The sequence below is a fragment of the Podarcis muralis genome, chromosome 1 (assembly GCF_964188315.1).
Source record: "Podarcis muralis chromosome 1, rPodMur119.hap1.1, whole genome shotgun sequence".
Lineage (NCBI taxonomy): Eukaryota > Metazoa > Chordata > Lepidosauria > Squamata > Lacertidae > Podarcis > Podarcis muralis.
Genome location: NC_135655.1, coordinates 85,654,987 through 85,781,199, shown reverse-complemented (window position 1 = coordinate 85,781,199; position 126,213 = coordinate 85,654,987). Strand labels below are relative to the sequence as shown.

Here is a 126,213-nt window from a genome sequence, read left to right as displayed (position 1 = left end):
ATTCTTTATTCTAGGACCTTTGCTGGTATTGATGTCCAGCTGACCAGTCGGTAGCTATGAGGGTCTTCTTTTTTCTACTTTTTGAAGATGGGGACTGTCATGAAGGAGTGGTTCTGTAAGCAAGTATTGCTGGGTGGGGGCCCTCAGGCAGGTGTTAACAATTAGTCCCCAAAGTGGGAACAGATGATGGGGCTGCCTTGGGGAGGAAGATAATACACCATTGACTAGACTGCCATTTGATGTCTGTCGCTGGCGCCAGAGAAGATGGCAATAAAGCCTGATAACCCATTCAGTGCCTACATGTGAGTTATTAGAAGCTTAGAGGGAGGACTCAGGAAAGTGATCTCCTCCTTGACAGGGACAACATTTGCCTGTCTCCAATCTGCAGGGACATTGCCTGTTCTTCAAGAATGCTCAAAGATTTTACAGATAGAGGCTCTGAGATTACAGCTGCAAGATCTTCTAGTTCCCTTACGTTTGTTTTGTATTTCATGTTGATGAATGTAATTATTACATTTTCATTTTTTTATAATGAAAGTTAATAAACATTGTAACAATAATAATAACAATAATAAATGCAACCAGCATAACACTGCCCCCATCACATCAATCTGGGAGATCTTATTCAAAAATATAAATTTTATTTGCAGTTGTATAGTTGAGCCCTGGATCTTTGGATTTTCTAACTGGAAGGGCCATCTACATTTTAGATAAGTAAGCTGACCAAAAACAAACAACCAAACAAAAAATACAAATAAGAAATAAGTTGAGAGGGCTAGGATACATCACTCCAAAGCAGTGATACAGATTCCTGTATCCAGGGCATCAGATAAAAAATGGGGATTCCACATGTGGAAATGGAGAAATAAACGACATTTTACAAATTAGAATCAATATCTACAGCGTATACAATGTATCATATCTTATCTTTAGCTCTGTCCACTATGTGAATCCCTTAGTAGCGTCTATACATTCTAGGAGGCGAGAGCAATGCAGCAGAACATTATATTAAGAAAGTCGAAGTCAGGGGTCCCCTGAACTTCTAGGGAGGGTTGCCAAAGTTCTAGCACAGAGGCACGGCCTCAGCTTCCTAATCTCTGCTGCCCACAATCTGCAAGAGGAAGGTGAAGATGTAGACTATGTCTGTGTAGATCTTGAGGGCGCCGTAGACATATTCCTCAGGGCTCATGGTGTGTTTTCTGTTGCCCAGCAGCAACTGGGTATCATAGGCAAGAAACTGTCAAAAGCCATGAGGAAAGCAGTTAGTCACAAGTTTGAAGAAATTACCCAAATTTTCTTCATTCCCCGAGTTAGCTACCACAATCCATGCATTATTTTGGTACACACATACTGCCTTTGTCATATTGCAACCAAACCCATTGCCCTAATTACTACACCTACACTCTGAGACACTTGCAATTAGCAACCTACCCAGTCACCCAAGATAACTAAAATTATATCTAGGTGGTGAGGCCAAGTCTTCACTGCTGCAGAGGGTGAGCCACAAATGTAGCAGCCGTAGCACTGCCCATCACACTATGATGACAGCAAACCAGAATCAACCAGAAAGACATTAACTATTGTTTGGGAGGGAGAGCCACCACACAGCCCCCATTGAAGCTGTGCACTGGGCTCTTTCTTGCTCTCTGTTCTTACAGCCGTAAGCCATTAAAGCTATCAAGGAAGTTGCTATCTACCCCAGCTCCCCCCAGGGCATAGCACAAGCTACAGGCAAGGTTATGTTCTCCCACCAGTATTGACTGCCTTGAGTCCTATTGATGTAGAGCAGGCAAGAAACCTAAATGACCAGTAATTATATATACACACAATTATATATATCTACTAACCAGGGTGAAGGCAATGGCACCAATGCCTGCATACAGCATGTGGAGCCAATAGACCTGCAAGGAAAGAGAACCAAATGAGTCGTTGGCCTGCAAGCGGAGTGTTTTGATTGAATTAAAACTTCACTGACAGCATCTCTAGGCCTGTCCACAGAGCACAAATAGGGGCAGCGGCTGGGAGTGAAATGTGAGCATCAGTACAGAGTCAGGACCCATTTGGAGGAACTGGAGAGTGCAAATTGAACATTCCAAAAAAGAAGGTTGGCAGGACACTGATTATCCAGAACCCCCACATCACTGAGCCAGACACTTGGTTAGTTGCAGTGATTTATCAGTATTAGCTGGTAATTGATAGGAGCATGCAGTGGTCAAATGCAAATCACACACACATGACCAGTTGCTTGCAGCTGTAAAGCAGGGCTGGGGAGCCTGTGCCCGCCAGATGTTGCTGGACTCCCATCACAGCCCCAGACAGCATGGCCAATGGTCAGAGAGGATGGGAGTTGAACTCGAGCAACACCTGGAGGGCAACAATTTTACCATTTACATCGCCAATCCCTTCCCAGGCCAAGCTTTCAGTGTCAGCTACTTACGTATTTGAAGGCCAGAACAATGGCTGTGATAATCCCAGTCACCATGACGACAATGCCCAACACACAGAACAAGCCGGTACAGGATGTGAAATCCACCTGCCAACAACAGCAAGACACGTTTTGGGGAAAAGATGCAGATAGCAAGTAGCTCGCTCTACACAGTACCTCAATTTGCCCTGCAGGAGACCTCTTCGCTCTACCAACTCCATGATACATAAGACACACACACCAGGGTGGATTTGATTTAAATCAAATCAATTTAAATCACTAGTCAGTAAGACTTGATTTAAATCATATTTTCACAGAAAGACTCATTCTCGCTGGCATAATCTTAATATTTACAACCAGATGAAGGTTTCATTTTTGGAATAACAAATTTTCAGAGAAGTTTTTACAGTTATATAAAAAATTACTGATTTGGTAATACTATTAGAAATACATTGACAGATAATTATAAAATTATTGTGAGGTTTAATAAGTTAACTGTTTATATATGGACAACTTTTCTGCTGTACTTTATTGGAAGGAGAAAAATAATCGTTTCCTTAATAACAATTTAAACAATTTATTTAACTAAAACAATAACATTATAGCATATATATCCATGTTTGTTAACTGATGTGGTTAAACTTAAAAAAAAAAAAAAACTTAGACTGAGTTTCAGCACACACAAAAAACTTAAAACAAATCCTTATTTCCTGATGAATAACCTTTGGGCTATAATTAACTTAAATAGAAAACTATCTTTAGAAAGATTTTTTCCTGCAAAAGCATTTTATTTTAAAATTTAATTTTTTAAAAAATCCAATTTATTTTTTTTAAAAATCCAATTTATTTATTTTTAAAAATCATTGATTTTTATCCACACTGGACCACACCAATGTTACCTTCAAGGAAGAAGCAAGCCTCACCTTTGTCTGGAAGCAGAAGATGGTGACAACTATGGCCACAATAGCTGTGATTATCATGCAAATTATAACTGCCTTTGTAGAGTACATGCTGAAATAGAGAGTTAAAGAATTATTTTTACCTAAGGGTCTGGGGGGTTTGTTTTTTACTTTATGATAACTCTTTTGCCACTGAATCCTAAGTGCACAATTTAGATCTAAACTCAGGACAATTTACATACTGAATAGCAAGGAAATGCAAAGTTGAACATGTCTCAATAGAGCAGAATTAATACCGTTTAGTCATTAAGAGACAGAACATTGTTTTGACTTAGCATTTGAGTTTTAAATGCATTTATTTAGAAGCAAGTCTGCTTACAGCTTTCTTTCCAATATATACCAGTCTCAACCCTTAGGATTGCAATCATACCTCCCTGCCGCAAACACCTCAAGGCAGGGAACCTACAAACCTTCCTTTCTAGATGGGCAATGCTCAGTGTGGAGTGAGACTTAAATGAATGATTTCGGTGTAGGCTGGACACACCAATAAGGCTCAGGTATTGGAAATAGTTATATAGCAGCAGGTGATACAAGCAGCAGAACTATACTTGGGCCAAAGTGGCTTCCTTGAGGTGATAGAACAAGAAGTTTGTGTAGCATCATCAGGGTCCTCAGAATCCTGTACCTGATTTAAATCACAGCTGTGAGATGTGAGAATGGATGTCATCTTTGTGAAAGTAACCTCTAAAACCAGAAGCTCAAGTTTAATTGCTAGAGAGCAAGCTAACGATGATGATGATGTTTATCTTACCTAGCAATGGTGCCTGTCATGAATCCCATGGCCAGTGTCTAGAAGAACAATAGAAGGTAAAAGTGAACATTGCCTTCCTGGCATATCACCATAACCTCAAAGAGCTTCAGTTCTGCAATAGCTTCAGATTAGGATTTGTCAAGTCTGAAAACCAGGTGAAACTTTTGTTTCTCATACTTTCTTCTTGCAGATGCTCTCATCAAGTAAGCACAGTCCTGGGAAATAGCACAAGCTAGTAAGACAAGGAGGGAACTGTAGCTCCAAAGCCCTACACATCTTAAGACCAGGGTGCCTTAGAGCAGGTGTGGCTAACCTGTGGCCCTCCAGATGTTTCTTGATTCCAACTCCAGCCAGCCCCAACCAGAATAGCCAAGGGTCTGGACTGAGGAGCTGTAGCCCAGCAACATCTGGGAGGGGCATGTTAGCCACATCTGCTCTAATGTAACCTGGTCCTAAGCTGTTTGCCAGGCCTCCTCGTTGTGTCTTTTTCACTAGTAATGGAAGGCACTTGTATTTAGACAAGTTGTTAATGTGTAACTTCTCATTTGATTGCTGCCAGTTTTAAGGTGCAACATCTTTTATCTCTGCTGCTATTTTGAGTTTGTCTGACCTTTATTTTTAAGTGTTTGGTTGTACTAAGTTCTTTAGAAACTGGTTGTTTTATTTGTACTGATTTTGATGGAAGAGTGGGATATAAATAAATTGTTTTATTATTAATCCCTTAACAATAACATTTTTGCCAATCCATGACTACATAGTCCCTGAGGACACCTGTTACATTCACAAAGTGGGGCCTCAAGAGAAATATAAATCTTTGACTGAACTGCCTGGAGTTGCTGCAACAATAAGAGTCTCCAAAATGTAATATGGTGAGATATCCCCAGAAGAGTCTTGTGTACATAATTAGACATAGCCTTCAGATCTAGATTGGGTGTATATCCAAAATAGCAAATTAACCTTTTGCTCAGGTTAAGCTACATACAAATAGTTTCAGGTGTTGACTGGAGTATAAAGCAAGACTAGGCATAGAGAATTTAGTATCCCTTGGAGCTCTGGTTTTTCTGGAATTTTTATTTTTTAAAAGTTTCCATCAAAAGTCCATCGTACCTATGCTACATAGTCCATTCCAGAACTGTGTGTGCTGGTATCACACTAGGATCTGTGCTCAAATCCAAACATAGCCTTGAAGCTCAGTGAGTAAGACCTTGACTCAAAACAATCCCTCAGTCTAAAATGCATGTAAGGATTCAGGTAGGTAGCCGTGTTGGTCTGACACAGATGAAATAAATAATAAAAATTAAAAAATTGTCCAGTAGCACCTTAGAGACCAACTAAGTTTGTTATGGGTATAAGCTTTCATGTGCATATGCTACTGGACAATTTTTTAATTTTTATTTATTTTTTAGCATATAAGGCTACAGAGAGGATGCCATGGGGGTAGACCCATGTAAATGACTCTGAGCAGTGAAGAAGAAGGGTGGAATAAAAATGTTTAAAATTAAAAAAAAATTAAAAATTGCACCACCACCACTGAGGGAATTCAAGGAAAATTCCATTGCCCAAGCCCCATGAACAACTTGCCTACTTACAAAGATGGTCAGAAGGATAAGATTCCATGGGAAGCGTCTCCTGGAAGAGATTGAAAAGAAAGGAGATATGTAAGCAGTGTCACTAGGGCCAAGTGTTGCAGCACATCCTCCCATCTGTAGGCATTTTTCACCAGAAACAAAGAGGCCAAGTTTCACCAGAAACAAAGAGGCAATCCTGCTCTAGACTCCAAAGCAGCCTCTGGGTTCAGGCTTCATTCAAAGTGGATGCACACCCCTCCAGACACTGCACCGCTGGCTCCAAACCACCCACAAGTAATGAAAGAAAACGGTGTTTGGGAAATTGTTGCACAGCCTAGTTTTCCTATGTTGCCCAGCTGCCACTCATTTCAAAACCCCGCCTCACATTCAGCCACTCACCTACCTATACATCCCACAGTCACTAAGAATATCCAATGTAACACTCACCGTGGTCCCTCACAGCATGCCAGCACCAGGTAAGTGACGAAGAACACAGCACTGGGGGAAGGAAACAAGAGTGAGATGTGTGGCCAAGGAGTGTGGTGGAGTCTCCGTCTTTGGAGGTCTTTAAGCAGAGGCTTGACAACCATATGACAGGAGTGCTCTGATGGTGTTTCCTGCTTGGCAGGGGGTTGGACTCGATGGCCCTTGTGGTCTCTTCCAACTCTATGATTCTATGAGTCATAGGAGGAACTTGCATCTATCAAGAACTTTGCATCCCTCCCTAAAGACACAAAAAGGCTGGTGGTTAATTTGGCTTCAATTGTTGTGGTGTGGGACCTTGATACATGACATTTGCTGACTTAGGAGAACTCAGGGCACTGGTGCCACTCCTGAGCACCACTTCCGATGCCTCAGGGGGAGTTTAGTCTCTGTGGTTTTCTCTCTGTACATCACATCTTAGCAGAGCTAGGCTTGTTCACCACTGCTTCTACTACGAGCTCTACTCTCTTGCACATGGAAGTTGGTGGGATAGACCAGGGACAGGGAACCTATGATCCCCCCTGGATCTTGCTGAACTACAACTCCCATCATCCTTGGCAATCAATCATGGTGGTTGGGGCTTATGGGAGATGGAGCCCAGCAACATCAGGAGGGTGATAAGTTTAACATCCTGGGACAGTTGCCCAGCTATCTCCAGGCTCGTTCCACTTCTCATAGGATATAGGCTATTTGCAGCCCAATCTGATTTCCAAGTAAACATGGGTAAGTCCCACAGAGTTGGAAGCGACTGACTTCCAGGCAAATGCTCCTCCTATGCACCATGTTCCATGGCAAAGTTCTGTACTACTCAAAACAGCAGTAATGAGAAATGGAGGGGGAAATGCAACCACATAGGAGCATCAGCACCAAGGCAGGATATCATTGCTGACTTCTAATGATCATGGACCTTCTGCCCCACCAATCATGACAAAGGGTGACAACAGATACACACTTGGCCTTTGGGTGATGCCTGTAAACATGCAGTGGTGTGCCCTTAACCCTGTGGTAGCAAGCTGTGTGCCTGCAATGCCTGGCCGGGCAATGAGGTGATTTAACCTGAAGTTCCATCCCTGCTTCCACAAGCAAAGTTGCCAGCTTTCTGGAGAACCCTGGACAAGAGGCTTTCCCATCCCCAAAGAAGGGTGTATCTATAGTCACCCAGATCCATGATAACAGAAAATACTGGTTTAGCCCAAGTTGTGCCACGGAGCTCAGAACAACTCCATGAAGGCTATTGAAGGCTACTAGCCCTGGTGGCTGCATTCTGCTTCCATTGGAAAACCACAGGGATGCTCTTGTGCCAGGTTTCCCATGGGCTTCTGGCTGGCCACTGTGAGAACAGGATGCTGGGCTGCATGGGCTATTGGCCTGATCTAGCAGGCTCTTCTTACGTTTTTAACTGAGCAGACAGACAGCACAGCCCTGTAAGCATATTGGAGAGAAGCCAATACTTACTAAGATACGTAGTAAACAGCAACATTTCTCCTTACAAAACTGGATACGGGTTCACTGTGGAGGGTGAAAATTATGTAATATAAATATTTTCTCTCACATTAATTATCACGGGAGGCAGGATGCTGCTTCTGCAAGAAATCCGTATGATCCCTTCATACTCCAGTCTCCAGTCTCTATCCTCACTGCTACGTATTAATATTTCCCCCGTGTCATCCTCATAAGGAATAGATCATGAACAGAAGACAACTGTTAAGGACAGGCTCCAATTGCAGTGCAAGGCCTAGGATAGAGGTCTCCCAAACTGTAGTCTGAGGGTCACTGGTGGTCTGCAAGCTTTATTCAGGTAGACTGTGGTATTTCCACATTAATGACATGATTCATATGTAGTTTTAATTGTATTTCTATTGCTTCTTTTATTTCTTATATTGTATTTCATTGTACTACAGTCCTAATTCTATGGAGTGCAAATTGTTATACAATATAAGGAACAAAATAAGCAATAGAAACACACTTAAAAACATACAGCGTCTAGCACAGCGCATTGCAATTGCTACAACAAGCGGGGGGGGGGGGGGATCATTAAGTGGCCTGACAAGACCCTCAGCAATTTTCAAGTGGGAGTTTGGGAACCATTGTTCTAGTAAGTATCTAGAACAGGGGTCTGCAACCTTTAAGACAAAAAGAGCCACTTGGACCGAAGGGGAAAAAAAACTGGGAGCCGCAAAACCATTGCGACATTTAAAACAGTGGGGAGTGTCGGGGCACACAACGCGCCTCCTTCCCCTCGCTAGTATCCGCCCCGGAGCCACAGCAAAAGTGTAAAAGAGCCACATGCGGCTTCGGAGCCGCAGGTTGCTGACCCCTGATCTAGAATAAAGTCAGAACCATTTTTTCCTGTGGTTGTAAAAAAAGGTGTTTCTATTTCCCTGGTGGTACTAACTCGAGTAAATAATAATTCCAAGCATTTAGTATAGTGCTACAACTAACTGCTGGAGGGAGAATTATGGCTCTTTTAATTTTACTACCAAAGATACCCCTAAACTGTTTGTTCTCTTTCCTTATCACCATAGACTGGGTTGGAATTGAATAAGAAGTAAATTATAGAACCAGTATTATTCCAACAACACTATTAACTATTCTGGTGTCAGCATGGTTAATACTACTGGTGGAAGCTGAAAATAAATGTCCTGAGCTTCAACATGAACAAAGGGGAAATAAAAAAATACATTGCTTTGCTGAGCACCATTATTTTGCGGACATTTCTCAGTAGGGAAAAGCACTACTGGTCTGTGACTGCTGGAGCAAAAACTTACACAAAGGTGAAGACTGCAATGATGCCCACAGTTATCAGCAGCTGCAGAGAAATGATGGTGTAGACCTGGAAATGAAGACATGTGGTATACATGAAGCTGTGTAAATGCACAGTAATGCCAACCTAGAGACTTGAAATTAATGGTGCTCATTTCACTGTCTTCTGAACTGCAGTAAATCTTCTAAAGAACCCCTGATTACAGAGAGGGCCAGATGCTTCCAAGAGATTATGCTGCAGCCACCTGCAGTTCACCTATCTGTTTGCGGGCTAGGAGTTTTTTCTAGACTCTTGCCCTAAAGCACAGGTGGGTACCCTTTGGGCCTTCCGATGTTACTCAACTAAAACTCCCATCAGCCCCAACAAGTATGGCCAATGGTCAGGGATGATAGGGGTTGTAGTTTAGCAACATCTGGAGAGCCCCAGGTTCCCTACACTTGCCCTGGGGGATATAAACTGAGTTTGCTACTTACCACATACCATTTGGGAAAGCAAGAAACAATGTATTTCTGAACTGCTTCTCACCTAGGTGTCTGGATGCTGTGCTCAGCTGTCCTTCCTTACAGTTCTGCATTTCTGAAAAGTTACACAGTCACCCAGGGATAGCAGAAGGGGTGCTTCAAAATGCTAGCTGAAAAAGCAGCATGGTTTGTTTTATTAACACTGTTAGCAAAACTTTCAGTTCTCTAAAAGGAGGCCCTGCCCCTATCGAGTCTAAATGCCTAGTTGTCGCCCTGTAACCACAATTCATTCATTTCTGCAGAACGGGGCAACACTCCTCCTAGCAGAGTGAACAGACTCCTTTGCAAAGATACCAAGGGTTGCTCTCTGCAGATTCTCTCCCTCTGACACAAGGCAACAGACTAGCTTCTTCCAAGAGAAGTATCCATTAAAGCAGAGGCTGCAGTCGGGGACCATGCAGTGGTAGTTCCTCAAGTTATTACCTTGCGGATGAAAACGTGTCTGACTTTCTTGTCATCCCAGTCTGCTGTAGTGAAAGTCCCATCCTCTACAGCAGCGCCGCCACCATAGACATCTCCTGTCAAAAGGAAGACAAAATGGTGGTATTTATGCTACATTAACTTCACCTGCTCTAACTAGAGAAGGGAAGAACCAGGAACAATTTCCTGGCCTGGGTTGGCATAGTATTTTCAGAACCTTCTGGGGTGAGTGTACAAAGACTTGCCTCCCCATACAGTCAACTTTTTGAAAGGCTGAAAGTCTCTCAGAGCTCTAAATTCACCCTCTCTAGCTACTCATTATCTTCCGCTAAAATCACCATCTCCCATATGCCTTTCCTCTGCACTGATCATTCAGGTTACTTAGATCTCAGCACCTGGGTATTTACTGCCAGGGAGCTGCTACTGAAACCAAGCCGCTTGATTGCAAAATCTCCTGAAGCTGTGCATTAAGTACATATTCTTCTCAGACCACTTTATGTGGCTAGAAGTGTATTTGCCTCAAAAGGCAATTTTAGCTGCAGATCAAAAGGAGTGGCCTATTATAGCATAAGCCTTTCTTTTTAATGCCTCCTCCATGATACACACACCCTTTAACTTCCTATTAACATAACCTAGATTTGATTACCACACCATCGTTCCATATTCATAGTCACTAGAGCAAATGAGAATATTCACTTTGCCCATTCATCCATATAAGTATAATGTAAGCATGAAGGAAACCCACCCTTTTAACCAGGTTGCTTGAAAGTATAATATGGCAATTAAATCAGGCAAATATATCAGAGGTAGGGAATTTGTGTCCCTCTGGATATTGCTGGACTACAACTCCAGCACATGCATGCACACGCACACACACACATACAATTCTGTCCCCTGCCAGTTGCCCTGGGATTGCAAAGCTGGATAGAAGCACACTCCAGCCCCAACCACATCAGCTAGAAGATCAAGGGGTCACTGGGAGGCTGGACTCCCTGCCTCTCAAGAAGACCATAATGGCAAAGCCCAATCTGGCCCCTTTTCATAAGCTGCAGAAAGGAGCAGCTGCTTTCGTGCTTGCTTTATTCTTCCCTCCCCATTCTTCTTTCCTTTTGTGTTGTCCCCATTAGATTGTGAATCTGTGGGTTGGGCAGTGCCTAGGAAACGTTAGGACATTTTAAAAAGGAGGAAGAGGAGGAGGAGGAGCAGAAAGAAGAGGAGGAACAACAATAAGAACAACAATATTTAATACTTCCTGCTTTTGTAGCCATCTAGTTGTGGCATTTCGCTACTCCCTTTTCTATTTGTTTTTCAGCTGGCCAATCCCCCACCCATTCATGAATGTATTCCCCCTTCCCCATCCTAGGAGGAAAACATATCAAAATGCATACCAAAGCCCATTGGGACCGTAGGCATAATAGGAACCGGCTGTGGATAACCCCCTGGTTGTGAGTAGCCTCCAGGCTGTCCGTACCCACCACTGTATGGTGGGGGCTGGGGCTGTGGGTAGCCTCCTGGGTACCCCGCAGGATATCCCCCCGCTGGTGGAGGATAGAGGGGGTTCCGATCATCGTAGCCTGGCGGAGGAGCAGAGGGGCGTGACATGTCTCAGCGAGGCTCCCAGCACTGAAAAACAAAAGAGGTAGAACCCTAATAGCGCACCTGCAAAATAAATTCTACCGTACTGAACAAAAAACCATGCAGATCACCCTTTATATACATGCATCACCTCTTGTCTCTCGATGGTGCATCAGAACCAAAAATGGCCAGTGGGGGGAGCCAAAAGGAAGTCACAAGGAAGCAAATGTCATGCTGAATAGAGCGGTCCAGCAGAGCAGGCTTCACCAACCTGGTGCCCTCTGGAATACAACTCACATCAGTGCTACTGCTGATGCAAACTGTGCTTCGAAACTCCTGGAAGGCATCAGGGGGATGAAGGCTGTAGTAGCAGAATCCTAAGACTAAAGGAAGAACATATTACTGCCTGAAGTTGGCTAGCAGGGGTTAGAGGGAATGTATTTTTCAAGCACAATTCTTTGGCACCTGTTAACTGTTTACTTTTTAGGCAGTGTCATTGATAACCTCTACCAACTTTGCTTTTTATTTTTTGTCCTCTGCTTTTAAAGGAACATGTGAATTCCATATAGGACTTGAGAGAGAACTAAGTGACTAGTAACTTCTCAAAAAAACCCTGAGTAACGTCCCTTTTTTCTCGTCCCAAGAGTCCTGCGTGCATCTTATGATCCGTCTTGCATCTCAAAAGGCTAATCCAGCTATTTCTGAGAAACCCCTTCCTTCCACATTATAGCTCATGATTGTTATGAAATGAAGACTTTGAGAATGGCACCACACAGACACAGCTTTTTCTTCGCCGCCTCCTCTTGCCTGATAGGGTGCTGCTGCCTTATTCCAAGGTCAGACTATTAGTCTATCTAGTTCACTGCTGTCTATAAACTGATGAGTGGTTGCTCTCCAGGGATTCATACAGCTGTCTTTCCCAGTCCTACCTTGGGGAGGGGGGGCTTCAGCATGCAAAGTAGGAACTCTTCCACTGATATATTGCCCTCACACCTCCATCAGACCATAGTTACACAGTGGAAAACATAGATAATTCGACTTAAATAAATTTGAAAAGCTTAATAAGGGCAACAGGCAAGACGGCATAGTATATTCCCATTGAATTAGTGCCTGCAGCCTAAAACTGTACAGCACATTCAGTAATTGAAAATTGTGTCCACAATTTAAAATACTGTATTTACGTGAATCTAATGCGCCATCGAATCAAACACACACTTCAATTTTCAAAAATCTTGAAACCAAAAACAGTTTTTTTCTGGCAAATGAAAATGCAGCATCAAATCTAATGCATATCCTAATTTTGCGACATACTTTGGCCAAAAAAGTTGTGCATTACATTCGAGTAAATACGGTATAGGCAATAACTGTTTTGCACGTGGGTTGCATCCCTGACCCCCACACTTTTCGGCAGAGCATATATAAGCTCGCCATGCTCCCGTGACACTCCCTTTTCCAGCCACTTCTTGGTTGTGGTGATGTGCACGTGCATGGTTGTGCATGCTTTGAATGCGCATAAAACAGTCATTGCCTATAAGAATCTCTGGTCTGGTACTGGCAACGTATTTATATGGAGTAGTAAAGAGGGAGTTTCTTTGCTCCGCAACTTCTGATCCATTACATTTCACTGTAGAGCAGCAAGTGGTGTACAGTATATGTACAGCAACGCCTTGGCATGTCAGCAGCATATCTTTTAAAAGAAGCCCAACAATTCTCATTTCAGATTTCTCCAGTGACTCCCTAAAGGAGCTGATCTATTTTACCTGATGCTCATATATGTATGTAGGGACGTGGGTGGCACTGTGGGTTAAACCACAGAGCCTAGCACTTGCCGATCAGAAGGTCGGCGGTTCGAATCCCCGCGATGGGGTGAGCTCCCGTTGCTCGGTCCCTGCTCCTGCCAACCTAGCAGTTCGAAAGCACGTCAAAGTGCAAGTAGATAAATAGGTACCACTCTGGCAGGAAGGTAAACAGCATTTCCATGCACTGCTCTGGTTCGCCAGAAGCGGCTTAGTCATGCTGGCCACATGACCCGGAAGCTGTACACCGGCTCCCTTGGCCAATAAAGCGAGATGAGTGCCGCAACCCCAGAGTCGGCCACGACTGGACCTAATGATCAGGGGTCCCTTTACCTTTACCTTACCTAGGGTTAAGTACTTAATTCGTTCCGGAGGTCTGTTCTTAACCTGAAACTGTTCTTAACCTGAAGCACCACTTTAGCTAATGGGGCCTCCCGCTGCTGCTGCGCCGCAGGGGCCCGATTTCTGTTCTCATCCTGAGGTAAAGTTCTTAACCCGAGGTACTATTTCTGGGTTAGCGGAGTCTGTAACCTGAAGCGTATGTAACCCGAGGTACCACTGTATGACCTCCCAGGAGATGGGATGGCCCTTTCAAATGTGTGTGGTGCCAGGGCAAGAAGAAAATCAGAAGCCTACCCTGGACCCAAAAGATTATGCAGCAGTTAATATTACCAGTGTTATAATTCCTGTCAAATGATTATGCACACAAGGACTTTGTGCATGATGCTGGTCAGAAGAGAGAGAGGGAGGGAGACCAAGGGAGAGAAGTACAGCCTCAGGATAACTCAGGTTTGAGACACAGGAAGAAATTGACAATCATTTCCACCACTGGCCTGAGATTCCTTTTAACATTCTTCAGGGTGGACAGCAAACCAGCCCTTTTGCGCTGATGCCAGTTAGCAATTCCAGAACCATTTCTCAAGAGCACCCTGCCCACAGTTGGGCACTTGAATGCACAGCTTTTATTTATTTATTTAATATATTTATATATCCCTCCCTTCTAAGGGAAAACAAGCACAAAAGAGCCCAGAGTTTTCACTTACCACCGTACATGGATGGCCACAACAGAAAGATGCTCATTAGCAAACCCCTCCCCAGCCCCAGCGCCTGCTTATTCCATGGCTTGTCAGCCCTTCTTGCATGTAAAAGGAACAGATGCTATCGCTGGGGTGAAGAATCTTTTTAAGCATTGGTTTGGGGCAATCTTCCAGGTCAGTGGGTGGTGGAGCCAGAGGCATAAGCAGGCAAAGCAATGAATGTAACATTTCACCTTTGTAGAGTAGGCAAGATTTCTACACATGCTTAACCCACCCGCCTCTATCCTCCACTGAGGCCGAGTTCAAGGACACATTTCAACTGGGCAAAACCAATTGAGGAGAATGTGAAACATGGCCAGTGAAGGGCATGGCCTGAGGAGAGTCCCAAAGCCCAGGCAGAGAGGCCTAGGAGGCCACATTTTGCCTTGGGGCCTAAGGTGCCCCACCCTGTGCTATGGTTGTGCTTGTGTCTACAACAGGACAATGCCAGAGTTGTATACCCAGTTGCCCAGTCGTATGTACACACCATATGATTAAACTATGCGGCTTCCTTCTACGGATCCTGGGAATGGTACTTTATCCAAGGTGCTGGGAATTGTAGCTCTTTGAGGAGCAAACTACAGCTCCCGGGATTCTGTTGTGCTTTAAATGTATGGTGTGCATGCAGCCTGTGTGGCATGTTAGAATCACGTCAGGCAATCAGTGAAGGAAGCTTTTGGGAAAGCTGGAAGAAATTTGGTTGCCTCCCCATCCCAGTCCCCATTCAGGGTGTTGATATGCTACAGATGTGTGGGGCAGGCAAGGCAAGCAGAGCAGTTACTTCTGCAGACTTAGTCACAAGGCTAGAAAAATTCCAGTCAGGAAAACAAGTCCTTTTTTGAAAAATTGTATCGTCCACAATCTTGCTACGGTGCTAGGCAATGACTGGATATACTGTACTAAGGCTACAAACTCAGGGATTAATGAATCTGTATGTCACAAATTCAGCCTTAATGGCAGAGCATGTGTTTGGCATGCAGAAGGTCCCAGGTTTCAATCTTCTCCAGGTAGGGCTGGGAGAGACCCCTGCCTGAAACCCTGAAGAGCCTCTGCCAGTCAGTGTAGACAGTATTGAGCTAGATGGCAATTTCCTTCCTATGTCCCAATGAATATAAAAAACAGATGTTGCTACTCCTAGGCCACATTAGGAACAAACTGTACCTCAACGGCGGCTGCTTAAACAAAAGTGCCGACTCTGAGGCCAAAGGCTGCCAAGATGGTACGCTCCCTCAGTTGCAAAACATTGACACTCCTTTCTAGCTTGTTCCCACTCACCCACAGCTTCTAAGCAAGCTAGTTCTCTAGGGAAAGAGGGCAACTTTCTCCTGAGGAGACTCCTTGCGGAGAGGAGAGCCTGTGTGAACAGATTAATTTTGACCAGTCACAGGTGGGCAAACATATGGAAGCCCCCTGGGGAGGGAGAAGAGAACATGGCAGCCAGCCATGCCACAGCAGATGCAATATTTTCCGTACACCCCCCCCCCCTTTTCCAAAAATTATTTTTCCTTTCAGGGGCCTATGGGGGGAAGAGGGAGAAGTGAAAGAAAGTAATTTCGCAAGACAACACAACATTGTGAGAAGCAGTTCAGAGGAAGGGCAAACAAATCCTTTCCGGATGTATAAGGGAGCACTCGCCGAATAAACAGGGAAAACTTGAACACAGAGAAAAAGGAAGGGTCTGCTTGTCTTGCAGAATTGACGTTTGCAAGGCAGTGCTATTATTCCCTAGTCAGTTCTGAGTACTGAAAAGAAATGGAAGGAGGGGTCACGATAAGCAGTTTAATGATTAGTTTAAAAACTGGTGCAAAGGGCAGCATTCTTCCTCATTTTCCATGGCTTTTTAGTTGGAGGGAAAGTGAGAGAGAATGTGGTCGGGTCCAGAAAGACAGATTTGTCAGGAAAAGCTTTTTGCCTGACAGATATAATTGGGTTCTTCCAAAGTGAGGTTGTTGAGACCTTGGCCTTCCCGTCCACCAAAGACTAATTTGCACTTTATTGTTTACCCTGCCTTGTGTATGTACATAAGAGGTTGGATGCTGGCACCTCTAACTGCTGCTATGACAATTCATATAGTGAAAGGAAACGGGAACTGATAGGCCAAGGAAGTTACATCTGCCAGACTACTGAGGCTTATGTAAACATCACCCTTTCCTATCTCAAAGCATTGCTTTCATCTTCAGCACATGTTATCTCCTCTCCATGTACATGGGGGGAGACGACAGAAAAGATGCCCCATTCATTTCCTGTCTGGCTAGAATGAGACCAAGGGAGATCTCCTAAATCATAATGAAAAAGGTACTGTGACTATAAAGTATCTTCTCATTGATATCATCTGATCAAACCCTAACAGGGTCGAGGAGTGAGGGATAATGAAAAGTACAAATGCCAGTTTCTGCAATGGCTTAACAATAGTACAAGTCAAAGGAATTAACAAACTGAGAGAAAATTTCAGTGGCAAACCAGGAGTGGGGAACCTGTAGCCCTCCAGAGGGTGTTGGATTACCACTTGCCATATTTGGCTGGGGCTGATGGGAGTCAAGAGCTCCAACAACATCTGGAGAGAGTAGACACAGTTCCCCCATCATTGCTATACACATCTGCAAATACACTGAATTTATACTGCTGCAAACAGCAGCCACACCAGGGAAGAAGCTGCAAGGTCAGAGATAAATTAGGTTTACTTAAAATATTTAGAAATACAAAAGGCATTTTGGATCTATAGTGTTGACATAGGGCAAACTATAGGATCTATAGTGTTGACACATGCCCGTTATCTCCTGCGGGAAGTTTATTTTAAAGGACTATCCCTTATTCTCTAATGTCACAATTTCCTATCCCATAATGCTTTCCTAAACTGGCTTCACAAAGTAAGGATAGATTCTTTGAAAACAGAGCAAAGGACATCTAGCAATCCTAATTAGGCTTAAAGAATACAGTTGAGGGGAGACGCCCAGTTACATGAGCAGAGAATGCACCTTCCAGTGTTTGGAGAGCATGGGTGGGGACCCTCAGGCCAAATTCCTTTATCGGGCCTCTCCTCAAGCCGCAGCCCTCACCAGCCCTGCACTGAAACCTTCTTCAAGGTTTTTGCTTGGCTGAAATGTGTCCATGAACTTTGAGAATACTGCATCTCCTGCTTGGATGGATCACTGGGAAAACGTGCACTTTTGTGTGGCTGGAACACAACCTATGGTACAAAAGCAAGTGTCACTTCTGTTGTTTGCCCACTTTTACCTCTGGCTACGCCCACCACAGGTACGGTATGTGGTTTCCCAAAGATTTCCTATGAGGAACTGGGGCCCTTGGATGGAAAAAGCCCACCTCTATAAATTTACAATTCTAGGCAGCTGCAAGGACTCGAGTCAAAAGCAAGACTCCAGCAGAAGTCAAGGGATATAAAGGTTTAGATCCTCCATACTAAACTGAAATTAGACAACACTTAAATCAATGGGATGCACTCACCTTTGCTTAAGTTTCTGTTGAAACTGATGGGCCTTAAGTGAATAGAACTTGCCACTTGGTCCAACCTCATTTTTCTTTTTTTGCACTCCCCCTCCTCTCCTCAATAACAAGCAAATTCTTTTATCTGACAGTAAAGCAAATAGTTCAACTCCAAAGGTCATAAACTACACTGGATCAGATGCCCAAAGAACTGCCAGAAGGAGAAGATGTTGCAGAAATGACCAGTTAAACAGGTAATGGGTGACTGGAACATCCCTACCTGCCTGGAGCGGGGCACGTGTGTGTGTGTTGTTGAAATCCAGAAGGGGGTATTTGTGAGAACAATTATCAAGGCCCCCTGGGCAGGCCAGGGAGCAAGAGCAAAGCCAAAGGAATGGAGGAAATAGTGGTTCCTATTCCAGTACAGTACTTAGAAATATAGCCTGCATTAAAAAGAAACTGCCAGAGTTGTTGGGGTTTTGTTTTTTTTTGTGTTTTTTTTTGTAACAACTAAACAATAAACACAAAACTAGCAAGACCTCTCTGTCCAAGTACCAAAATACTGTGGAGCTACCATACAGGAACTAGTCAAGATTAAAGCAGATACAAATACTTTAACGCACTCAGGTAATTTTCTCTAATGATCATTTGTCACCAAGGTCACATTCCAGTCGTCACTCTTTGTTGTACTTGGCAAAGTGCCAAGAGTAGAATGATGTCTTATGCACCTCCCTTTCCTATCCTTGAAAATTTGTTTACATTACGTTTAAAGAGCGATTTGCAGAGCAGATTTCTAGAACCAACAGACAATGATCAAAGGATTTGAAACGACCATTTCTACTGGCCTAACTCACCTCCTGAAATCATTTTGGAAATGCTTTGCTAGATGGGAGACCTACTTACGTTGCAATACCACGACTCTACAGATTTTATATTCCCCCTGCTGTCGCTACCACCACCCTGGCAGATATATGCACGTTTGGGATGGTTCAAGCCTCTCTTTCTCTCTTTTTTTTAATAAAGTTTTTTTATTCAAAATTAAAACAAGAAATATTATCCAAAAGCATATCATCCTTGTTTCCCCCCATTTTTCCTCCCTCCCCCCACCCTCCCACATAAAACCCACCCGCCCCCGCCCCCCGACTTCCCTCAGTTCCAGTCTTTGGTTTCTCTGAGACTGCTGTTTTCTGCATGTTACAAAGTTGTATAGATCCTCAAACTATTTAGCTGATTATTATCAATTAAAAGTTTGTGAATGTTTATTCAAAACCAGCCAAGGAGTCCAGTTCACTTTGTTGCGTCTTCAGATACATTCATCCTTAAAGTCACAGTTATCCTTGTCCCGTAGCTTATATGTCAGTTTTGCCAGTTCTACATAGTCTGTCTATTTTTCTTGCCATGATTCTTTAGTTAAGCCTCTCTTTCTCTTGACTGGTTTGTATTTTTACAGATCTATATTTTTTAATGCTAGCTGCCTTGGATGCCAAAATCCTGGCAGAAGAATTACATCCCCACCCCAATGTGTCATACAAATCTAACGCTAAAAAGCTGTGGTTTTGCAAAGTTCCAATATATTTTAGTAAAAAATAAATGTTGCTTTAATATGGAAGAAGAGCAGGAAGTCCAATATTCAACCACCCAAATAGGCGCATCTTAAGCACATGCTCCATGTTGAGGTACAAACTTGGTAGACAGTACAGTGGTGCCTCAGGTTACAAATGCTTTGGGTTACAAACGCTTCAGGTTACAGACTCCGCTAATCCGGAAGTAGTACCTCTGGTTAAGAACTTTACCTCAGGATGAGAACAGAAATCGCACAGCAGCGGGAGGCCCCATTAGCTAAAGTGGTTCCTCAGGTTAAGAACAGTTTCAGGTTAAGAACGGACCTCCGGAACGAATTAAGTTCTTAACCAGAGGTACCACTGTACAACAATTAGCAAAGAAAACAGGCGGTGGAACTATTAAGCAGGTTGCAGCTCCTTGTGTACACTGGTGCCACATGCAATACAGATGTCTCTTCCTGCAGAGTTTGTTCTATTCTTGGCTCTCCAACCTGGCAGCCTGTTCCTCTGAGTCAGGCCTCAAGCATGAGACTAATTGAGGCAAAGGGAGTGGCGCAGAACTCCACCTCCCAACACACTCGGCTCAAAGAGAATGCTCTGGAGGCAGCAGCTACAGTATGAAGTAAGGCGGTACCAAGGAAAGCCAGGGAGCTCTGTGCTTGAAAAGCCTCTGTGTCCAAGGGCTTCATCTAGAATAAACAGCAACTGCTGCAGCAGCAGAATAAACCACCAGTCGCCACCTTGTCTACATTTATCTGTTAAGTTGTGTTTTCTGCATTTATGAAGCCGCCCCATCGTAAGGAGTTCTATGGATGGCTCACAAAGTGGCCTGGGAGAGCAGGGACGGCACAATTAACAAAAGTGACACAATTTAAAAATACAATTCAATGCTCAATTTAAAACTAAGAGCATAAAACACAGGGTATTTAGAAGCTTGGAGTGAACAGGAACATCTTCACCTCCTGGTACCCAAAAGGCCATTATGACAGTGGAAGAAACTCTGTAGGAAAACCAGTCCCTGAGCAGGGTGCCAGTGCTAAAAGGATTCTCTCCCCAGTCAATTCCCAGGGCCAACTGGTTTTTTCCACCACACTTTATTTGGCAGAGGCACTTTAAGCCAGGGCTTTGGCATAGGATCTTACAATGTAGTTAGGTCCATATGGCAGAAGGCATTATTTCAGGTAACCATATCCATCGTTGCCCTACGGTGAATGACTAAGGAAGTTATTTAACCACGTAGCCTCACGGGTGGGGAGTTGTGGTTGGCTCCAATAATAATGAAGAATCTAAAGACTCATCTGAAGCACTGGAAAAAGCCAATGACTAAGTTCACTGCTTCAGATGCAAAACCAGGAGGAAGTCTAGTCTGACTGGGTCCATGTGAGTTCTGTGAGCATCCTCCATTTGCCTTGCTTATCTGGGTGCGTTCAGCACCCTGCCCGATAACAGCATAATACAGGCTGCAATTCAGCCAGGGGAACTCTCTTTCATAATGAACACACCACAAACTCTTCAATGAAGGACGAAAGTCTCTCCTTGGGAGGAAAAGGGAGTGTAGTAGAGAGTTTCTGGCTTCAACAACATTAAAAGAGCATATGATTTCAACATTTAGATCAAGAATACACCAGCCCACCCCACATCCCTGCAGCTTCAGAACCTGTTTTGACTATTCCTAGTTTACCGGGACAAGCGTTATATTAAATGTAATTGAGGGTATCTTGGTGGAGCATTTTCACCATGTCAGGAGCTGGTGTTTCAGAGGGACTGACGCTCTTTCTTATTCACAACCAGCTCTTAGGCATCTTACACAGAGCAGCAAAAAATGCTGATCAAATCATGCATTGACATTTCATTTATGGTAGCCATCATCACATTCCTCAGGCAGCAGAGCACTAGAAAGGAAGCTGTTAGTGGCATGTGTTGCACCAGAATTAGGTTTGCTTCCCCTCGACCCACACTCCAGAAAGCCAAAAGACCACAGCTGGGCTCTCTTCTGCTGCTCTCTCCCAGAGTAGAGCTTTTGTTGTTGTTGTTGTTAAATACTTATTTCCAGACCTGCCTATAAATCTCATGAGACAGGTGGTTATTGGGGCAATTATGAACATATCAGTTGCAGTTCAGATTTGCATAAAGACTGAAATGAGTAATAATAATAATAATTTATTATTTGTACCCTGCCCATCTGGCTGGGTTTCCCCAGCCACTCTGGGCGGCTTCCAACAAAGACCAAAAATACTCTAAAATGTCACACATTAAAAACTTCCCTGAACAGGGCTGCCTTCAGATGTCTTCTGAATGTCAGGTAGTTGTTTATCTCTTTGACATCTGATGGGAGGGCGTTCCACAAGGCAGGCACCACTACCAAGAAGGCCCTCTACCTGGTTCCCTGTAACCTCACTTCTCACAATGAGGGAACTGCCAAAAGGCCCTCGGCACTGGATCTCAGTGTCCGGGCTGAACGATGGGGATGGAGATGCTCCTTCAGGTATACAGGACCGGGGCCATTTAGGGCTTTAAAGGTCAGCACCAACACTTTGAACTGTGCTCAGAAACGTACTGGGAACCAACATAGGTCTTTCAAGACTGGTGTTATGTGGTCTCAGCGGCCACCCCTAGTCACCAGTCTAGCTGCTGTATTCTGGATTAGTTGTAGTTTCCAGGTCACCTTCAAAGGTAGCCCCATGTAGAGTGCATTGCAGTAGTCCAAGTGGGAGATAACTAGAGCATGCACCACTCTGGCGAGACAGTCTGCGGGCAGGTAGGGTCTCAGCCTGCATACCAGGTGGAGCTGGTAGACAGCTGCCCTGGATATAGAATTGACCTGCGCCTCCATGGACAGCTGTGAGTCCAAAATGACTCCCAGGCTGCGCACCTGGTCCTTCAGGGGCGCAGTTACCCCATTCAGGATCAGGGAGTCCTCCGCACCAGCCCGCCCTCTGTCCCCCAAGAACAGTACTTCTGTCTTGTCAGGATTCAACCTCAATCCATTAGCCGCCATCCATCCTCCAACCGCCTCCAGGCACTCACACAGGACCTTCACTGGTTCTGATTTGAAAGAGAGGTAGAGCTGGGTATCATCTGCATATTGATGGACACCCAGTCCAAACCCCTTGATGATCTCTCCCAGCGGCTTCATGTAGATGTTAAAAAGCATGAGGGAGAGGACGGAACCCTGAGGCACCCCACAAGTGAGGGCCCAGGGGTCTGAACACTCATCCCCCACCACCACTTTCTGAACATGGCCCAGGAGGAAGGAGCGGAACCACTGTATAACAGTGCCCCCAGCTCCCAGTCCCTCTAGACGGTCCAGAAGGATGTTATCATCAATTGTATCAAAGACCACTGAGAGATCCAGCAGAACTAGGAAACAGCTCTCACCTTTGTCCCTAGCTCGCCGGAGATCATCAACCAGCGTGACAAGGCAGTTTTAGTCCCATGATGAGGCCTGAATCCCGACTGGAAAGGATCCAAATGGTTCGCATCCTCCAGGCGTAGCTGGAGTTGTTCAGCAACCACCTTGCCCAAGAATGGAAGATTTGAGACTGGGTGATAGTTGGCCATATTGGCCAGGTCTAATGATGTTTTTATAAGAAGCAGTTTAAGGACTGTCTCTTTCAGCGGATCTGGGAATGCTCCCTCACAGAGGGAAGCATTCACCACCCCGCAGAGCCCATCACCTAGCCCTTCCCAGCTTGCTTTTATTAGCCAGGATGGGCAAGGATCAAGGAGACAGGTGGTTGGATTCACGCATCCAAGCAGCATGTCCACATCCTTGTGGGTAATGGATTGAAATTGATTCCATGCAACTTGACCAGACAGGGCTCTAGCACTCTCCAGCCCCAGCTCTGCTCCCACGGTGATGTCTACCTCCTTCCGAATATGTGAATATGAGCGACTTTATCTGCAAAAAACTTTTCAAAATCGTTGCAGGAGATCTTGGGGTCTTTACAAGGCCCCGGTGGTAAAGGTGATTCCGTTAGATTGCAAACCACCTGAAAGAGTCTCCTGCTACTATTTTCTGCAGATGCAATAGAGGCAGTGAAGAAAGTCTTCCTCGCCGTCGCTATCACCACTTGGTAGGCTCGACGTTGAGCTCTAACCCGTATCCGGTCCGATTCAGAATGAGTTTTCTGCCACTGACACTCTAGCTGTCTCAGTGATTGTTTCCTCGCCCTCAGCTCCGAAGAAAACCATGGGGCTGTCCGGGCTCCATGCAATCGGAGAGGGCGTTTCAGAGCCAGACAGTTGATAGCCCTGGTTAACTCTGCATTCCAGCGGGCCACCAGGGAATCAGCTGAAAGGCCATCAACATGGGATAAAGCATCCCCTACCACTCTCTGGAAACCATTTGGATCCATTAAGTGGCAGGGGCGGACCATCCGAGTAGATGTGATCCCAGCAGGGGACAAAAAAATAACACTACAAAGTCTTATCTGGCAAGAAATGCTAAACTGAACAAAATAGCAATCGGCATGGCCTAATGGAAATGGCTCACCACTGATACTCCAGAGGAAAGCAAGGCCTCTTGCTGACACCTTTTTAGCTCCAGGTGGCGCAATATTATGAAAAATGTGTCTGTACTTTGAAAGAGAAGTACAATCAATTAAAAAAACTGGCTGCAGGAAGTGAGGGGAGGTACATGCTCGTTGCTTTTCTCTACACCAAGTCAGTTCAATAAATTGAACTCTCAGCTTACACTACAGCCAGCTAGCTATAACTCAGATAATGTGTCCATACAGAATGGACTGATTTAGGTTGAAATGAATAGAAGTTGGCTTTGGTGTGTAGTAAACAGTCCACGTCCACCTTCCCATGTTAGCTTTCTGCGATAGGAGCCACTTCAGGGCAACTCCTTGAGGAGCCTTATGTCACGTGGAAGAAATCTACTCCAGCTATGGCCCTCCCAAAGACAGAGGGGCTGATGGTGAGAGGCAGCACATAGCAGACTTCTCTCACGTACCAGGAGGCTTTTCACACCACTGCTTTATGTCGTGGAGGCACCCATGTCACAGAGAGGCAGAACACTACGCATCCAGAAAGCCAACAGGCATGCAACAGAGCTAGCTGTCTTCTGCCTGGTAGTTCTCACTCCCTTGTCCCTCTGACTCACCACTGCCGTCACCCCATTCTAAGATACGGCTGTACTTTCTATGTTTGTCCACTACAAACTCCCCTTGTTCAACCTCTCAAGATAGCAATTGTTTCCCTGAAAACAAAGCATGGCTTCTTCCATATCACTCCACTGCAGGCAGTACAAGCCAATGGAGCTTGTTGTTGGGGCGAGAGAGAGAAAACTTCCCACATCTGTGTATAGCGGGGAGAGACGGAGAGAGAGAGACAAAGCTGCTTCCTTCTCTCTGCCCCACATTGTCACCAGCAACTGCATTTGCTTTTCAGAAACCATGGAATCAGAAGCCAAATACAGGGAGGAAGTAAGTTAGCAAAGTGCCAGAGCTAAAAACATGCCACTCTTGCATTCTTGTTGCAGCAACCCTGCTCTAACCACCAGTGATGGCTTGCTCAGCATACATCCTTGATGTTTTCTGCCTTTAACTGGACTCATTTACACAGTCTGTGGTTCTTTAAGGCATTTATAGCACATGCCTAATTGCATCTACTCAAAAGTAAGCCCTACTACATTCAGTGGGGCTTTCTCCTAGGTCAATGGGGTTAGGATTGTAGCCTTAATTAGTCTCCTTGAGTGAAGGCTGAAGTGCCAACATGTAGCTTTGTAGAACAGTTCTTCCCACACAACCAGCACACCAGCACACCAGGAACTGAAAGTACAGTATAGCAGTACCATCTACTCAAGAAAAAAAAGCCTGTTCAGGGACTCACTAATTATCTGCTGAGTCACAGTCACATGTGATTTAGGAATTAGGTGTGGTCCTACTTCTTCCCTTGGAAAAGGAGTCAGGAGGGGAGGAGCCTAAAACGGAATGGTCCCAGAGAGAGAGAGAGAGAGAGAGAGAGAGAGAGAGAGAGAGGGAATGGGAAAGCTTCTGATTTTTTTCCTAGGTTTCTAGAGGAACAGGTATCTGTTGCAGCAAAATCAAGCCTTGTGGCACCTTAAAAACAAACTGCTTTTTTATTGCTCAATGCCAAAGCCTTTCAGGGCTGTAGCTCAGGGGTAGAGCATCTGCTTTGCATGCAGAAGGCCCCAGATTCAACCCCCAGCATCTCCAGGCAGGGCTGAGTGAGATTCCCTGTCTGAAACCCAGCAGAGCTGCTGTAGTCGGTGTAGACAATACTGAGCTACATGGACCCAATGGCATCAGTCTGTATAAAGCAGCTGCCTGTGTAAGAGCTTGGAATACATGGCATTTCATACTATGAATAGTGCAGTGAACAGCAGCAGAGGCCTCGCACCAGTCTGTTTTTAGCAAGAGACTCTAGATCCCAGAAACTGAATAATTCTGAAAGTGATGAAAGTTTTTTTGGACAGTGTCCACTGTGATCCTATCGGCCTTAACACAAGCTGCAATTCTTTCTAGGTCATGAGACACCAAAGCTAAAAGCAAAACTTCTGACTTCTGCAAAAGAAAAAAGATCTATGGGAAACGCCTGCTTTTGTTTTCTGCCCTTATTCCTTAATACTTTTCTTCATAGCTGTCAACTTTTCCCTTTTTTTTAAGGGAAATTCCCTTATTCCGAATAGGATTCCTCGCAAGAAAAGGGGAAAGTTGACAGCTATGATTTTCTTTATACTTGGAACCCAGCGGATGCCTTATACAAACGTTTCTGTTGGCTAAGTTTTCAAAAACATTAACAATACTGGGCTGCACCCAGCTAAGTTTTACTCAGAATAGACCCACTGAAATTCAGGAACATGACTAAATTGGGTTCATGAATTTCAATGGGTCTACTCTTGTGTAAAACTTGATTGATTACAACCCAGAACTCCCACAGTGTCCAATGGGGCTTATTCCCAGGCAAGTCTGCTTTAGGACTGTACCCTCAGTAACATATCTGCAAACGGCCACTGCAGCTATTAGTCCATGTGTCTTACTATCCTTCCCATTATAGAAGACTTTCTCAACCTGGTGTCCTCCATTCATTTTGGACTACAGCTCCCATAAGTCCCAGCCAGCCATTTAGAGACAGATTGCATATTACACAGGAGTTCTGCAATCAGATCTCCTGATATTTTTGGGTTTTGCTTTGGTGCCTTTGTGGGGGGGGGCCTCCAAAATTGGAGCTTCAAGAGAGGAGGGACGGGAGTAAAGACCTCCTCCACCTGGCCCCACATTGGTTCAATAAAAATTTTATTGGTTCAATAAAATTTGAAGGACCTCATTAAAACTATAGGAAATCCAACCACAATTCTCCAGTGTTACACGTACACTAAGCTTGAGTCAATATGTTATATGGTTCCATCTCCCTTTCATGTTTTCTCATAAAACTCTCTTCAAGTCACTCCCCAGTGTTCTTTTCTCTCTCTATTCTCTTTCCTTTCCTAGGTACAAATATAATATTGCATTTAGCTGGGGGGCTCCGGACATTTTGAATCCTGATGCAAAGTTTTTGCTCTGCTCCCAGGCTCAAGCAAACTTTACAAAAATCCCTTTCAGAGCTAAAGCTGGGGCAGGGAAAACATGACACCTCCTATTATGAATAGGGCAGGGCAGGAAAGGCCTCACGGTTCCATCAGTCTATTTTTAGCAAGAGGCTTCAGGACCAGAAACTGAACTGTTCTGCGAGTGAAAGAAGCTTTTTCTGGGTGATGCATTTCATGAAATAAATAAGATGAGCACTCATAGTTGGGGATGGAGGAGCAATCCTTTTAAAATAGATGTATACATGGAATTTGTCCACACTGAACCATTCTTTCCATCAAGTGCAAGTCATTCATGCATTGCCAGTTAAAGAAAAAGAAAGCCTGGCTAATCATATGCAAAATTATAAGCAGGAACAAACATATATCATACAAGTAAAAGTCATGCCCCATGCAATACAGGAGTACATTTCTACAATATAATTTTGTAAATATAAATACCTAAGCACTTTTGTATGCTGTTGTATGCTGATGTGCTGGATACTTTAGGAAACTTGAAGTGCACATGTACATAATGTTCCAGTATAATAATGCAGGAATTGTTCATGGTTTTAGCAAAACCAGTAAAAAAAATAACTCGCTCCTCATCAAGATCGAGGAGCAAGACAGAAACTAGAAAAAGTCCTACAGGTAAGTTTGGCATCAAGATTTACAGAACATGTTGATTGCTACTCACAGTGTTCATTTCCTTTAAAAAGAAAGTTCTGATGCTGGGCGATGGGCTCTGCGGGGTGGTGAATGCTTCCCTCTATGAGGGAGCCTTCCCAGACCCGCTGAAAGAGGCGGTCATTAAAACGCTTCTTAAAAAAACATCTTTAGACCCAGCCAATTTGGCCAACTATCGCCCAGTCTCAAATTTACCATTCTTGGGCAAGGTGATTGAGCGGGTGGTTGCCAGACAACTCCAAGCACGCCTGGAGGATGCGGACCATTTGGATCCCTTCCAATCGGGATTCAGGCCTCACCATGGGACTGAAACTGCCTTGGTCGCGCTGGTTGATGATCTCCGGCGGGCTAGGGACAAAGGTGAGAGCTGTTTCCTAGTTCTGCTGGATCTCTCAGCGGCCTTTGACACCATCGACCATAACATCCTTCTGGACCGTCTAGAGGGGCTGGGAGCTGGGGGCACTGTTATACGGTGGTTCCGCTCCTTTCTCCTGGGCCGTGTCCAGAAAGTGGTGGTGGGGGATGAGTGTTCAGACCCCTGGGCTCTCACTTGTGGGGTGCCTCAGGGTTCCGTCCTCTCCCCCATGCTTTTTAATATCTATATGAAGCCGCTGGGAGAGATCATCAGGGGGTTTGGGCTGGGTGTTCATCAGTATGCAGATGACACCCAGCTCTACCTCTCCTTTAAATCAGAACCAGTGAAGGCGGTGAAGGTCCTGTGTGAGTGCCTGGAGGCGGTTGGAGGATGGATGGCGGCTAACAGATTGAGGCTGAATCCTGACAAGACAGAAGTACTGTTTTTGGGGGACAGGGGGCGGGCAGGTGTGGGGGATTCCCTGGTCCTGAATGGGGTAACTGTGCCCCTGAAGGACCAGGTGCGCAGCCTGGGAGTCATTTTGGACTCACAGCTGTCCATGGAGGCACAGGTTAATTCTGTGTCCAGGGCAGCTGTTTACCAGCTCCACCTGGTACGCAGGCTAAGACCCTACCTGCCCGCAGACTGTCTTGCCAGAGTGGTGCATGCTCTAGTTATCTCCCGCTTGGACTACTGCAACGCGCTCTACGTGGGGCTACCTTTGAAGGTGACCCGGAAACTGCAATTAATCCAGAATGCGGCCGCTAGACTGGTGACTGGGAGTGGCCGCCGGGACCACATAACACCAGTTCTGAGAGATCTGCATTGGCTCCCAGTACGTTTCCGAGCACAATTCAAAGTGTTGGTGCTGACCTTTAAAGCCCTAAACGGCCTCGGTCCAGTATATCTGAAGGAGCGTCTCCACCCCCATCGTTCAGCCCGGACACTGAGATCCAGCGCCGAGGGCCTTCTGGCGGTTCCCTCATTGCGAGAAGTAAGGTTACAGGGAACCAGGCAGAGGGCCTTCTCGGTAGTGGCTCCTGCCCTGTGGAACGCCCTCCCAGCAGATGTCAAAGCAATAAACAACTATTTTACTTTTAGAAGTCATCTGAAGGCAGCCCTCTTTAGGGAAGTTTTTAATGTTTGATGCTGTACTGTTTTTAATATTCAGTTGGAAGCCGCCCAGAGTGGCTGGGGAAACCCAGCCAGATGGGCGGGGTATAAATAATAAATTATTATTATTATTATTATTATTATGCCTAAATTTGATCCCCAATGCCTCTGGTCTGGATGCTCAGATCCAACCCCGCTCCTTTTGTAGCTTCAACACACATACAAACAGCACTCTGTAAATTTGCTTTGTCACTTATCATACTGACTTTCTCAGCTTGTGGATGTCATATCCAGACCATCTGGGGTCAAAAAAGAAGGTCCAATGTTCCATTTTCTTTTAAAATAATCATTGTTATTGCAGTGTCAGGGCCGGGGGGGGGGGGGGGCAGCGGCACACCTCTCTTGTGTTGTTAGAATATTGCTCTTGGTTTGAATCCTTAAACTAAAGGGCCAGACCTCTGCACGACGAACTGGTTTTCCCTAATGCAGCTACCTTTTTAAAATAGTAGAGATGGCTTAGGAGAATTTGAAACTAGCAAAGCACAGAGAAGTGCTCAATCAGCTCAGACTCAAAGCCTCTGCCAACAAGGCCCCAGAAGTACAGCTCTAATTGAGAGAAAGAGCTGGGGATAGTTGTGTCAGGGAAAGAGGTTTGTTTGCTCCTGCCAAGTGCTTTGATTATTTCCTACTTCTTTCCCGGCAAAGGCTTCTAAGCCTTTTACAGCAGCAAAACTGGAAGAAATTCAACAGGTGCAGCTTCACGATAAGGAAACATTTCTGTCTCACGACTGGAGTATCTGATACAGTTGCCAAGGAGAGCTTCCGGCTTCTGGAAGCTGTGGAGAAAGTCAGCAGATGTCTGCAGGGAGCTGATGCAAACCAGCAGCTTCCCTTCTAGACGCAGTCATCACAAGGACTGATTAAAAGCCATGTTGACCATAAGGCAGACAACACAAGATAGCACCGCTTTTATACTTGATGTTCTGAATGCAAAATATTTTTTAAATTTTAATTGCTGTTTTAGTAAACGTTCCCCACCCCCCAGGTACGGGTATACAATAATATTTAACGGGGAGGGTCATCTTCAGATGCAATCCACCAATATTTTCAAGCTTCATCTTGGCAACAACAACAAAAAATAATTGTCAGTTTTTCTTTATAAATCTCAGCACTGGAGTAGACCTTTTATTTTACATTATGTGACACTTTGCTCAGAACCATATAAGCAGGCCTTCCAATACCCCTATAAGCTATTTCTGCAAAGAGTTTTAAAACCTGTTTTCAAAAGCCCACATTACAGAGCCCATGCGGAATCTCTGGGTCACGGGTGGGTACCGTATTGGCCCAAATATAAGCCGCACCCGAATATGAGCTGCACCTTTAAAACTGGAAAGGGGGGGGGGAGAGGAAAAATCCAAATATATGTATACCGTATGGTTGCGAATATACGCCGCACTTTAACTTTTCACAGTCAGGATTTGGGAGAAAAGCGAGGCTTATATTCAGGCCAATACGGTAACTCTCTGCCCAGTCACGCAAGTACATTTTTCTCTCTCTCACCCACATCCTTACTAGACCCCCCACTTGGGAGAGGCAGGAAAAAGAATAAAGGTTGACCCAGCACCGGGATGGGGCAGAGACCTCTCTGCTTAGCCCAGTGCCCTGATGGGGATGCAAATTGCTCCTTGCTGATTTGATGAGTGAAGAGGTAACAAGAGTTATGTAGTGGTTAGATTGTCAGACTCCCCGCTCAGCCATCCATCGTTCAGTGGGTGAACTTGGGCCAGTTATTACCACTCAGCCTAACCTATCACACCAGGCTGCTTCAAGGAGTGAATGCAGAGGAGAAAAGCACATATTCCTGCAATGAGCTCTTTGGGGGTAAGATGATATAGAGATGTAGTAATATGTAACTAATTAGACACAGATCAGCTGAGAAGGTGCAGTGTGTGCGCATGCTGTGTTTATGCACACACTCAGGGTGTGTGGACGTTTACACAAAAAGGTTTTTTAAATCCAGTTGCCCTTCCCAGACCTGGGAGTAGGAAAGAGCGTTAGCCATTTCACATCTCAGCACAAATTGTTATGTATAGACCCCGCCTGCCCATCTGACTTCGGGAAACAAAGAGGTCAATTGAGGAAAAGGAATCCCAAACTCCCAGCCAAGTTGGAATCAATTGGAATGGAAAAGTCAAGTCATGCTTTCTCACTCGCTTTGCTCCCTTCTGCTCCAGAAGATGTAAGTTGGGAAAAGAGGAACAAATGCCTGGGAAGAAACTGATCAGGAACATTGCAACAAATCTGTGCCACAGAATTGTCTCTAGTCCTGTACACAATTTGAGGAGCTTCAGCTGATCCACTGGTCTCACTGTCCTCTACCACCACCCAACTTGTTTCAAACCAAATATGGTGGCTGGTTAGATTTGGCTTGCGTTTGTAAAAAATACATCATGTTTTAATATTTTTTCTACCACATGTTTTTGATTCCCCCAATGGCCTTGGGCCAATCCGGTTGCTAACACAGCAAGCCAATACATGTCTCCTTAGAAGTAAGCCTTGTTGTATTCAATGGGGTTTACGCCCAGGTAGGTGGCAACCGGATCGCAGCCTAAGCTTGAGCCTTCTTTCTTCAGCTCACCAGCCTTTTAGAGAAGACGCTGCATGAGAAGGCCTAGGAAAAAACCCAGAAAAAATGGGGGGGGCAGGTTTTTTTCCAGGCCTTCCCATCTCTAAACATGTGCATACCTGAGCCATGCTACTTACGTAGACCTTTGCAAACAGGAGCTTTTCAGTAAGTCTTCAAAGCTAGGTGACACTCTTTTCTCAAAGAAGCCAAGAGAAAATACCGTATTTTTCGCCCTATAGGACGCACTTTCCCCCTCCAAAAATGAAGGGGAAGAGTGTGTGCGTCCTATGGAGTGAATGCAGGCTTTCGCTGAAGCCTGGAGAGTGAAAGGCGTTGGTGCGCACCGACCCCTCTCGCTCTCCAGGCTTCAGGAAGCTATCCGAAAGCCTTGCAAGCCCGGCGGGAGTTCCCACGGGCTTGCAAGGCTTGCGGGCAGCAGCCTGCAGCCCGGAGCACAGGGCGCCCTCCAGAGGACGCCCCGTGCTTCGCGCAGGTGTCCACAAGCCTTGCGCGCCCGGGGGAACTCCCGCCGGGCTTGCAAGGCTTTCGGATAGCTTCCTGGAGCCTGGAGGACGCCCCGTGCTTCGCGCAGGTGTCCGCAAGCCTTGCGCGCCCGGGGGGAGTTCCCGCGGGCTCGCAAGGCTTGCAGGCGGCAGCCTGTTCTGGGGGCTGGGGTCGGGGGAAGCTCGGGCTTCCCCCGCCCCAGCCCCGCGGCTGGGGGGGAAATAAATTTTTAAAATTCATTTCCCCCCCCCCCAAAAAAACGAGGTGCGTCCTATGGGCCAGTGCGTCCTATAGGGCGAAAAATACGGTAGTTACTATTTCCCAGGTCCTTATTTGAAAGTTCAAAAGAGGGATGAATAGGAGAATCCCCTTAGGGAAATGAATGCCCAAGAAGATGCAGAGTGGCTAAAAAACTTCAGGTTGGTAAGGCAGGACACGTTGCCCAGGTTCCTTACTAAGCATAGCTGCTTGGGAAGGACTGGTGATCAACCTCCCTACCCTGGGGCTGAAGAGATTCTATAACTCTGTTTTTAAAAATGTCTGAGGAAAGGGCGGGGCTACAGCTTCAAGAAGCCAGAGTGCTTGCTTTGTATGCAGAAAGTCCCAGAGTCGCTGGAGAGCAGCTGCCAATCATCATGGAAGACAGCACTGGGCTAAATGGGCCCAAACTGCCTGCCCTGAAATATGGCAACATTCTATGTAGCTCAAGGGAATTCTCAGCCCCCAGATATCCTTGGAATCTCATGTGTTCACTGCAACTGATTTGTTACGAGAAACAAATGTATATGTGAGAAAGAAAGAATTGAAGTATCCAAGGATGAAAAGGCCCGTTCTCGTGTTGCCACCCTCCAGACCTCATGTGGAGGAGGCATATGAAGAAGGGCCTCAGATGAAGAACACAGAAACTGGGGTGGTTTATATGGGGAGGGGCAGTCCTTCAGGTATTGTGGGCCTGAGCCATTTAAGTGCTTTGAATGGGGTCCAGAAGCTAGTTGGCAGCCAGTGCAGTTGGGCCAAGCATCCATCTGCCTCTTGCTATTCCCTAGTCCTGTTTTGGTTACACAAGTTCACTATTAAGATTCATGACTCCAGACTGTCACTAATATGTAGGAGGAGTTCAATGCATACTGTAGATTTAGGTTTCCCTAATTAAAGTGGATTAAAGCCCTCTCTGCTCTAGAGCAACAAATCGACATATAAAAAAGAATCAACATTTTTAAATGTTGAAAAGTGACAGGGAAATACATTAAAAGCTGTAAAACGAATGAAGGACTAATGGGAAGACATTCAAACACCCCACAAGCCAGCCAAGATGAATGCAAGATAAATGCTCATTGTTGTATAACCACTCCATAAACAAGTAAGAATAAATGCTCAATCAAGGCCATTTTCAAAAACATTTTCAGAAGGCATCTAAAATAATACAATGAAGAGGCAGGAAGTTTCAAGGTACAGATTCCAATCTGAGGTGTGCTTGACAGTTAAAGTGGCCCATAGTACAACAGTGGGCCATAACTTAAGAAAAAGTCCAGTGTGTGATGGATACAAAAATGAATTTTAATTGAGGTTTTGGTTATACAGTAAACATGTTTGTTCTGGGTAATAAATCTGTTGACTTAAAAAAAGCCAACAGATTATTTGTGAGTGACAGTACAAACAGAAATTTATAGGATTATTAATAGTAATACATTTCTTCTCAAGGATTAATGTGACAACAACATGACCAAACTTAGCAACCATGTCTAGTTTGTTTGTTTGTTTAAGACATGTGTGTGTGTGTGTGTGTGTGTGTGTGTGTGTATGTAAAAAGCCAACGAAATCCAGGCCATGCATTGAAGAACTCAGAGGTTTTAGTCTTAGTGACACAGCTAGGTTGGGGAATCCCAGGGATGGGAATGGTAATGTCTACTGAAATGGAAGAGAAGGTTAAATATTTTACTGTAAAATGACTGCATTTGACAGATCTAGGGAGATGGGAAGGAACAACAATAAGAGGGGACAGAAAGCGGGACAGAAAGGAATCAGCAAGGCTGGGAACAGGTTGGTCAGGCAAGGGGGTAAAATAGCCTTGTCATTTCAGCAGACAAGTGGAAAAACCAAGGGACATTGTCAGCGGAGCAAATGTCAAAAAAGGCCACCCGGCCCTTGCCCCACCCCATTACATCACAGTGTTTCTATGAGCATGACTCTTTCACAAAGTTCTGTCTGGCTTCCTCTTCTTCCATAGAAGCTGCATCTTTTGCTAACTCCTCATCTCTTGTCCCTGTGGGCTTGGCACTTAGGCAAAGTTTCACTAGAGGGAGGGGATTCTATGGACCCACTGCAGAAAGAGCAGGTCTCTCTCTCCCTCCCACTGCACCCCCAAAAGTCCCCCCCCCCCCACTTAAAAGCCAACTGCCCTCCCCTGGGAAGGAGTCTTAGGCTACAATCCTAACCCCACTTACCAGGGCTTGCTTTGGCACAATGCCTACCCATTCTTAGATGGTGGGAGGGCCTCTTTCCTGAATATCTTAGGAGTGGAAACATGAAACAGACAGATGACTGGTGTGACCCCACCCATCATAAACACTAAAACTAAACCCATATTCTAAAGAAAAAGTAAAAACCAGACTGAAAACTTCCATGATCTAATATTCCAGCCAAGGAATAAATGCAGTCAGGTGACTGGAAATAACAAGGGAAGACTGAGCTTCTGCCTCTGCTTCGGGTGGGGAGTCGAGGCCGACCAACTACGCCAATCTCTCAACCCAGATATTTTACCGAAACCAGACCCTGAAAAGCGGGACGAAATTGCCATACCGAGAGCAGGCTCCCTGGGAGAGCCACTTAGGTATAATATGTGCCAAGGCTTAGCCACGGAATCTTTCCGCGCCCTGGCTACGTCTCGGAATATGTGCGGTAATGAGCTCCTCCGGGCATACGCAGAGAGTTACCAGCCCCCCTTGCGCAGCAAAAACGAAACCGCCCGGCTCTGCTTCGTTTACACTCTGGCAACGATTTCACAAGCAGCGCCAGGACGTGCCTTTTGGCCGTTCAGCACCAGGTGCCAACCAGGCAAGGCGATCCAATGGCGGGTACAGGCCAGCGCAGGGCCAGCGCCAGGCACCGGAGCCCCGCGCTCGGCTGCTTCCCGGAGCGGAGCAGCGCTGGCTACCGTCAGGATCAAAACAGAGCAAACTCCGACCAAGGAGTCAATAACCTCGGGAGAAGAAATAAAAACCCGAGTGTGCGCTTTTCAACAAAACTTCAGAAGGCGCGAACGCACCAAGGGCGCACAGAAAAACTTGCCCGGGAGGGAGGAAGAGAACGCATCTCTTCTGGGTCCCCATCCGCATCTGCAGGGGCGCCAGGGGATAATAAAAAAAAAAGCCACAACCCCACAACGCATCGGGCTTCCTCACGAGCAACCCCTTCCCAAAAGCGCAGGCCCTCCTTTCCTTACCTTGGTGCTGGCGCTCGGTCCGCACAGACTTAAGTTTTCTTCTCTCGCAGCAGCCGCGACTCTGACACAGAACTTAACAACACTCCTCTCGTCCCAGCCCTTGGGAGGCGTGGGCGGGGCGCGCGGGGGAACGGAGGGAGGCGGCGCCCGGGAGAAACCCAGCCCCTCCCGTCCAAAAGGAATATGTTGCGAGCAGCTGCGTCCGAGGAGCTCAGGGTGCCTCCAAGTGGCTCGATCGGGTCCTGCTGCCGGAAAGTTGCGCCCATTTGTTGTTTGGAATGAGCTTTCTTTGACGCGAAAGCGCGCAGAATCTGCAACATATCACGGCTTTAGCCCAGCGAGATCTATTTGGTCTAGGGCAGTAGTTTTCAACCACTGTGCCGTGGCACCCTGGGGTGCCTTGAATGATGGTCACAGGGGTGCTGCGGCTGTAAGCAACACTGGCCTCTGTCCCTCTTCCCTTCCCTCCCTTGCAATGGCCTCCTCTTATGGCCTCTAGCATCGCTGCCTCCCAAAGGATTGCACAGCTGTTTGTTGCAGCAGCCCTGGATATAAACTCAATGGTGCCTCTAGGGTTGGCCAGGGGGTGCTTCCCAGGGCCCTGTGGGCAATGTGAGGAGGCACCTCTCTTTGGGGCGGGGCGGGGCGGGGCGGCGTGGGGCAGCTCAGAGACCAGAAAATTCCCAAGGAGAGAGGAGAAGAGGGGAGACTGAGGGATCACTCCTGAGAGGAGGGTGTTTGAAAAGGGGTAAGGAGCTGCCAGCTCTGCAGGCAAGGGGTGACATAACTGGGCTCCTGAGCCCCACAAGGGTGCCACAGAAAGAATGTAGTTGGTCAAGGGAGACAGGGACCCAAATAGGCTGAAAACCTCTGGTCTAGGGGTGAAGTTTTGAAGGGTGTGTGAGAAACTTGTTTATATCTGGGGGGGTCTTTTTTCAGGCTGAGGGCCACATTCCCCACTAGGCAACCTTCCAAGGGCCACACAGCATTGAGTGGGGGGCTAAAGCAAAACTGGGCAGAAGAAATGAATTGTACAAACGCTTCCCTTAGTGAAGTAGGCTACCTTCCAGCCAGGAATGGGCTCTTTCAAGTTCTGCACAGCAGGGTTGGCCTGACAAGGGGTGGTTCAAGAGTCCCAGGCAATCTCCATCCAATACTAAAATGGATGGCTTTGGTTTTTGGAATTAAACATTCAACAAATTGTATACAAACATTCGCGTGCTGTTCAAGATCTGCCAAGGTGTTAAAGAGCTCCTCTTGGGGGATCCCACAGACACCGTGGGGATGCAGGAAAGGGCCTTCTCAGTTGCAGCTCCCAGGTTCTGGAATCCCCTCCATGGAGAAGCCAGACTGGCTCCCTCCTTGCTGTCCTTCTGCCGGCAGGGGAAGACTTTGTTGTTCCAACAGGCTTTTGGGAACTGTCTGCTTTTAATGAAAGGGCTGACGCCACACTGTTTTTATCATAATTATTTGTAAGTTTTATATAGATTGTTTATATGTATGTAGTTTTAATACTTTCAATGTTTAATCATTTTTAATTATTGATTTTTTGAATGTTTTTAGCGATTCTTGTTTTTATCTTTAAGCCATCTTGAGTCCTGCCAGAGGAAAAGGTGAGGTATAAATAAATATATAATAAAAATAATGATAACCATTAATTTGGTAGAAAAATTGGTCCATGCAGACATTTGGGGCACAGAAGCTCATCTGAATGATCCTACTGGCCATTATAAGTGTTTTCAATGCCCACCCACCTTACCCCACTATTTTGTTCCTCAGCTGAACAGTAGTTATTCATTTGAGTAGCTTCTGAACACTCAGCTCTTGAACTGCTTGTGCAGTGCAATCCTATGCAAGTCTACTCTGCAGTAAAGCTAGTGACTTCAGTGGAACTTAATCACAGATAAGCATGCTGCCATGTAAACCAGGAATAGGGAATAGGTTGCCCTTCTTATGTTATACTACAACTCTCAACATCCTTGACTGCTGGTCATGCCAGCTAAAGATGGGAACTGTAGTCCAACGTCAGGAGGGCAAGCTATTGGGTTCCTTTGGTGTATACTCATTGCATTGGATTGAGCCTGAGCCTCTTTCATTTGCAATTCTTTTAGCATTTAAGCTCCTTCCCAAAAGAGTTTTAGACTTGGTAAAAGTCAACTACGGCAATTATTTTACATTTCTTGACTGAACATTTTTGAAAATACAAATTGAAGCAGTAAATAAATAAATGCAAAAGGTGAATACTAACATGAGGCTTAAGATAGCTCGATTATTATACATACTGATAATCTTTATTCTTTTTCTCCTTTACAGGGTTTCAAAATGAAAAGAGAAAGTAACTTCAAAAGATCCATAGTGTAGCCTATAGCAAGGCTGGAGGACAGGCAATAACCTTTATACTTGTGTAATCAGTAAATGCTTTCCATTTTTTATTGAATGAGTCCTTTGTCTTCTGGCCCCTGCCTACCCTTAGTTTGTGTGTTAATTTCTCCAAAAGATCATATCAAAAGCATTTTGGTACCACTGGTCAACATTTACGTGTCTTCCAGTTCAACAGCTGCTAGTGCAGCCAAAAGTAAATGACTCAACAGTTCTTTGTAATTAAGATCTAAATTTCTGTCCAGAAACATGTTTAGGAACACTAATGCTGAGAGTCAACTATTGATGTTTTTACCCGTCAAGGGTCTAGTGTCTCACACTTTGCCTTTATTCTGGCTTCTACTCAGTTCAATGGACGCGGGTGGCGCTGTGGGTTAAAGCCTCAGCGCCTAGGACTTGCCGATCGAAAGGTCGGCGGTTCGAATCCCCGCAACGGGGTGTGCTCCCGTTGCTCGGTCCCAGCGCCTGCCAACCTAGCAGTTCGAAAGCACCCCCGGGTGCAAGTAGATAAATAGGGACCGCTTACTAGCGGGAAGGTAAACGGCGTTCCGTGTGCTGCGCTGGCTCGCCAGATGCAGCTTTGTCACGCTGGCCACGTGACCTGGAAGTGTCTGCGGACAGCGCTGGCCCCTGGCCTCTTGAGTGAGATGGGCGCACAACCCCAGAGTCTGGCAAGACTGGCCCGTACGGGCAGGGGTACCTTTACCTTACTCAGTTCAATTGCAAGTTTCTTCATGGGAACTTTCCTAAACGATGTCTTTTAACAGTTGCCAGAAAGGTATCACAAGAGCGAGCAATTGAGTCATACCTAAACTCCTTCTAAAACCACTCCACTAATCATAGCCAAAGCCCCTATTATGAGAAGTCCTTCGACTGGCTTTCTTGAAGTTGTTGTTTTTTCTTTTCTTAAAGTGGCTGCAGGGAAACCTGAAACAGAGCAGGGCTATGGAGTTGCCAAAGAGGAAGTTAATCCTTTACACTAGCCTCCACCAACCTGGTGCCTCCAGAAATTTTGGAGTACAACTCACATCAGCCCCAGCCAGCATGTGGGAGTTGTAGTCCAAAATTTCTGGAGGGCACCAGGTTGATGAAGGCTGCTATAAACACGGACACTGCTATTTCCCCAGCTGAAATCCTCCTCCTCCCTTGCTCACACCACCACTGCTATTTGTCCAACAGGGCATACGTGCACTTGCCATACAAGCAATGGCCCAAATCTGATTCAGGGTCTCCACAGCTGCTTTGACCTTTCCCCTCCTTTAAAAAAAATGCCTGTACAGGATCCTACTGGTAGTTTATCCCTAAGTAAAATTGATACTACCTGTCTTGCCAGTAATATATATGAAAAGGATCTAGGGGTCTTAGTAGACCACAAGCTTAATGTGAGTCAACAGTGTGATGCAGCAGCAAAAAGAACTAATGCTATTCTAGGCTGCAGCAACAGAAGGATAGTGTCCTGATCAAGGGGAGTATTAGTACCACTCTATTCTGCCTTGGTCAGACCACACCTGGAGTACTGGGTGCTGTGATTTAAGAAGTTCTGGGTGCTGCGATTTAAGGAGGATATTGACAAGCTGGAAGATCTGCAGAGGAGGGTGACCAAGATGACCAAGCCTTATGATGAACAGTTGAGAGATAGCTGGATATATTTAGTCTGCTAAAGAGGTGATATGATAGCCACCTTTAAATATCTAAAGGGCTGTCATATGGAAGATGGAGCAAGCTCGTTTTCTCCTGCTCTAGAAGGCAGGACTTGCAACCAATGGCTTCAAGTTACAAGAAATGAGATTCCAACTAAACATCAGCAAGAACTTTATGGTGGTAAGAGTTGTTCAACAGTGGAATGGACTCCCTCAGAAAGTTGTGGCGTCTCCTTCATTGGAGGTTTTTAAAGCAGAGGCTGGATGGTCTTCAGTCATTGATGCTTTAGTAGAGATTCCTGCATTTGATTGTTGTTAGCCGCCCTGAGCCCGGCTTCGGCTAGGGAGGGCGGGATATAAATAAAATTTATTATTATTATTATTATTATTATTATTATTATTATTATTATTATTATTGCAGGAGGTTGGACTAGATGATCCTTGGCGTCCCTTCCAACTCTATAATTCTATGCTTCTATAATATGACATCTGCAAGCTGCTGGTAACTTCAATACAGCACCTTAGCATGAGTTTCTTTGCAGGAAAAGAATGCTGGAGACAAAATTGTGATTCTAATCATATAGATTTAATTTACAAACAAAAGGTAGAGCAAGGGCCGGCTGGCAGGCTGACCATGTTAGTGTCAACACATCCAATTCCCACTCACCCACCCCCTGGCAAAAACAGCAAAAGGACATCTTTGCAGCTCCTGAAGGCTACTTCTCGGAGACAGCTGCAGGAGATCAGTCCCTCTTTCCCCCCTGCCGAATTTAAAATGGAATCTCCCGCCACCCGCCTCCCCTTTGTGGCACACACTGTCCACAGCTGGACATGTATGATCCAACTTCCATTTCAAGCTGGGGTTGTTTTCCATTAATCGTTCGTCATGGGCTGCCAAGCCACTAAAACAGAAGAGCATGATGTTCTTATATAGCCCTATAATATAAAAGCTGTGCTTTACAAGAGATCAATGGCAAGCCAGAGAAGTTGGAAACTGATAAACAAGCCATACTGTCCCATTGCTGTACATTTAGGAATGCAGTTCAAATGAACGCGAACATTATCAGATCCATCATAGGTTGTGACATTTTTATTTATTTGGGTTTTTTGCAAGAAGAAAACTTGGGGAGGGGCCAGCTGCCTTAGGGCATGTAGGGCAACCTCAAATTCTAGTAGCTTCCTTGCCACCTGACTCACTGAGATTTTAAAATAGCCAGAATTAGGGGGAGAAGGGAGAGCCTAACCCTCAGCCTTCAAAGTTTTGAAAGGAGTATCAAGCTCTTGCCCAAGAAAATGTACATCCCAGCTCCTCTCCTTCCCCAAGGCTGGTGCTGACTCATTCCATCTGATGCATTTCCAAGACTGCAGAGGCACTAAACCTCCACGCGGTGGCATCCTCTCCCCATCAACATCTTGCAAGGAGGATTTTGGTACAATTTCAAGTTCCTTTAAGCAAACTGATCTCTTTGAGAAATGTACTACCAGGTATATGATAAATCAAAGTTGGCTGCTCCCTGAGATGGAGCACCCACCACAAAGGGACCCAGGTTTTGAGCCTTCCCAAGATTGTCAGGATCAGACTGCAAAAGAGCTGCTATATAACCTTTGAGAGATGCTTGGAAACCAGGAATCCACCAGAGTTAGCTTCTCATGTACCTTGCGAGGGGAAAAGCTGCACTTTCTAGAATTCTCCCTCTCATACATTTGTTGGTGTTTCTGGTGCCTGGGTGGTGATGGGAGAACTGAGGAAAGAAACTATTGTAGCTGAATGAAAGCCCTTATCAACTTTCCACAGAATGGAAGAGCCAAGTAGCATCTTTTGAGCCTGAGTTTCTTTTATATACTGTAAAATGGAAATGGGTAGTGAGCTGCCTTTATGGTTACAAGCCATTATTCTAACAAAGCCCTCCGCCCCCCAGACTGTGGAATGACTGGAAGGAAATTCTTCAGGCAAAGTACGGTATCTCCCTGTTGGCAAAACATTTCCATTTTGCTTCTCTTTCCCTCTCTCTCTCTCATATAAAGGTAAAGGTACAGGGACCCCTGACCATTAGGTCCAGTCGTGACCGACTCTGGGGTTGCGGCGCTCATCTCGCTTTATTGGCCGAGGGAGCCGGCGTACAGCTTCCGGGCCATGTGGCCAGCATGACTAAGCCACTTCTGGCAAACCAGAGCAGCCCACAGAAACGCAGTTTACCTTCCCGCCAGAGTGGTACCTATTTATCTACTTGCACTTTGAGGTGCTTTTGAACTGCTAGGTTGGCAGGAGCTGGGACCAAGCAACTGGAGCTCACCCCACCGCAGGGATTCAAACCACCGACCTTCTGATCGGCAAGACCTAGGCTCTGTGGTTTAACCCACAGCGCCACCTGCATCCCTTTCTCTCTCATATAGTTCTGCTAGAAAACTGCCATGCCTACTCTGAAGGGTCGCTGTGAAGATCAGTCTGAATCAAAGAGCTGATACTCACTTACCTAACAGAGCAGTTTCCTGAAAATCGGTACATTTTCATAAATCTTTGCTTGTGCCAGGGATCGGAAACCTGTGACCCCTCTAGATGTTGCTGGAGCTATACTACCCCATCAGCCCCAGCACAGGCAATGCTTAAGGCTGATGGGAGTTGTAGTTTAGCAAAATCTGAAGGGCCGCAAGTTTGCCACCTCTGGCCTACATACAATGGTACCTCAGGTTAAGTACTTAATTCGTTCCGGAGGTCCGTTCTTAACCTGACACTGTTCTTAACCTAGACTAGAGCACCACTTTAGCTAATGGGGCCTCCTGCTGCCGCCACGCTGCCAGAACACGATTTCTGTTCTCGCCCTGAAGCAAAGTTCTTAACCTGAGGTACTATTTCTGGGTTAGCGGAGTCTGTAACCTGAAATGTATGTAACCTGAGGTACCACTGTACAGTGAAATCCAGGTCAACAGTGGTTGTTGCATCCATAAAGACACCATTTTGCAAAATTCCTACGGAGAAGGGCTTCTTAGCTCAGTTGTCAGCAGCTTATATAAGAGGGAAGCATCTGGGAGAGAAAATGAGGAAACTTGGCAACTGTTTTGGCCTCTAGAGAGAGGCTTCTTGCCTCCAGAGAGTTCATTGATCTCTCCCCAGCAGGAACCAAGAATATAATAACTTTCATGTCCTCTCTCGCCCTGGAGGAAAGATGGGAGGGATCAATGTAGGTGGGAAATACAGAAGCAAGGATCAGGAAAGGCTGGCTGCAGCTCAGATGTAGGGCACTGGATTTGCATACAGAAAGTCTCAAGTTCATGGCAGTTATGTCTCCAGAGTCAAGGCACTATGCCTCTGAAAGCCAGTGGGTAGGAATCACAAGAAGTGAGAGTTTTGGGGTGTGTTCAGGATTGCTTTTGGGGTTCTCATACACATCTGGTTGGCCACTGTGAGAGCAGGACCCTGGACTAGTCAGGTATTTGGTCTGACCAAGGTGGTCTCTTCTTGAGCCCTGGCATCTCCAGATAAGGCTGGGAAGACCCATGCCTGCTGCCAGCCCATGTAGACAATACTAATGGACTGATGGTCTAACTCAGTATAAAGCAGCCAGTTTTGTAAGTTCCTGTAATCAAGACAAAAGACCGAGAAGCCTCAGAACTAGGAAACTCAGTCAGAGTGTAGCAACACAGGACTTTTAGACAATACCTTTTATGGTGTAAATGTTACTCAGAAGTAGCATTTTAAATATCTCTTGGACTGTACCAAGTCATCTTGCAGAAAAGGAAGGGGACACATCTGAATGCTTCACCGTGTTGCAAAAAAATCTAGCATATGTGAGGGAGTGTTGCTCAGTCTTCTCCCAGCTGTGAGAGCTTTTCAGAGACAGCAGCCCATCCAAGCATGCCATTTTGCCACCTGCCTTATGGAAATGTGTACAGTCGAGGAAGGGCAAGACCATCTCACATTGATTTACGCACATGTTAAATTTGTCCTGTCATAAAGCATCCAAGTGCCTTTCCTCAAATTAATGGAGTTCTTAAATCAGCTGCCATGGGAGACTGGCACATTTTCTGAAGTTTGAACTTCTGTTGTTAAGAAGAACAAGAAAAGGACACCCAAAGCTCCCCAACCCCTTTATGCTGTTTTGTGTAATGCTAACGTTTTCATTGCAATTCAGAATGCTGCTTGCATCAAAGATGTGTTACACATGCTGTAAGACTCTTATCAGCTGGTGTGCATGGAAACAGTGACATCCAACACACACACACACACACACACACACCCCTATGCCTTTTGGTGCAGTTTTATTTTTGGATCTTTAGCAGCAGAGCATTTCTCCTCCGTCCTTGATCTTTTAACAAATCTACCCTCTCTTGTGTACTGAAATGTCCCCGGCGTTTTGTGGATTACTTTTGGAAGGCTGGATACACTGCTGCAATGCCCATGCCTCGGAAACATGTTTTTAAAAAGGGAAGGAAGGAAGAGACTCTCTGGGGTGAAACTGACATACCTTTTTAGAAAGGTGTCTCCCTCCCCACACATTCTATATCCTGCACTGTGGAGAATAGAGAATGAAGTAGGACTTTTGGGGGAGGTTGTGCAATGAGGGGGGACACTGCGCACTTCTCAAGATAACGCAGGGTAAATAGGGGCATTGGCAAGTAAACCCATAGGGCTCCCTACCAGTTCCTACAAGCTTGGTTGTATCAATTCCCCTCCCCGCTCCAAAGCAGCATTTTAAAGGTTTGTTAGATGACATTTCTTTCAAGAAACCAAGCAAAAACCAATGTACAACTCAAGAAAAGCCCAAAATTTATTGGGAGATTCAAATCCAAACAAATATCACAGTGTGTGCTACATAAATCTTGGGCCCTATCCCTTATATCAGGTGTAGGGAACCTTTGGCCCTCCAGATGTTGCTAAACTACAACTCCCATCAGCCCCAGAAAGCATGGCCAATGGTGGGAGTTTTGATTCAGCATCATCTGGGGGGCAAAGGGTTCCCCGCACCTGCCTTTGATTATCACATTCAGAGCCACCAGACTGTCAGCATTTTGAGGGAATAGTTCAGCTGCATACCAAAACATTAGGCTTTATTTAGCATTTAAAGTGGTTAAATCAATCGTCGTCCTAGTGCAACAAGTCCACTTTTTGAAAAAGAAAAAGGACACCAGGCCTTTTGCTGGTTGGAAAGTGACAGGAAATGCACTGATGAACAAATAAATAAAGGGAAATACATGTAAACAAGCTGCAAGGAAATCGGGACGAATTCAGGACAAATGCTCATTGCCATATAACCTGCCCTCCACAATAAACAAATCAGAAGGAATGCTCATTAAAGACTTGCTGAGACTTGGCTGGATGAGCTGGGAGGCACAACCTACCTCAGCTGTGCCCATATGGGCACTTGGCACAGCACAAAGGTACATTGCATGGGGGTAGAGCGTCTGTGTGTTGCTATGTCCACAGAACCACCATCCCCTTTACCAGAAAAACTCTTAATATTGGGATGGGCTTGGAAAGTCTGCACTTGGGAGTTCAGCCAGACAGAACATTAGGGATGCTGCTGGTCCATCAACCACCTTGTTGCCCAGCAGCATCCCTGACCGAGCTGACAGCTACACACCCCTGGGCAAGCCAGACCCTCTCCTCTGCTTCATATCTCAGTGCATCTCCAGAGAGTTTGGTATGAGAATTATCAGTTCCCTGACATGGGCTTCCTATAGGAAGGCAAGATAACAGAGGCTCCTGGGTGTGACAAGAAGATTGTGTGACCAAAGCCACTTTCCCCACCCCAGAGAGCACAGATTACCAAGCAAAACTCATGGGCCTCATGCTGCCTCTTGTCGTGCAAAGAGTGAGGGTGAACTAGCTTATGCACCTGCCCTTGTTACAGCAGCAAGCTTAGAGGAATGAAGTGTAATCCAGGAGCATAAAATTTCTTTTCTCCACGTAAAAGACCCTGGCGAAGCCCATCATCAGCTTTTCCTTCTATTGTAGTCCTACACAAGCTAACTTGGGAGTAGGCCCCATTGAACTCAGTATGACTTGTTTCCGACTGGCCTGCACATTCTGCTCCACTGAATCCAGGGACATTAGCCTACACTGATATATACACAGAGAGAAGGCAGAGCTATCCTGTGGTTCTGGTTGTCCCAGCCCCTCTGCTAGGGACTTGGATAGGGTTGGGAACCTTTGGCCTGGGGGCCAAATGCAGCCCTTCCGGCCTCTCCATCTGTTCCTCAAGGCTCTTTGCAGGCCACCCACCTTCCAAAGGCCATACCCCTTACTGTCCCTGATCAGCAACCTCCTCCATTTCTTTGCATTTCTCCCCCTGGCTGGAATGTGCTTTTAAATGGTGGTGGTGCTTCTTTCTTGCAGGTGGGGGAGAAGAGAGAATGTAGAGAATTCTGGTTGTGCCTGGCTAGAATGGAGCCTACTGTACAAAAGGTGAAAGAGTCAGATCTAATGCTCTACGCACTTTTGCCTCTGCTCCCAGCCATAACAGGAAGGAAGGTGGCCCCCAGAAGGTTGCACCTTAAGGGAATGTGGCCCTTGGGCTGAAAAAGATTACCCATTTGCTGTAATAGAACAACTTGAGTAGGTCTTGAGAACCAATTTTCATTCAAATGAGGCTCTCAAGACACCATTCTTCCAAGATCTGTTGCTACGCCTGGTTTCCTGCAGGTAATGCCTTCTCCTGCCAATACTTTGCTTTCATGTTTCAATACAGAGCAATCCTTGGCATGTTTACTCAGATGGAAGTCCCTCTGTGTTCAATAGGCCTTACTCCTTTGTCACTGTGTTTAGGATTGCAGCCTAAAGGTGATGGCTCAATGACCCAGTCATCAGCTACTCACACTTTATCCTCCTTGCAGTGTTAAGACTGTGTAGGTGTTCACTTCACAGTGCAAAGAATATTTTTTTCAAAGTTATTACTGATCTTTGAGAGGCTCTGCAAAAGAAACACATTTTTCACCTACCTGAGGTTAAGCACACTGCGTGTGCAGCATTGTAAGCCTCCATTCTCAGCTTTGTTTTACTGACACCACAAAGCCTCAGCATTTGACAGAAGAACTGAAGGTGCAAAGTGAAACAGCAGTTCTCTTAAAATTTCACAGCAGTCACTTTTAAAAACACACCCACCCACTGTTTCATGTCTTTGCAAAATAGAGCCAAACATATGTAGTGTCCACAATAGAGAATACATTAAAATGTGAAGTGGACAAAAAAAGGATTCCAAAATAATCTATCGTGCTATTTTATTTCATCGCCAATGAATTAAAAAAAGAGAGATTACGCTCTTTTGAGCCTCTCATTAGAACAACCCTGCGCTATAAAACTCACAGACAGTAGAAACTCAGTTAACAGGAGCCAAACTCAACTATATACAGATAAATACCAACCATATGGCCACAGTGCTGAGCTTCAGTTAAAAACACCCTCACAGTCATTAATGTACAATCTCCCTTGAGAACATCTTGCATGTGGTGCCGGTGGAAGAAAGCCATGTATGCCATGGGGGACTGGCAAAATACTCTCAGAGGTAGGAGGTGGTGGCATGCCTCCCTGGCTTCGTTCTCCTGCTCCCGTGGGAAGCACAGCCATTGTTGGCCTGAACTCTATGCATTCCTGGTAACAGCTTGTGCTTTGAGAGGCAGCTTGGAGAAACACTAGGTGCACCACAAGCCTGGAAACCTGCCTTGCAAGTAAATGGAGCACAAATCCAAGCTTGGCCCAGCTGCAAGGACTATGTGCCCACCTGGCTCAAATGGAGAGAAAGTTTAAAACATTTTTATATTAACAGGAGTCAGAAGAGAAGGAACAATTTGAAGAGGCCAAATGGCAGGACACCTTCTCTCCTTGGATGTAGACGATTTTTAAAAAGTGCTCAGCTGCCCAATATTTTGGTTTTGGGGAGCAGGAATATTGGGGAGGCAAAAGTTCCTCCTGATGTGCTCGATAAGAGATGGAAGACCATTTCACATGTGTACACCTGCCTCTCCAGATGAGGGGACAAAGTGACAGGATTGTGCTTACAAGATGACCTAAGAGACCCCCCTGAGCTAGAAATAGGCTGGCACACTCAAAAACAAACACACACATTCTGAAAATAAAGATGCACAGTTTCAGCATCTCATCATCCCAGGCGCTGCCTTCTACTGCTCCATCACTTCTCCCTCCCACCCCCCACAGCAGGTGTTTTGAAAACAGCAGGGGATATGGAGCCACCCAAGCACACCTGGATCCACCACCAAACACCTTTGCAGGTGAAAGGCTGCAAGTCCCACTCGCCATGCCTCATGGATAAACAGCAGCACCAGCAAAACCTTCTGGGGGACGGGGAGCTCAAGAAACGAGCCTGAACCCCTCCGTTTTTTTGCCATTTCACTTCGCACTGTGTGAGAGATCAGCATCCAAGTAGATCCCTCCTCATCAGCATAGTAGAGCCCGTTATGTGATCAGGCTCCTCCTTGCAGAGAGGCCCTGCCTGGCCCCTGCCTGTGGGTACACCCTGCATGTGGCTCCAGCCTGACACCACCCAAGATTGCTAGTTTGCTTTGAAGACGTCCTTCCGCAGCCGCACTTCCTTCAGCACCCGGGCCCGGAAGCTGTCCCAGTCCTCGTCCCTTTGGCGCTTCATCCCCACGGCTTCTTGCACCTCCGGGCAGTGCGTCCGCAGGAAGGGATTGTACTGCTTCTCCTCGCCGATGGTAGAAGGGCACTTTAGGGGAGAGAACGAGACAGGCACACACTGTGAGCATGGACAATGGGCAGCACAAAGCAGTAACTCCTCCTAGCTGCTTTCACGTTTGCTGCTTTCCTTTGAATGAAGGGGAGGGGAGGCCAGGACTTTGGCATGTTGGGCAAATTGGACCACCTCAACCTGGCCCTTTTTGCTCTTTCAAATTTGACCTTAAACGCTTTTGATCTTGGCCTGTGAGTTGCTTTTTGCAGGATGTGAAAGCAGTACAGACAACATAAAGCTCCCCGTCACGCCATGCCAGCTTTGGCCTTGGTGATGTTTTGCATAGATCCCAACCAAACTATTGCAATGGAGCCTCAGTTCTCAAACGTCTCCATTGACAAACGATTCGGAACTGAACGCCGAAAACCCGGAAACCTGGAAGTAGAACGGCTTGCACTGCATGTTTTTCCATTTTTCCAATGGATTTTGCCAACCGCCCATTGATCCTCGGTTTTCGAATGTTTAGAAAGTCGAATGGTCTTCTGGAACAGATTACGCCCGAAAACAGAGGTTCCACTATACCAGCATTGCTACTCAAAAATGTAATTTAATTCAGTGTTAGGTTATGGCATTGCAAGGCCACCACTGCTCTCTGCACAGATGGCTCACATTTATTATTATCATTTATTAAATTTATTAGTCACCTTTTTTTGTCATGGCAACTCAAAATGACTTACCAAAAGAACAGACGTACCTTAAAACCACAGAACATTCCGCCGACTCTAAAAGGCCATAGATAGTTAAAAGCCAAAGGCCTGGTCAAAAAGGAATGTTTTTGCCTGGCGGCCAAAGATATGCAATGGTGGCACCAGGTTAGCCTCCCTGGGAAGAGCATTCAAAAAATGGGGCGCCACCACCGAAAAGGCCTGTTCTCACAATCTGGGTAGGTGGAACAATGGAAGGAGTAGACAAGTAGATGAAGGTGAGGTTCAGATAACTGCAGAGAGAGATACTATACAAAGGCTGGTGAAACTAGGCCAAGCTCTGCAACAGAAATGAACCCAGAAGGGATTTAAAAGTTAGGTAAGCAACGATGATGAAAATGGGCAGCAATTACAGGCTTAGCAACATCACAATGAAAGAGAGACTGAGGTGGGGGGGGGGGGCAGGGGACAGTGAGGCCCAGCAAAACTGTGGATGGAGTTTCCACACACATGCTTGCCTGTGTACTTGCACACTTGTTTGGGTGCGGTTAATTCCCCCAGGTCTAATGCATTGGCGATACCTGAAAAGCAACCTATTTATATCTTACAGAAAGGAAGGCAAAGCGAATAGCAAGCAACTGAGGCAGCGAGACCACAGCATGCAAGAATTTGCCAAGAGACCCACAACCTCCCAGACAAGCAGATCCCAGCTAAGAAAGTACCACCTGCCACATTCCCCAGGCGGGTTCTGCACCAGACAACCACCCCACTCCAGACGTCCAGAAGGGAGGAACCAAAATCAGAAACCAGATGCCTGCAGTTAAGAAGACAGAGGCAGGAAACTCCCTGGACAGGTGTTACCCAGCTGCACAAGAGAGCCAGGAAGCTGCTCTTGGATGAATGCCATGGCATCTGCAGTGGATGGAGGCGGCTGGACAAAGAGGGCCTTGGAGAAGTGGGCATGTGCCCGATGCACAGGAACTGAAGGGGAATGGAGGGAAACAAAGAAACACACACACACACACACACACACACACACACACACACACACACCACAGGCAGGTTGAGTCTCTTATCTATAAGAACACTCCAAGATCCATCAATTCCACCCCGCACCCCGGCCACATCTCTCCAATTCTCTCTTGATTCTACAGGGACCACAGCTGATCTGAAAGAACCAGCTCATGCATGCATGCACCCACCCCTCTCACCGTGCTTCTCTTCTCAACCCGCTGTTGATTCACCCACTGTAGCTTCTGCTCCAGGACGGGATTCTCCAGCTCCAGAAGGCGTGCAAACATTAAGCACTCTGCAGCATACTCGTGCCCTATTAAAAAAAGAAAAGGAGCAGGCCGTCAACAGGGGCTGCGCTGATGCAGGGCTTCATCCTGCTGAGTTTCACTCCCAGTGACCCTCTAGTGCCTTCCCAACCAGCCATTGCCCTACTTCAGGACCAGCGTAGAAGGAGATGGGCATCGTTTCTGCCCCTGCAGCTCTTCCAGCTCCTACCTGGCCAAAGCAGTGTGTCTTCAGCAAGATCAGCTGCCATGTCCAGCGATGCCAGCATTGTTTCTGGCGTCCCTTCAAATATCCGACCTGGACGGTTAAGGAACAAGGAGTTAATTTCTACAGGGAAGAAGCACAAAAATAAAGTTCTTCCTCACAGCCGGACGGAAACATAGGGAGAGTTGCTTTATACCAAAACAGACCACTGATCTGTCTAGCTCAACATTGTCTCCACTGACTGATGGCAGCTTTCCATGATTTCAGACAGGGATTGAACTTGGGAGTTTGCAAGCAAAGCAGATGTTCTACTGCTGAGCTACAACCCTTCCTCTGACACCTTTTCCCCCCCTTGAGTGTCTCCTCTCTCACAGACACTGCACACCTCCCAGAAACGAGGACCAAATCCCCTCTCTCCTCTTCCCACCAACTATCTTGGAGCTTGTTGTAGATGTCTCCACACAAATTAAGCACTGGGAGCACAAGTGCAGCTGCTGCCTACTAGTGCCTAGGGGAAGCTTCCATGTGTTCCAGGAAGCAATGGCTGTCCTATATCCCCCTTCCCCACGGACTTACCACAGCCAGAGAGGAAAAGGAGGTCTCCCGAGAAGAGAGAGGCTGGCCCTTCGAAAGGTTTGCCATCCAGCACGTACACCATATGCCCCACAGTGTGTCCCGGCGTGAAGAGGGCCTTGAAGTTCAGACGTCCTATCACAATGGTCTCTTTATCTGAGAGGGGACTGGAATGCAACAGTTGGGTTTGTGATCATGAGGAGGAAGGAAAACCATATTGCCAGCCTGGAAGACCTTAGCATGGCCCATAGGCCAACCTAGATGTTGGCCCCCACCAAGGGCGCAGAAATCATACCTCCGTGGCTAGGAGGCTACCCGCCTGTCTGCATGCTCCTCCACTGCTCTGGGCGGCTGGGCCACAAGCGTTGGAGGGGGCGCCGATATAGCCCCTTACCAATGGTGCAAAAGAGCCTAGGTATGCCTCTGCACAGAGGAGACTTGGACCCCACTTCTTGACTGGCCAAATGCTTCCTATCGAAAATGTCATAGCAACTTGCCATAGAGCGAGGGTGGCGGGGACGTTTGCCCTGTCAAGGGCCACGATAATCTATCAGATGCCACACCCCTTTTTCCCTCTCTTTCTCTCTCTCTTTTTTCTCCCCTCTGCCCAATGGGCTGTTTAAAGGTAAAGGTAAAGGGACCCCTGACGACTCTGGAGTTGTGGCGCTCATCTCGCTTTACTGGCTGAGGCAGCCGGCGTACAGATTCCAGGTCATGTGGCCAGCATGACTAAGCCACTTCTGGCAAAGCCAGAGCAGCGCATGGAAACGCCATTTACCTTCCCACTGGAGCGGTACCTATTTATCTACTTGCACTTTGACATGCTTTCAAACTGCTAGGTGGGCAGGAGCAAGGACTGAGCAATGGGAGCTCACCCCGTTGTGGGGATTCGAACCGCCAACCTTCTGATCGGCTTCCATTGCTCCATCCATTTAGTGATCCCACCCCGTATTTCCACTCCCCCTCACTCTCTATCTGGGACCTTCCAGCCTTCATGAAACTGGGCTGAGGGGCCACAGATTGCCCATCCCTGCTTTGGAGGAGGAGTCAAGAACACTAGCAAATTCTGCAGATGCCTGCTGCTCCCCAGGAACCTTTTTAGCAGATATTAGAAAACTTCGGATTATTCTTTACAGCCTCCCTACAGATCCCCAGCTAATGGGAGGATTTGCCTTTACATTCCAGGCTCAGCAGGGGAACATTTTATCCAACACTTATCCACAGGGGAGGAGAAATAAAAAGGTCACTTACTCTGTCAATTCTGGGATGTCGTCATAGCTGCTGCCATAGACTCGGCAAGAGCTGTGCCGCCGCCTCAGCGCTGCATTGCCTCCACTGTGATCCCTATGAGAGAAAACACGCTTGTTATAAAGCCACAGTGTAAAAAAAAAAAGTTCATCTACCTACCAGTGCTCATTTCACCTACCGGATTTCAGTGCCCAGAACCAGAGATGTGTTCCCAAACAAGGCATGATGGGGGCAATTCCCTCCCGGCAGGGTCACAGAGAATGAAGAGTCCCAAATATTATATTCTTTCCCTGCCCCCCTCCGCAAATGTCTGAATGGATGGCACCCAAAGATGGCTGCAGAGCATTTGCTCAGCACACCTGTATTTTGAGGCCTTCTAGGGCCCATCGAGGGAAAGGGAAGGAGGGAGCCCCCTTACCAATGCTTGTGAGTGCACAGGATGGCCTCCAGCGTCACCCCTTCTTTCTCGATGACCGACTGCAGAGAGAGAGAGAAAGGTTTATAGGAGAGGCTCATGTCCTGCATCCCAAGAAAAGGCAGGAAAGAAAGCTAGCCTGAAACAGAGGAACATCCTCCTGCTCTGTATAAGAGAAACAGGTTCTGAATGGCAAAGGCAGGAACCAGAGTCACACAGCACAGCCAGAGGGACTGAGAAAGGCAAGGCAGCTGATCCCTATTTCAGGGCTTAGATAAGTCTAGCAGAAGGCCATTCCGATAAGATATGTGACTCAACAGGGCAGGAGAGAGCAGTCTGGAAAGCGACAAACGCACAATAGCATCACAAGCAAATGTGAAGAGCAAAGAGGCTTGGAAATACCAACAATGAAATTTCCAAACTGATTCTTTAAAAAAAAACTACGCATGTAAATGTTTTTAAAAAACAATTATATGCATAAAGTGCTGTCTTCAAGAACTAATGTATGTACAGGTATTAAGTCTTGTATGCAGACATCCACATGGCATCAAAACAGACTTCGAAAATCATTTACATTAAAAATTAAGCTCACATCCACAGGGTATACTTCAATATAAAGCAGTAATATAATTTCTCCATAGCAGCTGCTGTGACTAGCACAGAAAGGGGATTACTGTCCTATTATGTTGTTAATAAACAATATAAACTGATCTTCAGTTAGTTTTTTAACTGTTTTGTAAATGTTTTTATTACATTTTGTACATCACTTTGGAACATATGTGGAAAACAATTATTAAACCACACGTCTCCCCGTGGCCTGAACATTCATTCTCTCTCTCTCTCTCTCTATCTCACACACACAGGGGGGGGGGGGGAGAGAAGCAACACATGAAGTGACAACACAAACTGATTAACAATAAGTCTCATGCCAGCATACAAGAAAGCATCCAGGCCAAGCTGCACTGAGGGATCTGCAATTGATCTCTTGGCAGGGGCACTGGGCAAAAGGGATGCTGCACTGTTTTTGTGATCAAAATCCCCACCTGCATTTCTACGCAAGAAAGCGGGTTGGTGGTGCACGCACATGTGTTTTATCACAAAAACTGAAACCTCCAAGCCTGCATTAATCCGGGGGGGGGGGGGTAGAAGAGAGACTGGAACTGGAGCAACAGAGCACTAAGTTTGTGCATTACACTCGCCTCCCAGAGTGCATACAGGCAATGCTGCTCCTTGGCTAGGATTCCTTCTGGTTTGTCTTTGTGGAATTTCCTTGCAGGTACGGGCATATTTTGTTGCTTCTGCCTTAGCATTAAGCTGTTACTTCAACTGCAATTCACACGGCACCGCTCTCTATCAGAACAGCACCTAGACAAAGCCCCTGAACTGGGTCAAGGAGGGAGGAATTGCTTCCAGCAGCCCCTCACCCTCCAGTTCCGAATCTGGACCCCCAGCTTTTCCTCTCCGGGTCACTGGTCTGGCTGTCTCATCCGGCCACCCAGCATGTCTCCGCCGGCTGCATCTGAACAAAGCAGCACAGCCGCTTCTCAAGTATAACAGGAAGAGCCAGCCGGACAGGAGCCTTTGAAGGGAAAACACGAAACAAGCCCCAAGCAGGAGGGATGGTGCGCATCATGTGAGGCTGCCGCTCTAAACTTGGAATGACCTTGGCAGTGGCCAGCTCCTACGTAGCCAATTGCAGATGGTCAGGAAAGCAGGGTGGCAGGAACCAAAGCCTCAGGCAAGAGGCAGTGAGGAGCAGGCTCTGGGGAGGGGTCAATCACAGATTTAAAATTATCTGAAAGCAGCAACTAATACCACTGAAGGAAGTCAAACATGTGCATCTCTGGGCAGGGCGGCTGGCCCCAACTCAATGTAAACAGGGCTCCACATGCCAAGGCAACAGTACAAATTGCATTATCAGTTTTCAGTCTCTGCTTTAACAGCACTTGCCCCTGCAGCAAGGGGGCACTCTACTGGCAGTTCCCCCAGCCACCCCCCAAAACAGATGAGGTCTCAGCCAGGGAATGGGTGATGCATGCGCAACCACGTGAGGGAAGTTTGGGGTCTGAATGAGCAGGAGGCCCAGCTGAGCGAGCAGGAAGGTAGCTGGGTGGGTGGCCAAGCCGACATTAACAGGCTTCCTATTGCTGCCCCCCAGTTTGCCCAGAACTCGCCCCTCAACATATTTATTCCCCTCTGTGAGTGACAGCAAGATCTTGAGACTGGGGTGAGCTATGAGGGGTTGAGGGAGCTTTGAAAGAGTGGCATCTGAAGGGGGAGGGTTGGGAAGGAGGCTGTGGGTTGGAGACGAACATGAGCAGGGGCAGCAACCCCTAGTATTTTGTAAAAGGCTAAACCTGGCTTAGTTTACAACTGATTTAGTGAATACGGTTTCTTTCTTTTAATGCAGCTTCCTTTTTCTTCTGCTCCCTTTTCTTCTGCTTTAAACAAAATATGTTCCTTTTATAACCTTGAAGTTGCTTACCTTTTTTGTCTAGCTGTAGGAACTGGATTACTTGCATTACCTAGAGTGCAATTCCCTCCGGCTCTAAGCTTGTAAAGAGAGGGGAGTGGAAAGGACAGATGGAGGACTTGCCTGGCCAGATCAAGGGGCTTACTGCGAGGAATCCTCTCCTCTCATATTAATCCTCCACAGCTCCAGGCACCTCCCAGTGTGGGAGCAAGGAGGGGAAATGGGATGTAGTGGCATTTGAGGATTAACACACACAATGCCTCCCTACCTGCTTTTTCTGAGAGAAGTCAGGTGGGCCATGGGCCTCTCTGCCACATTCCCATACTGGGAATGGGTGCTGAGAGATTTGCTATCTGTAGCAGATAATGCATTGGAAGGGGGTTGGACCAGATATGACCCTTTGAGTCCCTTCCAACTGTCCAATTCTATGATGCCATACTTCCTGACTTGCAGCACAGCCAGTTAGCCACTGTGCTACGCTAGCTCTTGGTTTAACTTGCAAAGAATCCCAGGAATTATAACCTGCTGATGACACCAGGAACTCTCTAGATTTCTACCCCCTCCCATCCACCTATACTAGAGCTCCCTGCAGAAAGCAAAATTGCTGCCATATTAGCAAAAAATCTACAGCGTAGCTACTCCACCTGCTCTGTTGGAAGTGTCGTTCCTATGCATAAAAAGAGCCACCCATGTATTTGGGATAATGAAGCCTCTTCTGCAATCAAATGATGACCAAACATGCAGATGCCTTCAATGCTATATTATATTATTAATAATAATATAAATGTTTATAAGATGCCTTCCTGGACCAAGTCCAGATATCCCAGATATAGGGATATCTGCCAGGACCTTCTGCGTGCAAGACAGATGCTCTACCACTGAGGTACAGCCCTCCCCCTTTAAATCTGAAGAATCAAATAAGGAAGTAAATGCTAGTCTTGCTCCACAGGGAGAGAGGAGGGGCGATAGGTGTCACATTTTGTCTCTCTCACCTGTACCGCCAGTGGGTCAGAGGGGTCTACAGCTGCAGCACAGTTTGAGCCAGTATCAATAACAAGATAGCTGTAGTTATTGGATAGGACAGGGATGGGAAGAATCTTCACTCCTAGGATGACAGAGGCAGACATAAAGCAAAGGAAAGCAGGAAAGTCAACACAACAGACCTTAGCAAATGCTGCAATTTTTATGTTAGCATTTATTTTCTTAATACTATCTCTTGTAAAATCACCTTATTTTTTTAAAAAGACATATAATATCATCTAACATCACACAATACAGACAAAATTATCTATTATCAATAGATGCTAAAGTATTAATAAAATTGCAATATTATAGCAAAATGACATCAAGTGCCTTCAGTGCTGCAGCAGACAGGCAGCTTATATATATATATATATATACACACATCCTGAACTCCTTTGGGAGGAAGGGTGGGATATAAACTTAATAAATGAATAAAATATACTTTTAAAAGGAGAAAGAAGCACTAAATAATACCACTTCAGACTGCTGGAAAAGTTCATAGGAGTGAATGCTCCTCCATACAAAAGTGTTCCCTCCACACAGAAAACCAGCACCTCAGGCTTTTCTTTGACATACTAGTTTCCTACATGGAGGAAATTATTCTGAATGGAGGAGCATTTAGCAACACACCCCCCCCACACACACTGCCATCTGAATGGTACAGACCAAACTTAGGACTAAGTAACCGTGTGAGAACAAGGCTTGAACTTCATGTGGGTGATCACTGTGTGGGAGGATTGTGGAGAGTCTGTTAGGGCGGTTTGTTGGGGGTTTTCCTTTTTAAAGGGTTGGGTGTGCAAACAGAGAATAAAAATGGCCCCAAACACTTGCTTGTTTCTTATGCTGATAAATAAACCTCTGCATAATATAAATGCAAGTACAAACACAAAACAAGAGTTAAGCAAAACTGTTCAAAGCATTTTGGGTACTCTGGAGCAGGAGTGGTGGCAGTTAACAAACAAGTTTATTTAAGCAATTGAGGTATTTCCCCCTCTGAAATAGCAGAAGTGGGGCGGGGGAGAGAGAAAGAGAAAGTGAAATAATAATAAAATAAAACCCCAGACACTAGCTTGCTGCTGCATGTTCATCTTACTTCAGAAATCAAACTTGCTTTTGCCCCTTGCAAGAGCTTAGGCACAAAGGAACAGTTTTTAGAGTCTTGCACGTGTTAAAAAAGAAAACCTAAACTCGAAACAGAAAGCCCCAGTTCTTCCAATTTCAGGTGTGGTGTGTAATTAATTTCGGGCCTCAAATGTCTGGATTTTCAGGAGGGGTTCATGGGGGAAGCATCTCAAGCAGCTGGATTCCATAAAGGAGTCAAGATTTTGCACTCTGCACACACCACTCTGCAGGTGTTGCCTCTGACCATCAATTGCCTGGAAATTTAATTAAAAGAAATACTCAAGCAATGCACCTCGAAGCAGCAAAGCACACAGGCTAATCGAAAATGCATTGGCAAAAAGACTGGGCACTCACCGCTGAACACCACAGGCTGAGGAACAGAGTGCCCCTGCGGGTAACGCTCCCGCGCTTTCTTCACCTGACGCTTGTAGAACAGGTAGCCCAGCCGAGTGTGGGCATAGAGATTATACCTGAGGGACAGGAAAGACCAATAGTGAGCTGAGCCTGAACATGTTCATAAACATCACTGACATCATTCCTTCCATCAAGAGTATGCTTAATGATGTAGAGAGCTAATAGCTGTTTCTGTATAGCTTCTATAGCAAAGCCAAGTAAATTTCTATAGACAGCTGCAGGCTACAGGGATTAAAACCCTGGGAATCTATCACAGCACAGATCCACCCAGCCATGCTGGTGATGCTGCTTCAGATTAATGGCTTGTACTTGGAATATGCCAGGTCTCTCTCACCCTCCTGCATTATTATTTCTTTTCAAATAATATTTAAATAAAATTATGATATTTTGCTTTGCACTTTTTCACAAGCTGTCACCTAACCAAGCGGTTAACTTGTTAAATGTTCTCTCCTACCACTCTCAAGTGTGAATGCCAGGAGAACAGGGCTTCATTTCAGCCAGTGCTCAGACCTGCAAAGCTGCTTTCAGCACAAAACTTTTACATTCAGAGAAGGTTTGGTAATATGGAAGAGTGCATCTGAGCATGAGCAAAGTGCCCTTTCCTTCCTACTATGTGAGCTGGCCTCCACAAAACTGAGGTAAGTGAGACAGCATAACTCTCAGGACAGTCTAAACTACAACTGTAGGATCTTCAAAGTCTGTTGTGGATCCTCTGTTGCTCTACTGTGGAATATTGTGTCTCTTATCACAGGCAGGGTAGAATACTGTCAAGCACTAGTAAAATCTGCTGAGCTACGAAAGTAAATAGGCAGTTACATGGAATTGAAAAGGGACCAAAAAAACCAGCTGATTTGGTTAATATACAGGACAAAACAAGTGCACTACAGAACAGTGTAAGAAAACTCTTGTTATGCCAAGCTACCTGCTACATACTTTTCTTTCCTGACATTTTTTTATTTGTTACATTTGGTATATTTTTCTATAATGCACTTCACACCCACCATTTTGAAGGCCGTGCAAAAGCTCTAATTATTTCTGAACCTGTAGACACTCCCCACATATTTCCAAGCTTTGCTCCATAGCCATGAGGGCTTAAAGCTTATAATTAAAAAAAAAACACAAAAGACTGGATGCTCTCATAAACCCTTTAGACTTTTCAGCCAAAAGTCTGAGTAATACTATTGCAAGTATTACACATGAATTTCAGAAGCCCAGTCGTCTCAAGATGATTTGTGGGCCACACACACATTAAGCAATCTGAAGGAGTCAGTGGGTATTACTGTTGCTCTGGACTCCGCTATGCCTCCAGGACCAGGATCAACTTCAGAAACCACCATGGTCCAAAACGAGGAGGAAAAAGAAGCAGCAGCAGAAAGAATCAAGCTTGCTATTTTATTCAAGCTGCTTGGAAGTTCTTGCTGATGCCTAGTCACACATCACATGAGACCTTGGTATCTTAGATGATGGAAACCTTGTAAGATTACAAGACAACGCAATACCATCACATGCAAGCAGCATAACAATGGACGTGGAATGATATAAACTGTTGTAATGGTTCAAAGAATGTGCTAGAATGTGTCAAAGTGACCTGAGAAATGTACTGCCAAGACGAAAGGGGTCCCAGTTCTACTTTCACTCCCAACAAGTTACAGTGGTACCTCGGGTTAAGAACTTAATTCATTCTGGAGGTCCATTCTTAACCTGAAACTATTCTTAACCTGAGGTACCACTTTAGCTAATGGGGCCTCCCGCTGCCACCACGCCGCCGGAGCACGATTTCTGTTCTCATCCTGAAGCAAAGTTCTTAACCCGAGGTACTATTTCTGGGTTAGCAGAGTCTGTAACCTGAAGCATCTGTAACCCAAGGTACCACTGTGTAGAAATGTATAGTCCATGCCAGGGGTATAGAAGCTCAGGCCTTATTTAGGCTGAGCAGGGGGCTCACAGAGTCATCAGAAGAGAGGTGATATTTTCTTCACAAATCCATTCTTGACATCTGTTCCTTTGATTAAAGAGTCCCAGCAGTGCAATGTATCCCTTTGGCGTATACACAACACGGCTGAAGTGAAAGCATTAATTGCTCTTCAACGCTGCATTTTCCCTGAGTAGCTCAGATTCCCAGGAATTTACCCAGAAGTGACTTCTAACTCCCAGCGGTTCTCTCCTCAACACATCAGCTTCCAGAGAAACATGCCAGCATTTTCTCTGATGTGCTGTTGTAGAGACAGCAAGAGGCAGCTACAGTTCATGATCGCAGTGAGTGGGCAGAGTTGGGGGGAGAGAAGAAAGATCAGAGAAGCACTGTGAGGTAAAGCTATGCGAGTGGGACTTGCCGATCGGAAGGTCGGCAGTTCGAATCCGCGGATTGGTGGTGAGCTCCCGTTGCTCTGCCCCAGCTTCTGCCAACCTAGCAGTTCAAAAGCATACCAGTGCAAGTAAATAAATAGGTACTGATGCGGCAGAAAGGTAAACGGTGTTTCCGTTCACTCTGGCACTTGTCATGGTCCTCCGTGCACCAGTAGCAGTTTAGTCATGCTGGCCACATGACCCAGAAAGCTGTCTGTGGACAGATGCCGGCTCCCTCAGCCTGAAGCGAGATGAGCACCGCACCCCATAGTTGCCTTTGACTGGACTTAACTGTCCAGGGGTCCTTTACCTTTACCTTACCTGATAGAGATGAACACAGATTCATCCAGCAGACTCTCTGAATAAAATTTCAGGCCCTACAGCTGGGATCTGCCTCTGCATTAACCAACATCCTCTACTGCCAAGACAGAAAAACCAAGCACTTTGCATTGCAGCGCCAACGTTCTCTCCAGCATGCCAGCCAATTGCACCAGCAGAGACTGTTCAGTCAGAACTGTACAGTGTGTTACACAGAGCTACACTTTGTCCAGTTGCTTTATCTTAGAAAAGCAGGGCTTACAGAGTATTATCTTCAGAATGCTTTGAAATCCAGCCAGCTTCTCTCCCCCAGAGTCGTTTCCTGGAAGAAAGACCCATCTTCAAGCTGTGTCCACAGTAACTTCCTCCAGCAAATCAAAATCTGCGAGCTGCCAACGCTCCATGAACTGTCAGCTATTGTTTAGGATGAACTAGTTCCAACTGAAATAATGGAAGTTATTGCATGCCTTCGGTGCACATCTAGAGCAGAAGCTGCAGGGACCGAGTAGATCAGGGATGTGAAACCTCCAGCCTGCGGGCCAAACATGGCCCACCAGGCCTCCCCATTTGCTATGCAAGGCAATTCTGGGCAAACCATGCCCACCTATCATACCTGACTGTCTGAAAGCATTTTTCCAAGCAGTGTTGAAAGAGCAGTAGGGGGCTATTTGCAAAAGGAATTTCAAGCAGCCCCATACTGCATCTTTAAACCCAGCGTTGAAGCTTCAACACACAGCATCACCTGTCAAATTTGGACCAGCACACGTAGAAAGAAAAATCCTGGGTTCAGGATCATTCCCCATCCCTGACCCACATATTCAAACTAATTTTGTCAAAGCAGAACCCTAACAAATCAGCAAAAGTTAGACAATTGCAAATTGCAAAAACATAGGAACATAGAAGGCTACTTTATGATGTGACATTGGTCTATCTAGTTTAGCATTCGTAACATTACTGGTGGCATCAACCTAGTACTCTTCAGCTGTTCTTGATTACAACTCCAATCCTGGTCAGGGGAGATAGGAGTTGAGCTCCAAATCACCTGGAAAATACCAGGTTAAGCGAGATCACGCTTAACTGTGGCTTCCTTTCTCCCAGTCACACCGGGGGGGGGGGGGGGAGACAAAAGTAGGAAAAATCCAAAAACATGCACTAGCATGAAATACTGGCTTGGCACAATGTGTGAATGAGGGTGATTGATCAGTGTATTATCCCCATTCCACAGATAAGGCAGACCAAGGCTAAGAAATAGCTGCTTGCCTAAAACCACGTAGCAAATCTGGGGCAGAGGCTTCACAATTCAGCCACCGTGCCACACTATTGCATATGGGACACTGCAAATGAAGGATCTGTAAAAGCACACTTCAGCATTAAAAACATCTGCTCAGTATTTGATTTCAATTCAGTTGTCAGAATAGCTTTATATAACAAACTATGCTGGTTCCACTTTTCTGGCAAATCAAATTGATATGAATTTACTCACAAGCCTTTTATATTTGGGGAGAGGAGAGACAGGGTTAAAACTGCTGCAGCCCCATCATTCCATGGGGTTTCCTCATCTTAGTGGATTCTTTTTTCTTTAACATCAACAGTGGCTGATTCACAGGAAGTATTATGTCCCACCAAGGAGGGGGACGCGAAGCAAGCTCAATAGAAAGCCAGTGCAATCTTGGCATATATCCACCACCCCCACTTATCTTCCACCCACATAGTCTTTTTGTTTTGGTAACCTGTCAATAACCTGTCAACTTGCCCTCTTCTCCAGGAAGAGCTACAAGCTGCCTGGACCTAGACTGGAGACCAAGACACCCTTTCTGAGAACAAGTTGCTTTTATGAACTTGCCCAAGCTCAATTCCTTTGAATCGCCATATTTTTCGCTTGACTACAGTGCCTGGTTGTTTTGTCAAATAGTGAACACCAATGTTATCATTACCTTAATGCAGGGGATGGGAACTGATGGCCCTCCGGGTGCTGTTAGATTCCTATCAGCCCCCACAGCAAGCATGCTCACTGGTCAGGGAGTCCAACTACATCTGGATGGCTACAAGTTCCCTAGCCTTGCTTTAATGGCTGTGGATGATTCCCTACATATGAAGCACATCTGGAGGGACTGGATCCAAGCCAAGTGCTTGGCAGATTGTGTGTGAGAAAGAAAGCTTGATAGTATTTTAAATTTAGAGAAGGACAGGGAGAGTTGCAAGTCGACTGAAAGTGAAGCGTCTCTCTCACTCTGAGAAGATCTTCTGCATTGTAGGAGAGCCCACGTGCTCTGCTTATGCATTTGTAGTAAATAACACAAACACTGATGAGAGGGCACCATAAGTCTCCAGTATTCCTTATCCAAAGGAAACGTAAGGCTGCAGTTTAATGCAGTTTATTCCTGACGTTTCCCTAACTGTTGATTTCTACGTTATATTTGAGCTTTCACATGCCATAAAAGCCACTTCCAGAACAATAATGGATCATAGTGCAGGTTTAGTGCTCATTTCTGTATTATTTGCAAACTGCTTTTTTTCTGGAAGCAAATAACATTCCTGTGACACTGAGCAGGGTCTAGAACTCATTACACAGCCTACCCTTCCGCAGAGATGGAAGGAGAGAAAAAGACATGTTTCTTCCACCACTGAGTCTGCAAAGGCAGCAGAGCTGCTTTGAGTGATAGGCGGGGGGCGGGGCGGGGGCTTCCTTCATGCAGATCACAATGACAACTGTATTGATCACTTAGCAACCCACATCTGTTATACCCAAATAAATCACTCATATCTATGCTGATCTTAACACCACTATTGATACAATATGATTACTATGCATTACCGCATTATTTTTACTTGCTGCTATTGTTGGGATAAATTTAAGGCACTGTGATTCTCCAGTGGTTTGACGTCACTCCAAGAACCACATGCCATTGTCTCTTGAGACAGATGGAGGTCAACATGGTGGCAGAAGGAAGTTATTCATTGAAGGGTCTGTAGGCAGCAGTTAGAACAACAAGGTGTTGTGGGTCTGGTGTGTGCACAGAGGGGAGACCTCCTAGGAATCCTATGTATGCTCCTTTTGAAGAGAGGGAGACACTGTGGTCTAAACCGATTAGAAGGTTGGCGGTTTGAATCCCCGCGATGGGGTGAGCTCCTATTGCTTGGTCCCTGCTCCTGCCAACCTAGCAGTTCAAAAGCAAGCCAAAAAGTGCAAGTTAATAAATAGGTACCGCTCCGGTGAGAAGGTAAACGGCGTTTCCGTGCACTGCTTTGGTTTTGGTGTTTGTAGCGCCAGAAGCGGCTTAGTCATGCAGGCCACATGACCCGGAAAAACTGTCTGCAGAGCGGACAAACACCAGCTCCCTCGGCCTGTAAAGCGAGATGAGCGCCGCAACCCATCTGTGACTGGACTTAACTGTCAGGGATCCTTTACTGTTTTTAGCAGGATTATTATAATTTACTGTCTTATAGAATAAGTGATGGGCCCTGGATTAGGTGGGTTTAAAAGATTTGTCAAATGATAGCTAAACAAGACCTCCATTTCAGAGACAGAATACCACTGGCTATCAGCTGTTAGGGAGCAACGAAGATGGAGGGAGCTCCTTATTGCCCTCATGCCCTGCTTAAGGGCTTGTTAGAAGCCCTTGGCTGACCTCTGTTGGAAACAAGAGGCCAAACCTAGATGGACCCTTGGTCTGATGCAGCAGAGCTCCACTTATGTTCCTAACCAAGTCCCTTTCTGTAGCACAGAAAACAGACGTGGCAGAACAGGCTGGGAGGGAGGAACTTACGCATGATGCTAATGAAACAGATGGCGAACTAGATGTAGGATTATAAAGTGAGCACTGTGTCCCTGCTGTGAAGGGCTGCCACCCACCTCCAACCCCCCCCCCCAGGCTTGAACAGAAACCGAAGGTGGAAATGAAGGCCAGATCAATGCAAGTGGGCAGGGCAAAACATACATCAAGCCATGGTAAATATATAAGAATGCACAGTTCACTCTGGGATTACCATGTCAGTGTGTCTTTCTTCATATGTCTGATGACAGCCAGAAGGGTGGATTTAAACACCATCTCCTAAGCTATGTCCGATGGGAGGAATGTAAATTGTGCACTTATGCTACACTGCAATCAAGGGATAATGCCAACACATTCTTTGCATACTGCAAACAAAACAGAGGCTAAAAAGAGATTAAATAATAGTAATAATTCTTAGGCCAAGATCATTGAAATGTGTACCATTTGCCAGAACAGAAACCTCTTCACCAAAAGGAAAGAGGCAAGAGTAACTAACTGCCTTTAGGAGGCAAGCTGAAACCAGCATTTAACAATCTACGGAAGTTTGTGCCAACTGCTGCAGCAGCTTCAAGTGGAACTTGTGATACTGATTTCCGAAGAATTTTCTCTTTCTCAAAACCCAAAGCAAAATTTTCCGTGCCTACTCTTTACCACTGTGCAATTTGTTTGTGTGTGAAAATCAGGCCAGTGCTAAAACAACAGGCAGTCAACTGACACCAGTGAACCAAAATTAAGTATGCACAAACTCTCCTCATATTGGTCATACAAGGTTGCAGTATAGTTCCTCTGAACTGGGTGCTTTAGCATGCACCAATGGGTGAGAAAAGAGGCACTCGTATCTTTAAGGCTATCAGATACAGAATGGCAAGGTTTTGTTCAGGTGAGGAGCAAACAAAAGTTTGAGTGTGGTGATAGAAACCACCCACTAAATCACCACCACAGATCTGCCCACCCGCAAAAATGCCTTAGCGTGTTTCCAGCAGTGGCCTCAGATGTCCAGCAGGTCATGTTCACTATAAGAGTTTTCTGCAAAAAGAGGAAATGGGGATTTTAAAAAGTACAGGCTGGCATTTTGATGATGGTGACAACATGATGTGGGCAGCGTGATAAAACTGGATGCATGAGCAGCCGTTAGACGCACTAGAATTCTTGTAAGCCCTCCTTGAGAGTTTCTTTTTATCCGGAAAGGTGGGGTATGAATCTATTTTTAAAATACATAAAATGAAAAGTAAGTGTGCTTATGACCCACCCATTTCAATGGAGCTGCACTTTCTCACAATCCATTTTTAAAATGAATACCTTTTTTTTTTTTTTTAGCTTACACAGCATTAACAATAGACTGGGGAAAATACACCAGGTTCCTAGCCTCAAGTGTTAAAGGCATGAGGCCCTCTACAGAGGCAAGAAAGTAATTAAAAACCCAGCACCAAATTGTGGGGAGCCCAAACATCATAGTGCTTTGAGCCCTACAGCCAGGGAGGGAGGACTGAAGCTGCAATGTCTGTCACCATCACCACCTGGCCTCTAATTTTGAATTAGTACTTTACACCAATGGAGCCATTTAGGGTGGGGTGGGCACTGCCCTCTGCAATTATTCCTCAGAAACATCTATATTTATAACCAACTCACTGGCTGCATCACAAGGTGACTGCCATTATAAACTATTAAATCTAAGCTATTATAAGCATGTGAAAGACATAACACTCTGCATTTAAAATGAAACAGTGGGAGATTTACTATTGGATCCATGTTAAGACATTGTTATGGCTATTACGAAGTATAAAAACGTATGGCCTCAAAAATACTATCTTGCCATTTAATTTGATTGTGACTACATTCGAGAGTGCTGAGAATCTTGCTCCACTGTCTCAGATGTCTCCCTCTTCACCCAGTATCTGAAACTTGAACCCCTGACTCTCAAAGCAAAGGTTGCATTTCTAAGACGTACATTTCCCCAAAGTGACAGAAGCTGCAATGTTTAATGGTACGGAGTACATGCAGATGGGAAGGTAGCTTAAGCAGGTGGGTGGGAGAAAAACCAAAGCAAAGCCCTTTGTAGAATTAAAAAGCCCCCACCTGGAACACAGTATCTCCACTGTTAAACTCAAGAGCTGCTTAAACACACGAAACAGCATGGCAAGAATAATGCTTTTAACTTGGATAAAAAAACAAGTTTTGGGAAAGAAGAATCTTAACTACAAAAAGTATTATTAAAAAACAATAAGAAAGTATTATCCAGAACTTATGATTTGATATTGGAATAGGACCTAAAAGATGAAGAAATAAAAGAAGTAATGGTCAAATGGGCCCAAGACATCGGCCATACAATACAGATAAATCAGTGGGAAAGGCTCTTGAGGTCGGATATTAGGTTTACCGCCTGTTATACCATTAAAGAAAACCTAATGAAAATGTTTTATAGGTGGTACATGACGCCTTCCAAACTCGCCAAGATATATAAGTTAAAATCCAATTTATGTTGGAAATGTAATAACATGGAGGGGACTATGATTCATGTATGGTGGGGTTGCGAAAAAGTCAAAATATTCTGGAGATGTATTCATGAAGAGTTAAAAAAGTTGTTTAAAACCTCTATAGAAAAGAAGCCAGAGACGTACTTATTGGGTATTGTCAGAAAGGATATCCCACAGGATAAGAAAATACTATTTTTATATGCCACAGCCACAGCCAGACTATTACTTGCAAAAAATTGGAAAGGAGGTAGTATCCCCTCAAAGGAAGACTGGATATGTAAATTATGTGAATTTATAGAAATGGCGAAGTTAACAGCAGCCATAAGACATCAGACAAAACTAAGGTCAGAATGGCAATGCTTTGAGGATTATATGAAAAAACACTGTTCTAAGGATAATATGTTGATATGCATAGACTAAGTATGTAAAGTAGAAATAAATAAAATTAATATACTAGGAATATCAGGGATAAGATATATAAGACGCAATGTCAATAAGATGTTAAAGAATAAAGAATGTAGAGTAGTGGGGGAGGGAAGTCACTTGGGTGTAATATCTCTTTTGTTATTATTTAGTATTTTTGTTTGATTAGCGTATATTTTTGTATAACATAGCATAAGAACTGTAATCTTTCCCCCCCTCTCGATTCAATAATAATAATAATATAGAATAATGCAGCACCCGAGAACTGTCAGCAATAGCCCCCCTCAAGAGGCCTGTTCACTGCAGTGCAATGGCATTTGACAGCAATTAAGCAGGCGACAGCGACACAGTCAGCATCTTGATCAGCCAACACTGCAGCTTCAAGCCATCCGGCCTGGAAACTGCACTGATGACAAGCTTGGGCTTATCTTTCTTCAGCCCGACTGTCCTGCACAGAGCACAAATCAAAATTGGCCCCTGGAAATGTTTCTAGCACACTAGGGAGAATGCTTCATTCCACTCTATTTCCCCCTCGCTGCCTGAGATCTTTGCACTGCACCTCCAAAAGTCCAAACACAGAGAAGATTAGGATCAAAAGGCTCATTCTCCTCCCCCCCCCCACAAACACCTTATTGACTTTAGAGAAAGAGGAGTCAGAAGGAGCAAAGTCCCCCCATGTTAAGCATTTAAAAGCATTAGATGAAATTCCAGCAGCCTGGCAGACAACCAACAATGCAAAAGCTGGGTACCTTGGCAACAAGACACACAGAATATGCTTTCTAATGTTTGGGGGTTTTGTTTTTTTCCAGAGAAAGACAGCTAGCAGTCCAAGGTCTCACCAGTGCGTAATTTCCAGAGTAAGTGGTGCTGCAAGCGGTTCAAGTGTTGGTTCTTTATTACTGAAGGAAGGAGCTCTTAAGTGTACACACTTTGAGGCACATTCAAAGTACATCTCCTCCCTTCAAAGACCCTTTTATGAGCTCCAGATCTAATTTGTTTAATGTTTGACATCGTTTTTATACTGCTTTTATGTGTGTTATTGAGGATCTGCTTTATTGTATTTCAATGTTCTTCTTCTTCTTCTTCTTCTTCTTCTTCTTCTTCTTCTTCTTCTTCTTCTTCTTCTTCTTCTTCTTCCTTCTTGCAATCCACCCTGTCAACTGAGTTACAAAGCAGCATATAATTCTTCCCGCCCTACCCCCCTTTTAATCCTGCGCTTCCTCCAAGGACAAGTTGAGGAGGTGGTGGTTGCAACACTGAATACGGCAGTACATATAGTCTTCCCCCTAGCCCTTTTATTAAGTTGAAAACAGGCAAGCTGTTTCCTCCAGATGTTTCGGACGCCAGCTCTCATCAGCCCCAGCCAGCGTGCCAGTGGTTTGGAAAGTCTCAGTTGTAGTCCAACAACATCAGGAAGAGGCAAAGGTTAGCCATCCTTCAAACAACCCTGTGTGAGCACAGCATCCTGAGATATGGAGAGCCCAAAATCAGCTTTTTGACCCTGCCCCTCTCCCTGTGATCTAAGGCTAAGAACACATTAGCGGCTTAAAACACACCACAGTTGTTTCCCCCCAGAGTGTTTCAAGTTACTTTTTTACATTGCTGTACACAATAAAGATGGGTTTGGGTGGCCTTCACCTGATGCTCATTACCCAATTTGTTTCCCCACAATGAACTCCAACTCGCTGAAACTGTCATCTATGCCTGCACAATGGCTGCCGTGATAACGTACATCTTATGGAGCGGATGCAGGCTGCGCAGGCTATCCCATAAGATAGAACAGCAAGAGGTATGACTGCTTTCGCTGTGCAGCGATCCCTCTTGTTGTTCTGGCTTCTGAGATTCAGAATCCCCCCCCCCTTGTTTTCCTCCTCCAAAAACTAGGTGCATCTTATGGTCTGGTGCGTCTTATAGAGCGAAACATACGGTAGATAGAGGCTGCTTTGAAAGAAAGTGCATCAGACAGGAGCAGAAACTACAGGATACTTAAGGCTTGTGGCTATGGCTAACATAATGTGTACCTGGCTTCACACAACAGCGGTGGAAGCACACTGGAGCCAGAGTAAATGGTAATCTGTATGAAGCTTCAGTTGACCATTCTGTCCACTACTATACCATAGTAGCTATGGTTGTGAGGCGGGGAGGAAAGCACTGTATACATGCTCAAAAGCTATCCTTACTTCATACACCCCAGAGCTAAGCCCTATTTCCAAGGACTTAAATGTCACAGAGGCTCAAGTTTTGTATTCAGAGATATTTACATCAGCCCAAGGCACTCACTGTGCCGAACTTCAAAGACTCAAGAGTCCACACTACTAATAATATTTCAGGCTTTAATCATGGAAAGGGAGAAGGGGAAGAGTGGAAGAGAGAACTAGGAGGCCAGGGAGGGTAAAGGCAGGGGAGATACACAATGGCCTGCTGAGGAGGCTTGTTCAGACAATTCAGTTTTTCAAGTCATGGAGGCACAAGCAAAACATGCAGACTGGATGCCTTTCCTTCCTGCAGCAATGTTTTATAGAAACGGTGCCTTTCGGGCAACCAGGGGTGCTTCTGAATGAAGTGTTCACTGAACAGTCACCCTGTTTTTATGCAGGGAGGTTTTATGCAACGTTGGCTATTATAGTGAGCGTCCCTCATGATTTGTTTGTGGGGAGGTTATATGGTGGTGTGTCAAAGTCAGTGCTATCCCACACTTTCCAGGGAATTTTCTCGCCACATGCCTTATTGCAGGAAGTTAGATCTTTTGGGGAAGCCGATTTGTTGTGCAAGACCTTCCTATCAACTGTAATTGCACAATCCTAATTAGCTGGTATGTTGACTGAATCTCAACCAAAAATTGTGACAGTCTGGAAACCCCCGGGAAAACTTACCCCAGGCTTTTTCTATGTTTGCTTCATCTACAGATTTGTAGACTTTCCGCTGCACCAATTAAAAGCGAAAAGTTCACATTAAAATAAAACAAAAACTGCAGAAGTAAAAGTGACATCCTAAGTACACGTTCTATAAAGAAAGCTGGAAGGAACCCAGTCAGTCTTACTTTTGGTAAACAGATTTCAAGACTGGGCTGCAAATTGTGCGTCCATGAGTGTATGAATATACTGTAAAATCCCTAACACCTGCCTCCTCGTGTTTGTTGAAGCTTAGCCATGTGATTTAGCCTTGTAAATAAATTCACATCTGGAATCCCACAGAAGAAAAGCACCTTAGGGTACTGTCACACCACTTCTTAAAACTATAATTTCCTAAGGCTGCTTCATATTAAAGTACTCAGTCAGGGGGCTTCATCAGAAGCATTTGCAACATGTAGTTGGCCCCCCTAGTATAATAGCTGCAGACAACAAAATACAGTACACCCAAAAATACATGGGGTGAAGAGGAATTGTATACCACTTTTACTGCCCTAAGCTGGCATCCAAGGCAGCTTAATAAAGCCTCCTAACGACACCAGTATAATCAAAAAGAAATAAATCAAGCAAGAGGTGAATTCCAAAAGCATGCCAGAAGACAAAGAGACCAATAAAAGGAGCAGTGACTCAGCAGTTGGCTGACCAACCCTAGCCCAAAAGAAAAACCAGAAGTAAAAGTTCAACAAGAACAATTTAATTCAGCAGAAGCCGCAGTAAACACCTGGTTCTTAAATAAAGATGGCAAGGAGATCTCCTCTTGGAGGAAGTTCTACAAGTAAGGGGACAGTGACAAAAATCTTTCCTCTAGTAGTTTAGTGACAGAACCACAGGGTCCCTTTATGACAGTCACAACCTTGAAAGATTATACAATGATCTTCTCATTGTACAATCGTAATAAATAAGCACCGTAACAAGCAATGGCGTGCAAGTCTCCATGATCAGCTAGATCTACTATTTTCTGTGCCTATGCTTGGAAAATGATTTGGCGTGCTCCAATATCTTCTCTCCTATCATGCTGATAGGGTGATGGAGGCAGGGACTCTGCTGCAGAAACAATAATATGTCTTTGGCCCTATGCAACCCTCCTGGACCACTACACCACTGGCTCTCTCTAAAGTAAGGGGCATCCCAAGTAGCTTCACTGGTGATGATCTCAGCTGCTGGGCAGGTTCAGAAATGAGCAGGCATCTATTATAGTGGCTCAAGATTAGGCTTTATTACACTGATCCCCAGTACTGAATAAGTCAGTTTGTGGGCCTGTGTGAACGTCCCTAGGGCCACATGTGCACACACCCTCCTTTAAGAGCAGGCAGGCACAACCTGTCCTGCCACTCCATATAATTCACTGCATTAACGTGCAAGGCCAAGGCTTTCCAGTTGGCATCTCTTTACAGCAGCAGGAGATTCCCAAATCCACCTGTCAGATGCAGCAGTGTCTTTTTTCCAGTTTGGGGAACATTCTGACTCTGTCTTAGTGCTGTGTTTCCCGGAATGAACCAAGTAGGACTTCTTATCTGGCAATTTCCCAACACAAGCACCATATAGTTCAGGACTCTTTGTCATCGCTGAATAGAATGCTATGTTCTGAAAGGTCATGCCTTCTGCCTGATCATGTGAATAAACTAATTAGTATATGAAATGAAGGACTAGAACTGCCAAGCATTCAAGAATTGGCTGAAAATGAAAGCATTGCATTTGAGCAATTCATTAGCAGGGTTGTGCACAATTATGTACATCAAGGAAGCAAAAGAAGATGCAAGTCTAGCTAACTTTAATGCAAACTTTTGAGTTAAATCTAATGAAATAGTCATAATCATGGGACCTTCTCTTTTTTACTACAATCCTATACTGCCTGGGAGCAAACCTTCTTCCAAGGGGTTTATGTATGCTCGGTCTCTGGAATGCAACAGATTGGGTTTTTATTTTTAAATAAAATCAAGGTTGCATACACATTACCACTTACTCTGGCTCCAGTGATCCCCTCACCCCCAAAATGTAAGTTTTTGCTTGGAAGAATGCCAAGATAAGCCCATCACAGTCTTAAGCTCCCCTTAATACTTGTAGTACGAGTATTAATAACATTGCCCTGCCTTATAGCATCATAAAGATTACTAAGATACCATGAAGTAGTCAGAGCACAAAGGAAAAGTGATATATGCATCATTCCTACTATTATGATGTTAAAGCTGAGGGTATAATTGCTTAGGCAGCCAAAACCACCCACACAAAAGAGAGAAAGGCATCAGCCAGCTTGGAGGAACCTCAAGATTTGCATAAGTACAAATTTGCAGGTGAGGAATGAAGTGAATGGAAACCTAAACACCACCACCCCATACCGCAACATTTTGTTGCAGATCTCACTTATACTTCTGATAACTGATCACCCGGGCAGGGCATTACATTTCTAGATGCCTGTGGATTTATTTATTTTCTGAAGTACCTGCTACTTGCACAAAAAATGGTACCTTATTGTGAAAAGGGAAGAGCCACAGCTCAATGGTAGAACATCTACTTTGCACATACATTCCCTGGCTTTTCTAAGAAGGGCTGGGATAGACTTCCTGTCTGAAACCCTGGAGAGCTGCTGCGAGTCTGTGCAGGCAATACTGAGCAATATGCACTTCTGGTCCGACTCAGTGTAAGGCAGTTTCCTATGTTCATATGAGATATTTTGATTGCAGGTCCAGGATTTTAAGAGCCTTCACAATAACATTTTAGCAGCTAGCTTCAGAGTTTTGATGCAACAATAAAGAGTTAGGTGCATCAGTTCTGTGAGACATGCATATGTCACCACAGCACAATTCAAGTGTCCCTTAATGATAGCATCTTTTTTCTGGTTCACAAAAGGTTCTTCACATTTACTTGGAGCAGTATAGGGGGAGGTAGGAAGCTAGCAGCAGCGAGAAAGTCCTCGCCTGGAATTAAATCTTCTTTCCAGAAGCATTCTGCCATCCCCATTCAGCAGATGGCATTCTCATATTCACAACGCCTTTTCCTTACATGTTCCAGGGCTGACCTCTGTTCCGTTACTACCGAGTCACACATCACCAACCCCTCAAACACTTTTAGTAAAATCATCTCCTTTGAGAGGGTGCCAAATTTGGATATGGATGAGGAAGTATCTAAGGGGAAGGGCTGTTGTTCAGTGGCAGAGCACATGCACTGCATGCAAACAGCCCCTGACACCAATCCCAGACTCTACCAAGTAGGGCGTGGAAGCACCTCCATCTGAAACACCGGGTAGCAGCTGCCAGCTGTAGACACCATTGAGATGGATGGGTCAACAGCCTTTGATGCAGTGAAGAAATATGTCAGATCTCTTCAAAGAAATCTGTGTGGCTATAATACTCTTCTGCTTGCTTGCCACGATCCTCAAGTATCTTATTTTTCCTTCTTTTAATAATTTCAATGGGGGGGGGGGGTGACAAGAAATTTTCTGCACTGGGTACCACCTGACCTTGCTACGCCACTGCTCACAGTGCAATAACCTTTTAGCACCGAGTACATCAGGGATGAAGAACCTGTGGCCTCCACATATTGCTGGACAACAACATCTGTCATCCCTTGACCATCACCATGCTGGGAGCTGGGAGTCCAACAACAATCAGAAGGAACCAGATTCTCCATCCCTGGTGTACATTTAAAAATTGTGAAGAGATGGGGACTCAACCAGCATATCTAAGCAGTGTAGGACTTGGAAGACCTACTATTAGATATAGGAAAAGGGAAAGCCTCTTTTTCCTGTGTTACAGTCATCTCCCACATGGTGGATGTTGCAAGCCTTTTCTTCTATCTGTTTCTAAAAGCACATGTTACAGATAGGTAGCCGTGTTGGTCTGCCATAGTCAAAACAAAACAAAATTCCTTCCAGTAGCACCTTAAAGACCAACTAAGTTAGTTCTTGGTATGAGTTGCAATTCAGCAGCTTCTCTTTCCAAATGAATTACAACTCATTACCAAACTTAAAACCATGGAGAGACCTGGTCTGAACAAAGACATTGGATTCTTATCTCATTATACATTATACAAAGCCATTTTTCACCTTCTCACCCCTTGCTTTTTCCTGTAAGACCTATTGCAGTCGTTAAGAGTCGTCAACAGGCTCATCACAGCTATCTGCCAATCACCCATTCCCACCACCCTTCTGAGTAATACCCCTCCCCACCTTCTCACTATATAGAAGGATCTGGCAACTTCTGTTTCAGTGTATCTGAAGAAGTGTGCATGCACACGAAAGCTCATACCAAGAACTAACTTAGTTGGTCTTTAAGGTGCTACTGGAAGGAATTTTTTTTTTTGTTTTGACTAAAAGCACATGGTTCTTTTCCTCAAGCAACCTAAAGAGTCTTTCCTTCTGCCTCTGGGCTCTCCCTTCCTACCTTTCTGGTTAATGTGCCACTTCCTCACCATCACCCCTCACCCTTTCTCTTCCTACAGACTGCAGTTTCTGGCCCATTCTGTAACTCCATATTCGGCAGCATGGAAAGATTTGTAAAGAATGAATACACACACACACAAACACAGGCAGAGCATTTCCAATAGTGAATGAATGGGAATCTCCAGAAGGTGCGGGATATGCATTCATGTCAAGCATTGTATGGGCCCAGAAAGCTACAGCCACTGTCATTCTCTTGTGAACAGCAGGGAGCTTTCTGGATATCATGCACATGTCAGATGTTGCAAACAGCTGACCATTCCCAAGAAAAGCAGGCAAAATGCAGCTGTGGCAGTGGAAGGCTCTGTTCATTTTTATCTACTAGAATGCAGAACAAAAGAAAAACTTCACGGTCCATTAAGTGTTCTGTAGCAAGCTAAAGGTAAGTGGTCAGAGCTTCGCAGAACTCAGACATTCTTTGGGAATCGAGGAAGGTGCCATTCCAAGTTGGACCACTGACCCATCTAGCTCAATTTTGTTTACGACGACTGCCAGCAGCTCTCCTGGGTTTTAGATGGGGGGACAACCCCAGACCTACCTGGAGCTACCAGGGATTGAACCTAAGAGCTTCTGAATGAAAAGCAGATGCTCTACCACTGAGCTACGGCTGTTCCCCAATCCCCAACATGCATAGATGCAACTGCTTCTGTCCACCCCCAAAGTAATCTTAGATGTAATCCCTGAAAACGAGTTATCCAAACTACTTATTGTTCCATTAAAAAAAAAAGTTTATTGCCAATGTAGCAGAAAGGAGGGGATGTCAGCTCATATTAGCAATAATCCATAATAATAATAATAATTTATTTATACCCCAGTCACTCTGGGCAGCTCCCAACAGAATATTATTCATAATAATAACAAAGCGATAAAACATCAACCATTAAAAACATCCCTAAACAGGGCTGACTTCAGATGTCTTCTAAAAGTCAGATCATTGTTTACAGTGGTACCTCAGGTTAAGTACTTAATTCGTTCCGGAGGTCTGTTCTTAACCTGAAACTGTTCTTAACCTGAAGCACCACTTTAGCTAATAGGGCCTCCTGCTGCTGCCGCGCCGCCGGAGCACGATTTCTGTTCTCATCCTGAAGCAAAGTTCAACCCCTGGTGTCACTAAGTAAGGCTCTGCTTTTTAAATAGTGCTCCAAGATTTACCTGCTAAACCCAGGTGCAAAAGATATACCTTAGGGAGAACTACAGTACACATTTAAAGTACATACAGTGCACATTTGCAGCACACTATTTCCCCCAAAGAATATTGGAAACTATAGTCCCCCATCAACTAAAGTTCCCAGAATTCCTTGAGGGAAGTCATGCTATTTAAATGTGCATTGCATGTGCACATTTGGATCTGCCCCATTAGAATTAAAAAGGCCCCTCAGAGAACATTCTCAGCCAAAGCATTTGTTTTCTGTTCCAGAAGTGAACTCTGTTCACAGTCCTTTCACACACAAAGTCCACCCCTGGGCTAGCTTTCTTCACTTCAGCAGTCCAATTTGGGTGGGAAAAACATTTTTGTTGTTGCTGCTATAGTCAATCTACTGCAAATCACAGAGATCTACCAGTAGATCTCAAATCTACCTTCCGCGCACTCTCACCAATTTCAATACAGTATATATTTCTGCAGGGCGATTTCTTAGTGCACACGTGCATGCATGCATATTAAGGCTCCGTAGATATTCCTCTGATGAAATGCATGCAACTGAAATCTCTCTCTTCCAAACCCAATTAATTTACCGGGTTCCAGAGAGGCAGGGACCGATCCACGCTTCTCCTACATCCAATGCAAATACGCGCCGCCTCTCGACGGGACTTTTAACTCTAGCGCTTCAAAGCTTCTCTTCATTAACCTCCCGCAGAATCGCACAGGAAATTCCTTCACGCACTACACTCTTATACCTGGGCTAATGGCACTTTGGTCCACGACTGTTCTATCTAGTCCCCCAAACCGACAGACGCCGCCCCGGATCCGTACAGCCCGGCTTCCCTTCGTACCAAAAGCAACCTGCCTTATCTTAAAAACCGCATAACTCTCGCTGCCCGTTAACATCGCCACCAAATCATATTGACATTCCACTTGCAAAATTCATCGTTATATCTAGGAGCGCGCGGCGCGCGCGCGCACATACCCGCTCTTTCCCCCCGCCCCATCTTAACAGATCCTCTTCCCACTCCATTATAAAGCAAGATCTAAGCAGGCAAACAGATCCCCCCAACAAGATGCCCCCCCTCCCCCGCATGCAACCTTTCTAGACATCTCCTTCTGCTACAATACAACCGTTGGGACCCCTTAAAAAAACACCAGGCCTCCCCCTAGTAACCTCGGCAAGACTTCCCCATTTGCAGCACCCGTCGGATCAGAGAAATGATCTCCTCGTCCTCGGATCAGAAGGATCCAGCCACAGAGTCCTCTCCGGGTCTCCAAACTCACCCGATGCGGAACAGGAGGGGACCCGCCAGAGCCATGGGCATTCGGGGAAAGCGCTGCCTGGCCGCGCACCGGTGGAAAGCGCCGCTCAGGGCCCTGCAAGAAGAAGCGGCGAAGGTTGCAAGCAGCGCTCGGATCCGCAGCAGCCAGCCCAGCCAAGCCATGCTCTGCGGAGGGAGCGCGGCAAGCATCGGACCCGCCCCCCGCCCCTGCCTTTAAAACAGCCCTCCCACCTCCAGCGCCAAGCGCGCAGCCGGGCCCGCCCCCTCGGAGCGCCGTCTGGCCCGGAGCCGGAGCCGCTTCCTGCGCGGCTTGGGATGCAGTGCCCCCTGAGGAATCTGGCCGTAAATGCCAGCGGTGGTACCCTAGCGGGACGCGTAAGGCACTGGTAAATGAAGAAGCCCAAGGCATCGGGATTTCAAAACAAAACATTTTTTCATTGGTTTCTAAACAGATACAAAAACAAGAACCATTAATTGCATTATGGTCATTTTAAAAGTATACGTGTGTGTGTGTGTGTGTGTGTGTGTGTGTGTGTGTGTGTCTTTATAAATGTGTTGAGATAATAGTATTAGTGCTTTTTATCTAAAAAAAATGCTTAGGGGTACTCTCATTTTGACTCAAGAAAATCACCATTTTTTAGTTCAAATCAAGAAAAATAAAGACAGAAAATGGACAAAAGTACAGAGATTCACAGTATGTTTAGGGGTGTGTGTACCCCTGCATTTCCCCCCGAAAAAAAGCATTGGTATTAGTATTAACAATAATTTTATTAAATTTATATACCAACCTTCAAGAATCACAGTATAAAAACGCAAAAATATGATGACAAATCTGGTTCATTTCCACAACAGCGAAACTGGATTAAGTAAACTTTTTTCTCTCCTTGTGTCTCTTTATAATCCTGCCCTATTACATCATAAATGTGCAGCCTTGACCTGCTTTCAACCTGTTGTTTTCTCCAGATGTATTGGGCCACTGCTCCCACCAATCACTGCCAGCGTGGCTTAATGGCCAAGAAAGATGGAAGCTGTGGTCACCCTCTACCATATGTGGTGGACCCGTAGTAAAGTGAAGGGCTTTTGGGAACTAATCTATAACGAACTTAAAAAAATCTTTAAATATACTTTCCCAAAAAGACCTGAAGCTTTTCTACTGGGATTGATTGGAAAGGAAATTGAAAAAAAATATAAAAACCTCTTTTTATATGCCATGACAGCAGCCAGAAATATGTTAGCTCAGAATTGGAAAACAGACATAATACCGAATATAATGGACTGGCAGGTTAAAATGATGGACTACGCAGAACTGGCCAGACTATCAGGAAAATTAAGAGATCAGGACGAGCAGAAGTTTCAAGAAAATTGGAGTAAATATTTGATGTACTGTATATAAGAAACAATTGTAAATCTTTGAAGACACTGGTAGGGTTGGAATAACTCTTACAGCGTGTAGTTGATAATAAGATATATAGAGTACGTGATATTAGAACTTTATTTGATACTTACCAAAGAAATGGAGGGAAGTCAGAGGCATGATAGAACCTAAGTTAAATATGTAACCTATATATATGTAATTTATGAATGTATGTATGTGTACTGAAAACCAATAAAAATTTAGTTTGCAAAAAAAAAAAAAAAAGAAAGATGGAAGCTGTGGTCCAACAATAACTGGAGGACGTTAGGTTGGAGAATCCCTTCTTCCCCAAGATAACTGCAATATACCCGCAATTAAGAACACAGAACAGCTGTATCATAAAACAATGAAAAGTGCAGCCAAATCAGACAAGGCGTATAAAAGCAGCTGATTATCTTTGAAAAGACAAGTTGAACCTACTGCCCCAGCCTCTTTAATGGCGGGGCTTTCCTCCCCTGTAAAGAAGTCAGTGGCATTTCCCTGGTGCACAAAGAGCAATGTAATATTTTCCTACAGTTCCCTGGCTCCACACAAGTGTGTTTGTTTTAGTTTCGAAAGGCAGTGTGTGCACTGTGGCACCTACTGATTAGAGTCAATAGCATCAAATTTCCTTCTCATTTTTGAGCATGTAAAACAGAGTTTACCCAGTAAATACGATGCATTGATAACTTAGGCTGCAAGTCTATGCATACTTACCTGAGAGTTAAACCCATTGAATAGAACAAACCTTACTTCTGAATAAACAGGATTGCACTTGTTAGGGACACTGCTTTCTGCTGCACCACTTCATTTTTAAAAAGAGATTTGTTGCTGTTTTTGCAAACACCTGTGAGTTTAATCATTGCACTAATTCTGAGTCACGGTGCACGTTTGCAGAACAGTAATGCCCTCTGAACGGTATTTATGCTAAAGTAAATATAGCTAGGTTTTTGAAGTCCTTTCCTTCCCAAGACTGTTGCATACATTATTGTTATTATTATTATTATTAATTTCATTTCCATACAGCTTTATATTTTTAAGAAAAAAATCTCAAAGTGGTTTTCAACCTACGCTAAAGCATCAAACAAAACAATCCTGAAGAAAACATTGCAGAAGAAAGTCAAATATAAAGTATACATTCAAAGCAACATAATTAACAGGAAACAAAAATATTATCTTAAAGATTTTAAAATAAAGCATTGCAAAGGAGGTCAACCACAGAATGCACACTTAAAGCAGCAAAGTCAACAACAACAAAGTTATCGTAAGCATTTCAAATGACAACATTACTAAAGGAAGCCAAATATAAAATGCACATTTAAAACAATGTATGTAGTCTACAGCCACATGTCTACTGTAAGGATGACCATGGACATAGTCGGGGGGGGCAGCTGCCCCCCTAAATCAAGTAAATAAAAAATACTTAACTAAAATAGAAATTGTAGAAAGATTTTGACATATTTTTCTGAGCATTTGGAGTCAAAAGAAATTAATTTAAAACAACTGTTGTTGAGACATTTACCGGTAACTCTTAATCTGCTAGACAGAGCCAGACAGAGGATGATGACAGGTGGGTGTCCTGCCCCCCCCCAACATAAATCCTGGCTACGCCCATGAGGACAACTACCATAACCAAGGGAAGCCATACTTACTTCCGCCTATCCAAGTGTTGAAGCATATATTTACTTTCTGATGGAAGCCCTTAATGTGCTTGATGCATAGCAATAATTAATCAATTTAAGGGCAGGGACAGCTCAGTTAGTAGACTTTATTTTTTAAAAAAACACAAACTCACCAAATGGCAGAGCATTGCTCTGGAGAGAAGAGTAACCTTGGGTGATTGTTGTTTTTTACCAGTATCTTTTTATTTTATTTTTAAGGTGCTGTATGCGCATTCATTCACTTGGGTATAACCATAGAGGCAAAATCGGCCTCTAAGAATTGTTTGTGTATAAATTCAAGCTTATTTATATATATATATAAAGGATCACTAAATGCCATGAGCATGCCAAGAATTGAATGGTTTGCTACAATTATCTTGAACTTGATATTCATATGATTGTGGCATGCTTATCTATCCAGTACTATTTTTCATATTATTTCATCATCCTGGAGATCACTGGATTATCTTCTTTCCTTTTCATTATTTATCTTTATCCATTAGTTCCTCTTTTATGCTGTACTTTTGTACTGTTTTATTGTTGTTAGCCGCCCTGAGCCCAGCTTCGGCTGGGGAGGGCGGGATATAAATAAATTTATTATTATTATTATTATTATTATTATTATTATTATTATTATTATTGCTTAGTCTTTCAGTACTACCAATAATATCTATGCTAATGATACCCATTTGTTTCTACCTCCCCCCCCTCCTTTGCTGATCTCTCACCTGTTTTGCATTTATCTCAATCTCCATGCTGCTGGCTCACAGCTCACTGGCTTAGAGACTGACCCCAGCCTTCCTAACTGGGTGCCCTCCACTTGTTTCTTCTGCAATTCTCATCAGCCCCACTCTGCACAGTCAATAGGTCATGCTGCCTGGAGTTGATGAGTGTAGTCCTAATCAGGGGGAGAGGGCCAGGTTTGGAAAGGCTTTCATAGAAGACAGATCCTTTCAGATTCTTACAAAGTAGGCTGGGCAGAGGAAGGAGACAATATAAGCACAGAACGGGGACATCTCACCCTGCCTGATTGTAGGATTGACTCTCAGACACATCTAAAAGCACTTCTTTGTTTGCTTATTGAGGAAAATGGCAAATCAAAAGAACCAGAATTACAGAAATTCTTCCAGGCATATTAAGAAATATCCCCCTCATTCCTTGACTGTTGTACTAGCCTGAGCCACCAGATGGTGCAGCAGTACAGTGGCAATAAAGTTTGTTTCTGTCTCCACGAATGAACAAACAATGCGTACACACCATTTTTATTCATTTTTAATGCAACTTATGCTGTTGGATTTGTTTTTTGTGATGCAGAATTTCCAGTGCCAACTGTGAGCAGAATTTGCTTCTACGAAGAAAACTCTGGGAGCTGAGTTGCTTCCTGGAAACTGTATCCTGACATCATTTGCTCAGAGCTCTCTGCAAAGGCGGGACTCGCCCGTATGCTGGTGTTCGCTGATATCTCAGGGAAGATGCACAAGGTCGAAATAAATATGCACAGAGCAGGAGGGAGTAGTCAGGCTTAATGAATGGTTTGCCCAATAAATACTTGCAAGCTTTTATGCTTATTCTCAAAAGATGCTTCTTCAAGATCACCTTCATCTGCGGCTCACATCCCATTTTTCAGCTTCATTTGCTTTCATTCTATTTTGTTGTCGCCCTTATAATCTACTCTGTGCTCCCCTCCCCCCTTGGGAAGCCTGTCTGTTTCTATGGCAACACCAATATCATGAAGATGGTTTTAGAGTTTAGTGACAGCCGCACAAGACATCAGACAATTAAGGATCTCTAGTAGGGTTTGGCATTGCTGACACCTAGAACACTGCCTTTAAAGCTGTGCACAATATATTTAGAGCAGTGCAGTGCCTTAACTAGCGTGGTGCCTTTCTGCATCTCTGTAAATGAGTGAGGGACAAAACAGATAGATTTAACATTTGCTTCCTTAAACGTTTCATCACTCAGTTCCTTCTCTCCCCTCACCATTGCATACGCATACTCCAAGCCAACTCCATCCCTGCAATGACCCACATTCATCCTGACAGCTGCTCATAATCTTGACAGTGCCAGCTGAGCCCCGGCAATCTCATCTTTCTGTTTTCAGGAGGATGGAGTGAATGAAGAAGAAGAAGAAGAAGAGTTTGGATTTGATATCCCGCCTTTCACTCCCCTTCAGGAGTCTCAAAGCGGCTAACAATCTCCTTTCCCTTCCTCCCCCACAACAAACACTCTGTGAGGTGAGTGGGGCTGAGAGACTTCAAAGAAGTGTGACTGGCCCAAGGTCACCCAGCAGCTGCATGTGGAGGAGCGGAGACGCGAACCCGGTTCCCCAGATTACGTGACTACGCCATACATTTAAAGCACACAAGTTCCCCCCAAAGAGCCCTGGGAACAGTAGTTTGCTAAAGATGTAGCTCTGTCCCGGGTTAACTACAGTTTGCAGAATTCTTTGTGCTTGAAATGTATGGCCTGCATGCAACTTCAGTATGGGAATCTGTCATGCACATCTGTTTGAAGCTGGGGGAGGGGTTGAGGAATGCAGTCTTTTGCCCTGTCTCTTGCAAGTTACTTCTGGGTAGATGTATCTAGGATTGCCCTTACTGAGTGGTGTTGAGCAGAGTAGACCCATTCATAGCTGTCAACTTTCCCCTTTTTTTAAGGGAAATCCTATTTGGAATAAGGGAATTTCCCTTTAAAAAAGGGAAATGTTGACAGTTAATAAATAGGCACTTAATAAATAGGTCCATTCATTTCAGTGGGTCTGCTCTGAATAAAATGTAGCTGAATACCCTAAATCAACAAAAGAGCTATCATTTTACTGAAAGCTTAGGGCTTCTTCCTCCCTCATTTAACCAAGGTGCCTCCAGGCATGTGCTTAACTTGCAGTATTGGTAATAATCCAATCTTGCCTGAAGGCAGAGAGGACATGGTTGAACTGACTGTAGTTAGATTTTTGCTTTGGGACATAGTGGACACAACATAAAGAATAAAAGATGGAGAGACAGAAAGGAAAGGAAAGTACAGGTATGGAAAAAAGGAGAGTGGATATATAAAGATGGATGTAGAAATGTCCATGTGGGGATGCAGTGTCTGATGTTTCAGGACAACTTTCTCCCACCAACTGCATCTAAAGTAACTTAACAAACAGTATGTATAACAACCAGCTGTTTATATATATTAACTATCTGTGTAATGCTAGAAGTATCCTCCAGCTGTACCATTTTTAAAAATAGGATACTAGTTCTCTTGCGTTGGCCCTAATAACTTTCCATTCATAAGGATGAACTGAAATTCTGAAAAAGTTTACAATACTGGATTAGGTAAATGGTAAAGGTAAAGGACCCCTGGACTGTTGTCCAGTAAAACGCGACTATGGGGTTGTGGCGCTCATTTCTCAGGCCAAGGGAGCTGGCATTTGTCCACAGACAGCTTTCCGGGTCATGTGGCCAGCATGACTAAATCACTTCTGGCGCAACAAGACACCATGACGAGTGCCAGAGTGCAGAGAAACGCCATTTACCTTCCCACCGTAGCTGTATCTATTTATCTACTTGCACTGGCATGCTTTCGAACTGCTAGGTTTGCAGAAGCTGGAACAGAGCAACAGGAGCTCACCCCGTTGTATGGATTTGAACCACCGACCTTCGCATCAGCAAGCCCAAGGGGCTCAGTGATTTAGATCACAGCGCCACCCACTCCCCTAAAATACTGGGTTAGCATTGAATAATGTTGCAAGAAAAGCCAGATTTGTTAACCATTGAAAAAAAATGTTTAAGATGACAGAGAGACGGACATGATGCTGTTAAAAGTTCATCACTGAAGTGTCCTACTCCCAGAGAAGAGCCAGTTTATTCATAGAACTCTTTCATTAGTCACAGTGATGAGTTACTCTTCTACTTAGAACTTCTCTGTATGATATATTCTTGTGTAACATCTGTGGCTGGGACTCTGCATGTCCTAAGTCCTCAAAAGTGCCATGTTTTGCACTTAGGAAAATGTGATATTTCCCCCATAAGATTTTGTAGCCATAAGATTTTGTTTGATTCAACTAAGACACAAACGCCATCAGATGTTGAGTCCTTTGCTACTGTGATGGCTTTATGGAATGTGACTACATGCATGCCAGGGGTACCATTTGCACCATTGCACCATTTTTCTACTACAGTAACAGAACAGGCCCACGGTATTTTGTGAGCTTCCTTGTTAAGGTATTTCTTTGGTGGCTTTGAATTCACTAATTGTGTGACCCCAATGCAGGGGTACGTAGCCAGCAATAAATGGAGAAGAACAGCAGCAAGGCTATCCGTAACCCACAGTCTCTCTCTCTCTCTCTCTCTCTCTCTCTCTCTCTCTCTCTCTCTCTCTGTGTGTGTGTGTGTGTGTGTGTGTAAAACACCACTAATTTAATTTTGCTTTTCTGAAGCAACATTTGGAATCAATGTTCAGCAAGGTCTTTCCTGTTGCCGAGCTATTCTTCCTCCTCAGCCATTACATGCAGTCATTATACTGTCATTGGATCAGGAAGTATGAGAATATTGTGCAAAGGATGGTGTATGTAGACGTGCCTTGTTTGGTTGCGCAGACCATTGAAAACAGAACTCCACGACTATACCTTTTATATTCTGATCACCTGTTCCTAATTCCCAGCTCATGCCCTCCTCTCCCTTTGTGTTCTTCCCTGTTAGAATTCCGTGCATGCTAGAATCCTGTGAAAAGCTTCTCTCAATGCTACCAACTCATTCTGTCACTTTAAGAGGCGGGGAGGAAGGCTGTTGCTGCGGAAACCAGTGAATACATTGCAACCTCACTGTGGAAGGACAGGGGAAAAACGCAGTGAGTCTACAGTGGGAGGCTTCAGGTCTAACATGAAGCTGACTTCCACTCATTTCTCTAAATTTATCCCCATCCTGGGAAGCTGCATGGGTGGGGAGGAAATAGCTGGGATGGATGCAACTGGGGTTAGCATTTGAGGCATTCATTGATGAGGGTGGAGGGGCTTTGTTGCTACATCAGGATGCTGTACAGAAGGACGGAGGACAAGTGAGTGGAAGGAAATAGGGGGTCTTTGCAGCCAATATTCTCCCAAATTTATACAAATGCTTTATTGATTAATTTATTGCCGGGCTGGTAGCCATCCAATAAAATAAAAGGAGGCAGTTTCAATGAGAAAAAGACAGAGAAAGCACATACCTTATCTCAATTTAAGTGCCATTTATTTATTTTTAAATTTTAAATTTTGTCTACCACTTAATCATCAAAACTTGTACTGTAGATGGTTTGCATAAAACATAAGATAGACATTAAAATCCTCAGAAGTTAAAAATGAGTTGATCCATTAAAAAGTATTTATAAAATCACCGGTTAAAAATATATGTTATGAAATATAAAAGGGAATTACCAATTAAAATGCTGACCCTACCTATCTGGCTTAGGCTTGCCTAAGCAAAAACATTTCAGAAGGCGCTACAAACAATACAGCAAAGGTGTCTGCCAAATACCAGTGTGCAGGGAGTTGCACCATAGGGACTGCCCCATTGCAAGACCGATTCCTTACTTGTGCAGAACAGGCTTCCCCTAAAGAATCCTGAAAATTGTAGCTTGGTGAGAATTCTCTGTTACAGACCCTTTGAAGGACTACCTTTCTCAGAGTTCCATGGGAAGAGAGAAAATGGCCCTCATCCTTCCTACTATTCTCTGGGAAGAGCCTGCAAAAAGCTGGACCATAGAGATCTATCTTAGCACCCACCAAGGAGATGGCACGAAGCACAGCACAATAAGAGCCATCGCTTTGCCTGGATATCTGACTTTTAGACATGCAGGGCCCATTAGCTGGTCCTGATTCCTAGTTTTCATTTTCAAAAAGTTTGTAGTGTTTATAGCCTGGGAGGTTGGTGGGAATAATGGGACATGTGCATTGCCTCCGAGGGAATATGGCAATCCTGTTAAGGCGGTCCATGAGGAGGTGCTTTGGTCTGGATGCCCATGCAAGGGGCTAGGGCCATAGTACTCCTTGTGGAGTAGCACCTATTTGATGCAAGCCATAGGGTCTCCTCAACATTGGTTCGACCCCTTGGTTAATAATCCAGCAGACAGGTTGGTTGAGGTCGGTTACAACCCAATGCCTTCACCAAACTCCTTACAGCTGTGATCAATAACATTGTGGCCTAAATTCAAACCATACAATGTCATCACGAGTGGTCTTTTGGTCAGCGATGCCCTGTGGGGTGGTGGGCTCACAGCACCTGAATGCGCAAATGGCAGATCCCCATGTCTTGGACACATTAGCTCAGTTCTTTCTGGTGTTGGTTTCATGCTGAATTCTTCACTGTGACTCTCCCTTGTATATATCATCAAAATAAATTGAAACAGTATGGCAGGCTAGGACTATTCCCCTTATCTCACACAGTATGTGGCTAGAGCTATGTCCACTCCAGCTGATGTATTGCAGGCAGGGTTTGCATCCAGTCTGCTTTCATCATCCATATCCTCCCCCCACCCTTCTTCTTCCAGATTTCCTCACAGCAGATCTCTGGGAAGTGTTCTCTTCTACACCCACCTGTTCCAAGGCTTTAAGTCCTCATCTCTCCACAATGCAAAAGAAGACCTCAGACGAGGTGGCGAAGGAGGTGCCAATACCAAAAGTCCCAGCTGCCAACAAAGGGGCAGTGGAATTCCTCTCGCTCATTGGTGGGTGCCCCTTTTGAGGAGGGAGGAGGCTCTCCTACCCTGTTCTCCCCCATGTAAGGGAGGGGTGCTGACAGCCAGGAGCTTTTTCACTATCAACCTTTGAAGATGTAGGAGTCTTAGGGCCAAAGTAGACTGACACTAAAAGCACCACTGGGAAAACCTTTTTTCTTTTTCTTCATAGCAGGCACTGAGGGGTGGGGGTATTGGTATTGCAGCAGACATAGAGGGGGTTTAAACCTCTCCTCATCCTGCTACCCAGCTGCTTTCTAATGAATTTCCCCACTCCACTCCACACTGGGGGCATTTTCATTGGGATTTCAATAGGGGGGAGTAAAAGATCCGCTACCTGCATGCTGCAGTCCCAATGAAAATGGGGGGGGGGTCCCCCTGCACATGCTATTATTAAAAAAAACAAAATGGAATAGGAATATTCCCAATGTTTAGTGTTGTGTCTAGTTTCCTCAGTTCCAAACCATTAAGGAACACTATTGGTCAGGGTGGGCATGATTGTATCAGCAGGTTTGATGCTAATTCCTAAGGCAAAACCGAGTTTCCTATCTTCAACAGCCAATTTTGTGAGCCACCTTTTAGACCCGGTACAAGGCTTTGCCAGATTGACTTGCAAGATGGTATGTCCCAGGGCTGGGATGGGGAAACTTCAGGGCATGGAGCCAAATGCAGGCTTCTCTGTCTGACCCTCAGGACTTTTCCCAGAGCCCTTTCCCCCCTCTCCAGGCCACATGCCTCACCAGCCCTGAACTGCACCCTCCTTGAGAGCTTTTCCCTCACTGGAATGTGTCCTCAGCCTCAGACAATATAGGAATGTTCAGGGTGGCAGGAGAGGATCTATTGTTTATTAACCTGGAATGCAGCCCATTTTCCCCACCCCTTTCCCTGACTGACCATCCTTTCAAATGCTGTATTGAATCATGGACAAAACACCAGGCAAATCACAGGCAAGCAACTGGCAGGCCTTGGGGAGAAGCCAGGGAGAAAGGAGGTCAATGTGACCCAGATGACTCCAAACTTAGTGAACTCATTCCTTCAGCTTTTCAGTTAAACACTTCCATATAGAACCTGGTTTGATATTAGGTCTCTGCTCATGAGTTTTAGGGTTGGATCTACCCTTGTCGCCAAAATAGTCTGCATCCACCACCAACAACTGGTTTCTGTTCTTGGGGGATATTTTCCCATTCTGTGTGGAAACAGGTTTTTCTCTCTCTGTTTCCCCCAAATGATAATGTTCTACTCTCTCATCTCGCAGAACTGAAAGAGATAAAGTACTGCATTTTTGGGGAATCACTGGTTGCCATCTCGGAGAGCGGAGAGACTACAGGGACATTCACCATCTCAGTGGAGGAGACCAGCTATTCACCAGATGACTGGGACGAAGAAGACCTGTACCTGGTCCGTGCCAGCAGCAAGGGGACCATTGATGGCATCCCTTGCACAACGTCCATTACAGGTAACTTCACTGTGATAATTTGGCAAGAGGAGGGTGGTGTTATGGAGAAGGGAGAGAGTCAGCCTACTCCTCTGTCCAAATAACAGCCTTCAGGCCTCAGATTATACAACTGGCAATATGGGACCTTGAAACTATGGATGCAGAGATGGAGCTATAACATGAGGAGAAGAGATTTAACCGTAGAGTATTTGTACCAAGTGAATACAGTCATTTTTTGGTTCCTAGTGCCATGCTTCCTTAGTCTGATAACTGTTTTAGACCCAAGGGAAGAAAAAGCCGAGCAAGGTTCCAGCCACACAGTGTGGACATAGCACTTAATATTCTGCTGTATCCCCAATAAGGCCCTGCAATTCCTGTTCCTATAAGCTAACGTTGTCATACGTCCAGAATTTCCCGGACATAACCGGCGATTGGCCATTGGAAGCAGTGTCATGGTGGAATCCGCTGAAGCATCCAGGAAAATCTGGACATATGGCAACCCATGGCAGCAGTGTCGTTTTGGGTGATTTTCCTTAAAAATAGCTCCAAAACTTCATTTTTATTTATTCTTTTGAGATTTTGCCAAAAAAGCTAAACAACTTTTCTGTCCGGATTTTCACTTTTTGAAATATGGCAACTGTACTATAAGCAAGACTCTACTACATTTAAAATTTTTTCCACTTCATTGAATGGGACCCATGGGCTATGAATCTTGTTCAGAATTGCAGCCTTCAATCAGCAAAGACCTCCTAATTTTGTGATGTACTTATTTAGTACATTTCTTTCCCACCTTCCCTCGAAGGAGCTCAAGGTGGCATACATGGTCTTCCCTCTTCCCATTTTATCATCACAACAACTGTGTGAGGTACGTTAGGCTCAGAGACAGTGACTGGCCCGAGGTCATTCTGCATACTTCACAGCTAAGTGGGGACCAGAACCCCAGTTTCCCAGGCACTCTAACCACTACACCACACTGCTGTTCCTTCTCCCAGCTATTCCCTTGTCGCTAACAATATGCTTTTAATTTTTATTTTATCTTCTTAATGCAGCTGGTATATGTTGACTAAAAGCCATGGAGTATTATTTGTGCATTCACACCCACTCCCCCAAGCAATCACGTGTTTTGGTAGGCTGCCTAAAACCCAGTAAAACGAATGAGATTTAAGTAGTTCATGCACAATACTAGTCATTCTGCTTTTCTTGTGTAAATATGTTTTGTTTGGATCTGAGAGTTAGTACAAGGCTGATGCTTAGAACCTTCTGCTCTCCTTGAAACACCTCAGTTGAGCTGCTTGTCTCCCTGGAAAAGCAACTAGGCAGAGAATGAAGAAAAGTGAGGCTTCACCATAAACAGACCACTCTTCCCTGAGATGCCTCAGTAGTGCTTTGCCATTTCATGGCATTGGGCAGAGTGGTGTTGCTATTGCATCTTAAGCAAACAAAGAAATGGCACAAATTAGGTTGGGCTGATAGCACAGAAAACACCAGAATGCAACATTTTGGAAGAGAAATCATCTGCATCCTGCATAAAAACAGAGTGAACAAATGATATCCATTCCAGAGAAAACAGCTAGTGTGGAATCAACCCAGTCACAGTAAGTTTGGCAACCGTCACAGTGGTTTCTAGCAGCTATCAGACACAACTTGAGGAAAATTCCGAGAAAGGTAGGCAGCTTCAGGAACTTTTGGTAAAAACTGGAGTATTTCCAAGGGTAATAAAGAAGCGACCTGGGCTTACAGGGAGTGTTTAGGTGGCATAACCTTTAACGTTTGTTTTTTAAAACTTTATCTATTTCTTTATCAGGATATGTAACAAAGAAACTGGAAACTGTGGAGCAGCACACAAAGGAAAGTGTGAGGGTAAATATCTTGTTTGTGCCCCCTTCACCATGGCTACCTGGATGCAAGATAACATGTAAACACCTGAAATGAATAAATAAATAATGAAATTCTCCAGTAGCACCTTAGAGACCAACTAAGTTTGTTCTAAACATCTGTATTCCTGACAAGATTTATCCTCTTCATATTGAAGCATGGGGGTAGGGGAAATCTTTTCAGTCCCGCCCCCCCTTTTGCAGGTTTCCTTCATGATCTCCATTTTCTGCTCTCCTGGGTAAACTTACTAGGATAGTTAGCCTTAGGTTAAGGTTACCCGACATCCCCATTTCCCAGGGACAGACCCCGGATTTACAAATCTGTTCCCTGACAAAATCCGTCTATTTAGTAGTTAGTTGAAAAGTGTCCCCGGCTTCATTGAAAAAAATCTGGTAACCTTACCTTAGGTCGCTTTGAAATCAGTGGAATATCCAGCCCATTCAAAAACAGGCTGTTGGAAATGCCTTCATCCTGATTTGCTTTTGGGAACTGGTCTTGCAGGCCAAACTGGGACCCATAATTAGGCCTTGGGCCAGAGATTCCCCACCTCTGCACTAGAGGGACAAAGGGCTTAGACATAAGTACTCCTGAGTAAAAAAAATATATTATTTTTTTAGTTCATCTGTCTGGCATGGATGTATCATCTTGTGGTACTTACTCTTTTCTACAGTTCAGAGAGCACCCAGTGGAAACCAGGACCCATGTGGTGAGACGCCAAGACCAGCTTTTTGTGAGCAAAACTGTGGTGGAAAGAGATGTGAGTAAATTCTGATCCTTCTTAAAGGATTTGGAAAGTCAAGCCCAACTCCCTCCCTCTCTAGGTTAAGGGAAATAATCACACTAGTAATTCAAATCCATGTAACTTTCATGTCTGTTCACCTGTAAGTTCATTCCAGTGCGATATCCCTATTAAATCCACACAACCAAAATTTTATTTTACGTAACACTTATTTTTAAACATCCCCCCTCCCTCAAAATACAAGTTTCTAACTGCATTTTCTCTTGAAATAATGTGTTTTAAAATGCATTTTGATTGTGGCTGTTGTTGAATGAGAACTACATGGGAACAATCAAGAAGTGAGTTCTGACTCACACATTACTTATTCATTTAGAATATTTATTTCCCACTTTATAAGCAGTTTACAAAAGATCCTGAAATAAAGATTACATTCAAATCTAGGTTCAGGAACAGAAATAACACAATGTCCCTGTGGTGCGGATTATTCACAGCACTGGAAGGTCTGAATCTGGTTAGTTCATACTTAGTTTCGCAAATACTGTATCCCTCAAGCATTCCTAGCTACTGTCCTTGAATGTTATCTATAATAACTTGTTCCACTGGTTGTCATCAGGGATTAACAGACTATGAGACTGTTACTTTCCACTATCTTGTAGTCTAACTACCTTGGAGTCCAGCCTTGTTGCAAGGCTTGTAAAGCAATTTGCACCCTGTTAAGTATTCTAAATAGACAAACAGCAATATGGCATACTATATTTATGTATTACCTTTATACCCCTTCTTTTTTCCATGATGGAATTCAAGGCAGGTGATCTCCAGACACCAAACAGACCCAGATCTCCTGAGCATGTGCCTTCAGATCATGTCCCGGAACAACATTTCTATTGCACATTTCCAAACCCTCCACCTTCATTATCTCAGTACTTACACCAGCCCACTAAGAAGAACAGCATTGTCCTCATGTTGCAGATATGAGCTGGTCTGAGGCCAAAGGAGTCATGCTTAGTACCAAATGCCACCTAGCGAATTTGCAACTGAGATCTGATTTGAACTGAGGACTTCCCAACTCATAGTCTTCACCACTATGCTGCACAAGCTCTCATAACAGTCAGATGACAAAGGGCAGCAAGATCACGGTTTCCCATTCTTGTCCCACGAATGGCTAAGCCTGTCTTGAAGCACCAAGGAGTGGCACCTATAAGTCCCAAAACGATTTCCCCAGAATGACCTGTTGTTGTCTTGGATTTGGTGAAAATGTCTTTCCTCTATTCTCTCTCACAGGAAGAGATCCACGTTGACACATTTTCTTACAAACGTGGACAGCTTCATGGTCTAGTCTCAGAGTCTGCCAACTTCCTGGTGATGCGGGTGATGGCCAGGAGGCAAGCCGTACCACAGGATGCCATTTTCCTCGCATTTGGCATTGACCAGCACATCTGCCCCTGCACCTATGTGAGTGTGTCTTAGTGGGGCCCCCTGCAGGTGTTGGCAATGCATGAGGAAGTTTGTCTCAGGAAGGGCCGTAGACCAGTGTTACAGCACATATTGTGCTGACCTATCCAGCTACGTAGGCCCAGCCCTTGGTAGATTGGCAAAGATTTCCACGTGAAGATTTGACCAAAACATGTAGGCCAGCTGACTGTCTAAAGTTAACTATATGCTGGCAGGAGAGAACAAGGCTTTGCTGCCTCAGCAGCAGCACCGTTTTTACTCACCTTTCTCGTTCTTCAATTCCCTACCCAGAGTTCCCTGGGCATCCAGAAGCAGAAAGTGGGCAAAGAGGAGGTGGAGGTGTTTGTCATCGAGAGAGTTGTGCACTCCGTGGACGAGGTCCCCCTGTGCTGGCAGTTCTACTTCCTGTCAGATGGGTAAGGAGGCCCCAGTGCAATCGCTTGTGCCCTGCCCTTCCTTGCAGGCAACATTTCTCACTCCCTCTGACCTAGAATAGCTTCTGACAGTCTTATCAACAGCATTCTTACTGTAGGTTTCCTAGCACAGCCTGGTTTCCTTTGAATGCCAGGGCTTTAAAAAAAACTATTATTATTATTATTATTATTATTATTATTATTACAAATACGTTGAGTGAATGCAAGGTAACCTAGTTCTTTATTTCCACTCTCACAGTACACAGGTTGTGTGTACTAAATTCACCTTCTCTCCCTCCCTCCCTAAGAACCATAAATGAAACAACTCAGTTGCATTCCGTATGCAAAATGACATGCAAAATGTGGGGAGAAGAGGATACAGAAGATGTTTGCATCTTCAGTATCCACCAAGATACATTTGTCAGTTGATTAACTAAAAGAAACGCAAAGGTAATGGCAGAACTTCCCGTTCCTAGGCCTGGCATGCCTCATGATGATCCATTCATAGCACATCATGAAGGCACCAGAGTCGCATGCAGCTACAGTCCTGCAGGGCTCCTGCCTATCTCTTACAGTTCCCAGGCAAATATGGGAGGGTCCAGCTGGCTAGTTTTCCTTTTTGCCTCCTCTACCCAGGCATTTATCTCGCCGTGTCCAGGTTGGATCCCCCGCCACCATGGTGATCCTGCAGATGCCCATTCTGATCGACACAGGTAAACGACAGGAGTCTGTGAAATTTCCCTCCCTCCACCCCGTCAGCGGTTGGGAATGGTCACCAGAGGCAATTGGGGCATTTGGTAGTTGAACCCCCTTCAGACATCCTTTTTTCATTGGACATTTGTGATGGTCTGCAATTGAGGTGGTCACATCAGCTTTCAATACCGTTAGTGCCTGCAAAAGTTTTGGGGTGGTCACGCTGCTTCATTTCCAAGTGGTGCATCTCCCATAACCTCCTGCTGAAGTTTCATACCTTTTTTATACTACAAATATTCTAGTTAATTTTTGGTTTTGGTTCTGTTGTGCTATTGCCCCTTTGGAAAGCAAAAACATGATAACAATTCGGGAAGTATCCCAGAGCAAACTAAAGTAGACTAAATCCACCACTAACACACTATTATTGTGTCAAGAACGCGTTGCAGGATACACCCACAACAAAACACCAGTCTGGAGAGGCCCAGGATCTGTGCTGGCCTCCACTGGGGACAGCATCTGGGAGAAAATCAACTAACTTGGGCAAAATGGCATTCTCTTTCATTTGGGCATGGATTGAAATTTAATTGCACTGTTTATTTTTGTTTATTTTTAAGAGCCATGTATTTCTAGTATGCGATGGACATCAATTTCTAATTCCCATGTTCCTAACTCTCTGCTTCAATTTCCACCTCTTCCCAGATGAACCAGACCCTCGTCCAGTCTTCGAGAAAATCCCGCTGGATTGGGAAGAGGATGTGCAGCTGTATTCCCAGTTCTTAGACAGAAAGGTGGGTTGTGTGGCAACTAGAGTCTTGCCTACGCCCTTAAAATGTGCCAACTGTTGCCAAGGGTCAATTTGTGGGCCTCCAAATACATATAGTTTTACCTGAAGTACTTGGGTAGGGCACCAAACTGGATAGAGCAACAACCTGAGAGCCCCTCCTCTAACGGGGGTTTGGTTTCTTCCCTTCAGGAGGAGCTGCAAGCAAGCCATGCCACCTATGTGCGTCGCCACCCAGAGCTCCGTGCGCTGTTGGCAGATTTCTTACAGCTGCTGCTCCTTCGCAAGCCCGATGACGTGGTCACCTTCGCTGCGGATTTCTTTGCCCCCTTTTCAGCTGAGCGCCCGCCCTGCAGGTCGTTTCGGTCATCCGACAAGCCCAGCCCCTTTCGCAGCCACGTCTAAACTATTCCAGCAGAAGAATAAAGACCCAGAGAATGACGCTGGGGTTTGCGGAAACTGTTTTTGGAAGTTGCTGGGGGCATGTCCTGCCCAGAGGGGTGCATGATGACTACTGCTGTGTCCAGGGCAGAGGCTCAGTCCTGAGGTACGCTGCTTCCCAAAGGGTGTTAGGAGTGCTGCAGGGAGTAGGAACTGAAACCGCTAGCATTTCCGCACCCAGCGCAGAGCTGGCGACTCTGCAAAGTGGGAAGTGGTGGAAAACCTCCAGAATGTGACATTTTGGATCAAATGTATCCTTAAAAAAGAAAAAAGAAGAAGGCAGGAGTTAAACTTTATAACAGACTTCTCTGAATTTAAATTTTTGGCTTTAGAGACAAAAGTTCAGCCAATAAATAATTGAATCAATTGATAGAAAATTTACAAAAAGTGAGACCAAATAAAGTTTTTTCCCCTATTATTGAAAACAATGAGTTTAAAAGGTGCATCCAAATATGTAGACTTCTGTGTGGAGGAACAGCTAATGGCTGTGGAAGAAGATGCACTGGCCTGATTCAGATGTAACTGAAAACTATGGTCAAAAGTGGGAAGCTACTGTTTATTGCAGCTAGAAACTTAGCATCTCCTCTCCTCCCACAGGAGGGGAAGGAGGTGAGAAAGGTAGGTGTGACTGTACAAACCGATGGCTCATGCCTGCTCATTGTTATATTTGAATCAAACCTTGAATAAGGTATCAAACAAACGTTAATTCAGATAAATCTGCAAGTGGTCTAAAAAAAAAAAATCAAGAAGTAGACATCCTTTCCGAAGAATGGAAGGAGATGGAAAAGGTGGCGTCATCTCTGTTTCTAGTATATCTGTCAACATTAAGAGCCAGTCATTCTCACTCAGGCAGGTCCTTTTTTCCAGTTACATCTGTAGGGACCCAGCCTTTACATTTGAAACATGTAAATAGCAAGATCCCCATCAAACACAATTTTGTTGTTTTGTCTAAATCAATATTAGAAGTTACAACATTTAAACATGCACCAAAACCTTAAAACATTTAAAATTGAAATTGTCCTCAGCTATTCTCTCGCAATACCCCTCCTGAAAGTTCAACATTTTACAGAGCACCAGTTATGTTCTCTTCATGTAGATAGATCTGGCAAATGTTTTTTTGTACTTACTTAGGAGAAGGGCGATGTTTACATGGGCCATTTTTGTCTTGGGAAAGAGAACACAGGAAATGTGGGGTTTTTAAAAAAGAAATGTTGTGCCTATTATCAAACTATGAAAGTACAGCATATTCTTAACACAGTTCTTTTAGCACAGTATCTCATCCCCCTTGGTAATTGTTCCATAAAGGGATGTTTGTTTGTTTGTTTGTTTGTTTGTTTGTTTGTTTGTTTGTTTGTTTGTTTGTTTGTTTGTTTGCTCACTGACTGAAAATGTTTTCTGTACAAAAATATTATGTCTGCATAGGAAAAGCAGTGTACAGGGATAGCCCTCAGCCATCCATAGATAAATGATGATACTACTAATGGGGATATTCAATTCCATAAGCGCAGTAACCCATAGCTAACAGGGATTCTTACAGTGCGTTGTAACTCATTTCTCACATTTTCCTTTGGTTTTGCATTTTTGAAGCAGGGGTGCCATTTCAGCACTGGCCACCATGCTGTTTAAAAAACAAAACAGGAAAATGAAAAACTTTCCTGAAAACATTGCTATGAGTCCCTCTGATCCCCTTTGTGTTGGGCAACTCCTCTCTGCTCCTCAAAATTACAGGGCAGATACCCGTTTCATCTTCCTCCAGTGTCAGGGCTCTGACTGAGTCACCCTGGATGAGAGTTATGAGGCAGGGGTGGTTTTTTTGCCTTTTCTCCCTTTCCCCCCAGGCCTTGACATCTGTACTCCAGGGGGTAAACCAGCTGCTTTTGAACTTACTAGCCTCCTTCCTTCCTCTCTCTTGCCTATTGAGAAACCAGAACCTTTCCAGCTGCGAAAGAAAGCAGCATATTAGAATCACGGCCTTCATACAGTCAGTCCCTCAAGCTTGATAATCATTCAGCGTTTTGAATGATTCAACTCAGTGGCCACTCTGGTCCCAGATGGGCAACAATTCTGTGGGAAAGAACTGCACATACCCTTGTTGTGCTGGGCCTTTAAACATTACACCAATGTTGTGGGATGAAACTATGGAAACATACCTCCCACACCATTCTAGTAACCTCTTTTAGTGGGCATGGGGAACCATTGGTCCTCCAGATGTTGCTGGACCACAACTCCCATTGACCCTGGCAATTGGCCATGCTTGGGCTGATGGGAGCTGTCGTTCAGTGACGTCTGGAGGGCCACAGGTTCCCCACACCTGCTGTGAAGGGAGCAATAATAAACCAAGAAAGATCCCTTTGAAGAATAAAGGAGATCAGTTGGTAGATATGAGAAGAACCAATGTTCACAGCAAAATGAAACATAGCTCTTTTGCTCACCTATATTTGTACTCCTAGGCCAGGAATGGTCCAGGGGTCAAATCCAACCTGCTGAGGAGTACTTAGCTGCCCGCCTTCATCAAAACCAGTCAATAGTAAGATGGCGGGTACAAGGATGGCATGCTTGCCATCTGTTTTCCACAGTGAGCTTGGAGTGTAGCTTGTCCCCTTAAACAGGAGGCGGACAGGTTCTGAGAACTGGGGATGTGACTGAGATGATGACTCAGCATCATGTGAGGCCAGTGTTCAACGTCCTTCACAAATAAGCTCAATGTGATAAAGACAATTTGCAACCATTTATGTTTCTTCAAAGGAGGAAACAGGGCTCTCTGGAATCAAAGATAACGCTCTTGTACAGATGGAATGGATACTTGTGGTTTAAGAAAATTAACACCCCCAAACTTCAATTATAGTTACTCAACAAAAAGGAATTCATTTCAATAGAGGTTATTGCCATGTGATCTTTAGGTTTGCATCAGTGAAGGCCTTGTGTAATATGAGAACAAAGAAAAGGGGTCAGTGACTGCCTAGGGCCTGTCAAACCCTATCAATGTTTGCGTTTATATGAGCTATAAAAGTATATGTGCATTTACATACTGCCATATGCTAAAGCTTAGCGTAGCTGTACATAGTTGGTAGCCTGCCTGCAGCCAAAGAACTGCCTAAATAGCGAATTTTTTAAAAATCATAAGAATACTTTAAAAATTATATTTATTATTTATACCCACTTTTCTGTAGCATGCATCCAAAGTAGCTTGCAAAAATTGAAGCAATCAGTAATACAAGACAATCTTTTGCACAATAAAAATGCAGCACTGAAGTCATTATATGAACAGCAAGCAGCTGTTACCAAAACCCACTATCATCACACCCATCAATGTACATGGTGCTTTACAGAGAACCAAAAAAAAGGCTGGTCTCTTCCCCAAGGAACTTGACATTCACTTTATGCCATGGTCCTCACTGCCCCTCTGTAAGGAATTCATTGTCTTCAGAAGAGCCTTCCTGGATCTTGAACAGCATCCTGCTTCCCAGATGCCTCTCAGAAGCTCACAGAGAGGACATGAGGGGGCGGGTCCCTCTCCCAGTCCAGTGGTGCTCCTCAGCGACTGGTATTTTGAGGCATGCTGCCTCTGATACTAGAGGTAGTATACAGCCATAATTACTAATAGTCATGGTTAGCCGGATCTCCTTTTGAAGCCATATAAATTTATAGCCATTGTCACACTGAGTAGAAGTGAAATCTGCATTATTTAACTGCACTGTATGAAGAAGTGCTCAGTTTTGTCTGTTCTTAATCGCCCATCATTCAACTTTATTGGATAACTTTTCATTCTAGCTTTATGAGCGAAGGAGAAAAACTACTCTTCATCCACCTTCTCATCATACCATGCATCATTTTTATAAACCTCTAAGGTGTCTGCCCCTTGCTCAACCTTTTCGGAACTAAGAATCCCAAAACTTTATAGCCTCCCCAGAGTTACTCCTGCTTCTTAATCAGTTTCTTAATCAGCCTTTTCTGAACCTTTTTGAGCTTTTTCACCATCGGCAGAAGTCTCCTATGCCTAAAAGTATAGGACTCCTTTTTGTCATATGTCCGGAATTTCCTGGGGAAATCCGGACATATGGCAGTATGGCAGCTCATGTTGGCAGTGCCATTTTTGTCAATTTCCCATAAAAATACAGTCATACCTTGGATCGCGAAGTGAGTGTTCCGGTTTTCAAATGATTTTTGGGAGCCAAATGTCCGTCGGGGCTTCCGCGGCTTCTGATTGACTGCAGGAGCTTCCTGCAGCCAATCAGAAGCCATGCTGGAGTTTTCAAATGTTTTGGAAGTCAAACAAACTTCTGGAATGGATACTGTTCGACTTCCAATGTAGAAGCGACTATAGCTCAAAAACTGCAATTTTTATTGCAATTTTAAAGCTCAACAACTTTTCTGTCTGGATTTTCACTGCTTGAAATATGGCAACCCTATTTTAGGACCTACAGTTGGTAATAATTTCTTTTGGCTTTCTGCCCCATAGTCCACAGACTTCAAAAGATCCCTTGCTAATCCACTTCTTCCCAGCCTATTGCACACAGCCTTTCAGTCCCACTGTCACTGGGAACTATGCAACCTTTGGGGCACATCTCACATTCTCCACTCAACCTCTTTTTCCTCCAGCTCCTCAACCCACCATTTTCCTAGCCCAATGTCTATTTCATCCTCCCTTCTTTAACCATCCTCTCAATCATTACTAGCATTTTAAGGTTTGCCTGGGCCTTTTAACACCCGTGAGACAAGCAGAAATTCAATAGGTAAATGTTTCCCCACTTATATCTGCATACAGGGATCTCTCTCTCTCTCCACAAACAGGAAAAACACAAGTACAGATATAATGATTTAATTATGGGGGCTGCTTGCTTTCAATTTGGCCTGGTGCCTTAATGGAGAGTAGCGCCATGGCAGGGAAAGTTTGCTTTCAAACAAAGAAGCGACTGTTCCTATTGAAGTGAGCACACATGAGTGCCAGGAATACGAGGTTTGTTCATGGATGACTAATGCAGTTGTGTGTCTCAAAGTGTGGCGAAATCTGGATAATTCCTCTACCACACAAACACCATAAAATCCCTCAGTTCTTCAGCTTGGAAATCACATGACTTATTCTACCTACAAATGTTATCAGCTGGCCAGGGAGGAAAGCGCTTCCTTGGTGAACTCTCTGTCTTTTCTGTGAACAGCTTTATGGGCAAAAATAAATCAGGTAAAACTTTTCATTGTGCAGAGGTAAATGCCAACAGCTCCAAACGTCCACAAATCAAGCTGCTTGGAAAGTTACAGGAGCAGGATCCTGGAATCGTAGAATTGTAGAATTGGTAGGGAACCTGAGGGTCATCTAGTCCAATCCCCTGCAATCCAATACAGTGGTACCTCGGGTTACATATGCTTCAGGTTACATACGCTTCAGGTTACAGACTCCGCTAACCCAGAAATATTACCTTGGGTTAAGAACTTTGCTTCAGGATGAGAACAGAGATTGCACGCAAGCGGGAGGCCCCATTAGCTAAAGTGGTGCTTCAGGTTAAGAACAGTTTCAGGTTAAGTACGGACCTCCGGAACGAATTAAGTACTTAACCCGAGGTACCACTGTAATCTCAACTAATTACACTTGACAGATGGCCATTCAACCTCTGCTTAGAAACTTTCAAGGAAGAAAAGTCCACTGCCTTCTGAGAGACTGCATTCCACTCTATTGAACAGTTCTTACTGTCAGAAAGTTCTTCCTCTTGTTCAGTTGGAATCTCCTTTCTTGTAACTTGAAGCCATTGGTTTGGGTTGTAGCCTCTGGAGCAGAAGAAATGCTTGCTCCATCTTCCATGTAACAAAATAATTCCTCTTTTGCAAACAAAGCACTATTCTATGTTGTCAGATTTACCTTCCAACCAAGCTTTCCGAGTGGTTTACAAAACCCATAGAATGCAAAATGCAAGCAATGATCACACAAAGATCAAAATAATAGGATAACTTCATTCACTAAGGCCGGTTACATTACTGAACATTCATGTTCCATTTTCATGTGCGTTTCTATTTGTGTCATTGTGTTACCCTCACGCCTCTGTGGGAAAGAGGACTACAACAAGAGGGGGCCCCTCTGCAAGACTGGTTTGCAAAAATGTGAAAGCCAAATGACGGCAGCCAAAATTTTCCAGCAGATGGCACAACTCCCATGCGAGGAGAAGTTGCAGCATTTGGGGCTTTTTAATTTAGAGAATAGACAAGTAAGAGGTGACATGATAAAAGTTAGCACAATTTGTGAGTCACGGGGAAAGAGGATAAAGATTTTTTTCTCCCTGTCTCATAAAGCTATAACTCATGGACATGAAGCTGAAAGTTGGAAGGTTCAGGACAGCTCAATGGAGCAGGTGAAGTTAAATCTTTATTATAAAAACAGAATTTGCACAGGAATGCTAGGACTAATGATAGATGAGCACACAACACTTTTTCTGTAGGTCTTGCCCCTATAAGGCAGTGGCAGAGACAAAAATCTCCCACAGCCTTCCCACAGCTGCCTAAATCCCCTCCTTTCCAGGGATTTTCCCAATCGGAGCAATCTGAGACTACACCAGCATGCCTGCCTTTGCTCCTCCCACTTCATGCCTCTCCTGGTTCTGGGAGACTTGGGGGATGGGGAGCTTTTTGCAGCAGGAGGGGGAGACACCCTGGCTTCTTCACCAGCCTGACTCATCTCTGCCTCTTGGCCTTCCTCCTCTCCTGCTTCCATTTCTGACTTTGTACTTCTCTCTGCCCCAGACTCTCCCTTCTCACTAAATCCTGTTGCCTCTTCAGCTTCCAACACCTTCTCTTCCCAGTCTTCTCCCTCTTCTCCTTCATCGTCGTCCCACCACCGCTCTGAGCCTTCTTCCCTTGGGGGTTCCCCAGATGGTGCCTTCCACTATTCCTGTGCATTCAGCCAGTTGATGACAGTTACAAGGCATAGTTCAAACCTAGAGAAAAATGATGACAAAGCAAGTAGCGCAAAGGGATGGATGAAACCAACAGAGTCTTCCCCCTCCCACACACACACACTTCCTCAAAAGATCGTGCAGAATCTTGGAGTTTATTCATTGCACAGTGGGAAGTAAAGTAGCTAAATAAGGATGACAAGAACCTGAATAAGAATTTTGTTTCAGAATGCAGAAGCTGTTCACTGTTTCAACACTGGAGCATAGGCCACAGGGGGTGGGCAGGAGATCTCACTTCCTACGCTAGTGTGGGAAAGCACTGTGACCTTGCTGATGTTGTAGAACTACAATTCCCATCAGCCCCCAGCCAGTGTGACTAAAGGGCAGGGGTGATGGTAGCTGACGTTCAGTGACCTCTGGAAGGCCACAGGGTCGTTATCCCCATCTTACACATTCTCTGCTTTATGACATTTCTCAACCCCCTGCAACACAGAAATAGGCTGCTGTCCCATATAGGGATCAAACCTGAAACCTTGGCATTAGGAGCACCATGTTCTAACCAACTGAGCTAGGTCGTGCTGCCCTAAATCCACCTCTGCTCCTTTGGCTGGTAGTGCAAACAACAATAGCCAGAGTTGAAAGTGCGTGAGCTGGGCTAGAAGCAGACAGAAGCCAGAGTCATGCTTGATTTCTGCTAGAATCCAAGGCGCTGGCTATGAGAGAAGCAAGACCCTCTAGGGGTGTTAGTGCTGTGAGCCCCCCATCGTGGGCTCAGATTTTATATATGTGTAAATAAATCATATATCATAAAGACACCAAAGTCTCCACTGTCCCTCATTTCAAGAAATCCAGACCCTGGAATCTCGCATCACTCAGAGGTTGGGGTGGCCTGCAACAATATGTATGTGTGACAAACTACCAAATGTATAATCTTCCAAATACACTAACTAAAAAAAAGGATCATTGGCGCATCTTTGGTTTTACAATCCTGGCCTCAGTTTCTTGCCATTGGAGTGTAGAGTAGGCAACAGAAGGTGATGCTTGGTTCTGTGTTGTGTGACTGGGTGGTTTCAGACATGCTAGCACAGCACAGGAGGTAGGCTGCTTTGTGTTATCAGGAAATGCAGGTTTCCAGGGGGACTTTGCAAGTTGCTAAATATTTATAGCAAGGTGTCCTTGAAACTATTCAATATACCACAACCAGGTCAGGTTATAAAGCTCACAGCTCTTGTTTGTATTGGACTGTGGGGTGTATGGAGGAGCAATTCAAATAGGGTTGTGTCAGGTGCTGCTGGTGCTTGCTCGTGAGTAACCAGGCAGGACAGTGTGGTGTAGTGGTTAAGAGTGGTAGACTCGTAATCTGGTGAACCGGGTTCGCGTCTCCACTCCTCCACATGCAGCTGCTGGGTGACCTTGGGCTAGTCACGCTTCTCTGAAGTCTCTCAGCCTCACTCACCTCACAGAGTGTTTGTTGTGGGGGAGGAAGGGAAAGGAGAATGTTAGCCGCTTTGAGACGCCTTCAGGTAGTGATAAAGCGGGACATCAAATCCAAACTCCTCTTCTTCTTCTTCTTCTTCTTCTTCTTCTTCTTCTTCTTCTTCTTCTTCTTCTTCTTCTGACCTGTCTTTAACAGGTTTTATTGGTGCAAACTATTTACAGTGCAGAACCATAAAGTTCATGTCCGTCTTAGTCACTTGCAGATTCCGGGAGTGGCCCCTTCTGGTTTCTCCCCCAACATAAGAACTTAGACACCCCAAATTTCCGCCTCCCCTCCTTACGTTTCACCCCTCTGCGCAAGCTGGGTGACAGAAACGGCGTGTCTGCCTCCTGGCCAGCCGGGCTAGGTGAGGCGCTTGGGCTCTCCGTAGCATCTTCGAGCCCTCCCCTCGCTTGGCTGTCCCCTCCCCCCTCTGCTCCACTGGAGGTGTGGCTTTCCCCACTGCTGGACAAGGAGCTGTTCCTCAGGGAGGCTCTCTGTATCCCCCTGCCTCCCTCCCTTGTTCCAATGGCAGTCCCCTGACAGGTTGTTAGAACTTCGATGGGAAACAAGAGAGCCAGCATAAACTGAGGATAAATGCTGTGATCTAATAGTATATTTAGCTGGATAACTATGAAAGCTGCACTTGATGGAGCTCTTGATGATGTCATGCAGCTATTAGAATCCCAGTTGCAAAAGTGCTGTGTGTGTGTGTGTGTGTGTGTGTGTGTGGCAGAAAGAGAGAGAGAGAGAGAAAGAAAAAGAAAGAGGAGTGTGGGTGTTTGCATACTTTCAGATTTAATCAAGGGCAGCACAAACTGGCTCTAAAAATTAATGAACCATCTTCAGGTTACTTGGTTTCTCAAATTTATCAGATTATCCACGATTATAGGATGCACTTGCTTTAGGATGACCACATTTTCAGCTGGTCCTTTTAAAAGCAGCCCGATACACAAACATGTAAGAAACCACGCTTTTGCTGATACAAAGTGTTAAAATGTGGAACTCTGCCTGGAAAGAGTGGAGCAAAAAGTAAGTGTGGATAAGCCCTAAACTCTGACATTGTGTGTCAACCTTCCCTCCCCACGTCCACTACATTTTCCAGAAAGGTTTCTTTGTGGTACTAAAACCAGCAAGCAGTGTATCTAACATACCTTCTTCCTTGGATAGGCAAAGATACCCAGGGTTGTACATGGGTAGATAGGAGAAAGGGGCAGAGATTTGTATTGCCATTATTACTTTTTACGGTCAGGGGAGGACTTCCTTCTTTTGCTTCCTTATGAAAATCCCGGACTGACTAAACTGAGCTCACTCTCAAGAATTGCCCTGCTCTGATCACTCTGTGTTCTTTAGACTGCTTTAATTTGGTGCCCATGATCTGTGGATACCCAGTTTTGCATCAGTTCTGAAGAAAGAAAGAAAGAAAGAAAGAAAGAAAGAAAGAAAGAAAGAAAGAAAGAAAGAAAGAAATTCTCAATGGGATCACAGGAACCAGGTAAGTTTTATTCTACTTCTTCCCTCTGTTGTGATGATAACATTTTTTTTTAAGCATGGATCTTTTTTGACACTGCCTGTCCTCATCTGATTTACTGCCCCTTTTTTCAAATCCATGTGACTTTAACAAAAAGGACATATGAAAATATAAATATTCCTTACCATGGTAGCTTACATTGTTTGTCCATGAGATGGCTAAGTACTGTTGGTGCTGCAGTCCTGCAACTTTGTTTTTTTCCTGTGCCTCCAACTGGCTGCTTAATGGAAAAGAAGCACAACTCTCCTCATCGCTGCATCTCCAGCCAAAGAAATATATGTATCTTTTAGTGTCTGCCTATCACAGGGGCTCTGCTAAAAACAACTGTGACAACTGTAAATGAATACAATTACTGTTATATACAGTGCAGTAAATAGCAGAGATTGCTATAGCATTGTGTAAACATTCCAGGAACTTGACAGTGTGGGGAAATCTTGCCTTTTTCTACATGTTAACCACATTGCTTTGTGTCAGCAACCTAATCCTTCATGGCAGGCTTTGAGCTGGTTCATCTGAAGTCTGTGACACCCTCTGTGGAGTTGTGATCCACATGTAAGGGCATGATTGATGTCTATGTTTTTCTGGATTATTTATGAATCCAGAACTGGTGGAGGGCAGACGTTGAGTGCTAAGGGTAGCCAGTTGAAAAAGAGGAGAGAGGACTCTTGCACCTTTAATAGTTGTGTGGAAAAAGAGAATGTCAGCATGCATAGCTTGGGCTAAAGATGTAACATCAAGTCTAAGTTGGTCAAAGGATGCTGAATTGTCTCTGCCATATGCAAAGCCTGGGCAAACTATATGGTTAGTACCATAAGAGAGGAAAACGGGTTGGTAAATCATGCAAGAAGCAGGATAGGCTGTGAAGGGATAAAATAGGAGGAAACTATATACAGTGGTACCTCAGGTTACAGATGCTTCAGGTTACAGATGCTTCAGGTTAAAGACTCCTCTAACCCAGCAATAGTACCTCAGCTTAAGAACTTTGCTTCAGGATGAGAACAGAAATTGTGCAGCAGCAGCAGCGCAGCGGCAGTGGGAGGCCCCGTTAGCTAAAGTGGTACCTCAGGTTAAGAACCATTTCAGGTTAAGAACAGGCCTCCAGAACGAATTAAGTTCTTAACCCGAGGTACAACTGTAATGGTTTTTGGAGAGCTATTACTGAACTTCAGCAAATGTGCTACTGCACCACTGCCTGAATGAGAGCCTATAAACTGAAGTTGATACCACCCTAAAATGTATGGTTATATCAAGGGTGGTTTATAATTAAATAAATGCTGATGAATCACACAAAAGACAGGAAATTCCTCGTCAAGAAAGGGATGGTGGGGGGAGAACAAATTTGCTTAAGACTTTCAGTTTGTAATTGGGGAACTCCCTGCCTTTGATATCAGGCTGGCACCTTCACAGTTCTCTCTCTGGCACATGCTAAAAATTTGCTTAGGCAAAGCCTAGCCAGACACATAGAATGCTGATGTGTGTTTTAATCTGCCTTTTAGCTTATTGTGGATTTTAATTATTTTTGGAAGTTTTAAATAGTCGTTTCTAACTGGGCTTTTATTCTAATGATAATTTCTCTCTTTTATTCTTTTTGTAAACCTCTTTGAGGTTTGTTTGGGTTTTTTTACAATCAAGAAATAAAATAATTTTGCGAAATAAATAAAAATGAATAAGGTATTTGTATAAGTGCAAATTTAGAAATAATTACTATAGTTTAGTTAGTAATGGGGAAGACTGTGGCCCCTCCATTTTTCTGCACTTAGCGCTTTTTTGTATCTGAATGCCATGTACCAAATATTCAGCGCCAGCCCTATCATTAGGCAGAGTGAGGCAGCTGCCTCAGTCAGCTGAGGAAGAGGGGCATCATGGAAGGGCAGCAGACGGTTAGTCTTTTATTTTTATTGTAAAAGTAAAGGGACAGTTTGAAAAAGGTTAGTACCTCCTGCAGTTTTGAGTCTGCGTACATACCAGGGATGCCATCTTCTAGGGGACAAGACCTTTGGGGCCTCCCAATAATTTTGGGGGAGGGGGTTGCCCCCGCAATGTTCAAAAGGGACGGAGGACGCCAAGCACAGAGCTGAATGTGGCATGGCTTCAGTGGCCAGTTCCTTCTCCTCCTCCTTCTGCCATGGACGGGAAGCAGCCCCTGGCCTCTGAGGAGGAAGAGAAGGAGCTGCCAGTCATTGAAACCACACTGCCTCTGCGTTCAGCTCTGCCTCCAGCTCCTCGGACTGGCTCCTCGGCCACACACCATGTGACCTCAAAACACCCCCCCCCCCATTCTTCCTTGGAAGTTGGAGCCTCTGATACACGCCATACATTCAAAACCCATTCAAAGCACATGACTTCCCCAAAGAATCCTGGGAACTGTAGTTTGTTGAGGGTGCTGCGAAAAGTAGCTCTGTGATGGGTAAGCTACAGTATCCAGGATTCTTAGGGAGAAGCAATGTGCTTTAAATGTATGCTGTGCATGCAGCCTTTGATGCTGAGAGGAATTTAGATTTCCAGGCATCGTCATAGTCCATATATAAGTAAATGCACGCAGGGATTTGTTTGTTTTGCCATGATACATAATCTACCAACACCTGCAAAAGCAACATTCAAATTCCCTCATTTAACATTTGCCCATACATTTTGTTTTTTGTCCTGAAGAAATTAGCAGAGCCATAGCTCAATGGCAGAGCATCTGCTTTGCATGCAGAAGGTTGCAGATTCATAGGAATACAGACAGCTGCTTTATTTTGACAGCAATTTTAAGGAGTTTCCTGGAATGGTGCAAGAATGACTGGAAATCTACTCATTTTAAAATAGTTTTGTTGTTGTTGTTGTTGTTGTTGTTCATTCATTTATTCATTAAATTTGTCAGTCTTGCCCAGGGCAACCCAAAGCACAGCCAACAAAGAGACAACAAATCTCACATGGATCCATTAAAACCAAGAGGAAAGAGAAAAACATTCAAAAGCATCTCACCCACTTCTAAAAGGCCACAGATAGTTAAAGGTCAAAGGACTGGTTACAGAGGAAAGTTTTTGCCTGGTGCCTAAAAATATATAATGATGTTGCCAAATAAGCCTCCCTGGGAAGAGCATTCCACAAATAGGGAGCCATTGCAGAAAAGGCCCCCTCTTGTGTGCTGCCCTTCAGACCTCTTCTGGAGAAGGCACACGAAGATTGGCCTCCGATGATGAGTTTAAGCCTAAGTGTCAGGATAAGTGCAAGCCCTGTGTCAGGGTAGGGGTGTTTTTTTCCATCTTAGATCTGGCAGTAAGACCTGCTGGTATGTATCCCTAGCTGAATATGCAAATGAGATTTCGCCTCATGGAGCAGTGAAAAAGGGAGTGAGGACTCACTAGACTGGTTTCTCCAGATTGTTCAGTCTCATCAGAAAACAGAACTTGGGCTTATATGCATCTGAGCGGCAAGCAGAGCATCTCATCTGGCTGCGCAGGAGCTCAGCTTGGAAAGCACATGCAGGACAGATAGACGGCATGGGTAAGATTGTGGTAGGATATTGACATTTGCCAAAGTATTTTCTAGCGTAGAACTGACTTTAGAAACATCAGCATTGTTACAGCGTCACCTGCAAATCTATTGTATGCTTCTCTGAACCTGTGAGTTATGAATTATTTCCTGTTTCTGTTTAATGTAATTCTGCATGTCTCTCTTCTCAGCAGAACTGGCATCAGTAAACACAACTTCATAAAAGCAGTGGTCCCAGAATGACAGAGAGCTTCTGTCTCAAGTTTCTTTTAATGCACAGCTCCAAGAGATAGGCTGTTGGCTGTATAATAGCTGCGACAGGCACTGCAGGCATTCATGCAGGTAGCAGCTCCTACAGAGTCGCTGTAGCGTCGCTTTTTCCTCCAAGAGCATGGTTCACTTGTATGGGCCTGTCCCTTGAGAACATGGATGAGAAGACTGCAGGCCAAGTCACTGAGCCAAACGGGGCTGCGAGCTTGAGTCCCAATGGTGGCAACTCATTGGTACAGTGTAGTGGTTTGGGTTGTAATCTGAACTTCAACATACCTGGGAGTAAGCGCCATTGAATTTGGACTGGAATTGTACCGTTAGACAGAATCCCCTTGTTCAATTTTCACCTTTGTCAGATATCCTTAGGGCAAAACCACTGTTATCTCAGGAGTAGGTAAGAGTTATAATATAATGATGGGACAGTGCTGCCTTGTGATGGAATTAGACAAAGAGGATATAGTCATGATGGCATTATATGAGTGAGAAAGGACCCTTCTTCTTCTTCTTCTTCTTCTTCTTCTTCTTCTTCTTCTTCTTCTTCTTCTTCTTCTTCTTCTTCTTTTCTTCTTTGGCGATCACTCGTAGCCGAGTAAGATTGTCTTCCATAAACACGGTTTTAACAATGAGTCCATAAGTAACTGTAGAGGCCAATTCTGGACCCACACGTCCTTCCACAGTGGGGATATTGGTTCCCGGGTGGGAGTTGATCACAGTGTGGATTTGCCAGGTGTGCCTTCCTCTTAACACATTTCTCCCTTGTGTTCTGAGTTCAAGTGTCTTCAAAGTCCATAACACCTTTGGTTAAGGCAGTTCCCCAGCTGGAGAACTCGCAAGCCAGCGTTTCCCAGTTGTCAGTGTTTATACTACATTTTTAAAGATTTTCCTTGAGACAGTCTTTAAACCTCTTTTATTTACCACCAGCATTACGCTTTCCATTTTTAAGTTCGGAATAGAGTAGTTGCTTTGGAAGACGATCATCAGGCATCTGCACAACATGACCAGTCCAATGAAGTTGATGTTGAAGAATCATTGCTTCAACACTGGTGATTTTTGCTTTATCCAGTACACTGATCATCACCTTGTCGTGGTGAGTGGGCTTGCATGTTCCTATGACCCTTGAGAAGGACCATAGCTCAGTAGTAGAGCATCTGCCTTGCATGCAGAACATCCCAGGTTAAATCCCTGGCACCTCCAGGTAGGACTGGGAATATCTACTGCCTGGAGAGACACTGGCAGTCAGTGTGGACAATACTGAGTTAGATGGGTCAGAAGTCCGACTCAGCATATGGCAGCTTTCTATATTACCTCCAGGATCAGAATCGGCATGCATCTGAATGCCAGTCACTGGGAACAACAGCCAGAGAGGGATATTGTCTTGCACCCTACTTGTGGGCTTCCCAGAGGAATCTGGTTGGATCCTGTGGGAATCAGCTTACTGGATTGGATTGTCCTTTGAGTCTGATCCACCAGGGCTCTTCTAATGGTTACCTTGTTGCGAGTGGCTCCACCCCCCTTTCAAATCACTGACTGTGGCTGCTGGCAGGGTCAGTGAAATTTGCAGTGTAATGATATTACGTCATTAGGTAAGTGCTCTTAGATGTAACGGTGAGTGCAGAGCGGTTTCGGCAGCATCATGGACAATATAGGGCTCCCATCTCAGTCCCATCATTTGCAGTGTGAGAAAAATAATACTTGCCTTCCTTGCAAAGTTTTTTTGAGGACTACTCAAGGCACTTCAAATGTGTTGCAAAATGCTAAGTATTATTTTCACTGATTATGATAATAATGCTGTATCATTTCAGTCACTAAGCAGTCTCTCTTTAAGATTCTCTCCTTCTTTTAATGCCTGCTACAAGCTCCCTCTCTTTTCCATGGACTCTTCACAGACGGTGAAATCAGAAGGAAACCAAGATATGGCGCCACTAATTCACTGGTACCGAATAATCAGCAGGAGACTGGAGATCAAACCTACTTGGATGAAAAGATTGCCATTCCAGATGTTGCTGGAGTAAGTGGGGTTGGAGAAGGAATTTGACTTTGTTTGTATTTTAATGAGAAATGTCCCAATTTTCATGCAAACCGAAACACAGTCACCCCTTTTAAATTCACACTTCTAATTTCTCCAGCCAACGTGTACAAACATGCATATATTAGGCGGAAGTACCGTATATACAGAATGCATATATTAGTGAAAATAACATACACAAATGCATTCTATGGGGGAAATGGCTTGCAGAAATGTGTGTATTAGTCAAAACTGCAGGCAAAATGTGTGTTTATTAGGTGAAATTCGCATTAAAGTGCTGGTGAATTTTCATGAAGATTTTAAAAAACAGCGCCTTCCCCCCACTGGAAATTTCTGGGGAAATGTGGACAGCTGAATTTAAGACTGGAAAAATCAGGAGCTAAGGGAAGCTGAAATTGAGAGATTCATCCATCCTGACGAGTAGAGTAAATCATTGGTCAGATGGTTAACACATGGCTCGTTCTCTTGGGGTCGGACTGTTGGCCCGTTATGGGGCACTGAGAGTGATAGATGGCTCCTTTTAATAAATATCAATGCCGTGTAAAATGGTCTGGTGCAGTGGTTTTCAACCAGTGTGCTGTGGCACCCTGGGGTGCCTTGAATGATGGTTAGGGGTGCAGCAGGCAACACTGACCTCTGTCCCTCTTTCCTTCCCTCCCTTCCTCTAATGGCCTCTTGCATCTCTGCCTCCCAAAGGCTTGTGCAGCTGTTTGTTGCAGCAGCCTTGGCTACAAGCTCCGCAGGCAAATGGTGCCTCTGGGGCTGGCCAGGGGGCGCTAGATGCCAGGAGCTGAGGCAGCCTCAGAGTAAGCAAGCAAGCAAGCAGGCAGGCAGGCAGGCAGGCAGGCAGGCAAGGGAGCCCAGCCAGCCAGTCCACCAGCCCTTGCTGTTGGGAATGGACACACAAGTCCCAGCCCCCTGTGGGGCAGTGTGAGAAGACACTCCTCTCTTTGGGGCTGGGGGGGCAGCTCAGAGACCGGGGTGGCGGCGGCGACTGCCTGGAGGACTCCCAAGAAGAGAAGAGGAGGCTGAGGGAACACTCCAGAAGGGAGGGTGTTCAAAAAAGGGTGAGAGCCTGCCAGCTCTGCAGGCAAGGGGTGACATAACTGGGCACCTGGGCCCCACAGAGGTGCTGCAGAAAAAATGTAGCTGGTCAAAGGAGCCATGGACGCAAAATGGTTGAAAGCCTCTGGTCTAGTGTGTTCATGTGGAGTGTGGGTGTCCCTGTGAGTTCATTGGCCTGTTCCATGCAGACAGCACCAGCAGAGTTTCAAGGGATCCTGTGAGCATCTCTATTGCTTTCCTGCCATTTTGTATTTTCTGTGATGTGGTTTCCTCCTTCTGGGCTGAGCACACATTGGAGACAGTGGACTTTCAGCTGGCAAGGTATCTCCAGTCCCAGCATAATGTGGATATAGTATAGTGGAAGTTTGCTTTGCCCATCATCTGAAGTCAGTATACTCTTCCACTCCAGTGCTGGAGAATGCATCTTCCATGATGATTTTTTTAAAAGCATGGTAAATGGCTATTCCCCTGCTGTAAGGCTACTCTCCTTCCATGGTGGGGGAAGAGGATAGAGGGCTACTGGAATTGAATGAATTGCTGAAGGAATAGAAAGAGGAGTCATTATCTGGGGTGAACAGTAGGACATTTCAGTTCCTTTCTCACACTGAGGAAGTGGTTTTGCAACAAGTGTTTAGTTGCAATGCAATCATGTGTTTTCTGTGACATACAAGGGTTAAGCAAGACAGAATTTCTGTGACATTATCAGCCAGCTCCCCTAAGAGTGATTGTTCAGCAGGAATGTGTGTAGCATTGCAGCCTTACAGCTCAATTGTGCAATCTTCACAGATGAACTATGGCACCCAATTCTGCATATGATTGCAGCCATTACCATGCAATCCTTTGCATCTTCACTCAAAAGTAAGTCCCATTAAGTTTACTCCTCAATGGGGTTTACTTGGAAAGAGGCTACAAGATTGCAGACTCAATTCCCTAACCTTAATTCAGCCTCATTTCACAGGTTGTCTGAGAAGAACAGAGCTTCCATATTTATAAAAACTAAACAGGAATGCTGAGTACAGCTTGTACCAAAATGTTACTTTCAGAAAGAATTGTGTGGATTTTGTATATTTGCGCGATAGAATTACTTTGAATATATTATTATTTGTTTATCTTACCTCCAGCTTTTGCTTTCTAACTTTCTCTATAAATGTCTGATTAATTTACTTTTTTTTTTTTAAAGCAAGCTCAGAGGTCGGGGCTCATGTTGGCTCAGAGCATGGTCCATGTGTGCCCCTTGTGCCGTCCTACCAGTGGCCCTGCCCTGCTCTGGCTGGTTGAAAGCAATGGTGTCTATGGTACTTGCTCTCCTAAACTGTGTGAAAAATAGCGGCATTCAGAGCAGCTGCCCCTAAATAAAGACCTGATACAGAATGAAGAGCTAAGTGTGAATCAGTGTAGTAGAGCTAAGATGACCTCCAATCTCTCTCTCTTCTCTCCTGTCCCTTTTCATTGACTCTTCAACACCTTTTCCTCCCCAGTATGGTTTCAGTTTTAGGAAGCTCTGGGCATTCACCGGGCCTGGCTTCCTCATGAGCATTGCCTTCCTGGACCCAGGAAACATTGAATCAGACCTGCAGTGTGGAGCCGTTGCCGGCTTTCAGGTGAGCACAGGAGAGAACAGGCATTTGTTGTAGGGTGTGCCTGGACAATATAAGGCCCTTGGGCTTCACACACCCCTCTCCTTGTCTTCTTGGGGTTCTACTGGGACAATTCTCAGTGTTTGCAGCCTTTTCCCACCCCATTTTAGGAACATCATCGCTCAGCCAAGCCCAACACAAGAGTGGGGGTGGGATAGGACCTGCACTGCTGCAATCTGCAATGGTCCTCTCCTTGGTTCAGCAGGGGTTAGTAGAGTTGGCACTATTCCATCCACCCGATGCTGCATGGCCAACTAGCATCTGAGTATTATGCACCACTGAATTATAGGCCTGAGGCTAAGCAAAAGCTTTGAGGTTGGGCTTGTGCTCTTGCTGCATTGCTGCAGAAGCCCCCAAATACCTAGTGACGCCATGTGCCCTTGCTCCCTGCACAGCTGCTCTGGGTTCTGCTCTGGTCCACAATCCTGGGCTTGCTCTGCCAAAGACTGGCCATCCGGCTCGGGGTCGTTACAGGCAAAGATTTGGGAGAGATATGCCATTTCTACTATCCCAAGGTGAGTATGAATGGAGAATCAGGCTGTGAACTGCATGATTAGGTACGAAACACTGGCTGCGGCATCCCCCTTTCCTGTGAGTTGGTGGAAGGGACTCTGGTCTGCCATATGACTCTGGTTAGAGGCATAACTAAATCTCCTCCATTTCTCTGATTACCTCAAAGTCAAGAATGAATGAATGAATGAATGAATGAATGAATGAATGAATGAATGAAATATCCAGTATGAATTAGGCAGCTAGGAATTGAACCACGCAACCCAGTCATTTCTCAATCTGAACATGGAATCAGCTTTACCTCTATCTGACGGCATGCTCTGATTGAGGGCTGTGTGATTTTAAAGATGCCCATTTCTGCACTGAAAAGGGTTGAACAAGTGGTACGATATCAAGTGGTGTACATGCCACATGTGAAGCTTCTGAAGTTACGATCATTGTTAGAGGCATGGGGAGCTTCTGCTTAGACCTGGCCATAGAGCAGTTTGGGGGTACCAGCTCCTGTCCATGTTGTATCTGACAGACTCCCATTCTGTTTGGTGCAGGTTCCTCGTGTGCTGCTCTGGATCATGATAGAAATTGCCATCATTGGCTCTGACATGCAAGAAGTGATAGGCACAGCCATTGCCTTCAACCTTCTGTCAGCTGGACGGTAAGTTCCCCATTCTTCTGCGGCCACGTGTGAGTGGGCAGGTTTCCAAGATGTTGCTGACCATTTTTGCACCACAACCATATTGCGCTGGGTTAAGCAGAACCTTTTAACAGACGTGCATCTATTAGATTTCTGCCCATTGTAGAACTACTAACAATTAGAGAAGGCCCATCAGATAAGAAATGAATTGGTAACCCAGAGTCTGCCCTGCCCCCCCCAAAAAAGCACAGGTCTCCTCTTCCCTTCAGACAGAGATATTGCTTGTGGCATCAAGATGTTGAGTAGTCATTGTGCCCTAAGAAGCTAACCATGTTTAGGGGGAAGAGGGCTTAGTGTTCCCTCTCCCTCTATCAGGTTGCTAACTTCTGGTTTTCCTTTGCAGTATCCCTTTGTGGGGTGGAGTCTTGATCACCATTGTGGACACTTTCTTCTTTCTCTTCTTAGATAAATATGGTATGTATCCTGTACAGGGGGAAATAGTTGAATGTGTGACTCAGTCAGCTAGTGAAGTGTTTCAAAGGTTACGAGGGGATTTTTTGAGGAAATGTGCTTGTTGCATGACAAAGAGCACTCAAGCTAAAAGTTAACGATTTCTGAAGCAGGTTTGAATCCCAACACCTCCCCTAATGAGCTTGCTTTGGCCTCTTCTGTTCCTTCCCAGGTCTCAGAAAGCTGGAAGCCTTTTTTGGTCTCCTCATCACAATCATGGCACTGACATTTGGCTACGAGGTAAGCCCACACATCCCCCAGGCTCCACTGCAAACAATGCCTTCATCCACTCTCCTCCATTATGGCCAGGCCCTGACCCTTTAGATCTGAGAAAAGCACTGTCAGGTCACCTCAGGGGTCCATCTAACCCTCCCCAAACTGTTGCCCACAAGATATTTTGAACTGCAGTTTCCCATCAGTCCCAGCTACCAAGGCTATATTGGCTGGGGCTAATGGGAGTTGTAGTCCAAAACATCTCAAGACTGATCTAATTGGTGGTTTTGAAAAACTGGATTCCTCCAGGAATCTCATAAGAACAATATGAAGGCAGCAACACACCCACACACTGCAGCCAATATTATTTGTCCACAGTAATTGGTATTCTGAGGTACTCTAGTGTTGTCTCTGAATGTGGGGGTTCCAATTACCTGTCATGGCTACACAAACATTTACATAGTTAGGCTCTATGGATTTGTCTAGTGCTATTTTTCTAGAAAAAGAGTTACCAGAATGCAAATGAACACAATGGCGTCTACCTTAGAGTTCCAGCTGGAAAAAAGCCCTGGATTTGTTTAATAATTTTTAAAAAAATCAATCCAGGGTAATGAACACACCAACAATGAGTAGCAATGAATACCTAAGTTAATAGTACACTCAAACTACAAGTGTTAGAAAAGATTTTTGTGTGTACTCCGATATCAAAGTAGCACTCAAACAGTGGAGCTAAGTTAAAACTGAGCATGTTTACCTGGACTTTGCTCCGCATTCAAAAGGGATTTTCCCAGGAACCTTTACATGGCTCTGCCCCCTCCTGTTCCTTGAGTGACTCCCATTTTAAACATGCAAGAATTAGAGGCTGGAGTGTAAAAGGAAACCTAACCCCATTGCAAATAGGGATGAGAGGGTGAGATTTTCACACTTCCAGAAATAATACACAATCTGAAATACAGTACACTGATCCCTGGAAATTCGCACTTCTCTGAATTTTGCGGTGCCATTCTGCAACAAAACAATTACTTATAACAATGGGTGAAAATGTGCATATAGAATGCATATATTAGTGAAAATGAGCTACAAAAATATACTGGGTATATATTTTTGCTTGCAAAATTAAGTATATTGTGCAAAATTACAAATGAAAATTAGGAGAAGTGTACACTAAAATGCTGATAAATCTTCATGATGAACTTTAAAAATAATAATTGCAATCTGGTGCAGAAATGTGGTGAAATAAACAAGGCTGGGAAACAGAGAAAAACCAAAAGTGACAGATTTGCCCTATGCCTCATCAACCTTGCTGTTTTAGCTTTGCAGACTGCCTTCAGAGCGCACGGCCTGACCCTTCCTTCCTTTTCTCTTCTGCAGTATGTGGTAGTGCATCCAGACCAGGGAAAGGTGATGAAGGGGATGTTTCTCCCCATTTGCAAGGGCTGTGGACACAACGAACTTCTACAGGCTGTGGGACTGGTTGGAGCCATCATCATGCCCCATAACATCTACTTGCACTCCTCCCTCGTGAAGGTCAGTCGTAGGAAACTCCTAGTCTTGGATAAGGAGGTTTCTTGGCTGTCTTCAGACCTGTCTTTTCATTCATTTATGGGGGAGGCATGTGCTCAGTCTCAACAAACATGTACTCCCAAACTCACAACAATGATTACAAATGCAGAGGAAGGGAGACCTTGCAGGGAAGAATTGACAAATGAGAAGGGAAAGTGGCCAGTCCTTCGCTTGGTCACCCATTCTTCCCTTGAAGGGCCTTCTGGTGGTTCCCTCACTGCGAGAAGTGAAGTTACAGGGAACCAGGCAGAGGGCCTTCTTGCCAGTGGCACCCTCTCTGTGGAACGACCTCTAAGCAGATGTCAAGGAGATAAAGAACTATATAAGTTTTAGAAGGCATCTGAAAGCAGCTCTGTATTGGGAAGTTTTTGATGTTTGATTATGTTTTTATATGTGTTGAAAGCTACACAGAGTGGCTGGGGCGACCCAGCCAGATGGGTGGGGTATAAATAACAATGATGTTGTTGTTGTTGCTGCTGCTGCTGTTAAGGCTGTCCCCTCATCTAATTTTACTTGTAATTTGGGGCTTTTCTGGGGGGGGGGAGGCTAAATATTACTATCTGAAAAGGAACATTTGCAAGGAAGAATCAGTTGGTGGAGAAAAGATTAAACCCCCCCCCCCTTAACATATGTGGAACTAGGTAAGAGAGTGGGGTAGCTGACAGAAAGTGTAACTCCACAGCACAGACCAAAAGCACAGATTGAGAGGATCTGACTCAGCAAACAGCACATAGACATAGAGCATGAGGAAGTCCATTTGTTTCATAAAAGACATCGTTATAAGTGGTTGCAAACACTATTTCTAACATGGTGGCAGAAGTTTAGAAGTGGATCCTGGCTGAAGCAGTGCAGCACAAACAAATAAAACTGCAAAGACATTTGCGTCTTGGAGCAAGCAAGCCATGCCTCACTGGCCAAAGCTACTAATCTATCCCAGCCATGGAAGCACAGGAGAGAAGAGTCTGAACTGTACCGACATCTTGCATTAGAAAGAAAGGGAGAGGGGGGGAAGAATTCTGCACAGACCTGCTGATCCTCCCCTGCAAATGCCCCTCCTATTAACTATGGAAGGGCTATTGCAGAAGAGCATCTTCCCAGATAAGGTTGGGAAAAGCTCCTGCCAGAAATCCTGTAGAGCTGCTGCCAGTCAGTGTGGACAGTACTGAGCCAGAGGGATCAATGGTCTGACGAAGGCTATGTTTCTAAGCATGAGATTGGAATCCTGTGTTTTCCTTGGAACATGTAGTACCTTAATTAGGTTTTGGTTTGTTTGTTTTTAAATAATACTTTAGGGATGGTTTATTTCATTTCTTCTGTGTTGTAATAAATAACGGGCAATATTTTTAACCAGAACAAGCAAACAGTTGTTTCGAAAGCACCTTGCCTCCGCTGAAGGGAGGTCTTGAATGTTGCCCAATGAGAGAATTTTGAGCCAGCCCATAATAATGGAAAGGGGAAAATAAATGCCATGTGAAGGGAGGGTTCTCCTTATTTCTCTTATTAAGGTGAGCTCACAGCCTGAGGTTATATGATAGGAATTTAGGAAAAACCATCCATGCAGCCACAAGAACAGCCCCAGCCACAATGTTTCCTGGCTCCAGTACCTTTGGGAGTGGGGGGTTAAGGAGTACTCGTGTGATAGAGCTATGAGACACTGTCTGCTTTCCCCACAGACCCGAGACGTTGACCGCACTGACAAGAAGGCAGTGAAGGAGGCCAACATGTACTTTCTGGTTGAGTCGACCATTGCTCTCTTCGTTTCCTTCCTCATAAACCTCTTCGTTATGTCTGTGTTTGGAGAGGCCTTCTTTCGTAAACAGAACCATGATGTGGTGAGTGACATAGTGTTGCGTTGCCCCCACGCCCTACTCACTTGAGAGTGGTTGGGACTTAAGGTCCCATAGTTCCTCCTCTATCACTTCAGAGTTCTTATTTCACTACATTACCCATGAGTAGACGGCATGTGGTTGGAAAGGAAGAGTGATGTTTCTCTTTAGCCAGTCAGGGATTGGCCAACTTCTTCCCCTTTGCTCATTCCATCAAACTTCCAAGGGTGGAGCTCACTTTCTTAGCAGTGATACTACTATGGTGATAAATTAGGGAAGCAGTGGGAAACCTCTGAGCTGCAGACTGAACAAGGCTTAGCACAGGTCCCAATTTGGCCTGAGAGGCTATTCCACAAAAACCACAGCTGCCTAATGTCAGGTGTGGGGCAGGTACAGACTGAGCTGCAAAGGAACAATTGGGAACTTAAGTGGAGTTTTTGATTGTTCCTTTGCACGTAGGAGTCCCTGTCAATGCTAGGAAGCAACTGCACTAATCAGTTTCCCATTGGAAACTTCTTAGGGCGACCAAAGGGGGAGGAAACAGACGAGGTCTGTAAAAGGGTAGGAATGCCCCATTTGGACTGCCACTCTTCTCCTAATTGAGGCAGTCACCTTGTGGCCCAGCTAGTCTCATTTGTGAGTGCCTGTGAGTACCGTAGTACAAAATGAATACTGTCACTAAAACTGATGTGTGCCTTTATTTTAAGGGATATACACTTTGTATTACATGCAGCATAGGCCTAGTGTTTTCCCCTTGTGGACTTTTGATTTGGAAACTCCTGCTATGAACCAGGTGGGATTATTCTTCCAGAGTTAAAAGACCTCCCGGTTTGTGTCTCTGAGTTGTCATCTGCTCTGGGGCAGTGCATTCATTCAAGAAAGAGGGGAATAGCTTTGAATAAAGAGGGACAGGACCCAAGTGTTTAGCTGTTTAAGGCATATTTGGCTGCATACACACCATATATTTAAAGCACATTCCTCCCAAAGAATCCTGGGAACTGTCATTTACCCCGCAGAGTTAAAATTAACAGTACACGTAACCATTATTAGTCTTTCAGGGGAGAGATGTGCTTTAAACTTATGGTGTACATGCAGCCATTCCTGGTGGCTGTGCTCTGAGGCATTCTTCCTTGTAGACTTGTCTCTATGGGCCATCAGCGCGTGGAAATATTTTGCCCTGACCTTCTAGTGCAAAGGATGTGACCTTTCTGAGGCCCCAATGGGTGTCCTTTAAAAAATTATCTTAATTTTATTCTGCCCATGGATTCCAGCATGAAATCTGTGCCAATGCCAGCATTTTCGCCAATGGCAGCCTCTTCCCAAACTTTCCTGACAACAATGAAACTGTCTCCGTGGACATCTTCCAGGGGGTAAGTTTTTGGCGGAATGATGTCATTTCCCCAGCTTGAAAGAAGTTAAAAAAAGATAAGCTTGCACATAAATATAGGAAAAAGATGGTGTCTAGCTTTTAAGAGTATCGGTGCTTCGCTTAGGGTAGCCACTTACCGCCATCCCAAAACAAAAAGGCAAACCAATGATTTGCATGTGCTATTTAATATATGGAGTTCCCAATGCAAAAATAATTCCTATAATTTAGATGGAAATATGACACATATCACTGCAGTGGGGAAGACTGGCCGGATAACCTGTGCCCAGTCTGCTGTCCAGCTGCTCAGTGTGGATGGGCTGCTTCTAGGCTCCCTTTGCTGCTCTCCCATCTCAGGGTTCTTTACTGCACTTTAGACTGGACTTGGAGTGGGCAGCCCTTCAGACAGAGAACACCTTCCCAAAACAAAATGAACGGTCTTCCGAATAAAGAACTGTACTCTGTAATGTAGGTCACCTGGTCACCCTGGCTTAACTACCTGCGTCCCAATTTATCTGTGTCTTTTCCTGCCCAGGGACTCATCCTGGGATGCTACTTTGGCTCCATTGCTCTCTACATTTGGGCCATTGGGATCCTTGCCGCAGGCCAAAGTTCAACCATGACAGGGACATACGCCGGGCAGTTTGTGATGGAGGTGAGAAACTATGTGGGGCTGTCTTCTGTGGGGCTGGTTAATCCTGATTTTGATAGAACCTTGCAGGCAAGTTCAAAGGTGTGGCTCTGCTACGTGCTGCTCAAATGGAAAAAAGCGGTTGTCGATATTATTGTGGTGTGTGCTGAAAAAGGGAAAACAGTAGTTATTGTTAGTATTATTCGTGTTGTTATTAGGATAAGGATGTGATGCAATCCTGCAGCCAACATTTGGCTCACTTGGATGCAGGGCTCCAGGAAGCAGTGTGAGTGCTGCTTCCCTGGTTTGGGGGGTGGGGTGGGGTGGCTTAAAGTCTCAGCTGATTGGCAGCACTGAAAAGCACCTGAAGTCCTGATGGTCATCACCTGATGTCATAGCAGCACCAGTTGATTGACAGGTGGGCAACCTTGCTCAACGGTCAAATTTGGCATGTGGGGGCTGGGGTGAGGATCTTGCTTGCTGGGCTTAGAGCAAAATGAGTCTTAGGCTGCAGTGCCACTGCTTAGTCCAAGAAGGTAACAAGCAATGATAAAGACAAGACTTCTCTGTGAACGTACAGAGTAACTTTTCCTCACCACGACTGACCACATCCTGTCATTACAGTTTGCCTGCATCTGCCTTGTCAGGGGAGCCATTGTTGTGCAGGCTCAAGACCCTCTGCTTGAGCAGCAAAGTTCTGAGCCGTAACTGATCCATTTTTTGCTGTCCCACTATTCATGAAAGGCCAGAAACGCTATGTTTCCAAAAGGCTTTCTGTATGATGGTTAAGAAAATGTGCCTCTTTTGCAAGGCAGGGAAGGACCTTATTGCAAAACTGCAGTCTGTAAGTCAAGCCACAGCAGGCTGAAGGCATAGCTGCATTTTTATTGTGAAACAACCCACACTCATGTGGTAAATAGGTTGTGGGTCATGCACTCTACAGTTGTGGTGCTGACATCTAGCGGGAAGCTGCTCCACCTGCAAGTCTACCCATAGGAAGAGGCCTCCTGGATCCGATGGCTGAGGCTGTTTTGAGGCAGGTGGGTCCTAGAGCTAGCCAGTTACAGTTTCACATTCTAAACCACAAGCAGAAGTGCAGGAGTATTTCACTTTTTTCTTTGTGTACATACCGGTGGGTGTGACATACCTCCTCTCAGTGGGTCAGAACTTGAATCTGAAGCTTAGCACACATTCACAATGATCCAGTGAATGCCATTGGATGATTCTCCTTAATTTTTAATACTAGTCTTCTAATTTTTGCCAAGATGCCATAATTTTTAAGTGAAAAAGTTATAGTGATACACAACCATAAAACAATTTATTTAAACAGAATGTTCCTTTAAAAAAAAATCAGCAGCATTGCAGCATGATGGTTAATGATAGATCATGGCCTATTTTAAAATCCTGTCCTTTAAAAAATAATAATAATATGCAAGAGTCATGTTAAAGGCACTTGTAGACACTGTGCTACTCTCTTTTTTTAAAAGTGTCTTTCTGTGATATGAGAAAAGATGGGGAAACTACAGGGAAAATGCATGATAATGATTGGATCACAGTGTTGTGTGGATGAGTGGACAAAGCATGAAAATTCCACACTAAATGCCTGGACTGGAAGCACCCCTAAGGTCCAACTAGCCCAGACTTCTGCATCCACAATAGCAAACCAGATGCCTCCAGGAAGCTCACCACAAGCAAGGCACGAAGCCAACGGTCTCTTTGTTCCCCAGGAAGTGGTATTTAGAGCCATGCTGCTTCTTTTACATGGAGGCTTGCCCATCGCATCCACCATCATCTTCATCTATCACATGATAGTTAATTTCTCCTACTTAACTGCTCTGGTCCAGCACAAATGTGTGGTTGCACTATGGGCACCAGACAGAAGTGAGGAAATGCATTTCTTCCCTCAACTTAGAAGTTCAGAAAGATAGCAGTGAGGGCCACCGGGCCACCTGCTTAAAAAATATTAGCCCATGCTTTCAGAGTGTGGATGATTCAGTATACTAGTAATGTCAAGTTTTACAGTTACTGTTCAGGGGGTACGTTTGTTCAAAGGGAGGTCGTCTTCCCCAGTAGAGAGGCATGTAGAGCCTGGAGCCGTTTCCCCCTTGTTATTTCCTCAGTTCTTCACCTTTTTCTAGTGACTTATATTGGCCACCAGATGGCAGCCTTTTTCAAGACCAATGTGTCAAGCAGAGGGGAGAGGATCTTTGATGAATAGCATGTGTTTCAATGGGTGATTGTGTGTTGACTTCTGTAAACCCAGGAGCTGCTTTCCCCCCTCCCCTCTCAGGGCTTCTTGAAGCTTCGCTGGTCTCGCTTTGCCCGGGTGGTCTTCACTCGTGCCTTCGCTATCCTTCCCACGGTCTTCGTTGCTGCTTTCAGGAGGATAGAAGATTTGACGAGCCTGAATGACGTTCTCAATGTGCTGCAGAGCATCCTGGTGAGATGTCCGAAACACACACACACTGCAGCCCTCTGTAAGCAGTGGGTTGCAGGAGACATGACCGGCTGAGGAGCCCCATGTCAATTGCCCATACCTCTCTTCCTTACTAGGACTGAAACTGTCATTAGGCAGTGAGGCAGGGGCCTCAGGAATCTGCCCTGTGAAACCCCCTCCATCTCTGTCATTCTAGAAATCTATTATTTCATACTGGCCTGTTGAGTAGCTCCTGTGCATGTAGAAGTGTCACAGGGAAAGGCAAGATACCTTCCGGTTCCAAGGGCTGGGCTAGTCTTTACAGCATGGTATGGTGGTTGGAATGTTGGACCAGGACCTGGGAGGCCAGAGTGCGAATCCCCACTCAGCCATGAAACTCATTGGGTGATTTGGGGGCCTGTCACTGCCTCTCAGCCTAACCTACCTCACAAGGTCGCTGTGGGGATTAAATGAGGAGGAAGAGAACCACGTACGCCACCTTGGAGAAGAAGCTGGGATATTAATGGAATAAAATGAATAAACTATAGGACCGGCATGGGTTGGAAGGAGTAGGAATGACCAAACAGGCAGCAAACATTTTTGTGGTCCTCGACTGAAAATAAGTGGTGAAAAGATAAGTGGCGAAGAAAGGAGAACGGACAACAGTATTCATTTTGAAAATATGCCTCCACACTCACCCGTTTCTCCTTCCGTTTCCAGCTACCTTTTGCTGTCATCCCTGTTCTCACCTTCACCAGCATGCAGCCTCTCATGCAGGACTTCGTCAATGGGATGTAAGTTGCTCCATAGAGAAGCTCGTTTTGTGAGGAGTTATTTCCCTAAGGAAGGACATTTCCACTTCCATTGCCAATGTTTGATTTGGAACGTTCTTGGTACATGCAATGCACTCTACAATATCCATGCCTTGATTTTGCTGCATCTGCCACCCAGGGCACTTCCAGACTAATGTTGGTTGGGATTCAGTGTCATACTGGCAAACACAGGTCAGACAGTTATAATTGCCCAGAAGGTCTTGCACAACAAACCTGCTTCCCCCAAAAGATAGTTTTTGCAGTAAGGAAAGTGAGGAGCAAACGTACCGGAAAGTGGCATCAGGACCCTCCCAGGTGTCCTTTTCATTGTGCATAGATGATGATTTGTGCTCATGATGCTATTGGGGTGGTCACACAATCCGGCTTTCATTCTTATTTGTGCCTGCAAATGTTTTGGCACAGTCATACTGCTGCTGCTTCACTCAGGGCCTACTCTGTAACTTTCCGATGAACTCCCGTAACTTTTCATATGAGAAATGTGGTTTGTACATACATACATACATACATACTATAATAACCTACACAAGCAGAGGGAGGACTGCAACGCTCCTCATATTCGTTTAGTTCGTTAAACAGGACCATCTGCCCCCAGACGATTGGGGCAGATGTGGATGTAAAAATCTGTGAATTGACTACCTGGATTGTTCCATCTTTATAGTCATGATCTTGAATATTCTTCTTCTTTTTTAACTCCCTCTCCCTCTCTGGTCTTCTTAGCATTAGCAAGATCATTATGATCCTCATCACTGGACTGATCTGTGCAATCAACCTGTACTTTGTGGTGACAGCTATAATGGGCCTGAATCATCTGGCATACTACATCGCCATATCACTGGCGCTAGCTGCATATGTGGCCTTCGTCTGCTACCTGGTATGAAGATCATTGGGCTGGGCTGGAGGCCCCTCCCAAATTACGGTTGATGATACAAGGACTAGTAGATCATTGATCTGATAAGGTTGCTCCTCATTCTTAGCTTTAAAGGGGAAGAAACTGAAAACAATTGAAGAAAAATCCCCAAAGAGGTTATTCATCATTTCCCATATCCTAGCCCTAGGATTATATTGCAAGCTTGTTATGAGGAACACCTGCAGAACTAGGTCTGGGCTAGATCCTTATCTCCCCCACCCCACGCATGGGGTGGGTGGGGCTGCCTGTCAATTGACATCATAGTGACACTGTGTGACCCATTTTTGCCTGCCCATGGTGCTTTGCAAGCCCTGACGATCCACTGAATATCATAGAAAATGCTATTTCCATAACCATCAATGGTGTAGCCACATGAGGGTTGGGAAGGTATTTATAAAGCATAGAGCTGCCATAGCATCCTGATGGAGGTGCACAGACCATTAGCCCCGGGATAGTGAAGGGGCAGCCCCTGAAGTGAGTGTCTCCCAAAGGACAGTGAGGAACCACTGCTGGATCACTTAACAGAGTCATGAAAAAACATGGGGGGTCTAGTTGAGGCAGATCGGGGAGAATGATCGGGCTGTTATTGCAGGTAGGAGGAAAACCTGAAGGCTCTTGGGTATGGTTGTGAAGACCCCAAGTTTGATGCTAGATCCTCGTCTTGCTCTTTCTCCGTTCTAGATTTGGACATGTCTCATCTCGCATGGAGCTCGTTTCCTGGCCCGTGGGCCCCACACTCGATTCGGTTATGGGCTGCAGTGATAGGCCATCCCTCTCTCACACACGCCAGAGGCTGCTAAATCATCATCCTCCTCCTTCCTGGACTGGAAGCAGCTGCCCCTCTGGATCTGCTGAAAGGCAGAGGCTCCAGGACACTGGTGTCCACCGACAAGAGATCAACTTAAGCACTGGTAGCTGGCAATCCACGGTGGAGCACCTGCTTTGCATGCAGAAGGTTCCAGGGTTCATCTCCAGTATCCTGCAATGAATCTTCAGACTCTGTGAAAGAGCTGTGGTCAGCGCCCCCATGCAGGTGGGCCTGGACTTGACAGGCCAATGTCCAGATTCAGCACAAGATGGCTGTTTGTATTTTAGCTGGAATAAACTCTCTTGGGAAGACAGTCCAACGAATAAACTCTTTTGTTGGCTTCCTACGCTACCCCCTACTCCAAGCTACATATAGTGATGGGAGCAGGGAGGTGCTGTGGCACTGACCTCCAACAAGGGCATCACTGCTGCTTACTGAGACAGCAAGCACCAGCTGCCCCAACCTCACTGCCCCACTCCTGCATTGCCATAAGAACATGAGAAGAGCCCAACGGGATCCAGCCAGTGGCCCATCTGGTCCAGCCCACACCTGAGCACAGCAGCATTCTTCCCCCCTGCAGTTTCTGGCAACGTCCATTCAGTAGTGTTCCTCCTCTGAAAGTGTCCCAGCAAGGACACTGCCAGGAAGTTGGGCACTGCCCCTACTTGCCGGCTGCTCCTGCACAGTGGCCTATTCAACTTTCTTTGAAGGAGCAGCTGATGCAGCTGCAACCCTCCTTGCAGAGTTTTTTGAGGCCTCTTGCCCTTTGTGGGCTGCCGCGTTAAGTCTGCCATAGCAAGCAAAAGCAGTCTTTGTGGCACCTCTAACAAATGATGTTTGTTAAAGGCGCCACAAGACTCTGCATTATTTTTGCATCGTGCAATGGCAGCAGGACACAGGTAGGTTGCCCGTAGTGTTACAGAAGAGAGGAAATGGGGAATTAGAGACAAAAAGTTGTCATTTTGGGCAAAAGCTGAACGTTTCATGGCCTGAAAAGCAGAATTACTAGGTTGAAAGGCTGGTGGAGCTCGTGTGCCTTTAATAATTGCACGGAAGAGGAAAATCTGGCAAAGTACAAGTTGTCATCGTCCTAGGATATGAAAAACGACACTTGTTGAAATTATCTGTACGGCTGTTAAAGGTCCCTTTGCACATTTGTGAGAGAGCAGAATGCCAGCAGCTAAAGTTGTCACCATTTAGGATTGCCTGCTTTTATACT

At 44.9% G+C, this 126,213-nt stretch overlaps 4 protein-coding genes across 8 annotated transcripts; 2 read left to right on the top strand and 2 right to left on the bottom strand.

Moving 5' to 3' along the window:
• Positions 1-619: 619 nt before the first annotated feature.
• On the bottom strand, positions 620-35,740 carry LOC114603326 (protein lifeguard 3-like). Its single transcript, XM_028742220.2, has 12 exons — positions 35,603-35,740; positions 11,280-11,514; positions 9,895-9,989; positions 8,955-9,019; positions 7,642-7,695; positions 6,151-6,201; positions 5,725-5,764; positions 4,136-4,173; positions 3,349-3,436; positions 2,438-2,533; positions 1,848-1,901; positions 620-1,237 (listed from the first exon to the last, which is right to left on the bottom strand). The coding sequence occupies exons 2-12, from the start codon at positions 11,491-11,493 to the stop codon at positions 1,091-1,093; spliced, it is 942 nt and encodes a 313-aa protein (XP_028598053.2). The 5' UTR covers positions 11,494-11,514; positions 35,603-35,740; the 3' UTR covers positions 620-1,090.
• An 8,623-nt stretch (positions 35,741-44,363) lies between these two features.
• LOC114603319 (putative thioesterase PNKD) lies at positions 44,364-77,051 on the bottom strand. 2 transcript variants are annotated; one of them, XM_077934294.1, is made up of 9 exons: positions 76,845-77,051; positions 57,679-57,794; positions 56,172-56,284; positions 52,710-52,768; positions 52,295-52,387; positions 51,047-51,210; positions 50,477-50,593; positions 50,179-50,294; positions 44,364-48,299 (listed from the first exon to the last, which is right to left on the bottom strand). In XM_077934294.1, the coding sequence occupies exons 1-9, from the start codon at positions 77,030-77,032 to the stop codon at positions 48,126-48,128; spliced, it is 1,140 nt and encodes a 379-aa protein (XP_077790420.1). In that variant the 5' UTR covers positions 77,033-77,051; the 3' UTR covers positions 44,364-48,125. The 2 variants fall into 2 exon arrangements, with proteins under 2 accessions (XP_077790420.1, XP_028598041.2); XM_028742208.2 differs by having other exon boundaries at positions 50,477-50,563; positions 76,845-77,048.
• Positions 77,052-84,479: 7,428 nt separating this feature from the next.
• On the top strand, positions 84,480-95,900 carry CATIP (ciliogenesis associated TTC17 interacting protein). 2 transcript variants are annotated; one of them, XM_028742195.2, is made up of 10 exons: positions 84,480-84,727; positions 86,405-86,581; positions 87,846-88,046; positions 89,830-89,885; positions 90,571-90,657; positions 91,921-92,091; positions 92,383-92,507; positions 93,141-93,217; positions 93,897-93,985; positions 94,171-95,900. In XM_028742195.2, the coding sequence occupies exons 2-10, from the start codon at positions 86,485-86,487 to the stop codon at positions 94,381-94,383; spliced, it is 1,116 nt and encodes a 371-aa protein (XP_028598028.2). In that variant the 5' UTR covers positions 84,480-84,727; positions 86,405-86,484; the 3' UTR covers positions 94,384-95,900. The 2 variants fall into 2 exon arrangements, with proteins under 2 accessions (XP_028598028.2, XP_028598020.2); XM_028742187.2 differs by lacking the exon at positions 84,480-84,727 and adding an exon at positions 84,734-84,934.
• Positions 95,901-104,054: 8,154 nt separating this feature from the next.
• Positions 104,055-125,307, top strand: SLC11A1 (solute carrier family 11 member 1). Of its 3 annotated transcripts, none has more exons than XM_028742173.2 (15): positions 104,055-104,269; positions 109,939-110,060; positions 112,622-112,744; positions 113,176-113,295; positions 113,836-113,942; positions 114,325-114,395; positions 114,604-114,671; positions 116,016-116,171; positions 117,881-118,039; positions 119,305-119,403; positions 119,935-120,054; positions 122,321-122,470; positions 123,167-123,240; positions 123,997-124,150; positions 124,868-125,307. In XM_028742173.2, exons 1-15 carry the CDS (start codon positions 104,251-104,253, stop codon positions 124,946-124,948), a joined length of 1,623 nt encoding a protein of 540 aa, XP_028598006.2. In that variant the 5' UTR covers positions 104,055-104,250; the 3' UTR covers positions 124,949-125,307. The 3 variants fall into 3 exon arrangements, with proteins under 3 accessions (XP_028598006.2, XP_028598013.2, XP_077790400.1); XM_028742180.2 differs by lacking the exon at positions 104,055-104,269 and adding an exon at positions 107,355-107,794; XM_077934274.1 differs by lacking the exon at positions 104,055-104,269 and adding an exon at positions 108,699-109,139.
• The last annotated feature ends 906 nt before the right edge of the window (positions 125,308-126,213 follow it).

What these genes read in the sequence shown, in the direction of transcription:
- CATIP (XM_028742195.2), top strand. Translation starts at nt 86,485, where the DNA reads ATGCAAAAGAAGACCTCAGACGAGGTGGCGAAGGAGGTGCCAATACCA. An exon ending in AAACTGTGGTGGAAAGAGAT is followed by an intron (nt 90,658 to 91,920) that starts GTGAGTAAATTC and finishes TCTCTCTCACAG; the next exon opens with GAAGAGATCCACGTTGACAC. An exon ending in ACATCTGCCCCTGCACCTAT is followed by an intron (nt 92,092 to 92,382) that starts GTGAGTGTGTCT and finishes TTCCCTACCCAG; the next exon opens with AGTTCCCTGGGCATCCAGAA.
- LOC114603319 (XM_077934294.1), bottom strand. Translation starts at nt 77,032, where the DNA reads ATGCTTGCCGCGCTCCCTCCGCAGAGCATGGCTTGGCTGGGCTGGCTG. An exon ending in CTGACCCACTGGCGGTACAG is followed by an intron (nt 52,769 to 56,171) that starts GTGAGAGAGACA and finishes CTCTCTCTGCAG; the next exon opens with TCGGTCATCGAGAAAGAAGG. An exon ending in GACATCCCAGAATTGACAGA is followed by an intron (nt 51,211 to 52,294) that starts GTAAGTGACCTT and finishes GTTGCATTCCAG; the next exon opens with TCCCCTCTCAGATAAAGAGA.
- SLC11A1 (XM_028742173.2), top strand. An exon ending in CACTGACATTTGGCTACGAG is followed by an intron (nt 114,672 to 116,015) that starts GTAAGCCCACAC and finishes TCTCTTCTGCAG; the next exon opens with TATGTGGTAGTGCATCCAGA. An exon ending in TGGCCTTCGTCTGCTACCTG is followed by an intron (nt 124,151 to 124,867) that starts GTATGAAGATCA and finishes TCTCCGTTCTAG; the next exon opens with ATTTGGACATGTCTCATCTC.
- LOC114603326 (XM_028742220.2), bottom strand. Translation starts at nt 11,493, where the DNA reads ATGTCACGCCCCTCTGCTCCTCCGCCAGGCTACGATGATCGGAACCCC. An exon ending in GACACGTTTTCATCCGCAAG is followed by an intron (nt 9,020 to 9,894) that starts GTAATAACTTGA and finishes CTTCATTTCCAG; the next exon opens with GTCTACACCATCATTTCTCT. An exon ending in GCTGTTTACTACGTATCTTA is followed by an intron (nt 6,202 to 7,641) that starts GTAAGTATTGGC and finishes TCCTTCCCCCAG; the next exon opens with TGCTGTGTTCTTCGTCACTT.